The sequence below is a fragment of the Sorex fumeus genome, unplaced genomic scaffold, assembly GCF_029834395.1.
Source record: "Sorex fumeus unplaced genomic scaffold, SorFum_2.1 ptg000005l, whole genome shotgun sequence".
In the NCBI taxonomy this organism is placed as follows: Eukaryota; Metazoa; Chordata; class Mammalia; order Eulipotyphla; family Soricidae; genus Sorex; species Sorex fumeus.
The window spans coordinates 6,889,054-7,033,232 of record NW_026606062.1 but is presented as its reverse complement, the minus strand read 5'-3'; the positions used below and the strand labels follow the sequence as shown (position 1 = coordinate 7,033,232).

The following is a 144,179-nucleotide window of genomic DNA, read 5'->3' as shown; positions in this document are numbered from 1 at the left end:
AGCATGGGGCCAGTGCAGGGAGCGTTTACCATATCCCAGACTCTAGTGCTCAAGAGTGACCTTCAGGCCTGCCTGGGGACAAGGGTCACTGCCCACCTCTTCAACCACCTCCAGCCGGGGCACAGAAAGGGCTAAGATTCACTTTCCTGCCAGGGGGCACATCTTTAGAACGTTCTGGAAAGTTTCTCCTCTAACCCTGACAGCCGGTGTTGGGGGTCACCGGTAGGGCTTCTGTTTTGCAGATGATCACATGAAGGCTGAGAGTTCTGTGTGATCGCCCCTGAGAGCCAGCGCTGGGACTGGGGTCCGGAAGCCCACGTGGTCTGGCACTGTCTGAGGCTGTATGTGCCCCCCATGCCTGCACCCCACAAGAGTCAGGAAGGTGGGAGGGCGGAAATGCTGCCTGCCTGTGACTAAGATCTGAACCCTCCCACACGTGGGCACCCCTCTCCTGCCCGATGCTCCCCGCTCAGGACCCCTGAGTCCAGCCCAGCTATTTTTCAGGGGTGTGGGGCCCTGCCCCCTGCTCTGTCTTGGAAACATCCTGGTGGGGCCCTGCAGAGAAGGGGAAGTTTGCAGGGGTTGGAAGGAAGTGGGCAGCCTGAGGCCTCCGGAGCAGACACCAGTGCGGGCAGGGGTATGGGTGAGGGTGCAGGTAGGGGTGTGGTAAGGGTGCGGTGTGGGTATGTATGTGGATGCGAGTGAGGCTGCAGGTCCAGGGGGGGTGTGGGTGAGGGTGCAGGTAGGGGAGTGGGTGAGGGTGCGGGCAGGGGTGTGGATGAGGGTGCAGGTAGGGGTGTGGTGAGGGTTTGGGTAGGGGTGTGGGTAGGGAAGTGGGTGAGGGTGCAGGTAGGGAAGTGGGTGAGGGTACGGGTAGGGGTGTGATGAGGGTTTGGGTAGGGATGTGGGTAGGGGTGTGGGTGAGGGTGCAGGCAGGGGTGTGGGTGAGGTTCAGGTAGGGAAGTGGGTGAGGATACAGGTAGGGGTGTGGCGAGGGTTTGGGTAGGGGTATGGGTAGGGGTGTGGATGAGGGTGCAGGTAGGGGTGTGATGAGAGTGCCGGTAAGGGTGTGGGTGAGGGTGCAGGTAGGGGAGTGGGTGAGGGTATGGGTAGGGGTGTGGCAAGGATTTGGGTAGGGGTATGTGTAGGGGTGTGGTGAAGGTACGGGTAGGGGTGTGAGTGAGGGTGTGGGTAGGAAAGTGGGTGAGGGTGCAGGCAGGAGTGTGGGTGAGGGTACGGGTAGGGGTGTGGAGAGGGTTTGGGTAGGGGTATGGGTGGGGTGTGGCTGAGGGTGCGGGTAGGGGTGTGGGTGAGAGAGCAAGTAGGGGTGTGGGTGTGCGTGAAAGTGCAGGTAGGGGTGTGCTTGCGGTGCGGGCCTGGGCGCGGTGCGGGGGTGCTCCCATCCCGTTCTCCTCTCTTTAGCTGGTGCCGGGTGCTGCTGTGGATCGCGGCTCGGGTTCTGGCTGTCGGACCAGCCTACTGACTCTCCTCTCCCTCCCAGGGCAGGGAGGCCCCTGTGACCCGGTGCCTCTCCCAGGCTGGGGTGTGGCTGAGTCTCGTGAGCACTCTTGGAGCCAGACCCCAGCTGCCAGTCAGCCTGTCACTGTGCTCGGCCACTGTCCCGTCTCTGATGGGGAACCAGAGGGCCCGGCAGCTGCTCAGACATTCCTGTGCTGAGGAGGCTTCCCGCCAGCACTGTCGGGGCAAAGGTCTCTGGGCTGATGGAGGAGGAGGAGGAGCAGGTGGAGGATGCGGGGGAGGAGGGGGAAGAGGATCAGGTGGAAGAGGAGGAGGAGGGAGAGCAGGTGGAGAAGGAACAAGAGGAGAGAAGGAGCAGGAGGGGGAGGAGCAGGTGGAGGATGAAGTGGAGCAGGAAGAGGAGGATGAAGAGGAAGAGGGGGAGGAGCAAGAGGGGGTGGGGGAGGAGCGGAGAAGAAGGACGAGGAGAGTGAAAGAAGAGGAGGAGGAGGACAGGGAGCAAGAGGAGAAGGAGGAGGAAGGGGAGTGGGTGGAGGAAGAGGAGAAGGACGAAGGGGAGGAGGGAAGGGAGGAGGGAGACCCAAGATCCAGGAAAGCTGACCTTGGGTCTGGGCCAGGTCTCTGGGGACCTCTGAGGGACAGTGCCTGGCTTGGGGAGCGGAGACTAATAAGGAATATTGCAAAATGGCACTTTATAGAGACAGAAGGAGGGAGGGACAGTCATTACCAAAAGACAAGGTTGTTTTGGGTTAGCTCCTATTCTCACCTTTTCTGGAGGGGGGAATCTTCCTTATCACTGGGACCCCCAGATTATCTGGCTTCAGATTGTCTTTGCGAGAGGTTGCTGCAATGCTCAGGGGTTGCTCCTGGCTCTGCACTCAGAAATTACTCCTGGCAATGCTCAGAGGACCATATGGGATGCCAAGCATCAAACCCAGATTGGCCGTGTGCAAGGCAAGTGCCCTACCTACTGCACTATCGCTTTGGCCGCCTTAATAAGAATATTAATGAACAAACCTTTACTACATATGACAACACATTTCACTGCAAAGATTCAAGGGTTCAAATCCCAAAGGAATTTTGTCTACAACTTCCATCCCCACATTTATCTCAGAGCTGAATCTTCAGTGACTCTGGGCCATCCACCACTTCTGTGCTCAATGCCCACCCCACCCCCACTTCCTACACATACACACACACACGCACGCACAGGCCAGTCCCATTTGTGTTTGAGTGACTCCTTTTTCATGTTCCTCACTTTCGTTGCAAGATCTGTGTTGGGGTGTGTGAAATGTGCAGACTGGGTAGGGTGGCATCATCCTAACGGCTCGTTGGCTTCTGTCCTTCATCTTGCCATCAGCATCTTGTCCAGCTTGGGTTGAGAGGTCCTCAGCATGTCGCTAATGATGGAAGGGCTATTGGGAAGAGCAGGGGAGGATTTATCCGTATTTATCCGTGCCAGGGACTCTTTCCATGTCAGTTTCAAGTCTCCCACACTTTGCTTGTGACGGGGAGTACCAGTGAGACTTGCAGATGAGAAGACGGTTTGGGGCAGGGGTCTCATTGGAGGAGAAGGTTGCTGGGACAAAGAGGGGGGCATGGCCCCCCCTCCTTCTCTGCACACACCAGTTGCTGACTCATTACCTCGGTGGCTTGAAAGTTTACCAGCTGTCCATTAAATGAAGAACTTCCCCAAACTCACCCTGGACAGAACGTGTGGTTTTCCTTGGTGGTGCAAGGACCCATTTCCTTCTGGCAAGAAATCCGCACTCCTGATGAAAGGTGGGCACCAATCTCCGAATCTCAGATGCACTGGAAGGAATGAAGCCTGGTGGGAAGCCCTGCCCCAAAGGAGGGGCAAGATGTACCTGTGTGTGCAGGCGGAGTTGGGGCAATCTCCCTTCCCCCAACCTCTCACTGGGACGGGCCAGAACGTGAAGACATATCCTAAGGCAACTAGAAACTCGCTGGCAAGCTCCGACTCGCGTCTGAGCTGAGGCCCAGACAGAAGCTGCTTTAGGGCCCCAGCTGGTCGGCTGGGTCTTGGGGGAGGGGCCCACACTGCATGAACGTGACCCCAGTCCCACGTGTACACACACACACACATACACACACACACACATACACATACACACACGTGCGTGCGCGCCGACATCTGCCTCCTCCCAGGGAGGTTGTGAGTCTTGGGAGACGAAGCTCAGATTTAAGTAGGATTGGGAAGGTGAAGGCAGGTTAAACATCTGGTTTTGAGCCCCAAGCCTGAAAAACGCAGCAGGTTAAACATCTGGTTTTGAGCCCCAAGCCTGAAAAACGCAGCGCCCGGCTTCCAGAACCGTGTCTTGTAAATAAATAAGCCTTGGTTTCACCCACACCATGGCCAAGTGGCATGCCTTCAAAATTCATCTCTGCGTTTTTTTTTTTCTGCTTGAGCTTGGAGGTTTGTGATGTTCACCATTTCCTTCCTTCCTGCAAAGCTGTCTGATGGCAGTGGCCTCCCCACGCCCCAGGAGGCAGAAGTGGGTGCATTTCCCTGGGTCCCAGCAGTGCCTTGTTCTTAACAGTCAAGGCTGCCAGAGCTGGTATTGGAGACAGGGCTAGTTACCTCCCCAGCCCTCCTGGGCCGTCTCCATCCCCAGAAGATGCAAGGACATCTGTCTCTCTACATTAGGACAAACCTCATGACTGTGAGGTCTATTTCAATACACTCTTTTGTCCCCCAGAGCTTTCCCAGGTCAAACATTTGGGCTGTTGGGTTCTGGGCCAACCAGCAAGGATGTAAGTCTAAATTCTTCAACAACCTTGTGAGCAAGATAACTGTCAAATTGCTCCCAACTTTCAAGGCCCTGGCTTGGACAAATAAACACTCCCTTTGTTTCTAGATCTTGAAAAATATTATTTTCTTTCAAGATTCAAATATTGGATCAGAGCAACAGTATAGCAGGTAAGATACACGGCTGACCGGGGTTTGATCCCCAGTACCCCAAGGGTCCCCGAGCCCTGCCAGGAGTGATCCCTGAGCACAGAGCCATAATTAAGCCCTAAACACCACTGATGTGGCCCCAAAACAAAAACCAAACAGAAATTTCAAAAGCGGGTAGGGCATTTGCCTTGCACGCAGCCAACACTGCTGACCCGAGTTCAATTCCTCCACCCTTCTCGGAGAGCCTGGCAAGCTACTGAGAGTATCCCGCCTGCACGGCAAAGCCTGGCAAGGTCCCCGTGGCACATTCTATATGCCAAACATAGTAACAACAAGTCTCACAATGGAGACATTAATGGGCCCACTCGAGCAAATTGATAAACAATGGGAGGACAGTGACAGTGACAGAAATATATACATTGAAAGATTAAAAGTCCCTTAGAATCTGCACCTCCGTCAGTTCCTTCCCCAAGGTCAGAAAATTATCCTTATAACTATGTGTTTCTTTTTTTATAATATTTATTATATTATAATATCTTCTCAATTTGACATCTTCTCAAAACTTTTTTTTATGACATCTTATTGTCTCATTCCTACTTTGGACAAACTTGCAGGTTATTGAATGTAGCCTGCCCACAGGGCAGAGTCTGGCAAACTCCCCGTGGCGTACCAAATATGCCAAATACCAGTAACAATGATGGGTCTCATTCTCCTAAAGAGCCTTGAATATAATCTCAGGGCTAGGATGAAAGAGACGTTACTGGGGCCTGCTCGAGGCAATCGACGAATAACAGGATGATGAAATGAAATGAAAAAAATTATTATTATTAGTGAAACACCATGAGGTACAGTTGTAGATTTACAATTTTTTGTGCTTGGGTTTCGATTATACAATGATCAAATACCCATCCCTCCACCAGTGCCCATTTTCCACCACCATGGATAATATCCCTCCCACCCCCATCCCCCCCATCCCACCCTGCCTCTGTGGCAGAGCAATCCCTTGTGTTCTCTCTCTCCTTTTGGGTGTTGTGGTCTGCAAAAGAGGCATTGAGTGGCAAACATGTTCAGTCCATAGTCTACTTTCAACATGCATCTCCCCTCCTGGGAGGATCCTCCAAACACCCTTAATTTGGTGCTCCCTTCTCTATCTGAGCTGCCCTTTCCCTTAGAATGCCTGGCTGGCCTCTAAGCTATGGAGTAATCCTCCTGGTGCTGATCTCAGCTATTCTTGGGTGTTAATCTCATATTTTGTTACTTTATATTCCCCAGATGAATGCAATCTTTCTATGTCTATCCCTCTCTTTCTGACTCATTTTGCTTAGCATGATACTTTCCATGTTGTACCACTTGTATGTAAATTTCATGACTTCCTCTTTTCTAACAGCTACATAGTACTCCATTGTGTAGATATACCAAAGTTTCTTTAACCAGTCATCTGTTCTTGGGCATTCAGGTTTCTTCCAGTTTCTGGCTATTGTAAAGAGTGTATGTGTTTCTTTTGTGGGTCTTTTTGTTGACTGTTGGGGTCACACCAATGATGCTCAGGGGTTACTCCTGACTCTGCACTCAGGGATCACTCCTGGCAGTGCTCAGGGAACCATGGGGGATTCTGGGGATTGAACTTGGGTTGGCCACGTGCAAGGCAAATGCCCTCCCTGCTGTCCTATCTCTCCGGCACCAACCTCACCCCCTGACCCCTTGCCATGTGTCCAGAAACTCCAGCAGTTACACCCTTTCCATACTAGGAGGCTATTTCTGCTTTGTTTCTCTTTTTTTCCAAAATGCTCTAAATCTAGTTTTCGATTTCTTGGGAGCCAGTTTCATGATGATGGCGCTATCTGAGAAATGTATGTTTGGGTGACTTTTGCTGTGGTACCACTATCCTCAAATCAGTTCATCATTCAGCTCTCATTGTTCAGCTATACTTTTGCTACTGTACAGCTATCCTCAGCCCAACTCATCAACCCAATTCTACAGATTCTGGAGTTCCTGGAGGGGAGATGAAGCCTCATGACTCCTCTGAATTCTGTAACACTGACAACCCAGTAGCAGCACACCAAATTAGATGGGAAAGTAACACAGAAGCCAACTTCGCTCCTTAAACAAAACCAATAGCACAGCGGGCTCAACCAGCAACGAACAACTTAATAAACCCTCAGACAAGGACTTAATGACCCCACGGTGAGATATAACAATTTTCACAACTTTTCTTTTACTGACTTTTTTTTTTTTGCTTTTTGGGTCACACCCGGCGATGCTCAGGGGTTACTCCTGGCTCATGCACTCAGGAATTACTCCTGGCAGTGCTCGGGGGACCATATGGGATGCTGGGAATCGAACCTGGATGGGCCATGTTGGCTGAGTGTAAGGCAAACGCCCTGCCCGCTGTGCTATCGCTCTAGCCCCTGAAGTATTTTTTTTGATAATAACATGAGCATTTCAGTGTCACAAGCAATATAAAATGAATTATTTTGTGCCACCTAGGAGAGAAGGCTTGGGAGGAGCAGGGTGGGGAAACTGGGGACAAAGGTTGGAGGGAAGGTCACATGGGTGGTGGGGTTGGTGTTGAAACATTGAGTGCCCATAACCACTGTATTATGAACAACTTTGTAAATCACAGTGTTTAAATAACATACAAATAAATAAAGAGAAAGGAAAATGACAGGGAAAAGAAGAGTTCCATGACTAACAAACGACCAGGTTGGAAGATGCAGACTTGCATTTCAATCTTGCATGTTCACGAGAGAGTTTACAGAGGACAATAACTGGGCTCGTGTTTTTAGAAAGGGCAGGCGGCAGATTGCTGGGCACCACAGTGGCCCATAAATTCCCTGGTGGACGAGTCTGTGAGGCACCTAATCATAACAAAGCTTCTTATTGAAGGGCTAAGTGTGCTTGCTTTTTTTTTTCTGGTAATAGACTTTCAGGAGAAGGGTAAGTTAAGGGGAACATGCTTCCCTCAAGACTCAGTAATTGTTTTGTTTTTTTTTTTTTTTGTATTTCAATGTCAAGGGTTTGTCATTGCTCACTGCTGTCTATTCTCCTGTTTTGGCTCCTATATTCCACCGATGAGTGAGATCACCCACTATTTGTCCTTCTTCCTCTGGCTTACTTTATTTAATATGATGTCTTCCAGTTCCATCCAGGTTACAGCAAATTGTAAAATTTTATCTTTTCTTACAGCTGCAGAGTATTGCTTCATTATGTCCGACTTCTTCTTTTTTTTTAATTTAGATTTTTATCTAAAATCTAAACCAGGGCTCCGGCAGCCGGAGACCTCCAGAACCAGCCACCACCATGCTGAGACCACTCTCCGCACACATGAAGGTACCGGCAGAGGAACAAAGGCACACGGATCCCGGGGCTGAGATCTCCAAGCCTGCTTGGATCGGGGCTGAGCATCCTCCACCCAGACCCTCCAAATTCCAGTAGGCAGGGGTCACACCCACCAACTGGCCCCCTGGCGCCGTGTAATCCCATCAACGGCCAAGACTCAGAGACTATAAAACCCAGCTCCTGGAAGCCCGGGGCTGCATTCACTGCCGTGCGACATCTTATCATCTCATTCCTACTTTGTACAAACTGGCAGGCTACCGAATGTAACCTGCCCACATGGCAGAGTCTGGCAAACTCCCCGTGGCGCACCTAATATGCCAAATACCAGTAACAATGATGGGTCTCATTCTAACTCTGAAAGAGCCTTGAATATGGCACTTTTTAAAAAATAGAAATCTCAGGGCTAGGACGAAGGAGACATTACTGGGGCCTGCTCGAGGCAATCGATGAATAACAGGATGGTTGTGATTATGATTGATTATGAGATTTTTATTAGTGAAACACCAGGAGGAACAGTTGTAGATCTACAAATTTTTGTGCTTGGGTTTCAGTTATACAATGATCGAATGCTTAGGATTGAATGTTTAGGAGCGATAGCACAGCGGTAGGGCGTTTGCCTTGCACGCAGCCAACATGGTCGACCCGAGTTCGATTCCTCCGCCCCTCTCGGAGAGACAGGCAAGCTACCGAGAGTATCTCGCCCACATGGCAGAGCCTGACAAGCCACCCGTGATGTATTCGATATGCCAAACAGAGTAACAACAAAATCTCCAATGGAGACGTTACTGGGCCCGCTCGAGCAAATCGATGAACAACGGGAGGGCCTTTTAATGATCGAATACCCATCCCTCCACCAGTGCCCATTCTCCACCACCATGGGTCCCAGTATCCCTCCCACCCCCATCACCCTCATCCCACCCTGCCTCTGTGGCAGGGCATTCCCCTTTGTTCTCTCTCTCCTTGTCCAACTTCTTGATTCACTTCTGTTGCCGGACTTTTGGGTTGTGCCTGTGTCTTGGCTATTGTGCTAAGTGCTTCAATGAACATCCATGTTCACTGAAGCATATATCCTTTCTAGTTCATGTTTTTGTGTTTGCAGGGTGGCGGTGGCAAATGTCAAGGAGTTGGACTGCTGGGTCCTATGGGAGTTCTATTCTCTATTCTTAATTTTTATTGAGAATCCTCCATACTTCTGGGAAACATTATTTATGTTCTCAAGTGTACAGTTTCCTTTAGTCCCTGTTTGGAGGCTATTTCTGTTTTGTTTCTATTTTTTGTCCCAAATTTTCTAAATCCAGTGTTTGATTTCTTGGGGGCAGTTTCCTGATGATGAAGGTATCTGAAAAATACATCTTTGGGAGTCTTTTGCTGTATACAAGTATCCTCAGAATGCACTTGAGCAAACCTGGGTGGTGTAACTCACTATATACCAATATGCTCTGCAGGGACCACCTGTGTATTGCATTCCAAAGCTGACTTTTCTTAAGTGGCACACACCCATAGACGTGTCATCATTGCAACTCCCTTCAGTATTCCAACAATATTGAGTATGTAGCTTCATATATACACACGCATATATATATATATCTACATATATATATCATGGCCCCCCTTGGAGGGGGGCGGGTTGAGTTTCCCTCCCCACCCCGAACAGAGCTCTGGCAGCTGAAGACCTCCAGAACCAGCCACCACCATGCTGAGACCACTCTCCACACGCATGAAGGTACCAGCAGAGGAACAAAGGCATGCGGGTCCCGGGGCTGAGATCTCTAAGCCTGCTGGGATCGGGGCTGAGCATCCTCCACCCAGATCTTCCATCTTCCAGTAGGCAGGGGTCATACCCACCATTTGACCCCCAGTGCCGTGTAATCCCATCAACGGCCAAGACCCAGAGACTATAAAACCCAGCTTCCGGAAGCGCGTGGCCACGACATCTTATTATCTCATTCTTACTTTGGACAACCTGGCAGGTTACCAAATGTTACCTGCCCACACAGCAGAGTCTGGCAAACTCCCCGTGGCATACTCAGTATGCCAAATACCAGTAACAATGATGGGTCTCATTCTCCTAATCCTGAAAGAGCTTTGAATATGGCATTTTTTTTAAATCTCAGGGCTAGGACGAATAGACGTTACTGGGGCCTGCTCGAGGTAATCGTCGAACAACAGGATGATCATGATTGTGATCATGGCAGAGCCTGGCACGCTCCCCATGATGTATTCAATATGCCAAAGATAGTAACAACAAGTCTCACAATGGAGTTGTTACTGGTGCCCACTCGAGCAAATCGATGAACAACAGGAGGACAGTGCTACAGTGCATATCTATATCATGGGGTGAGGAGCAGGGGAGGGGGTGCAGAATTTGGCCACACCTAGATGTATTTAGGGATGATTTATGGCTCTGTGCTCAGGAGTGATCCCTGGCAGTGTTTGGGGGACCATAGGCTGTCCTGGGAATCAAACTGGGGTTGGTCACATGCAAGGCAAGAACCTCAGTCCCTGTACTATCTCTCTGGCCCCCATTTGTATATCTTTTTTTGGGGGAAATGTCTTCCCCAAACACTCTACCCATTCTAAAATGGGTATTGACGAGTTGTACAAGTTCTTTAAATATCCTAAATGCTTGGAGTCAGAGGGATAGTACGGTGGGTAGGAACTTGCTTTGCACACAGCTCACCTGGGTTCAATCCCCAGCATCCCATATGTTCCCCTGAGCACCACCAGAAGAAGTAGCTGCACGAAGAGCCAGAAATAACCCCTGAGCATCACTGGGTGTGGCCAAAACACCACCCCTCCAAAATAAACATTTTACATGCTTGACTCATTACCTATATGATTTTCAGATATTCTCCCATTCTCCGCATGTCCAAAAAAAGCACACTTTTGGTTATTCTTTTGATAATAGATAGTGGGGAAAAGACAAGACCAGGAGGTAGGAGAACCATCAGATAAGAGGCTGGTGCCATCATCCAGCCAAGAGATGACCGTGTTCAAAATAGACTGTGACTCGGAGGTACAGCGTGGCCTTGGGCGTGCTCGGCAGCCTCTGACTCTGGCCCTGTTCTACCTACTACCTGGGCTCATCCCTGCCCCACTTCAGTTCATGTCCGTGTCCCCATTTCGCCTCTCATTTCCTTTTATATCCACTTCCTCTTCCCAAAGCGAGGCAGTCTGAGTTCGGTGAATCACCCCACATCCCCTCAATAATAAGCACACAGCCTGGACAATAAAGAGGGGGGAGGAAGGGAGACAGACGGACTCCTGGTTTCCAGGATTCCGCCCTCGCGGGTTCCACTTCCTGGCTTCCCCGAGCAGGCAGGTGAGTCAGGAGTGGAGGGATGCTGTTGACGGCTCTGCAGAGCACCAGGCCCTTTGTTCTGCTTCAGTCCAAAGGGCCTCACCCTCTGAATGCGCGTCTCTGAGCTTTATTAGGCATGAGTCAAGCCACAGGAGTCGTCTCCAGCTAAGAGCAAGCTAAGAGTCAGGGCCGCGAAGGTTGCTGGGTATAGAGACTGGATGGAAGAATCAACTGAAATTTTTTCATATTAGGGACAAATGAGTAGAAATAAAATATTAAGGATGAGTCATGTAGAAGATGTTCAGTCTTTTATCTCTCTTCATTTGGAAGAGAGTAAAAAAAAAAGGCAGCTAGGGTACGAAAACTAAAGAGGCTGTGACTCATTCCTCATTTCTCTTTCTTCTCATCCTAGTCCTGAAGTAACTATGGTCACAAAGGACGAGAGAGAGAGAGAGAGAGAGAGAGAGAGAGAGAGAGAGAGAGAGAGAGAGAACTAGTTCAAAGGGCTGAGCACATGCATTGTATGCAGGAGGCCTGGGTTCAAACCCTGACACCTCAGGGGCAGACTCTGAGCACTGAGGTGGAAGTAGCCTCTAGAACTGCCGGGCAGGTCCCTCAAAAACCAAAAACAAACTAATGTGCATCGGTGGAATATGAATAATTACAGCAAACAAGCTGTTAAGACCCAACGAGACTAGCTTTGGAACCAAGTGAAACACAATGGTGATTGCCTAAGGGAAAAAGGGTGGGCAGACATGAGGAAAGGTTCGAGGGTTCTCCCTTAAAAAATTTTTATTTTGGGGGGCGCTGGAGCAACAGCACAGTGGGTAGCGCAGCGGATCTAGGTTCAATTCCCAGCATCCCATATGGTCCCCCGAGCACCGCCAGGAGTAATTCCTGAGTTCATGAACCAGGAGTAACTCCTGTGCATCACCGGGTGTGACCCAAAAAGCAAAAAAAAAAAAAAAATTTATTTTTGGCCATGGGCTGGATCAATAGCACAAGGGGTAGGGCATTTGCCTTGCAAGTAGCCAACATGGCCGACCCGAGTTCGATTCCTCTGCCCCTCTCAGAGAGCCCGGCAAGCTACCGAGAGTATCTTGCCCACAGGGCAAAGGCTGGCAAGGTACCCGTGGCGTATTTGATATGCCAAACACAGTAACAATTGTCACAATGGAGATGTTACTGGGCCCGCTCGAGCAAATCGATGAACAACGGGAGAACAGTGACAGTATTTTTGTTCATATAGAGCAGAGTTTAGTGGCTACTCCAGGCTCTGTGCTTGGGGGTGTCTTCCTGCCATGTTTGGAAGATGATGCATTATCAGAAGGGAACCTCACTCTCTGCTTGCAAAATTTGGGTGCAATCCTTTGAGCTGTCTTTCCAGCTCTGAGTTTCTTTTTATTCGCCCCCCCCCATGGAATATTCATTGCATACTTCATATCAAATAATTACCTAAACACCCTAAAGATTTTTTTGATAGTAGATGGCACTAGAACTTTGATGGTGAGTGTGGACACACACACACACACAAACACACGCACACAGACTGGGGGAGGGGGCCAGTTTATAATGTTCTATAGCATTATAAATTAATGACACATTAATTTAAAATGGGAGGGGAAGAAGCTATCATAAAATACAGGAGAGATAGGAATAAATTTCATGAAAGATGTTCACAATTTCTGCTGTGAATACATTGAGCATATTTATGTTGGATGTGGAATATATTTCATTTTGGGCTGGAGCGATAGCACAGTGGGTAGGGCGTTCGCCTTACAAGCGGCCAACATGGCCGACCCGAGTTCGATTCCTCCGCCCCTCTCGGAGAGCCCGGCAAGCTACCGAGAGTATTCGATATGCCAGACACAGTAACAACAAAGTCTCCAATGGACACGTTACTGGGCCCGCTCGAGCAAATCGACGATCAACGGGAGGGCCTTTACCTTTACCTTTTACCTTGGTGGTGTGGGGGTCTCCTGAGCAGTATATAGACTTGGGGGCACCCTCTGGCACCAGCCTGGTGGTTCAGTGTGAATGCCTGAGGATTAAGTGCTTCTCAGAACTCATGGGTCTAGGGACACATGGGTCACTGTGGCTGTGTCCAGAGGGCTACACCAGGGCTCTGTGCAGAAATGCTTGGGGATCACGTCATTGAACCGGTATCAGAGGCCCGTAAGGCAGGCACTTACCTCTTAGGCTATGTCTCTGGCACTGTAGGAAACATTTCTACAACCAACATACCTAAAAGGATTAAGACTCCAAAATAAGTGGAAATCTATGCTTCATTTATGTATTGGAAAATGAAGTGTTCTAAGTAATGAATATGTCAGTGCTTTATAAATTAGCCTATGGATTCAGGTCACTCCCAATAAAAGTTCTAACCAGTGACTTGGAATCAGTAGCATGACTCAGTGGCCAAATGCTTATCTTCCTTCCGTGAGGTCTTGGGTTCAATCCCTGAGGGTAAAAATTAAAAAGTCCTAATTGGGGGCTGGAGCAATAGCACAGTGGGTAGGGCATTTGCCTTGCACGCGACCGACCTGGGTTCGATTCCCAGCATCCCATATGGTCCCCTGAGCACCGCCAGAAGTGATTCCTGAGTGCAAAGCCAGAAGTAACCCCTGAGCATCGCCGGGTGTGACTTAAAAAGAAAAAAAAAAGGGCCTAATTGGTTGGTCAATCATTAGATGACTCTAAAATTTATAGAGAATTCAAATGGTTTAGTACAGCCATGGCAATTCTGAATAAAAACAAGCCTAATCTCTGAATAAAAACAAGCACAGGATGCTTGGAGGACCTGCTCAGGATGGGAGATGAATGCTGAAAGCAGATGTAACTGTACCTCACGGTGATTCATTAAAAAATGAAAAACAAATAAAAAATAAAAATAAGAACAAGCTGGGACTGGAGTGATAGCACAGTGGATAGAGCGTTTGCCTTGCACACAACTGACCCGGGTTTGACTCCCAGCATCCTATTCCCCGAGCACCACCAGGAGTAATTCCTGAGTGCAGAGCCAGGAGTAACCCTTGTGCATCGCCGGGTGTGACCCAAAAAGAAAATAAATACATAAATTAATTAATTAAAAATGATAAATAAAAATGATAAATAAAAGCCTATGGGATGTATACTACCAGATTTCAGGAACTTTGGACCAAGCTGAAAAAAAAATGAAACTTGTTACTTTTCTCGTTTCTGACAGTAAATGATAATCCAAGAAGAACCATGACCTCATAGATCACAACACAGCTCCAGATACTGTCCTCGCACTCTCTTTGAATCTATGAGTTAGACTTCACAAGAGAATATATCTAAGGAACGCCCCCAACCCCTAGAACTAAGCATCAGAACAATTAAACTTTATTTTAAATTATTTATCTATCATGAATCACTGTGAGATACAGTTACAGGCTTATAAACTTTCATGCTTACGTTTCAGTCATACAGTGATTGAGTACCCATCCACCACCAGTGCCTGCTCTCTACCACCAATGTTCCCAGTATCCCTCCAATCACCCAGCCCCCTTCCTACCTCCCACCCCCACCTCTGTGGCAGGTGGATTCCCTTTTACTCTCTCTCCTTTAGAGTGTCATGGTCTGCAATGCAGGTATTAAGTGGCCAAGAACAATTAAACTTTAAATCAAACAATACAACCTCTTTTGAAAATCTCTCCCTTTCCCTCCCCTTAAAACTTAGATGGATTTTCTGGGGTTCAGAAAGTAAAACCAACCAACCAAACAAACAAAAAAATCAGATTGGCCAGAGCCTTGCTGTTTGGAGGAGGTGAAAATCCCTGTGTACAGAGAAGACCCCAGACCCTGACTGCTCTGGGAAATTGTGCTGTCACCTTTGTCCTCACCAAACTATAACACATGCCCTGATGTTGGCTGTTCTTCCATTTCCTCTATGTGCAACTATAGTTGTGTATGTGGCTGTAAGTTCTTCACCAGCGAATAACACCCCCTTCCCCTCATAAAAATGTCTGAGTTTTCCTGGAACACATGGATAGACTTTCTGTGGGCTCGGCCCTAACTACAGAAACATGTAGCTGTTGACTGTTCTGTAACCAGCCAAGCCCGGCTTCCCCCTCCCTTCCTCACCCCCTCAAGCCTGCTCTACACCCGTTACAGGCAGACACGTGCCCAGCTTATCCTGTTTGTTTCGGGGAAAACCCCCTTCTCTATTCCATTTCCCCTACTACGCCTTTTTCAGACAACAAACTTGACTGTTATTGAATTACATTTTTGTACAAAAATGTAATTGTTGGTAGGTAGTTGTACAAAAATGCAATTATTGGTAGGTAGTTGCCAGGACATAGATCAGCCTCCCTCCCCAGCTCTCCCTCCCACCTTCCCCCTCCCCCACTCCTCCCTCCCCCACCCCGCACCCTCTGAGTGGAGTATCATGGGAGGAAGTGGAAAGTTCAATGGGCAGGAAGAAGTCAGTGCATGTGATGAGTTTCTTGCTCTAGGTAGATTTTCCTTCTTTCTTCCTTTCTTTCTTTCTTTCTTTCTTTCTTTCTTTCTTTCTTTCTTTCTTTCTTGCTTGCTTGCTTGCTTGCTTGCTTGCTTGCTTGCTTTTGAGTCACACACATGACAGTATTCCTGGCTCTGTGCTCAAGGGTCACTCCTGGAGGGGATCAGGGGACCATATGGGGGTACTGGTCTACCTATGACTTCCACAACGTGTACTGTCACCTCTGTCTCACCAGCTTCTGATGCAGGTGTCAGCAACTCTGTGTCATGTCCACTCATGTGACCAAACCCAAACTCCGGGTGCTACTACTTGAAGGCCCGCACTCAAGAGATAAGAGTTACAGCAAGAGAAAAAGTTTCATTCAGGTGCTGGTGGTGGGGGAAGAGGGTGGGCTTAAACGCTCCCCTCATTTTCCCTCTTCATCTTATTCTCAGGCTGGAGTTTGGGGGATACATAGAGGAGAGAGGGGGGTAAAATGGTCATGGCAGCGAGGAGGGGTCCTGTTTCAGAGATGTTGGCTTCTAGTCTTCTGGTGAAGTCTGTGAAATAATATTCTCTGCCTCTGAGGCCTTCTAGGAGCTCCCAGGTTCTCTCTCCTGTTTGCCTCTGACTGACTCCTGCTGGAACATCAAACACACGTTATACCAAAATGCTCCTTTCTATGGGGAAACGGATAAGGCGAAGAGAAGTGGGAGAGTGCAGGAAGTTAAGATGTGGAGAGGAAGATGGCAAGTCTGAGAACTGTCATATGGTGGCTTCCAGCTTCCCCTGGCTCTGTGGGGGTGTGTCAGTTAGCCCCATGTCCTTCCCAGCCAACTCTCCAGAAGGTTCGTGTCAAAAGCCCCTCTCGCTGGCTGAAGGTTCTATACATGCCCTTGTGATGGTAGCCTGTCAGCTAGGAAGCTTTGACTTCTAAGGAACTCAAACCAACCCAAGAACCCTGGTTTCATCTACCACACCCCTGACAGGTAGATCGGTGCTCTTCGGGGTACACTGATCCCATGACTTGAAGACCTGGCTGATTCAACCATCGATCCATTGATGCCTCCAGTTGATTCAATGATCCATTGATCCATCCATCAATGGATGGGTGTGCGTCTCTGCTCCATACTCATCACATGGGTGTTTCTAAAGATGACTATGGCCAGACGCAATTCAAGCGTTGTATTTTCTGGTTGACATCCACTAGTTCACAGATTTCTCCGGAGATCATTCCCTTGGTGTTACCATTCTGAGCGATGGACTCTGAGGGGAGATCTCATTGGTCAGATTTTAAAAAAAGGCCACCCCTCAGCCAGTGTGGGGAGAAAAGGGAAGTTGGTGATGGGTTAAGTCAATCAAGAGCCAACGGGGTATTAGGGGAGGTCACATTCTCTGGTTCTCTGCATACATAGTTTATTTGCAGAAACACAGATGAAAATCTGGGCATTGTTAGGGAGAGGTGGAGGGATGCTGAGTTGACGATCATGTTCATTCTATGGGGTTGCTGGACAAAGGAACCAAATCCCAGTGAATTAGAATTGAAGTAATTTATTGCCTCACTGTGTTTGGAAACTATAAGCTCAAATATCTCGTTGTAAGCAGGTTGTAGCTCTCTCTGACAGTTCTGGGGAAGATTGTTTCTTTGCCTCTTCTAGCTTTTGGTGTTTCCTGGCAATCCTTGGCATTCCAGAGCCCATAGTAGGACTCCATGGCTTCATGTGTCTTCATACTGTTTTCTGTCCATGCGTGTCTGTGTTCATAAGGCAGTCTTTTCTCTTACAAAGACACCAGTCATATTGGATTAAGGGTCCTCCCATAGAGTCTGACCACATTGGAGCTGATTTTCAATGACCCTATTTCCAAATAAGGCTTCATTCTGAGATACTGGGGATGACCACTGCAACTTTTTTTTTGAGGGGGAGGGCTACAATTCAAGCCATAACAGCAACAAACGCATACTTAAAACTATTACCACAGTTTATTTTTTGCACAAAATTGTTTAGTTATATAAATTATTCATTGTATGGGTATTCAAAGTTAGGGACGGACATAGCTCAGCAGGCTGGCGCACAAGCTTTGCACAAAGAGGCCTGGTTCCCAGCACTGCATATTCTCCTGAGCATTTCCAGGAGTGACCCCCAAGCACTGAGACAGAGGTATTCCCTGAGCACCACCAAGCGTGTTGCCCAAATCAAAATCTACTCTGGTATCCACAGTTAAATCTTCTTTTATTTTTTTATTTTTTGGGCCATACCCAGCAGTGCTCAGGGGTTACTCCTGGCTCTGTTCTCAGGAATTACTGCTGGAGGTACTAGGGGGACCATATGGGAAGCCAGTATTTGAACCCGGGTCTGGTGCATGCAAAACAAGAAACTTACTCACTGTACTCTCTCTCCCACTCTTAAATGTTCATTTCTTTTAGTAGTTTCACTTAAAAAAAGAGAGAAATATTGGGCCCTTATGAAGTTATTTAAAAGTAGATTTTACCTATTTTTAAATTTCAATGCATTTTAAAAATTTAGATACCATGATTCTCAATTTTGTCCAGGTTAGGTTTTCAGACATTCAGTGTTTCAGCACCAACCTCACCACAGTGTTATCTATTTGGTTAATAGCTGTTATTAATTTTGATGATAAGTTTCAAAGAGGACATGTTAGACATGTCTATCTATCTTGGGAGCACCAAGCAATACAAGCTTTAGAATACAAGCAATTCCTTTAAAATACAAGCAATTTCTCCACAGAATGGTGTTGCCATTTGCATGAACGCCTTCTTCAAGTCTGAGAGTTCTTGTGAGCATTTGGCTAACAGTTAGTTCCTTCTTAGAGGAATCTCAGAACAAAGTCTCAGGGTGCGAGAGGTAAGGTGCAACCGTGGTTCAAATCTCAGGCACACATAAGGTCCCTCTGAGCACCAACAGGGATCACTCCTGAGCAGAGAGCCAGATGGGCATGACCCAAACCCTGACTCACACAAAAAAGGGGAAATCAGAGTATGGTAACCTCTTACCATACCCTGCTCATTTCTCAAGGGGGTTCTCAATGGATCTGCTTCCAGATGTCTATTCTGCAGGTCTTGTATACATCTTACTCTCTCTCTCTCATGTTATTTATCTCCACCCATCTAATCTTTCATCGATACATTAATCTATCCATAGATCCACTGATTTACCAATCTATTCATTGATCCACTGATCCAGTCATTGATCCACCCATCCATCCATCCATCCATCCATCCATCCATCCATCCATCTTCTATCCATCCATCCATGCATGCATCTATTTATCTATTATCCATCATCTGGTAATCACCTATATTTTTGTTTGTTTGTTTGTTTGTTTGTTTTGGGGCCACACTTGACAATGTTCAAGGATTACTCCTGGCTCTGCACTCAGTAATTACTCCTGGCAGTGCTCTGGGGACCATATTAGATGCTGGGGATTGAACCTGGATTGGCCTTGTGCAAGACAAGTGCCCTATCCACTGTACTATCATTCTGGCTGTCACCTAAATTTCTATAAAATCTATGTGTATTTGACTTTTTAAAGATTACTTAGTCATAAGTAATATAAATATTCTTTATATGTAAGAAATGACTTGTTTATGCAAAACAACAGATTAGTGGATAGGATAAAGAGTGTGATTTTGATCCCCAAGAAACATTTGGCAATGTCTGATTTTTTATTTACTTTTTTGCTTTTCCTTTGGGGCCCTCAGTGGTGATGTTTAGGGGTTGGTTACTCTTGACTCTGAGCTCAAGAATTACTCCTGGTATTGCTTGGAGGACCATCTAGGATGCCAGGGATCAAACCTGGGTCAGTCATATGCAAAGCAAGCACCCTTCCCTTTGTACTATCTCTCTCCAGTACCTGCTTGAAGACATTTTGATTGTCACAAGTGGAAGATTCTGTTGTTATCTAATGGGTTCAGGCCAATGATTCAACAAGGCACAAAAGAGTTCCACAATCAACAATTACTGGACTCAAATGGTCCCAAATGTCATTAGTGCTAAAGTTGAGAATTTCTGCTGAACGATAATAGAAAATTCAAAGAGGCAGGTGGAAAAACAGTTGTCTCCGGGGGTTCCCCAAAATCAACATTCATTCACATTCTTCCAGATGGATTTTATGCATTAAAAACATATACACATAAGTCATTACAGATATACAAAGAAATGTGGTTGTCACACAATGCTGTTCTGTAATCTGACTTCTTAATACTTCTTTCTGTCAATGAGTTTATACATATTACACTTACATAAGAAAAAGCGTTTAAATAAAAAGTATTGCACTCATGTGGTTAAAAATAATTGTGGGACATGAGCTATAGAACAGTGGATAGAGCATGAGCCTTGCATTTGACCGTACCAGGTTGGATCCCTGGCATCCCTTATAGTCTCCTGGGTTCCTCCAGGAATGATTCCTGGGTTCAGAAACAGGAAGAACCCCTGAGCATCACTGGGTGTGCCTCCTCCACCCTGAAAATTGTGAACACCCAAGGCCTTTATTTATTATTATTATTATTATTATTATTATTGCTTTTTGGGTCACACCTGGTGGTGCACAGAGGTTACTCCTGGCTCTGCACTCAGGAGTTACTCCTGGCAGTGCTCAGGGGACCATATGGGTTGCTGGGAATTGAACTCAGGTTGGCCGCATGCAAGGAAAACGCCCTACCCGGCTGTGCTATCTCTCCAGCCCCCCAACGCCTTTAATGGTGACCATATATGCTAAAATGAAGTGAGCTGTACCTGCAACCCATTTCTTTTGGTGATGGGGGAGGGGGTTGGACCATACCCTGCCTGTTTAGAAGCTATTCATGGCTTTCTGTTCAGACATCACTCCTTGTGGTGCTCAGGGACCATATGTGGTGCTGGGGATTCGAACTGGGGTCTGCCACAGGCAAGGTAAGAGCTTTACCTGCTGTACTATCTCCCTCCCCACATCTCCTTCATTTCCGCCCTCCATCCCTCCATTTAAATTGAATCACCATAAGCACATCTCATTTTCTGTGCTGCCCCTTCGAGGGTCACTGTCCGTTTGTCATGGCTGCATGAACATTTCTATACCACGTGCCTGGGAGTCAATCCCAAGAATCTCTATTCTCAAAGGAAATACGCCAACCTTTTGGGTAGCTATTTCATGCCACTTTTCAAAGTTTACCTTTTCATAGCTTCTACTCTTTCTTGCCCATTTAAAGCCTCCCTGAGAGAACACTGAAATTTGACAAATCTGATTTCACAATGATGCTGGTTGTTTCCATTGGTGTTTCCTGAATTAGCTATAAAACTGTGCAATTAAAAAACTCTTAATGTGCATTATCTGATTCCCACAACCTGCGATGTATATTCTCTCTCTCTCTCTCTCACTCGCACACACCACACACACACACACACACACACACACACCACTTATTCCTCTAAAAAACCAAAAGACCTCTTAATAGTCATTTTTCTTTTTTTACTATCAACTGTTCATTTTCTTTATGCATTTTGCTTCCCAAGTGAGGTAATTTTTTATGATGTTGGCAGTTACAGTTTAATTCGATCCGAGCAATGTGGTCATACATCTTGCAATCCTTTCTCTCCTGGTTTGTTTTTTTCCTTGCAGAAGTTAAAATATTTTATTTAAGAAATATCATTTATGGTATCAATCTGTAACATGTCACAGAGATGTATATATTTGGCATGCTGTATCCCATGGATAAAAATAACCTCGCCTTGTTTTCTTTTATGGCTTAATTTTTATATACATTGAAAAACCCCATGTTCAATGTCTAATAGGGATGAGGACCGTGATAGCTAGTAGCCCTGATACCACAATGGAATCATTGGCTCCACCCCACTAATCTGAAGTGCACCCATATTTATTTTTGTTCCACGCACACTTAGGGTGGGGGCAGACCATGCTGTTTCTGTACTGATGCCAAACTGCTTTAAGTACTGACACCTTTTAGGATGTTCTTAAATAAGTCTTAGTCTTCTGCTACTCTTCTTTCCATTTGCTTTCTAGAGGGATTATGTATGTATGAAAAATTATTGTATAATAATTAGCTATGTTAAAATTTATTACAATGAGTAAAAATATAATGAACATTCATGGACAAGCTCAGATATTGTGACTGCACTGGAAGCTGTGTGGGTTCCTGTTTCTGTCTTCCAGTGGTTACAACTATTCTGAGTCAGTTCCCAGAAGTCCCATGAACTAGCTTACCCTTCTACCCTCTATTTATTCCTAAAATTATGTATAACACCATTATTTATGTTTTAAGTGTGTTTATTTTGGGTTATATAACACCATTATTTATGTTTTAAATGTGTTTATTTTGGGTTTGTAACTCAGTGGCAGAGTACATGTATGAGGTCTTGGGTTCCATCTCTGACACCCAAAACCCCAAACCCACCCAGATAAATGTTCTTATTTTTTTGTAAAACATGCATGCTCCTAAACATACTCCCAGTCAACTTTCTTCCCCCATGTGATGGTTAATTTTATATGTCAACTGGGTGCCCAGGTATTTTGTCTAACATGATTCTGAACATTTCTGTGAGGGTGTTTGGGGATGAGATCAACATTTACATCAGTGGACTTTGAATGAAGCCGATTGCCCTCCCTACCTGGGTGAGCCACACTCAGTCAGTTGAGGGTGTGACTAGAACCGAAAGACTCACTTGCCCTAAGCAAGAAGGAACTCCCAGCGGACCGCCACCAAACATGAGGCATCTGAACGACAACATCGACTCTTTCTGGGTTTCTGGTCTGTTGGCACACACCGCAGATTTGGCCTTGCCTCCCTCCCAATTTGGCTAAGCAATTGAAAAACTCCTTAAAATAAATCCCTCCTCCCTCCATATATAGAACATATGTGTATATGTATTGATATATCATACATTATATGATGGGCTGGAGCGATAGCACAGCAGAAGGGCGTTTGCCTTGCACGCAGCCAACATGGCCGACCCGAGTTCGATTCCTCCGCCCCTCTCGGAGAACCCGGCAAGCTACCGAGAGTATCTCGCCCGCACGGCAGAGCCTGGCAAGGGCAAGCTACCCGTGATGTATTTGATATGCCAAACACAGTAACAACAAAGTCTCCAGTGGAGATGTTACTGGGCCCGCTCGAGCAAATCAATGAACAATGGGAGGACAGTGACATTATATGATATGGGCTGGAGCGATAGCACAGCGAGTAGGGGGTTTGCCTTGCACTCAGCCAACATGCCTGATCTGAGTTCGATTTCTCCGCCCCTCTCGGAGAGCCTGACAAGCTACCCATGGTGTATTTGATATGCCAAACCCAGTAACAAGTCTCACAATGTTACTGGGCCCGCTCGAGCAAATCAATGAACGGGAGGACAGTGACAGTGACAGTGAAGATATGCACATCATATATATTTTTATATAATATATGCTTATATAAATATATTATTTTATATAAATATTTATAAACATAATATTTATACTACAATTAAAGTGTTATACTTATATTCAATATATCATATTTATTCATTATGATATTATATTTATTTTATATTCATATTTTTAAATATTTCTATATAATATGTTATATACAAATATTTCATATAGTCATAGGTATTTATATATACACATATATGTTTATATATGCATGTATTATATGTATTTATACATAATATATTATATAATGTGCACGTTACATACATATATTCTATATATGGAGAGATATATAGATATAATATAGGTTATAGATTATAGATATAGATCTACCTAGAAAAAATATACATATGTATTAGTCTCTGGACTTGGAAAATCCTAGAAAGTTTGGGGGAAAGTTCAAATTCTATCCCTCCTAACCCCTTGTGCTGATGAAGGGCTCCCCCTTCAGCAGGAAGATCAGGAGAAGCCTGACTCTTCTTGGCAAAGTCCCACGCGGGCCTGGGAGGGAGAGGCTTTTCCTGCTCGCCAATAGAGCACGGGCTCAGGTCGACCCCGAGTGCAGCAACAGCGCAGAGGTGAGGTCCCTGCCACTCTTCCAGTCACACTCTGCACCATCACCATTCTTTCGGGGGAGACCCAGGTTCCCAATGCTCGCTTCTTTATAATGGTCTAATCAGTGGCACTGTTAGTCGGCTGGTGGTGCTGGTACTATACACTTTCTGGCTTAAAACAGTACCCATTAACACTTCATTTATTTATTTATTTATTTAGCAAAGGAGTGGGGATGTGACCACTATGTGATGCTTTCGGTTGGTTTTGGTTTGGTTGGTTGGTTTTGGCTTTTTGGGCCACACCCAGCGGTGTTCAAGGGCTACTCCTGGCGGACCCTATGGGATGCCAGAGATTGAACCCAGGTCTGCTGCATGCAAGGCAAATGCCCTGTCTGCTGTTCTCTCTTTCCATTGCTCCCCTCTCCCCACATTAAAAAAAATTAAATATGTTTTTGTTTTATTTGGTGGGTCACATCCTGCAATGTTGGGGTGGCTCACTGCTTGGGGCTGCTCCTGGCATCGCCTGGAAGAAACATCCTCTACCAGGGATCCGATCTGCAGGTCCAAGCATGCAAAGCACAGACTCCGTCCATCCCGCTCTTTCTGGCTCAAGATAATACCCGTTTGTTTGTCCCACAGTGCTGTCGGTCAGAAGTTCTGTTGTCTGCTTAGGGTTTCACAGGACTGAAAACAGCGTTGACCAGTTGAGTTCTGAGAGGAAAATCCTGAGAAGAATCTGCTTCCAAGCTCATCAGGGGTTAGGGACAGAAGAGGACTTCGGTCCCTGTGTCCACTGGCTAGGCCCCCTGACCCTGCCCCCGTTGTGGCTGGAAGTGATTCTCAGCTCCTAGAGGCTAGTTCTTTCCTTGGCTCCCTCCATCTGTAACCATAAAGGACTGGTTCTGGTGCTGCCAGAGAGCCAAATAGATCCTGAGACACGGTCACAGGCTGAGAAAGTTTGTTGGCAGCAGGCTGGCATGTCGGAAGGTGTTAGAATCTTGTCCTCCCAGTAACCTTCTTGTCGGCACAGTCACTGGGAGAGATTTTCAGGGGGGAAACAAAAGAGAAGCACATTTTCAGAAAGGGTGGAGTGCAGAGTCCCCAGACAGAATGATGAAATTCCCTTCTGAGGGTGGCCTCCTGAGGCATGCTTGATCTTATCTGAAACCCTAGACAAAGTAGAAGCTAACGTATGGCAGAAACTTAAGATGAAGACCAACTGCCCTTTAGACTTTGGGGGAAGGGGAAGACAAGGTTGTTCTTGTTTAGACAAGTTTTATGGTTTTGAATATTGATTTCTGAGCTGGTTTGACATCTTCAAAGCCTCCCTTGGCCCCTTCCTCTGACAAGGAGTTTGTTTGGAAGGAATAAAACCAAGATGTCATTTAAAGATATCACCTTGAGAGAGAAGAAAAGCGCCTGCCATAGACGCAGTCAGGGGGTGGGGGGTGGGGGTTAAGGGAGGGAACCTGGGGACACTGGTGCTGGGAAATGTACACTGGTGGAGTGAAGGGTGTTGGACCACTGTGTGACTGAAATCCAATCATGAACAGTTTTGTAAGCATCTATCTCACAGTGATTCAATAAAAAAGTAAAAAATATATAAAATAAAATGTCACTCACTGTATCACTGTCATCCTGTTGGTCATCGATTGCCTTGAGCAGGCCCCAGTAACATCTCCTTCGGCCTAGCCCTGAGATTTCAAAAAGTGCCACATCTGAGGTTCTTTCAGGGTCAGGAGAAAGAGACCCATCATTGTTACTGGTTTTTGGCATATTGAATAAGCCATGGGGAGTTTGCCAGACTCTGCCGTGTGGGCAGGATACTTTTGGTAGCTTGCCAGGTTCTCCAGAGTAAGAGCTAGATAATAAGATGTTGCACGGCCGCAAATGCAGCCGCGTGCTTCCGGGAGCAGGGTTTTATAGTCTCTGTGTCTTGGCTGTTGATGGGATTACATGGCGCCAGGGGCAGTTGGTGGGTGTAACGCCTACATACTGGAAGATGGGGGATCTGGGTGGAGGAGGCCCCAGTCCCAACCTGAGTAGGCTTGGTAATAATAATGTTTAAACAATATAAAGACATCACCTTGCCCTACTACAGCCTCGAAGCATGCAGGCAGGGCCCCTCTGTAGATGCAGAAGCCAGCCCGAGACTAACCCTCACACCCTGCCCCAGAGAAGCGTGGATGCCCTCAGCAAAAGCAAAAGCTTTGCAGAAGCTGAAGGCCACAATGAGACCGTCAGGAGTCTAAGATGCTTCTCTGACACCCCCTGGTTGACTTTCACAAATCCGAAGCAGTCAGTGTGGAGACTACGTGTACATACAACCCTCTCCCAAACGCCTCTCAAGGCAGTCTCCTCTTGGGAGAAACCTGTGTTCCGTCTTGAGCATGCCACCCTTTTTCTCCTTCTCTCTTCTCTTATTTTCAGTATTGTACTGCATTTTTCATCTCCTCCTGAAACTCTCTTCCCTGAGGATAGATGGCAAAGCTGGGGACCAGGGTAGGGATTAGGGCTGATTTTCCTTGCCCTGCAAAGAGCAATTCCTTGAGAACCTGGGTGCTGGGAACCGGTTCCTGGGTTGTAGACTATGGATGCAGCCTGATGGCTGCCCTGTGGGGCTGGTGGGAAGCACCTATGTCAAGCAGGGACCCATGGCCGACTTGACCAGTCTGAACCCACCTGGGCACAGTTCCCTGCAGCCAAGGTGGGCTGAGCAGGAAGTTGGCAGCATCTCTGCAAAGAAAGCTATTCCCTCACTCGCATCCTACTTATCCCAGCAACATAATTTGGGGAACAGCCTAAATCACCTACATCATTTGGTAAGATAGGAGGCAGGTGTTCTATATCAAATGCGGACAATACAGGATAATTTCCCCATTTGAGAGGGGTATGGGGTTGGTGCTGGGGGTTTTGGGCCACACCCATTTTTGCTCAGGACTTACTCCTGGCTCTGCACTCAGGGATCACTCCTGACGGGGCTTGGGGACCATATGTGGCACTGGGGATCAAACCCCAGTCAACCTTTGCAAGGCAAGCACTCTACCCTCTGCAATCTCTCCAGCCCTAATTACTCCACCTTTAAGGTGAATTGATTAGTGGTCTTCATGACATCTGCAAAGTTCCTTTTGGCATGTCGGGGCCACCAGCGTGGAGATGATGGGGCCCCAAATTTTCCCACCACAGGGTCTGTGGGAGCAGCTTACCCCAGACCAAAAGACTGGCCTGCTCTAAAATTATATTCCGATCTCACCTCTTGGAGCCAAGAATCTGCTTCTAGCTTTCAATAGACTTCCTCCCCGCCAAATGCATTTGAAGATGTAGCCTTTGGCCCTTCCTCCAAATGGAGCAGTTTCTGCAGGAAGCACACTTCTTTCTGGTTGCAGAACCCTGGGGATATGCTTCGTGTTATGGTATCAGAGAACTCAGAATCCGCCACACCTCTGTAGGGGCCACTGGCCCTTTGCTGTGTTGTGACCCCCAGGATCTGGCCAACAACACGACACAGCCTTGCACAGAGCACAGACACTGAACGCATTAGGCCTAATGAGTCGCTCTCTGGCATCCGCTCCAAATGTCAGCCGCAGTGATATTTCAAGGCCCTCTGCTGTGTGAGCTGGGGAGGGACATGTTCCAAATGTCTAAGTGGACGCCAGCAGCAGAAACAGCAGCAAGGAAAGGACTGGGAATCGCCAGGTACAAGCATGCATGAGTGGGTGGGAACGGGCTGCAGACGCAGTTGGGCACAAATCTGAGGGTTCCATCAGAGCCAGCCCAGAGAAACTGAGGTGCAAGGGGACGAGCAGGAGCCGGGAAACAGCCACCCAGGGAAAGCAGAGAGAGAGGTAGGTGAGAATGCAAGAAAATGATGGAGCAAAAGAGGACACGAAGAGCATCCAACAGGGGAGAGAGGAAGTTCTGCTGGAGAGAGAGCATTCCTTCAGGAGTATCTCGTGGGAGATGTGACTTTTCTGCTTGGAACCCTCCCCTGGATCCATCCGTCCGTTCTGTGTTAAAGCCCACCCCTCCCACAGTCCCGTCTTCAGTGAACCTCTGAGACCACTTTTCCTACTTATGGCCCTTCCTCTATTGCCTCCCGGCCATTACAGACTCCACCGGAAGCCTCTTCACATGGCAGATTTGTTATCTTCCTTCTGGTCTTTGCTCAGACCTCCTGGTCCGAGAGGTTGGCCTGATCCCTCCGTCAAGCAGCTAAAGCTTCTCTTCAATCTCCCACTTGCAGTTTCCTTACTTGACTCCATTTTTTGGTTTGTTTTGGGACCACACTGGGCAGTGCTTAAGGGTTATGCCTGGCTTTGCACTCAGGATTCACTCCGGGCAGGTGTGGGGGACCCTGTGGAATGCCAGGGATTGAACCCGGGTCAGCTGCGTGCAAGGCAAGCACCCTACCCACCATGTGATCACTTTCACCCCGCATGGCCTCCATTTTCCACATCATGGATCCGATCTCATAGTGGATTGTTTGTTTACAGTGAATTGTTTGTTGGTTTCTTTGTTTTCTACGGTTTCCTACTAGAACTTGAGCCCTGTGATTTATTTTTTATTTTTTATTTTTTGCTTTTCTCTTGTCACACCGGCAATGCCCAGGGGTCACTCCTGGTTCTGCATTCAGGAATTACTCCCGAGGGACCACATGGGATACTGGGAATCAAACCCAGGTCGGCCTCGTGCAAGGCAAACACCCTACCCCCTACCTGCTGTGCTATCACTCCAGCCCCAGCCATGTGATTTTTATTTGTCACTTTTGGGCCACTGTAGCAGCTCAGAGCCTAGAAATGTTTCTGCCTCAGTGACTGGGGAGATACATGGCTCAAAGGAAGGTCTAGAGCACAGGTTTCACATGCAGGCATGCAGGGCTGGAGCCTCAGAACCACACGGCTTCCCCAAACACCATGGGGACCCCCAACATGGCCAGACATGGGGCATGAGTGCCGTTGGGTGTGACCCAACAAGAAAAGAAAGAATAAAAAAGAATTTAAAAAGAATAAAAAATTAAAAATGTCCCTATCTCAAAGTCCTGTAATAATCTATTTTTTCAAGGAGTTATTTACTTCATTTAAGAATTAGAGTTTAATGTTCACAACTGTCCCCTCACCCATCTGTGGGCATGGCTGTGGGAATGACATGACCAGCTGCTGCTTGTGGACTCTTCAGTGTAAGGCTCATGCTGTTGGATGGTGGTTGCTTGTTATTTTCTTAGGGCGCTTAGACGCTCCCAGGCTACTGACACCCCATCCTTCCCAACAGCCCCAAGTCAGGTCCATGACCCAGAAACAGTGACAGAGGAAACAACACCCACTGGCCTGTGAGAGTGACAGGAACCCCTACCTCAGAGGGGTCGGGCTGGACTGTGAGGGGGACTGGAACCCCCACCTCAGAGGGGGGTCAGGCTGATCTGTGAGGGTGACAGGAACCCCCACCTCAGAGGGGTGAGGCTGGTCTGTGAGTGTGACAGGAACCCCCACCTCAGAGGGGTGAGGCGGGACTGTGAGGGGGACTGGAACCTCACCTCAGAGGGGTCGGCCTGGACTGTGAGGGTTACAGGAAACCCCACCACAGAGGGGTTGGGCTGGGATTTCACTAAAATTTGTTTCCACCCTGTGCCTAGCTTAAACGGAAGCCCACAGTGACTCAAAGTTATCAGCTCTCGCCCACCATCCCCAGCCCCAGGATTCCTCTTCCTCACAGCCACCAGCACATGTGCTCAGTGCAGAACCACAAAAAACCGTCTTTGCTGTCTGCAAAGAAGAGGAAGCCTGGAGCAAGGGAGCAAGCCGTGGGCAGGCACTATGGTCAGCGTTCTGCAAACTGCAAGCACAAGAAACCCGATTCAAAATGTAGGGCAAGGCTATGTCTCCAGTGTCCACCGGGCAGTCCTGGGGCAGCTGAATCGCGCTGACCCCTGGTGTTGGAGACGCCTCCGGGCACGCTCTTCCTAGGCTCTGTCTGCCTCTTGGTCCCTCCTCACCAGGGAATCGGCCACTTGTCTCGTGCTGTGGACAGGGGCGGCTACTAGTGGCCACTGTGAAAATGACACTTGGCGGTTCAAAGGGAGAGGACCCGTCACCAGTGCCCGCCACTTAGAACCCTCCTACAGGAGACTGAGCGCGACCCCAAGACTCACAGTTCCCCCAGGAAATAGGGAAGGAACAAATCCCAAGGCACAGAGAGGTTGCCGCACCGTGAGACCGGTCACACGGGCCATCTGTGTGTGTGTGTGTGTGTGTGTGTGTGTGTGTCTGTCTGTCTCGGTTTGTCTTTCTCAGTCTCTGTCTCCTTCTGTCTGTCTATTTTCTGTGTGTCTGTCTCAGTTTGTCTGTCTCTCTCACATGCACGGCCTCTGAAGGCCTACACCGAGCATGATTCTGAGGAGTAGAAAGAAGAGGGCACAGAGACATTTTGCATTCATTTCGCCCAGTTTCTTCAGCCACTGAATGGGCCGTGAAAAGCCCCAGGCCCAGTTCCAGGCTGGGGTGATATAGCAGAGACAGACCAGGCTGCACAGCATACCCGCACAGAGAGTCCTTGTCCCCCAGAAGGGGTTGGGGCCAGCTTGGACCTTCCATCAGGATATGACAATAGGAAGACACATGAGGGGAAAAACAACTCATATGCAGAGCCTGAAAGGCTGCCACCTCCAGGAAGGCCGCCGGACCCTTTAAAGGGTCAGGCTGGAGGACTGACTCGGAGGACTTCCTGCAGCTTGGGAGTCTCCTGATGGAGCCAAGGAGGGTCAGGTGGGTTAAGAAAGAATGAGCCTGTAGCAAGGGAGGCAAAGAAGAGAGAGAGCGGGTAGAGACAGAGCTGCTCACAGGCGTCAAAGGCCAGTGAATAAGACCTAGGGCAGAAACATGAAGACAGGAAAGAGGGGTGGGTGGGGTGTGTGTGAGAGGAATATTCCAAAGGAGGGGGTGGGTATAACACTGAGCCCATTTTCAGATGTCCTGGGTGGGTAGCTGCACCCATTCTCCAGCACACACACACACACACACACACACACACACACACACACACATGCACACACGTGGCTTCCTTCCTCCTGCCTCTTGCCCTGCTTGGCCAGAGAGGTCTTTGCACATGGTGGACACTGGCTGGGCTGGGAGCTGCCATGCTTGGACATCCCGACCATGCACCCCAGGGACAAGCCCAGGGGGGCATTCGTGGGTGCGTTATGGCCCCCTCTCTGATTCCCCAGGGTTTCTGGAGTGAGGGAAGGGGCCTGGTGAGCTGGGTGGGGGAGCACCTGGGCCTCTTCCCCAGGAACTGGCCAGCTGTGGCTGTGTCCCCCTGTACGCAGCTGGTGGCCGTGTGCAGCTGGTGACTGTGTGCAGCCGATGACTCTGCGGCTGGTGACCAGGGCTCCTCTTTGCAGCCTTAGCTGTGGAGGCAAGGATCGAGAAGTGGGGTAGGGGGGCAGGGAGATGGGACAAGTATTGGCATGTTCGGCGGGGGGCGGGGGGGGTGGGAGGGAGGAGAGAGACAAAAGCTTGCTCTGGAAACGGGCGCTTCTGAGGATTCAGCCTCCCCATAAGGCTTTTCTCTCTCTTTCTTTCTTTCTTTCTTTCTTTCTTTCTTTCTTTCTTTCTTTCTTTCTTTCTTTCTTTCCTTCTTCCTTCCTTTCTTTCTCTTTCTTTCCTTCCTTCCTTCCTTCCTTCCTTCCTTCCTTCCTTCCTTCCTTCCTTCCTTCTTTCTTTCTTTCTTTCTTTCTTTCTTTCTTTCTTTCTTTTCCTTTTTGTTTTGTTTTGTTTTTTTGGGTCACACCCGGCGATGCTCAGGGTTTACTCCTGGCTCTGCACTCAGGAATTCCTCCTGGCGGTGCTAGGGGGACCCTATGGGATGCTGGGAATCGAACCCAGGTCGGTCACATGCAAGGCAAACGCCCTACCTGTTGTGTTATCGCTCCAGCCCCGGGGGTTTTCTCCACGTGCCCAGAGCAGCTGCTTCCAAGAAGAGTCCCCTTGGTGTGGAAACCTAGTCCCCGTGGGCTCTGAACGGACACTTTCCCAGGTCTTAGGAATGCGGGTGATTGTACGCTGGGAGTAGGGGGTTCCCGGAGGCTGAGAAGATGCTTTTGCTCCTCTTGGTCCCTGCCTCTCCTCTCCCTAACCACAGGTGCCCGCTGCCAGGGCTGCTCCCTCCTGCTGATCCAGATAGGCGTTTGGGGGTCACCGTCCAGGTGCGGGTCTCTCAGCCACGGCGGTCATTCCTCGCTCTCCGAGAAATTCATCTTCCTCCTCGGAGTCCAGGTGAGGTCAGCGCCCCTTGCTCTGTGAGGTCAGCGCCTTCTCTTCCACCCAGGTCTGTTCTAGGTTCTCCACGTTAGCCCCATGCCCATTTCTATACATGTCCTTGATCACTTGATCAAGGATCACTTGATTTCCCGTTAATTATTGATTTGCTCGAGTGAGCGCCAGTAATGTCTCCATTTGTCCCTGCCACGTGTCAGTGTAGCCCAATGGCATCTATTCATTCTAGGAACACGAAGAGCCTCACATGTCCTAATACAGATTTTTCCTTTGGGCGCCTTCTGATGCTATTTCGGGGACTCCTCCAGTGGAGAAGCCGGAGGTGGTGGGGGACTTGACAATTCTCCCCTGAGCCCCAATAAGTTGGGTTTCAGAAGAGAGTAAGAGAATGGGTGGACGCAGAGCCCTTGGTCCAGCAGGTTTGTTTCTGGGTGAGAACTCCCTGAGCAGGGCATGAGGGGGGCTCTCCTCAGCCCCCTGCTCCTCCATCCTGCTCCAGCTGGGCTCTGAGTGTCCAGTGTGGGTGCTGGCTGCCCCTCCCTTCCACGGGGGGAGCCTCTTCCTGGGGATGGGGAGCTCCTTTCCTCTCCTAGCAGAAACACCTGCTCCAGGAAATTGTTAACCAATTTCCTAAGTGACAGCTCCAATGCTCACTGCAGAGCAAACAAACAAAACCAACCAAACAAACAAAACCCCTTTGCTTGTTCTATATATATATATATGTGTGTGTGTGTATATATATATATATATATATATATATATATATATATATAGGTGCTGGAGCGATAGCACAGCGGGTAGGGCATTTGCCTTGCATGCGGCCAACGTGGCCAACCCGAGTTCGATTCCTCTGCCCCTCTTGGAGAGCCCAGCAAGCTACAGAGAGTATCTTGCCTGCCAAACACAGTTAACAACAAGTCTCATGATGGAGACTTTACTGGGCCCGCTCGAGCAAATCGATGAACAACAGGACAGTGACATATATATATATATATATGACTATATATATATATGACTATATATATATAGACTATATATATAAGACTATATATATAGACTATATATAAGACTATATATATAGACTATATATATATATATATTGCTTTTTTGGGGGGTGGTCATACCCAGCGATCTGTGCTGGAGCGATAGCATAGCGGGTAGGGTGTCTGCCTTGCATGCAGCCAACACGGCTGACCCGAGTTTGATTCCTCCGCCCCTCTCGGACAGCCGGCAAGCTACCGAGAGTATCTGACCTGCACGGCAAAGCCTGGCAAGCTACCCATGGCGTATTCGATATGCCAAACACAGTAACAAGTCTTACAATGTTACTGGGCCCGCTTGAGCAAACTGATGAACAACAGGAGGACAGTGACAGTGACAGTGACCCAGCGATCCACAGGGACTACTCCTGGCTCTGCACTCAGGAATAATTACTCCTGGCGGTGTTCGGGGGACCATATGGGATGCTAGGAATCGAACCTGGGTCGGCCATGTGCAAGGCAAATGCCCTACCCGCTGTGCTATCGCTCCAGCCCCTGTTCTTTATATATTTGTAACTGATTTCCCCCCACCTCTTGTCATGGTTTTCTGCCTCTCCTTCATATCAGAGTGAGCTGCCTTTGCTCCCTTCTGCTCTGCTCATCGGTTAATCATTCACCAGGGCTGTGGATGGGGGGTGGGGGAGGGGAGCCGCACGCCTGTTCCTCTTTGTGACCTGGTGTTCATTGCACCACACTGTAGAGGTGTTCAGGCTCCAGGTCACTGGGGTTGGAGAATTTCTGTTTTATCACTTTAGAGTGAGCTATAAATCATCCCGATCATTTTATGAGCTGATAAAACAACTCTCTTTGACATTTTTATCTTCCTTAACAACAATGAAAATGGAAATAATGACAAAAATAGTTACTGTTTATTGAGTTCCTACCATAGGCTAGGAATTCGGTTTTTTTCCCATAGTTTAAAATGGAAGCTTCACAACAACCCTATATTTAGTCCTACTTTTCTATAAAAAAGGGACTGGAGCGATAGCACAGCAGGTAGGGTGTTTGCCTTGCACGTGGCCGACCCGGGTTCGATTCCTCCATCCCTCTTGGACAGCCCAGCAAGCTACTGAGAGTTTCCCGCCTGCATGGCAGAGCCTGGCAAGCTCCCGGTGGCGTATTCGATTGCCCAAAACAGTAACAAGTCTTGCAGTGGAGACATTACTGGTGCCTGCTTGAGCAAATCGACGAACAACAGGAGGACAGTGCTACAGTGCTTTCTATAAAGAAGGGCAATACAATAATCATGACTTTTTTTGTAATGTAATACCCCTACTCCATCAATCCCACTCACCCCCCCCACCAAAAAAAAAAAAACCACAACAACCAGAAAAAACCCAAAGCAAAACAAAACAAAAGTTAGATGAACACTCTGTGGTTAAAGAAACCAAAAAAACAGACAGACCTGAGGCTTGTAGTTCAGTGGATTTGGCAGCACCCAGCCACTCCCAGGAAGTCTCTTTGCTATACTCCTTCGGATCTGACTGGACCAGGACCAAGGCTTACAAATCCTTTTGTGCCGAACAGCCCCCGGGCCCCTGGCTGGACCATGCTGGGCCTGGAGTCCTCCTCCATCCTCTCATCTTTCTCCGCATCACCATGCAAATAACTGGATCCCTACTGACATTTCTCCACACGCTTTGTAACATGTCTGGTTGTGCATGTCCATTGTATGTTCCCCAGTCATTCCAGCCCGCCATTCTTCTACAAATATGTAGAGTCTTTGCACAAAGAAGAAAAGATTGTTATGTTGCCCTAGCTCTTCTCATATCACACCAGACCCCACAGCCTCTCACTGGAGCCATTAGATGTGCTTCCTGCCACGTAGTTCTTTTCTTGTCCCCACAAACCCTTTTTTCCCATTCCCTTAAACTTCTTTCCACTGCTCCTGTGCTTTTCTTTCTTCCTTCCTTCCTTCCTTCCTTCCTTCCTTCCTTCCTTCCTTCCTTCCTTCCTTCCCTCCCTCCCTCCCTCCCTCCCTCCCTCCCTCCCTCCCTCCCTCCTTTATTTCTTTCTTTCTTTCTTTCTTTCTTTCTTTCTTTCTTTCTTTCACGATAGAATAAAACACATACTGAGCAATGTGCCACCTGTCGTTGACCCAAGTCTGGCACATGCCAAAGTTCTCACTGGACCTTCCCCTAAACTTGGAGAGCGTCTCTCTCTCCACCTGTTGTCTAGCTCAGATGTGTTCTGGATTGGAACAAGAATGGCCAAGCCAGAACAGGAATGGGGAGGAAATTTCCTTCTACTCCTTCGAATTCTTCTTCAGTCGAACGAGCAAATATCAAACGTGCATCTTTAGACAAAGGTATATGATATGTAATTTAATTACATACATATCATTGGTATCACTGTTGATCACCAATTTACTTGAGCAGACACCAGTAATGTTTCCATTCATTCCTGTTGTGTGCTAGTGTGGCCTAAATGTCTTCATCCCTCTCTTGGTAGCCTGGCAAGCTACCAAGGGTATCCCACCTGCACGGCAGAGCCTGGCAAGCTACCCGTGGAGTATTCGATATGCCAGAAACAGTAACAATACTGGGTCTCATTCATTTAATTACATCACTTGATCACTTGACTTCCCATTAATCATCGATTTGCTCGAGCGGGCACCAGTAATGTCTCCATTTGTCCCTGTCACGTGCTAGTGTAGCCCAATGGCGTCTGTTCGTTCTAGGAACACGAAGAGCCTCAAACCGATCGTTCATGGTCTTGATGAAGAAGTCTGACCATCTAGTAGGTGGGCGGCCACGCAGTCTTTTGACGTCCCGTGGAATCCAGTCAGTAACAGCTCTAGTCCAGTGGTCATCTCTAAATCTCATTACGTGTCCAGCCCATATGATTTTTGATGCCTTGACAAACTAGACAGCGTCCCTGATTCTTGATCGTCGATGGAGGTTGGAATTTCGGATTCTTTCTCTCATTTGAGTGAAAAGTGATACTCCAAGCATAGCTCTTTCAATTCCTCTTTGGGAGACCCGAATAGCGTTCTCATCTTGTTTGCGTAGGGCCCAGGTCTCTGAGGCATATGTTAATGCAGGAAGAACAGTGGAATCAAAGAGATGTGCCCGGAGCCGGAGGTTCTTCATCCTCTTAGCTATTTCTTCGACGCTCTTGAAGGCATTCCAAGCCACCCTCTTTCTCCTGCGCAACTCGGGTGCCAGGTCATTTGTCATGTTGACTTCTCGACCTAGGTACATATAACTGTTGCATTCGGAGATGGTCATTCCGTTGAGAGCAAATGGAGCGTCAGGAACGAGGCTGTTTCTCATAAACATTGTCTTCGTAAGATTCATCTGTAGTCCAACCTTTCCACACTCACGGTCGAAGTCGGCCAACATTTGTGCAACTTGGCTAATGTTTGGTGTTATTAGAACAATGTCATCAGCAAAGTGGAGGTGGTGTAGTTGCCGACCATCTATCTTCACTCCCATTTCTTCCCATTCCAGTCGTCGCATGATGTTCTTGAGGGTGGCACTGAAGAGTTTCAGTGAAATGGTATCACCCTGCAAAAACCCCTCTCTTGACATCGATGATCATTTCCTTGTAGAATGGTGAGATCCTGGTAGTGAATCCGCAATACAGCTCACGGAGGATCCTGATGTATTGAGTTTGTACGCCCTGATTGGCTAGGGCTTCAATGACTGCTTCAGTCTCAATAGAATCAGAGGCCTTATTTAAATCAATGAAAGTTAGACAGAGCGGCATCTTGAACTCCTGAGAAACCTCAATGAGCTTGGTTATCGGGTGGATATGGATATGGATAAGGCATATGATATGTAATTTAATTACATATCATTTGTGTCACTTGTCATCCTGTTGCTCATTGATTTGCTTGAGCAGGCACCAGTAATGTTTCCATTCGTTCCTGTCACGTGCTAGTGTGGCCTAAATGCCTTTATCTCTCTCTGAGAGCCTGGCAAGCTATAGAGGGTATCCCACCTGCACAGCAGAGCCTAGCAAGCTACCCATAGCGTATTCGATACGCCAAAAACAGTAACAATACTGGGCCTCATTCATTTAATTACATATGGATGGCAAATCCACAGAGATGGATATAGTTGATGGGCAAGATGTGGTATTGATATTCTGAGCTAAGGAATGGGACCAGAAATGATTTATATTTAATTTATTTATTCATGATGAAACCAGAAATGCATTAACACGGGTTCAAGCATGACTCTTTGTCTTGTTTTGCTTTTGTTTGGGGGCCACACGCGGTGATGCTCAGGAATTACTCCTGGTTGTGCGCTTAGGAATTACTCTAAGGGGGTTTCAATGAGAGATGGGGGTCTCAAACGACATGAAGAAGTGACTCAGAGGATGAAGATTAGGTGCTAAACCCATCGAATTTGCACATTCTATTCCAGAAGCTGTCAAAAGTAAGCGAGCTGACCACATGTTCTTTAAGTGTTAGGAGACTCTGACCACATGTTCTTTAAGTGTTATAAGACTCACGGTCTTTCATTGCACGACGTGTTTTATAGCCCTACACAGAGTCTAAGTTGCAGAACACTGATAAAAGTGTGAATGATTCTCTAAAAGTTTTGTAAATGATCCTTATCAAGAGCAATGCAAACACTTCTGTCTGGGAGAGTTATTTGCTTTGTCTAGTACAAAAGATGACCCCAGATGGTCTAGAAGGATCTGAACCAGTTTGGCAGCTATTAATTAATTCAGATCAGCTTCCTTTGACTTACTTGAAACAAATGTCAAGTCTACAAAAATCATGCTTGAGGGGGCATGGAGAGATAGTACAGCGGGTAGGGCACTTGCCTCACACGCGGCTGTCCTGGGTTCAATCATGACATGAATGTTCTGAAAGTCACCTTTAAAAATATATTTTACAAAAAAATACTCTTTTTTGGGGGGTGTCACATTCTTAATGTCAGTTCACCTTAAAAAATTTCACATTAGCCAGCTTGGTATTTTCATACCAAGGGGGCTTTGCTGGAGCGATAGCACAGCGGTAGGGTGTTTGCCTTGCACACAGCCAATATGGCCGGCCAGAGTTCGATTCCTCTGCCCCTCTCGGAGAGCCCGGCAAGCTACCGAGAGTATTCGATATGCCAGAACAGTAACAACAAAGTCTCCAATGGAGACGTTACTGGGCCCGCTCGAGCAAATCGACGAACAACGGGAGGGCCTTTACCTTACCTTTACCTTTCATTTTAAAATGTAAATTGTTTTAATTTTCTCTCCCTTCCCCTCCCTTTGGCATTACTGTAGATGTCCCGAGGATTTCACATACGCCTGGCTGTGATGCTAGTGCAATTTTGGGCTGGGCTGGGGGCCACTACCTGGCTGGACTCAGGGCTTACTCCTGGCTCTACACTGAGGTCACTCCTGATAGGACTTGGGGGACCATATTAGGTGCTGGGGAACAAACCAGGGTCTTCCACATGCAAGCAAGCACCCTGCTCGCTGTATTATCTCTCCGGCCCACAGGCTTATTGCAAAGGGCCCACTTCCACCCTTGATTTTGGGCTTTCTGGCTAAAGGGTGGGGAATAGCGCTGCCAGGACGGACAATGAGATCAGCGCTCCGTAGAAGACTGCGTGGGGCACGATTAACCACCAGGGGGCGCTGTGGACTTTCTGGAGAATCTGGAAAACGCAGGTTTAAAACGGTTTAAAAATGGTCCCACTTCAATGCCTCTTTTGCAAGCCACAACACCCAAAAGGAGAGAGTGAACAAAAGGGAATGCCCTGCCACAGAGCCAGGGTGGGATGGGGGGATGCGGGGGTGGGAGGGATACTGGGATCCGTGGTGGTGGGAAATGGGCACTGGTGGAGGGATGGGTATTTGATCATTGTATAATTGAAGTCCAAGCACAAAAATTTGTAAGTCTACAACTGTACCTCATGGTGTCTCACTAATAAAATTTTTTTTAAAAAAATGGTTCGACTTCAACTAGCAACAGTTGAGTAAACCCCCAGTGAGGGGGATCTGTCCCCATGACGTCCCCATGGTGACATACAATAATTTCCACAATTTTGAGTTTTCTCTTACTGAAGTGCTTTTTGATAATTCCGTTAGCCAATCAGTGGTAACAAGCAATAATAATTTGCTTAAGTTGCTGGGGGCTTGCTCTGGGGGAGGCTGGAGGGGTGACTGGGAAACAGGGGCACTGGCGGAGGGAGGGTGGCCGTGGTGGTGGGATTGGGGTTGGAATATGAACGCCTGTAACGAATCATCACGAGCAACTTTGTAAAACACAGTGTTTAAATGAAGTGGGGAGAGTAAAATGGTTACCTCTTCTAAGATTAGAATGAGGGGGCTGGAGGGGGTAGGGCGTTTGCCTTGCATGTGGCTGACCCAGGTTCGATTCCCATCATCCCATAGGGTCCCCCGAGCACCGCCAGGAAGAATTCCTGAGTGCAGAGCCAGGAGTAACCCTTGAGCATCGCAGGGTGTGACCCAAAAAGAAAAAAGAAAGAGTAGAATGAAGAAACGAATTCAGGGTTCGAGTCTTTCCTTTCCCCTGCTCTGTGCATTGCAGACCAAAAACCCCAGCCCCTAAGGCCCCTGGAGGGTTCCTGGGGCCCACTGACATCTGGCTAAGACAGGGGAGGTGGTGACAGGAGGTCAACGGCAGGTGCCCGGCTGCAGGGGCAGGAGGAGGGCCAGGAAAGGTTCTGGGCTGTGGGGGGGAATGAGGGGAGGATCATCTTCTGCTTGGACCACTTGGACACTGAAAACGGCTCCAGTGGGGCCTCCCTCCCTCCCCCTTCCCCTCCCCCTCCCCTTTCTCGCTCCTCCCCTTCCTCCCTCTCTGTCCCCTCCCCCTTCCTTCCTCATCCCTCCTCCCCTCCCTCCATCCCACTTCCCATCCCTCCCCACTTCTCCCTCCCTCCCCCCTTCCCCTTCTTCCTCCCTCTTCCTCCCTCTCTTTCTTCCCCTTGTCCCCTCCCCTCCCCCTCATTTTGTCCCCCCTCCCCTTTCTCCCTCTCCTTCCGCCCTCCCCTCTCTTTCCTTCCTCCCCTCTCTCCTCCCCTGCCTCCTCCCCTCTTCTCCCTCCCTCCTTGGCCCCTTCCCTTTCCCTCTCCTCCCTCCCCACCTCCTCCTCTCCCCCTGCCCTTTCTTTCCCCTCCTCTCCCCTCCCCTGTCCTTTCTTCCCCACTCTCCTTCCTTCCTTCCTTCCTTCCTTCCTTCCTTCCTTCCTTCCTTCCTTCCTTCCTCCTTCCCTCCCTCCCTCCCTCCCTCCCTCCCTCCCTCCCTTCTTCCCTTTCTTCCTTCTGTTTCTTGCCCTGGTGCTTCCTGGGTGGGCAGGGGCAGGGAACAGTCCCCAGTGCGGGTGCAGGGTGGGGGGTGGGAGGGTGGTGCATGTCCCCTCTGGCTTCCTTCAGAATCATGCGGTTCTGTCCCTGAAGGTCTCGCTGCCCCCACTTTGGGCCGCTGCTGCTTTCCACAGGGTCCGCGTGACCCTCCAACCACGTGTGCGGGGATGGGAGAGTGGGCTGTCCCCAGGGGCAGTGCCAGGCTCCCCCGAGCACGCATCTGGGGCTTACGGGCTCCGAGGCCCTGCAGGGTGCCCCCTGGGTGGCTAGCACAGCCCAGCTGCCTTAAGGGATGACAGGAAATTTGCTGTACTTCAATTCTGGGGGTCTCTGGCTTAGGTCTGCAGGGGCCCCAGGCTTAGGTCTGCAGGGGTGCCCGACCCACCTCTGGCAGCTGCGAGGGCCTTCACCCGAGGCCCAACCTCCAGAAGACCCCCTGTTCGTCCCACGATTAGTTTTCAAACAGTGACTCTATCAACGTGTCTACACACACACACACACACACACACACACACACACACACACGTGTACCATTCAAACTATTCCGAGCTGACCAATCAGTGGCCTTAAACGAAATGCACCCCAATACAGAGTGTGACCCTCAGGGCTACTTCCCAAAGGTTCTGTGTCTGGTACGGAGTAACTTCCGGCCCCCACCCCTGCTCTAGTTTGCTTGGTGAATGTGCCCCTCTGGGTGACTTGGAGACGTAGAGATGGAACCTGTGTTATTTCCTTCCTAGGATGTTTTCTTCAGATTTGCCTTGGGCTCACTCACATACTGGCCCCTAAGGGCCATCCATGTACAGAGCTACATTGAGAATCTTGTTTCTTTTTATGATTGGCTAATGCCTCACTGTCAAGACCACGGTGTGCTTCCTGGGTCATTTGTCAGGAAGAAGGCCACCTGGTGATTGGTGAATAATGTCTGTAGGCATGCCCAAACATCTGCTTAAAGCCCTACTTTCCCTTGGCTGTGTGCCCAGCCGATAGCAAGGTCATCTGATAATTCAATCTTTAACTTTTGAGGAGCTGCCAAACGTTTCCACAGGTCAAGGAACCACTTTACACCCCTCCAGGCAGGTTCAGTTCCTCATTCCACACCCTCAGGGATGCTCGCTCCTCCCTCCTTCCCTGACGCCCTCTCTCCTTGGGTTTTGATTCACATTTCCGTAATGACAAGTGACGTTGAGCTTGCTTTTATTTTCCAGTTGGTCATTTGTACAGATTTTTCCTTTTCTTTTCTTTTTTGTTTTTGGCATCAGGCTAGTTGGCACTCAGGGGGCTACTCCTGGCTCAGTGAGTAGTACTTGGAGGAGCATATGCAGGTGGACTTAACATATGCAGGGGAAAGCACCTTACCCCCGTGTTCTCTGACTCCAGTCCTTACATAACTGCTTCGGAGAAACGGCCTACTTATGTTCCCTGCCCATCCTTCAGCTGATGGGTTTGTGTTTTGTTGTTAATGAGTTTCAGGCATTCTTTATACATCTCTTGGATGTTAATCTCTCTCTTTTTAAAAAAATTTTTATTAGTGAAACACCATGAGGTACAGTCGTAGACTTAGAAAGTTTTGTGCTTGGGTTTCAGTTATACAATGATCCAGTACCCATCCCTCCACCAGTGCCCATTTCCCACCACCACGGATCCCAGTATCCCTCCCACCACCCCCACCCCATCCCCCCCACTCCACCCCTCCTCTGTGGTAGGGCATTTCCCTTTGCTCTCGCTCTCTCTCATTTTGGGTGTTGTGGTTTGAAATAAAGGTACTGAGTGGCCATCATTTGGTCTATAGTCTACTTTCAGCATGCATTTCCCATCCCGAGCGGGCCCTCCAAGTACCCTTTACTTGGTGCTCCCTTCTCTATCTGAGCTGCCTTTTCCCCTAGCGTGTGCAGCTAGCCTCCAAGCCATGGAGTAAACCTCCTGGTACTTAGCTCAGCTATTCTTGGGTATTAATCTCCTATTTTGTTACTTTATGTTCCCCAGATGAATGCAATCTTTCTATGTCTATCCCTCTCTTTCTGACTCATTTCGCTTAGCATGATACTTTCCATGGAGTACCACTTATATGTAAATTTCATGACTTCATCTTTTCTAACAGCTACATACATAGTACTCCATTGTGTAGATGAGACATGCAAGATTTCTTTTTTTTTTTTTATACAAGATTTCTTAACATTGAGGTTTACTTTAATTTTTCCTTGGTTGCTTATGATTTTGGTGTGATATCCCTGAAATTATTGCCCAATACAGTTTCATGAATATTTCCTCTTCCCCCACCATGTTTTCTCCTGGAAGTTTTATTTTTAAAAATTATTTATTTATTTATTTATTTAAATAAACTGTACCATGAGGTAAGTTACAGACTTACAAACTTTCGTGCTTATGTTTCACTCATACAATGGTCGAGTACCCATCCCTCCACCAGTGCCCATTCTCCACAACCAATGATCCCAGTATCCCTCCCACCACCCCCACCCAGTCCTCCCCACCCCACCCCTCCTGTGGCAGGGCATTCCTTTTGCTCTCTCTCTCTCTCTCTCTCTCTCTCTCTCTCTCTCTCTCTTCTTTTGGGTGTTGTGGTTTGCAATAAAGGTATTGAGTGGCCATCATTCGGTCTATAGTCTACTTTCAGCATGCATCTCCCATCCTGGGAGGATCCTCCCAAGGCCCTTTACTTGGTGCTCCCTTCTCTGTCTGAGCTGCCTTTTCCCCCAGCATGTAAGGCCGGCTTACAAGCCGTGGAGCAATCCTGGTACTCATCTCTACTATTCTTGGGTGTAAGCCTCCCTTTCTGTTACTTTATATTCCACAAATGAGTACAAGCTTTCTATGTCTATTCCTTTCTTTCTGACCCATTTCACTTAACATGATACTCTCCATGTTGATCAACTTATAAACAAATTTCATGACTTCATCCTTTCTAACAGCGGAATAGTATTCCATTGTGTAGATGTACCAAAGTTTCTTTAACCAGTCATCAGTTCTCAGGCACTCGGATTTTTTCCAGATTTTGGCTATTGTAAACAGTGCATCAATGAACATAAAAGTGCAGATGTCATTTCTACTGTACTTTTTTGCATCTCCGGGATATATTCCCAGAAGTGATATTGCTGGGTCAAATGGGAGCTCAATTTCAAATATTTTTGAGAAGTGTCCATACTGTTTTCCAAAGGGCTGAACCAGTCGGCATTCCCACACGCAGTGAAAGAGAGTCCCTTTCTCCCCACATCCGCGCCATCATCAGTTGCTTTTGGTCTTTTGGATATGGGCCAGTCTCTGTGGTGTGGGATAATATCTCATTGCTGTTTTGATCTGCATCTCCCTGATGATTAGTGATGGAGAGCAATTTTTTTCATGTGCCTTTTAGCCATTCAGATTTCTTCTTTGACAAAGTTTCTGTTCATTTCATCACCCCATTTTTGATGGGGTTGGATGTTTTCTTCTTGTGGAGTTCAACCAGTGTTTTGTATATCCTTGATATCAACCCCTTATCAGATGGGTATTGGGTGAATATCCTTTCACATTCTGTAGACTGTCTTTGTATTCTAGTCACTGTATCTTTTGAGGTGCAGAAGCTTCTTAAAGACAGTCCCATTTGTTTATCTGTTTCCACTTGCTTGGTCAGTGGCGTGTCATCTTTGAAGATACCTTTAGCTTCAATGTCCTGGAGGGTTTTGCCAACCTTGTCTTCAATGTACCTTATGGATTCTGGTCTGATACTGAGGTCTTTAATCTATTTTGATCTGACTTTTGTGCATGGTGTTAGGTAGAGTGCCTTCTCTATCTGAGCTGCCTTTTCCCCTAGCATGTGTGGCTGGCCTCCAAGCCATGGAGCAAAATTCCTGGTACTAATCTCGGTCATTCTTGGGTGTTAGTCTCCTATTTTGTTACTTTATGTTCCTCAGATGAATGCAATCTTTCTATGTCTATCCCTTTCTTTCTGAGTCATTTCACTTAGCATGATACTTTCCATGTAGTACCACTTGTATGGGCTGGAGCGATAGCACAGTGGTAAGGCATTTGCCTTGCACGCAACCAACATGGCCGACCCGAGTTCGATTCCTCCACCCCTCTTGGAGAACCCGGCAAGCTACTGAGAGTATCTCGCCTGCACGGCAGATCCTGGCAAGCTACCCGTGATGTATTTGATATGCCAAACAGAGTAACAACAAAGTCTCCAATGGAGATACTACTGGGCCCACTCGAGCAAATAGATGAACAACAGGAGGACAGTGACAGTGACCACTTATATGTAAATTTCATGACTTCGTCTTTTCTAACAGCTACATAGTACTCCATTGTGTAGATGTACCAAAGTTTCTTTAACCAGTCATCTGTTCTCGGGCACTCAGGTTTTTCCAGTTTCTGGCTATTGTAAAGAGTGCTGCAATGAACAAACAATTGCAGATGTCACTTCGACTATACTTTTTTGCCTCTCTGGGATATATTCCCAGGAGTGGTACTGCTGCGTCAAATGGGAGCTCAATTTCTAATTTTTTGAGAATCGTCCATACTATTTTCCAAAAGGGCTGAACCAGTCGGCATTCCCACCAGCAGTGAAGGAGAGTCCATTTCTCGCCACATCCACACCAGCACTGGTTGTTTTTGGTCTTTTGGATGTGGGCCAGTTTCTGTGGTGTGAAATGATATCTCATTGTGGTTTTGATCTGCATCTCCCTGATGATTAATGATGTGGAGCGTTTTCTCATGTGCCTTTTAGCCATTCGGATTTCTTCTCTGAGAAAGTTTCTATTCATTTCATCGCCCCATTTTTTGATGGGATTGGATGTTTTCTTCTTGTGGAGTTCAACCAGTACTTTGTATATCCTTGATATCAAGCCCTTGTCAGATGTGTATTTGGTGAATATCATTTCCCATTCTTAAACTAAGAAGCTTCTGCACCTCAAAAGAAACAGTGACCAAAATACAAAGACAGTCAACATTTCATCTCTTAATTCTTTATTGGAGAGATTGTATTTTGGGTAACCCCTGTTGGGGCTTCTGGAATCTTTTCTTCATCCTCTCCTCATGGTGGGGATTTTCGCTGTTTCTTCAGATTGTTGTGGAATTATGGAGGTGGGACCTTCCAGTTCTCTATCACTATTCACTCTTGCTGCAATAATGGATTCTGGATGAGCTCAGTGGATGGTGGTCACCTTTTCCCCCCTTCTACAATACCTCCTTCCTCTCAGGTGCTCCTCCGTGATTTATGTGAGGTCTCTAGTGAAGCTTTGGAGGATGTGTTCTTTTATACTGGGCTTGTACAGCTTCTTGTGTTCGCTGGTACTTTTGGTGAGGTTGGAATAGGCTAGTGGACTATTAGCCTACCGTGTTTGAGATAACCAGAATGTTCTCCACAGAATTAGGTAATGGAGATTGAGATGTAAGTCCAGAGTGTTGGGAAGTGTGGAAAATATATGCAGCCACCGCCCCACAGGAGGTCACGGTCCCTGTCACAGAGGCCATGCCCCTGCTGTGGAGGCCACACTCCCTGTAGGTCTCGGGATGCGAAGCTGGGGCTGGCGGGGCTGCCTTGGGGCTCACACACCTGAGGAAGAGACCTGCGGGGCTAGGAGGAGGTCCTTGGGGCCAGAAGCAGGAGTGGGGTGGGAAGGTGGGCGATGTTTGCTGGTGCACAGGTCTTGGTGGCGGTCTCCTGAAAGTTTTATAGTTAGATTTTTCTAAAAGTAAGTATTAAGTATTTAGTGTTTTGAATAGTTCTTGTAGGTGAGATAGTGTATGGATTGGACAGCATTCATTTGCATAGCCAGATTCCTGGCACTGTTAATTGGAAAGACTATCCTTTGTTCATTGTATGATCCTGGTAAGGTAAAGGTAAAGGTCAAGGTAAAGGCCCTCCTGTTGATCATCGATTTGCTCGAGCGGGCCCAGTAACGTCTCCATTGGAGACTTTGTTGTTACTGTGTTTGGCATATCGAATACTCTCGGTAGCTTGCCGGGCTCTCCGAGAGGGGCGGAGGAATCGAACTCGGGTCGGCCATGTTGGCCGCTTGTAAGGCGAATGCCCTACCGCTGTGCTATCGCTCCAGCCAGAAAGATCCTGGTACTTTCTGAAAATCATGTATATGAAAACTTATTTCTGGACTCTGTTATATTTCATTGATATCTATACTATCTTCACTCCCATTCCTTCCCATTCCAGTCGTCACATGATGTTCTCGAGGGTGGCACTGAAGAGTTTCGGTGAAATGGTATCACCCTGCCGCACCCCTCTCTTGACATCAACGATCACTTCTTTGTAGAATGGTGAGATCCTGGGAGTGAATCTGCAATACAGCTCATGGAGGATCTTGATGTATTGGGCTTGAATGCCCTGATTGGCTAGGGCTTCAATGAACTGCTTCTGTCTCAACAGAATCAAAGGCCTTCTTTAAATCAACGAACGTTAAACAGAGCGGCATCTTGAACTCCTGAGAAACCTCAATGAGCTTGGTTATCGTGTGGATATGGTCGATGGTGCTGAATCCTTTGCGGAACCCGGCTTGCTCGCATGGTTGTCCTTCATCTAGTGTTCTGCCAATCCTATTTAGGATGACTTGAGTGAACAACTTGTAGATGACAGACAATAGGCAGATCGGGCAATAGTTGCCAATGTCATGGATGTCTCCCTTCTTGAACAGTAGTACGGTCCTGCTGGTTTTCCAATGGGACAGAAACTTGCATTCAGACAGGTGAAGAACCGAGCCAGTGTATTGATGAGTACTGGCGGCAGGTTCTTCAGGTGTTCAAGTCTGACCTTGTCTGGGCCGGGTGCTGTTTGTTTCTTTACCAACGAAATGGCGTGTCGGATTTCGGAAGGGAGAACGTTGGGAACGACATATCCATCCTGTGGTCGTATTTCGGCAAGTGGACATGGCTATCGAAGACATTTGAGTAGAAGTCATGGATAATCTTCTCCATTGCCGTTCTGGAGGATGTGATGGATCCATCAGGACATCGAAGGGCAGTCATCTTGGTCTTGTAGTTGGCGAAGGACAGGCGGGCATTATGAATACTTTTCCCAGCTTCTGCTGCATCTACCAGCACTTCTGCTCTTCTCTCTTTGAGGTCTTCCTTGATTGCATCTCTGCAATGCTTTGCCAGCTTGGACATTAGCTTGCGGTTGCCTGAGGCATGCGCCAAACCACGCTGGCGAATTAGCTCAGGAGTTTTCGAAGACAGGCGTTTTTTTGTGGCTATCTCTCTCTTGGTGTTCCTCGCACATTCACGGAGGTGCTGAACCAGTCGATCGTATTCCTCGTCAATGTTGTCAACAATGGCATCTTCCCATGTTGCCACAATAGTGCCAAAGAGTTCCCAGTTGGTGGTCATCCTGGGAGTTCTCTTTTTGAACTTTGCAGCCCTTTCTCCCTGCTCTGTGAAGTAGAATTTTGCACGAAGGAGACGGTGGTCCCATCCCATTCGGAATTTTGGGACAACAGCGACATCGGTCAGGCAAAACCGTCGATTGAATATGATGTGGTCTATTTCGTTGTGGAATCGTCCACCGGGAGACTCCCATGTCCATCGTTTAGATTCTGCCTTCTGGAACTGTGAGTTACCATGGATGGTCTTGGTCGACATGATGAACTCAGACAGTCTCTCACCCTGTTCGTTCCATTCTAGGCCATGGGTCCCGATGTGAAGTTCTTCAGCTGATCTTCTCGGTCCTATCGTGGCATTAAAATCACCCACAATGATCTTGTAGAAGGTGTGGTCTTCTTTATAGAACTTCTCCAGCTCCATGTAGAACTTCTCGATTTCTCTTTCATCATAATGAGATAATTTTATTATGACATCTCATTCCTACTTTGACAAACTGGCAGGCTCCCGAATGTAACCTGCCCACACGGCAGAGTCTGGCAAACTCCCTGTGTCGTACCCAATATGCCAAATACCAGTAACAATGATGGGTCTCATTCTCCTAAAGAGCCTTGAATATAATCTCAGGGCTAGGATGAAGGAGACGTTACTGGGGCCTGCTCGAGGCAATCGACGAATAACAGGATGATCTGTGATCTGTGTGATCATAATGAGATGTTGATGCGTAGACAACCAAGATAGAAACTGCCGGCAGTGAGCCACATCTATTCAAATGTAAAGTCCGATTCCGGTTGTTAGGCATTCGAATGAATCAATGCTCTTGGCCAAGTATGTGTTGACAAGGACACCGACGCCTCCGACACCTCTTTAATCGCATGTTCCGAGGAACAATTCTTCTCCAGTGTCGAAAACGGCATGGTGAGATTCGTGTCTTCTTGTCTCGGTCAGACCAATGATGTTGTACTTGATCATTCGCGCTTGTACCATCAGGTCCTCGATGGGTGCATCTGATGCTAGCGTACGTGCATTGAAAGTACAGATGATCATTTTTGTCTTCCTTCGTTGTGGCAGCCTAGTTCGGCCTTGAGATTTTATCGGCCTCTCCTTTCTCATCCTTCTCAGTGCTGCCATGTTGGTGAAGCCTTCAGGGTCAGGTGAATGAGACCAGTTGTAGTTACTGGTTTTGGCATATCGAATACACAGCGGATAGCTTGCCAGGCTCTTCCATGCGGGCGGAATACTCTCGGTAGCTTGCCAGTCTTTCCGAGAGGGATAGAGGCTTTTGGGGCGACCTCTAACCGCCCTTGTAGGTGTTACCATATTTGAACCCTATCAAATATGGTACGACAATTCCGGAAGATGGGTATTTAGGGTCTTATGATGTGTCGCGCGGCCACTTCGCGTCCTGGAGTGTGGTGGAAAGCGTCCTGGAGTGTGGCGGCGGCTGGGTAGTGGAGGTAGTGTCAATAGTGGGGGTCTGCCAGTGGGGTATTTATCTGGTCCCGGCAGGGGTAGGTGGGTCTTCTGTGCGCAATCCGATCCCTGGGTGGTTGGTGGAAGCAGACAGGGCAGGGTAGGGTTGGGCTCCTGATTAGAATCCCTTTGTCACCTGTGGTTGGTGGGACCAAGCAGAGAATCTCTGTCCCTGGGTCCACCGAGCCTGGAGTCCAAGGTCTCAGAGAGTTCCGCTTATCTTGTTCTGTGGGTCTTCAGTCGTGTGTGAGTCTCGGTCGGAGCTGCCACGTGGGTCCGGAAAGCATCCTGGAGTGCGGTGGCGGCTGGGTAATGGAGGTAGTGTCAGCAACTACACCACCTCCGCTTTGCTGATGACATTGTTTTAATAACACCAAACATTAGCCAAGCAGCACAAATGTTGGCCAACTTTGACTGTGAGTGTGCAAAGGTAGGACTACAGCTGAATCTTACGAAGACAATGTTTATGAGAAACAGCCTCGTTCCTGATGCCCCATTCGCTCTCAACGGAACGACCATCTCCGAATGCAACAGCTATGTGTACCTAGGTCGAGAGGTCAACATGACAAATGACCTGGCACCCGAGCTGCACAGGAGGAAGAGAGCGGCTTGGAACGCCTTCAAGAACGTCAAAGAAATAGCTAAGAGGACGAAGAACCTCCGGCTCCGGGCACATCTCTTTGATTCCACTGTTCTTCCTGCATTAACATATGCCTCAGAGACCTGGGCCCTACGCAAACAAGATGAGAACGCTATTCAGGCCTCCCAAAGAAGAATAGAAAGAGCTATGCTTGGAATATCACGTTTCACTCAAATGAGAGAAAGAATCCGGAGTTCCAACATCCATCGACGATCAAGAATCAGGGCTGCTGTCTCATTTGCCAAGGTGTCAAAAATCAGATGGGCTGGTCACGTAATGAGATTTAAAGATGACCGCTGGACTAGAGCTGCTACAGACTGGATTCCACGGGATGTCAAAAGACCGCGTGGCCGCCCACCTACCAGATGGTCAGACTTCTTCATCAAGATCATGAAAGATCAGTTTGAGGCTCTTCAAGTTCCCAGAGCGAACAGATATCATTGGGCTACACTAGCACGCGACAGGGACAAATGGAGACGTTACTGGCGCCCACTCGAGCAAATCGATTACTAATGGAAAGTTAAGTGATTAAGTGATCTATACTATTTCATATGTCTATTTTTATGTCAGCCCATATTGTCTTAACGACGATAGCACTGTAGTGTATTTCAAAGTCAGGTAATATGAGTCTTCCAACTTTATTTTTTTTTCAGTATTGTTTTGACCCTTTGAAATCTTGTAATTCCATATAAATTTGATGATAAGGGTCAGAAAGAGTACTATCTGGGGTTGGCACCCTTGTTTAATCCCCTGCCCCAGATATAGTTCCTCAAAGACTGCCAGGAGTGAACCCTGAGTAGTCAGGAGTAAGCCTTAAGTATTGCCAGGCATTTTTCTAAAAAAAAAAAAAACAATTAGACAATAAGTTCCTATACTTCTGTGAAAAATGTCCTTAGAATTTTGATGGGTGATGATATGCTATATATTACTTTGGGCCATATTGCATGCTAACAATTTTAGATCTCCTAATCCCTGAATATAAGGTCTTCATCCATTTATTTAGGGTTTGTTTAATCCATCCTCCCCCCTTCCATCCCTGTTTTTTTTTTTTTTTGGTGGAGGGGCCACACTGTCAATACTCAGGACTTACTCCTGACTCTGGGTTCAGGAATTATTCCTGGTTCAGCTCAGGTACCATCCATGGTAACAGGAATTGGAACCTGGGTTGAATGCCTGCTAGGCAAGTGCCTGAGCTCTGTAGTGTGTCTCTAATCCTTTCTTTCTTTCTTTCTTTCTTTCTTTCTTTCTTTCTTTCTTTCTTTCTTTCTTTCTTTCCTTCCTTCCTTCCTTTCTCTCTCTCTCTCTTTCTTTCTTTCTTTCTTTCTTTCTTTCTTTCTTTCTCTCTCTCTTTCCTTCCTTCCTTCCTTCCTTCCGTCCTTCCTTCCTTCCTTCCTTCCTTCTTTCTTTCCTTCTTTCTCTCCTTCCTTCCTTCCTTCCTTCCTTTTCTTTTTTTTTCTTCGTTGTTTCCTTCTCTTTCTTCTTTTCTTTCTTCTCCCTCCCTCCCTCCCTCCCTCCCTCCCTCCCCTTTCCTACCCTTTGCCTTCCATATTAAGGCTATGAACCATCTTAATTTTTGAGTGTGGTAAGGTATTCAATTACTCCAGCACCACATAATGAAAGGGCCATCCTTTCCCTACTGAAATGCAGTGGTGTCTCCATTCTAAATCTGGGGGCCAAGTATGTTTGGTTCTCGACTCTACTGATCCATAGCTCTTTTAGCCTCTATTAAATGTTTTCATCCCTGTAACTTCATAGTGAGTTAATATTTTTATTTTTTATAAAAAGCTTGTCTTGGCTGAACTTGGCTTTTTCCATTTTCATTTTAGGTTACTAATATTTCAAAATCAGTTTGTCTTGTGATAGGTTATGGGGTCAGAATTATGTACATGGAAACCATTATTAACAGCACTTTAAATCACAGAACTTCAATAAAGTTTTTAAATACTAAAAATAAATAAAGTTTGTCAATTTCTATAAAAATCTTGCTTTATTTTTTAAAAATTAACATTTAATTGAACTCTCCCCAACCCTCTATGCCAATCAACTTTCACATTGCCATGCTGGGCGTCAGAGACATGGGATTACAGCCTGCATTTCCCAAGGTCCCAGGATACGGGGTGATGCTGGTGATGGTGAGGGTGATGTTAATGATGGTGGGGGTGATGGTGGGGATGATGTTGGTGATGGTGGGGGTGATGTTGGTGATGCTGCGGTGATATTGGAGATGTGGTGATGATGGGGATAATGGTGGATGCCAGTGAGGTTTGTGATAGAGGTGTTGGTGTTGGTGATTATGGTGATGATAATTGTGGGAAGACAGTGGCTGAAGTGCTCAAGTCTGGAGGTGATTATTTGCCCCAATTTTCCTAAATTTATGGAAACTGGATCCAGTGCTGAATTGGAGAGAATTTACACCTTGACAATGTTTATTCTTCAGTCCACAAACATGTATTTTTCCATTTGCTTTGGCCTTCTTTAAATTCTCTTGGTGTTTCAGAATAGAGTAGCTTTCTTGTATATTTTTTTTTGTTAGATGTATCTTAATTATTGAACTCTCCCCCAGATTTTGAAAATGATAGTTTTTTTCTTTTTTTAAAGATAATTTTACATTAAATTAATATTGCGGTATGAACTTTCACATTTCAGGTATGCACCATCATAAAATCTGTAATACTACATTAAGTTTCAGATCATTTTTGCCTTCTTGGTGCCAATGAGTATGGGGTGGTTTATCGAAGGAGTTTACAAAAAAAAAGTTTGAGGGCCAGAGAGTCAGTTTGTCAAACTTTAAACTACAGGCCCAGGAGCCGGAGCAATAGCACAGTGGGTAGGGTGTTTGCCTTCCACGTGACCAACCCAAGTTCAATCCCTGGCATCCCACGTGGTCCCCCAAGCACCGCTGGGAGTAATTCCTGAGTGAAATTACTCCCTGGCATCCCATATGATCCCTTGAGCAACCCCAGAAGTAATTCCTGAGTGCAGAGCCAGGAGTAACCCCTGAGCATCGCTGGGTGTGGCCCAAAAATAAAATATATATATATATATAAATAAAAAAAATAAATAAAGTATGGGCCCAGAGAGATAGTCCAGGAGTTAAGGTGCTTCTTGCCTTTCATACTGCCAATGTCCAGTACCTCAAATAATTTCCCAAGCTCTTGAACCGGAAGGATCCCTCAGTGCAGAGCCAGGAGCAGCTACTAAGCATGGCTGGGGGTAGCCTAACCCCCCAAATCTTTTTTCTCCCTTTTGTCTTTTTGGGTCACACCCAGCAATGCACAGGGGTTACTTCTGGCTCTGCACTCAGGAGTTACTTCTGGTGGTGCTCAAGGGACCATATGGGTTGCCAGGGACCAAACCTGGGTCTGCCGTGTGCAAGGCAGGTGCCCTACCCACTGTACTATCACTCCACGCCCAAAGTCCTCAAATATTATTTTAACTGTACAACAATCATGAGTCATAAGGCAATACAAATGTTGGTAGTGCTGTCTTCTTAAGGGGAGGTTTGGGCCACACCAGCTGTTCTCAGGAGTCGGCTCCTGGTGTGCTCTGGATATTGTATGCAGGGATGGGTATCAACCATAACCCTGTTTTATTCATGAGGAAACTAAAGCACATCAATGTTTAGGATTTTTTTTCTTTTTGGGTCACACCCGGCAATGAACAGGGGTTACTCCTGGCTTTGCACTCAGGAATTACTCCTGGCAGTGCTCAGGGGACCATATGGGATGCTGGTCAGCTGCGTGCAAGGCAAACGCCCCACCCACTGTACTACCTCTCCAGCCCCTGCTTAAGGTATTTTTTTCTTCTCACTTTACAATGCGAAATAGAAAATTTAGAAAGGTAGGAAGAGAAGATAATCATGACATCTCAATCCTGACGGTGGGTCGTATGAAGGGTCAGGATTTTTAATACTTTCTAATGCAAATTAGTTTTCCTCTCATTATTTTCTAAATCCCATTAACATTGAATACTCTTCTACTCTGGACAGACTTATTAGGAGAAAAGAATATTTGCCCGGAAAAAAAAATCTTGGAATACAAAGGTAGCTCTAGAAATTTCTGTATTAAATTTGGTAGCTTGTTAGATGACCCACAAGCTAAATCCTTTCGTTTCTTTTGCAGTTCTGGGGACCACACTCAGGGTCTTAAGGCTTGTGAGTCATGTGCTCTCTCATCAAACCACACCCCTGATGAAAAGAATTTCCAGACTAATCGTTTTGTCTGTTGCATGAAATAGACCCTGAGCATCTATCGGCTTAAATGAGATGTTTGTTGTTTGTGGGAGCAATTTCTGGTGCTCCAGGGGTTCTGAAGGAGATAGAAGCTACATTAGGAAAAAATAGGCTCAGACGGAAAACTCTTCTTGTTTCTCACTGAATTGCAAAAATGGCTTTGAAATTGTCCTCAAATTGCTTCTCCAGTTGAAATCCCAGAATGATGACACTTTGGTCCTGGAAAGACAGAGACAAAAATGATCACAGTTGTTACCATTGCCTCAGATAATCTGAAATTTCAGTTTAAAAAGGTAAAGCCCTCCCGTTGTTCATCGATTTGCTCGAGCGGGCCCAGTAACGTCTCCACTGGAGATTTTGTTGTTACTGTGTTTGGCATATCAAATACATCACGGGTGGCTTGCCAGGCTCTGCCGTGTGGGCGAGATACTCTCGGTAGCTTGCCGGGCTCTCCGAGAGGGGTGGAGGAATCGAACTCGGGTCGGCCATGTTGGCTGCGTGCAAGGCAAACGCCCTACTGCTGTGCTATCGCTCCAGCTGGAGAGAAATTTCAGTTTAATCATTCCAAATGTTCAGTAAGAATTAACTCAGCTAACAGTAACTGATAATTCATGATTGCTTGGATTACTGATCTTTATTTGGGAGGCAGAGAAGTCCCTCCCAAAAAAGACTACAGTCTAACTTTTCATCAGAAGAGTATTTTTCATTAGATGAATTTATCACTGTATCACTGTCATCCCATTGTTCATCAATTTCCTCGAGCAGGGACCAATAACGTCTCCATTCGCCCTAGCCCTGAGATTTTAGCAAGTGCCACATTGGAGGCTCTTTCAGGGTCAGGAGAATGAGACCCATCATAGTTACTGGGTTTCGGCATATCGAATACGCCATGGGGAGCTTGCCAGATGAATTTATAAAACATCTAATTTTTAAAGTGTTGGTTATTTCCTTGGTGAGCACACAAATATTATTTGTAAGAACACAATAGCACAGAAATGTCTAAGGTAGATAAATGGCCTCTTCCCCTTTCATTCGCACCTTTGAGGGATCCCTTGTTCACTTTTTGACATAAAACTAGGAAATTCAGCTCTGAAGAGATGATGCCCAAGATTTTGAAACCTGAGACATTTGTTTGAACACTTTAAATGGATGGGCTGGAGTGATAGCATGGCGGGTAGGGCATTTGCCTTGCACTCGGCCAACCCAGGTTCGATTCCCAGCATCCCATATGGTCCCCTGAGCACCGCCAGGAGTAATTCCTGGGTGCACAAGCCAGGAGTAACCCCTGTGCATTGCTGGGTGTGACCCAAAAAAGCAAAAATAAATAAATAAATAAATAAATGGATGGGCTGGAGAGATCATACAGGAGCTGACTATGGCTCTTGCCTTGCACTCTGTCATCCTGACTCTTGGTCAGTGGTGCCAGGACGTGGCTCTGTGTTGGAGCACCAACTGCCTTGCATAGATGAGGCCGTGGGTTCTATTCCAGTATCCCCAACATCCAGTAACCTGTGGCCCCCAAATCACATGGGTAGTGGGTCCAAGAGCAGCATATGTGATCCCCAGCACCACATATGCTCAGTGATCCTGAGCAGAGCCAGGAGCAGCCCCTGGCACTGCGGGAGTGCCCCCTAAACTTAACTAAGTCTGCTTCCTTGCAAGGTAGAGGTCCGCAGAAGCTCCCTCTGTAATGGAAAATGTCCTCTCTAAGGAGGGAGCCCGGCCGAGACCCTGGGAAGGCAATGGCACCTTCTGATTGGTTGTTCGCTCTAGAGGTCAGATTCCTTCCCACCCGGCTGGCTGGGTATCCCATCTGGTTGGCAGCTTTGACCCCATCCATCCAAGATAAGGGTAAAGTGAGTGACCCGACAGGAGACAGCAGGGGGTGTCACCTACCTCGAAAAACGTCTTGTGGCTCTCAACAATGTGCCGCATGTCTCTCACAAAGGCCCCCACTTGCATGTATTTCTTCTGACGAAGCTTTTGCCTGATTGTGTTTAAACACTTGGACCTGTAGTCCCCCGGCGTGTGCATTATACCCTGTGGGCAAAGGGGTGAGCGGGCAGGCAGTGAGTGGGGGGCTTCCACAGGCCTCCCAACTGAGCGGTATGGGCGCACTCCTTCCCCGGTCTCTGCTGGAATCCTCAGCATCCTAAGTGAGCACAGCATTAGGGGCTGCTTCTAGGACTGGCACGCAGTCTTCTTGGACCTGCAGCCTCAGAGCTGGGAGGAAGCAGTCCCCCACCCCCCCCACCCCCGTGGGTGGTTAGCCCCCACTGCAGCCTGGACAGCTGAGAGGGGCTCCCCCAAGACGCCCCAGGAGTATGGAGAAAGGCAAGTGGGGCCCCTTGCTCTCACATCACAAAAGAGACAGACACTTGGGGCTTTGTTGCTGATACTTACATGATAGGGTTCTTGGACATAAAAGGAGCTCTTAAAATAACTATATAACATCAAGAGGAGGAACTTACACTTCTGCAAGAGAGATTTTAAGTGATGAGAAGTTTGGAGGAAATGAGCTCGTAGAGGCAGAAAGCATGGCTCCCCCTGCACACAACAATCCCCTGACCCTTCCTCCCAAATCACCCCCCCCCCTCACACACGCACACACACAAACAAACATGGGTTTGGGTTTGTCTGCAATAAGGACTTTGCTGTGAGGGTGTGGCATCCAAACAGCTAGAAACAGCTCTGTACCCAGGAACCACCAATACACACACACACACACACACACACACACACACACACCCCACACAGCACGCCCCCACCCCCGCCCCCTCTCTCCTGTAAACAGAAAGGAACAGACTTCAGGCTAATATTTTAACTCACCAAGTCATTTCTATAATCCATCGGCCATATCAGGACTTCAGATTCACGATAACTCTGATTCTGGGAGGAATTTTCCTGGATATTCTGGACTGAGCAGAAGATGCAAAACCACGGATCCCTGAGAAATCAGAAACGGTATGGGCAAAGGCTGCTTTCCAGGGAGTTATCAGCTGCCACCCGGACAGCCGCTGAAGCTCATGGTTTCCTCCTGCTCCACAGGAAATCCCATCGCGGGGCTCAAAATAGTCGCTCTCCAAAGGCAGGGGTGGCCAGGGGGACATCTGGGCTAACAGATGCTCATGGCTCTCAAAACTTGGGTTCTCATTGGAGCCACACCAGCCTGACCTTGAGTCTGCCAGAATCGAGTACTGGAAAGCAGTTATGGAAGGTCCCAGCGTGCGGGGCCTTGATGAGCCCCCAGACTAGAGTCCAAGTCAGCCACCACTTGGCTGAAAGAGCCACAGGCAGAAGCCACAGGCATCTTCCCAGCTGCCCGGTGGCTAATGCCCAGAACAGGAGCTACGAAAGTCCCTGGGGGAGGAAATGGGCCCATAAACCTTGCATGCACCCTACGCTCATTCCCGCCATCCTCTCTCCGGGGCTCTGTGCGTGCCGGGAGGCTCAGGGCAACCTCCTGAGAGGGGTCATTCCTTTTGACCTGGTCCCTGGCCACACTTAGTGCTTGTTCAGTGAACCCCAGATTTAAGGGTCTTAGTGTGGGTCTATGAACCAGGGACAGTGGCCTCGAGGGCTGGGCACAAGCTCCAACACTTTCAACTTTTTCATCACCTCCTCAGTAAGGGGTGCATATTTTATTTTTTATTTTTATTAGTGAGACACCATGAGGTACAGTTGTAGACTTACAAGCTTTTGTGCTTGGGTTTCAATTATACAATGATCAAGTACCCATCCCTCCACCAGTGCCCATTTCCCACCACCACGGATTCCAGTATCCCTCCCCCCCCACCATCCCACCCTGCCTCTGTGGCAGGGCATTCCCTTCTGTTCTCTCTCTCTCTCCTATTGGGTGTTGTGGTTTGCAAAAGAGGCAATGGGTGGCAATTTAAACCTGAATGTATGGGTGTTATCCTCCCCATTCAAGTGTACTGGAGGGGGGGTTCAGTGGTGTGACCTCTTTCTCTGACACCCCATAACCACAAACAACAGAGTTTTTGGTGACTGCCAGAATCCGTTGTCGCCTCAAGATATAGTTCTTTCTTTATACATTTAAAAAAATTTTTTTTTATTTGGAGGTTGGGGACACAGCTAGTGGTACTAGGGCTTACTGCTGGCTCTGCGCTCAGGGATAACTCCTTTAACTCCTAAAGGGGCTTGGGGGACCATATGGGATGCCGGGGGTAGAACCTGGGTGGGCTTTGTGCAAGATAAGTGCCCTGCCCGCTGTGCTATCTCTCTGGTCATATTTCTGGATCGTGCCAGACACATGCAGCCACATGCAGTCTTTATGTTGCTTTTTTGGTGAGGGTCACACCCAGCGATGCACAGGGGTTACTTCTGGTTCATGCACTCAGAAATTACTCCTGGCGGTGCTCGGGAGACCATATGGGTTGCTGGGAATCGAACCTGGATTGGGCCGCGTGAAAGGCAAACGCCCTATCTGCTGTGCTATCACTCCAGCCCCACACATGGAGCCTTTAAAGGCTTGTTATGCATGGTGGAGCAGAAGCCAACCCCAAGGGAGAGTTGCTCTTTAAGAAAGAAGGGCATTGGGGCCAGAGCAATAGGAGAACAGGGAGGGCATTTGCTTTGCACATGGCAGACCTGGGTTCAATCCTTGGCATCTGATATGGTCCCCCAAGCACTGCCAGGAGTAATTCCTGAGTACAGAGCCAGGAGTAAACCCTGAGCATCGCTGGGTGTGACCCAATAGCCAGAATCTGGATACAGCCCTGGTACTGAGAACAGATGACTGGATTAAAAAAAAACTATGATATATTTACACATGGAATACTATACAGCTACTAGGAAAAATGAAGTCATGAAATTCATGTATAAATGAATGGATATGCTGGTGAAATAAGTCATGAAATAAGTCAGAGGGAGAGGGACAGACATAGAATGATTGCACTCATCCATTTGTGGGATATAAAAAATACTCAGAGTATGAGACTAAAATCCAAGAACAATAGAAACAAGGTCCAGGAGGAATGGTTCATGGTTGGAAGCCTACCACAAGTGGTAGTGGGGGGTGGTAGGACAGAGAAGGGACCACTATGACAATGATAGTTGGAAATCACTCTGGACAAGAACTGAGTGCTGAAAGGCGGTAAAGGAACAAACATGATAACCTTTTAGTGCCTGAATTCCAAAGGATAATGCTCAAAAGGGAGAGGGGGAGAGAGAGAGGGAGAAAGAGAGAAGAAAAGTGGGAGGTGGTGGTGGGAGGGGGACAGGAGGAAATGTGGGACACTGGTGGTGGGAAATGTACACTGGTAAAGGGACAGTGTTGGAAGATTGTATGACTGAAACCCAATCATGAACAACTTTCTTACTGTGCATCTCATGGTGATTCACAAAAAAAAGGAAAGAAATGAAAGAAAGGAAGGAAGAAGGAAGAAAGGAGGAAGGAAGGAAGAAAGAAAGGAAGAAAGGAGGGAAGAAAGGAGAAAGGAAGGAAGAAAAGAAGGAAGAAAGAAAGGAAGAAAAGAAGGAAGGAAGGAAGGAAGGAAAGAAGGAAAAGAAAAGAAAGAAGGAGGGAGGAAGGGAGGGAAGGAGGAAGGAAAGAGGGAGGGAGGGGAGGGAAGGGAGAGGGGTGAGGGGGAGGGAGGGGAGGAAGGGGGAGGAATTGGTGGAAGGGAAAGGGAAGAAGGGAGGAGGGAGGGGGAAGGGAGGGGAGAGGGGAGGGAGGGAGGGGAGGGGAAGGGAGGGGGAGGAGATGAAGGAGGGGGAGGGGGAGGGGGAGGGGAAAGGGGTCAGGCATCACCAACCTTTTGGGATTGATGTACTGGATGTGACAGCGCTTGTGGAAGGATCTGGGGCAAGAATCACAGCAGAAGAGAGTTCCGCTTCTGCAGCACACCACACACACGTTGGAGTTTTCTGGCTAGAAGGGGGTAGAGGGGGACATCGTTGGCCCCCTGCAGCACCAGAAGGCATGTGGAGACTCTGCAGCGTATCCTTGACTTGTACCCATGGGCGACAGTCTTCCTGCAGCCTTAAAGGACCAACACTGGGCAGAGGGCAGAGGTTTGGGAAGAAGACGCTGGTGCGCAGACAGCTCAGGAAGGAGAGTGTGTTAGACCAGAAGTTTCCTTTAGAAAGACAGAGATCTGACACAGAATGGCTGGCTGATTAGCACCGGGGGGGGGGGGGGGGGGGGCGGTGGGGGGCGGTGGGGAGAAGGGTGAGTTCAAGATAATCTGAAAATTTTCTTATCCTTCTGGTTGAACTTGTCCCAGAGGAGTACAGCCAGGTCTTATCTCGGTGTATTCATTGCTTCGTCTAAAGCACAGGTTCCCAAACTCATTTTGGCTGCCTCTTTGCAGAAAAACATTACGCACATCCCCCAACTTCAAAAATCTATTCCTTTAACCGAACAAACAAAAAGATGCGGCAAAAAAAAATTCACATTCTTTGATATACCCATATTGCTATCTATGTCCTAAAACATAGTAAAAAAAGATGTTGCAAACAAAATATCTTGAAGTTTGAAATGATTTATTAAAAGCAATCACAGTAACATAGAAACCAACAAAACTCAACAAACAAAAGCAATAATGATACTAGCAGCAAACAACTTAGTTAAATTCTTAGACAAGGACATAGCAACCCCATGATAAAACATAACAATACTCACGTAAAAATTGATTTTTATACTTATTGCTTTTAATGCTAGATCTTTGTTAGCTAATCAATTTCAACTCTAGAATAGTATCAACAGTTGTAGCTTTGGTATGCATTAAAAAAATAGGTCTTTTTTAAAAAATTTAAAAATAAGTAAAATATCTTTCTGGGGAAATATCAACCATAGTGACATTTGCATTACACACAGAAAATTAAGGTAATGGGATATAATATTTAAGCAAAATTTATAAACCACATTGAAAATCATCAGTGTACTGCTATCAATTTGTTAATTCTAGGCTATTTTTTCTTTTCTGCTACTGGACTTAAAGTTTTTGTGCATATTTTACTTTCTTAACAATGAAATGATTATTTGAAAACTAATGAGAACAATTAATGTAGAAAAGGCATTCCCCCACATGGCCTCTCTTTCTAGCTCTAAGAGAATGAACTTGGCATGAAATTATGGATCTGGAGTCAAAACTCTGGTCTCCTAATTCTTGGAGTGGTCCTATAAGTGTTCAGTTAACAACTGTTTTTACTTTTAATATTTTGTTATTAAATTTTTAAAGTTACAGTTTTAGTTAGATGCTTACGCTAGCATCAAAGTATACAGTATTAATGTACAATACAAAGTTACTGCATTCCCCGCCACCAATGTGCCCACAACCATCCACCATGGTCCCTATGTGTCACCTCTAGTTCAATCACCATTCCCTCTCACCCTCACCCTCTTCACCCTCCCTCAACGTTTTTGTGATCAGTATTGTAATTCCAGGTCAAGAGTTTATCACTAGCTATCATCAGTTGTCTTTTGTTTAGTCATACTATATTTCACAGATGAGTGAGATAATCTGGTATTTAACCTTCTCCTTCTGACATACTTTGCCATGTATGATATCCTCCAGTTCTATTCGCCTTGCAACAAATTCATGATTTTGTCTTTTTTGGAGCTGTATCATATTCCACTACATTTATTTCACTCTCTCACTAAATGTGTAAACACACACACACACACACACACACACAACTTCTTTATCCATTCATTCATTATTGGATATTGGGTTGTTTCCATATCCTGATTATTGTACTATATTAGTTCTATTCTTACTTTAATGAGAGATATTCAAGCTGTTTTTCATAGAGACTAAATCAGGTGATAGTCCTACCAAAAGTGGATGAGGGTTTCTTTTTCACCACATCCCTGCCAACACCAGTTCTTTCTAGTCTTTTTGATCTATGCTTTTGCACTGGCGTAAGATGACATCTCATCCCTGTTTTGATTTTCATTTTCCTGCTAATCACTGGCACAGCATTCCTAAACTAGCTGTTAGTCCGTGGTTTATGCTTTTTAGCTAACAAATGTGACTTCACTGAACCCACATTCCACGAAATAGGGTGAAAAAATGTGACTTAAAACTTTGATATGGTTGCCCATGATTCAGGATAAAGTGTTAGGTATCTGCTTTTGTAGCCAGAACTCTTACATTTGAATTTGAATTTCTCCTCTGCTCCTATGCCTGTCAGTTCTTGTTGTAATTTTGGAAGTGCTTTTGTGTTTGCCTTTGAACATTAAAATATATTTAAAACTGTGACATATTCGATGTGCCAAACACAGTAACAACAAGTCTCACAATGGAGATGTTACTGGGCCCACTTGAGCAAATCGACGAACAAGGGAGGACAGTGCTACAGTGCAAATATGTTCACTTTAAAAACATTTTCAAATCACTGGTTGAAGTCCAAATGGAAAGCCTCCAAAGTATTGACAAAAGGTGAACAAATCTTCATGTCCTGAAGCTAATAACTGTATTCCCTTGTCCCAAATTCTGTTTATCCAGAAAAATTTTTGCCACAAATTTGGAAATAATCATTTTTGTTTTGATTAGACTCAAAAACAAAATCTACAAAATCTCTTTCAGCTGTAGATTTGTTTCACTAAATTTAGGAAGCCAATCTGCCAAATAAGCAATGTAATTTCTGGACTCCATGAAGTGGGCCGGTAGAGCAATATCTTTGTTTTCAACAACTCCAGCACTGAATCAAAGCATGTATACACCAAATCAAAAAGGCACCGTTAGCAGTGAACAAACTTCTGCATGAAGCAGTGAGTGAAAAATTCTTCGTCATTTTCAATACAAAGTGGTACAGTCTGTGTTTCAGTGAATGGCTTCACATTCTGATGATCTAATGACATGGGAATGCAATGACCTACAGAAGTATTCACTCACACTTCTGACAACTAAATATTGATGAGAGACATAGTGCACAGAGAATATATTTAGAATCACTTAAGAATTATGCAAGAAGAGTCTAGTAGTGTCTTATCATTGCTGGACCACTAGCAGCAGCAATGGACAAGGGATTACTTAGGGGCATTTCCTTTTATTTTAAAAAATCTCCCATAATATGGAGAGAAAAATACAGCAGGTAAGGTGCTTGCTTTACACATGGCCAATCCAGGGTTAGATCCCTGGCACCACATATGTCCCCCTGAGTCCAGATAGTAATGATCACTGAGCACAAAGAAAAACTCTTCATGCGTGAAATAACAATTCTCCTTTAGCATCAATTTGCATTTAAAAATACTTTTTGAGATTTTTTTTTCAATGGCAGGTACACTAAAAGTAAGGCTTGATTTCCTGCAAGAGAGGCTGATCAAGCTGTAGAAAAAACTGGAATTTTCTAAAATGTTCACGTAATGAGTCTTCAGCACCTTCTGCCATTCCATCGATTCTTTTGGTACTGGATTGTTTCTCAAAGAAACTTTCTTGATAATATCAGACACTGAGTTGGGTGGCAATGTGCATAATACTTCATTACAGCTGGTGGAATGAGTTCTTTGTTAAAAGTGTGCAGTATTCCTGATTTAGCAACCAGTAACAAAACATTTGCAAACGTAAGTCAGCCCACTTGTCAACATGTTTGGATCTTGTTGAAAAAAATTTTTTGCAATGTTGGCTGTCTCTGATGTTTTTAAGTACTTAAAAGTAAGATATATCCTTATCTTTATCATCAGCCCAAATTTTCGTTAACTGTTCTGTGGTTTTGGAGGCTTCATAGTCTTTGATAAAAATGTTGACCAAGCAATCACATGGGAATACACTGTTTGTAACTGAATAAAGCCACAGTTCAAGTATTCAAAACTGTATTGTCTGCATTTTTTCTTAGTTTCAGCCATGGTATTATCTTAAAAACAATAAAAAGTAGGTGCTTATCAAACAAGAGGTATGAAATTACCAAAATATACAACAATTTATATCATTGAAAAAGTGCCATTGGTCTTGCTGGCAAAATATACAACAATTTAATTCATTGAAAAAGTGCCATTGGTCTTGCTGGCAAAATATACAACAATTTAATTCATTGAAAAAGTGCCATTGGTCTTGCTGGCATCAAAAAGGTTTTGTAATAGTTGTATTGTTAGGGAGCAGCCACTCAGCTGGTTCACAGTGGTTTTTTTTTTTTTTTTTTTTTTTACAGAAGATGGTAAAAGACAACACACTAGACAACTCACTACTTAATCGTCAGGCTTCTTGTTGGAAGCTTGTGATTTCTTGGAGCTCTGCCCTTATTCTCCCGGATGATCTCAACTACACTCTGGCCATGCCAACTATTTTCTTCTAAACTTTTTCTTTTTTTGATGGATTGAGAGTCTGTAACTTACAGTACTGTCACCGATGGCTTCCCAAGCACATGGGAATATACCACACGCCCAACTATGGATAAATGGATCAGGAAATTGTGATATATATACACACAATGGGATGCTTGCGGCTCTAAGAAAAGACAAAATCATGCTATTTGCCACAGCGTGAATGGAACTAGAGCAGATCATGCCGACTGTGTTTATACCCAGTACTTAAGACCTATTTCTTCAGTTTCGCTTTCTGAGATCAACAACCCTGCCCACCCCACTTACCATCATCTCTAGTATCTAACCACTTTGTGCCTCAAACCCTCTGCTTCTGACTGATTCCTCTCTTTCTGCTTCCCAGCTTACCCCGCACGCTGCCATCCACGAAGATCCTTGAAGATACCCTGGATTCCTTCCTTTCTCCAGCCAGCTATGCAGTCCTCAACCTGGCCCACTGGGTCCTACTCTTTTATTTTTTTCCTTCTTGGGCCACACCCGGTGATGCACAGGGGTTACTCCTGGCTTTGCACTCAGGAATTACTCCTAGCGGTGCTCAGGGACCATATGGGATGCTGGGACTCGAACCTGGGTCGGCCATGTGCAAGGCAAATGCCCTACCCGCTGTACTATGGCTCCAGAACCCTGAGTCCTATTCTTAAACATCCCACCTTGCTCTCTCTCAGTGCCTTTGTAAGGCCCAGGGAGGGGAGGCAGAAGCTCTCCTGGCCAAAGCACCTGGTACGTCAGAGCACAGAGTTCTGTTAACCTGGACTGCATCCTAACAGAACATCATCAAGGAAGCATGCCAATGACACAGATGCAAACAGAGGGGGCAAGGCCTGCTCTGGGGCTACAGACGGGAGCTGGGACTTACACAAGGGTCATAAGCGGTACTGTTGAGAGGCGTCGGTGCTGTCTTCTGGAAAGAGAAAAAGGACGGAGTGATAACACTGCAGGTGAATTTTCCTCAGCCACAAGGTCCAGTTTGCCTTCCTTTTGTCAGGGACTCCTGGCACATACTCCCCTTTGTGTAAGCATTTCCTTCACATCTGCTACTTGGGTTCTATCTGTCTAGCTGGGGCATGAACAAGCAAAGAGCATTCGGTTCTGTGTCAGTGGCAGTTTGGTCCCCAGCAGTTCCACTCCCAGCTCCACGCCCCCACTCAGGCCTTCGGGAAGCCCTGTGGGGAGTCTGATTCTGGTTTCTAAGATGGACCAAGAGCTTCAGAGAGAGTATCGGGCCGAGGACTCAGCACCCAAAGTCCTCATTACCTGGACAACATGAAAGTGTGCTAGAGAACCCCAGTGCTTTCTCCAGCTCTCTTAGGGCTCAGGACTACAGAGAAAATGAATTCAGAGTCACAGTGAAATAGTTTCTTCTCCTCAAGACAAGGTCTGTGATGTCTTCTTCCTAATCCCCAAAGCTTGTGTTGACTTGGGGTATTGTCTGTGGGAGGCCCGACCTCTTAGTCTGAACCAATGACTGCATTGGCTTTTACCTATCAGTTGGGGCAGAGAGACCAGAGGATAACCAGTGTCATCCAAAGCACAATGACCCGGGAGCTGGCCATGCACGGTCCACCTCTCTGCATGGTTCTACACATCCCAGCAGTCCATTACTGCTCACCCATGTTGGACCAAGAGATTTTCTTTGGGTTCGTTAGTCTGACTTCTTTTGCACTAAGTGACTAACTCCCTGTACAAGGTGCAAGTTCCAAAGTGGCTAATTGAGGGAAACCATGAGTGCACAGATAGGTGAATGTGGCTGTCACTCAGAAGATAAGGTTCCTTAAGCAGCTGGTGAATGATCAGTTCGGCTAGGGCCAGAGCAATAAGATAGCAGGTAGGACGTTTGCCTTGCACGCGACAGACACAGGTTCGATCTCTGGCATCCCATATGGTGCCCCGCCCCCCCCCCCGCCACCCCAGAAATTACCATCAGGAGTAATTCTTGAGTACAGAGCCAGGAATAACCCCTGAGCATCTCTGGGTGTGGCCCCAAATGAAAAACAAACAAAATGATCAGCTTGGATTTGTCACAGAGCACCTCAAGAATCATCGGGAAACTTAGGAACAAGGAAGCTGCTGACATCTCCAATTGTCACTGAGTACTAAGAGTGATGCAGTGACAGAAACTGGGGCACTCAGAGACCCTCTGAGAACTATGGCTGTAAGAGCTGTGAGCCCAGAGGGGACCGAGAGCCTTTCCCACAATGAAGGGAGGGGAAATGACTAGCCTGACTCATCACCCACACCCAATCGCTCTGAGCTCCCCAGGACTGGGCAGAGATGTTCTGTAATGAACAGATCAAAGAACATCTCCTCCAGAAAATCCATTGCACGCAAAACCAGGTTACTGAGTCTAGTCTAGAGGCAATGGGGCAGGACTCAGGAGCTAGTGTGGTCAAGCCTGAAATATCACCAGTGGCAGGACTGGCCAAGGTATCTCCGTCAAAGGGGAGGTGAGTGGGCACTCTTCATCTCACCTTGAAGCGAGTGCCCCGATTATTTTATTTTCTTGAGTGCTGTCTCCATGAAGGAAGGAAGTATCTCCTTGAAGGAACTCTTGCAAGTCTCTCTCTCTCTCTCTCTCTCTCTCTCTCTCTCTCTCTCTCTCTCAAAAGAAATCAAGGAAGGGAAGAATGTGACCTGACCTGTGTCTTGGTTCTACCAGGTGACTCACAATGCCACACTCCTTCAAGAGGAAATTATCCTTTGATAGAGTGATCACAGGATGTTTCTGGGGAAACATTTTCTTCACTTTGGATCCAAGAATCATACCATTTTGTTATCTTTATTTTATCTTATTTTAAAATCTATTGAAGGAGCATTGCATTTTATTTGATCTTTTTAAAAAAATTGTTTTTGGTTCTGAGCCATACTCGGTGGTGCTAGGGGATTACTCCTGGCTCTGTGCTTAGGGGCCACTCCTAGCTTTGTGCTCAGAGGTCACTCCTGGCGGTACTCAGGGAAGCATATGCGGTGTCAAGAGTTGAATTGGGGTCAACCACATGCAAAACAAGTGCCTTAAGCTTTATACTATTTCCCCAGGCCCAGAACATTGCATTTTAACATTAGGAAAACTTGCAATATGCAGCATGCAAAACAACACTCTAGTGAGTTGATAACTGAAAGTCCAAAGTTTCTCCTTCATCAAAGAATTAAATACCTTTCCCTAACAAAAAGAGTTGATGAGAGCCAGAGCCATAGTATAGCGGGAAGGCTGTGTGCCTTGGACACAACATATCTGGTTAGATCCCCTGTGCCCCAGATGGTCTCCTGAGACCACCAGGAGTGATTCCTGAGTACAGAGTCAGGAGAAATCCCTGAGCATCACCGGGTTTGGCCCAAGACCTCCCTTCCCTGCAGAAATAAGAGCTGTTGATCATCCATCCATGCCTCTAGACCACCTGTTAATCTTATTTGGTGAGTGTCTGCTTCGTGAGGCAAATTTTGCTCCATTCCTGTTTATCATTAAGTCTGGAACCCAGAAAAACCGAAGAGAAAACAGTTTTGCAAAAGCAATTGTCACTAACTGGGTCGCCACATGTCTTTCTTATTCATCTTTTCAACCCCATCTCCCATCTTTCATGTTTAGCTTAAGACAGTATGGCATCCCATATCTCCTAAAATAACCAGATGAGGTCAGGTCTGACTTATTGTCTATATATGAGACTTATTCCCATCACCATCTCCAATGTTTTCATGCTCCAAGGAGTCCCGTCCTCCCACACTATAATATACGAAAGTAGCAAGAGCAAAAGCACCATGTTACAAAATCAATCCATCAAAATCAATGTATTTAGAAACCTGTAAGGCCAGAGAGATGGAAAGCGAACACTGGGAAAGACGAGACACTGCAGGACGGCCCACGACACTCACCCGTCTTCTTGATCTTGGTGGATTTGGAAGAAGATTTTTCTGAAAGAGAATCAGGGTTGATGCTGGGATCAGTTTTGTTCTACTTTTGTGAGCTCGCTCTTTCCAGCTGCCTCCTGGGTACTGAATGTCAACGCAAATGCAAGTTGTCTTTACAGAAAACAACCATCCTCCCCACGTCTTGAACATGCTTCTCTTTGGAATTCAGACTCACTATAAAGCCAACTGCACCCTCTCTCTAGCTCTCCTTGTAAAGTCTTGCCAGGCTTTTCACTTTAACCGCTGCTGAAGATGCAATTTCCTTTCATACCCTCCCGCGGGCTAGAGCGATAGCACAGCGGTAGGGCGTTTGCCTTGCACGCAGCCAACATGGCCGACCCGAGTTCGATTCCTCCGCCCCTCTCAGAGAGCCTGGCAAGCTACTGAGAGTATCTTGCCTGCTCGGCAGAGCCTGGCAAGCTGCCCGTGATGTATTCGATATGCCAAACACAGTAACAACAAAGTCTCCGATGGAGATGCTACTGGGCCCGCTCAAGAAAATCGATGAACAATGGGAGGACAGTGACAGTGACAGTGACCCTCCGATACTGCTTAGCTTGAGTTCTACGTCACCTAGGAAACCAGTACAGTGAGTTTTGGAGGGGACTTTAGAGAATCGTGTGTAAGCTGAGACTGTGTGGGGACTACCTGGTAGAAAGGAAGTGAAGGTGAAGTAAAGTTTCCACGGTACCTTAATCAGCTCCTTGAGGGTCCAGCCCCCACAGCGCACAGATAACCGCCAGTTCTTCCATGATCCCCTCCCTCCTTCAATTTCAAATTCCCGGAGCGTGAGCCATGCCTCTCCGTTTTCTCTCAGTATACACTTGGACGAGGTCCCTGCAAGGTCAAGATGAGCTGTGAGTCGTTGGCTGCCAGGGTGTGCCCCCAACAGCAGTAAATCCAAACCTGGCTGCCCACCAGTGGGATCGGGGCCAACCGTGAGACTTAAAGGTGAGGGCAGAAAGGGTCAGGCTGCCCCTTTCTTGGCTTTTGTGCAATAAGGAGGATGATAATGACCAGGAACATTGACTTGGAAAAAGGAACTTGTTCAATTGAAGAGAAATAAAATGGTCTGTTTCTAAAGAAGGGTCAAGAGGATGCTCTTCCTTTCTTTGAGATGTGGGGTAGCGTGAGAGTGACTGGCAGGGAGCAGCTGAGACAGACGGTGGCCATGTGGCATTGTTCACAGATACCTCGGCTGGTATAATGTTGATCATCCAGGGAATGGTATCAATGGTCCTGTTTTGAATGCATGCATAGTCTATGTTAAAATGGTTATGAAGGGGATCAAGATCTAGCACAGGGGGTACAGCAATTGCTTTGCATGTTGGTGGTCCTGCTTTGATCCCTGGAACCACACATGGTCCCCTGAACTACCCCCAGGAGAGATCCCTGTGCATGGAGTCAGGAGTAAGCCTGGAGCATAGAACGATGAGTAACCCCTGACCCAGAAATCTCAAAAGTAAAATAAAATAATTATGAAAATACTGTCTAGCAGGGAAATGAAATGACACATATGCAATAGAGGTATGGAGTAAACATTGAGAATTGTTGGTAACCCAAAAGGAAAGAGAGAGTAAGAGGGAATGTGTCTGTCACAGAGGCAGGGAGTGGGAAGGGGTGGGGGTGGCAGGAAGGACACTGGAAACACTGATGGTGGAGAATGGGCACTGGTGGAGGGATGGGTATTGTTTGATGGAAACATAAGCACGAAAGTTTGTAACTCTGTAACTGTATCTTATGGTGATTCATTAAAATAAAAAAATAAATGAAAAATTTTAAAAAAGAGAGCTGTTGGTATCTGGAGACCTCTGTTTTGGGGAAAGGGGAATTAATCATGACAAATGAACATGCCTAGTGTTCTCTATTGCTCGAGGCCCTGGCGTTCTCTATTATTATCTGCAAAGTAGTTTACATCTGTTTTTTAGCTCTTTTCTCATCACAATATGGTAAGGCAGGTTTTATTACTATGCCATTTGGCAGAAGAGGAAGTTGAGGATGAGAGATATGGGTAACCTGATTCAGACAGAACAGCTATGTGGTCCAGCTAAAGCTGGAATCCCAAGCTCTTCTCGGCCAGCACAGCCATAGAGACATTTCAGACCTGGGATGGCTATTGAATTTCTCGATTGTGTACATTCTTAATCTGGAATAAAAAAAAAGCTTCTAGGGTGCTAGATGGGTGGCATGGTGGAAGGTAAAGATGGTTTGGTAGGATAACTTTTATGAATTGTGTGCAGGGAACTGCACCCAGAGGTGTTCAGGATTACTCCTGGCCCTGCCTCAGAGGTTCCTTCTAGTGGTGCTCAAGGGACCATACCCGACGCTGGGGATCAGACTGGGCTGGCTAAGCGCAAAGCAAACATTCTACCTGCTGTACTATCTCTCCAGCCATTGTTTATGAATTTCAAAAGCACAGCAGTGCCATCTTTCCTCCAGCTGATCTGGGATGACGATGCAGAAAGTGCACAGAGAAGGCCCCGGGTGTCAGTCTTAGAAGGGTCTGCTTGCAAGGCTGACCAGGTCCTGGCTTTGGGGAAGAATCTCATGATTCCCAGAACTTAGAGGTGGGCTCAAAGTACCTCTATTGTTTCTACAAATGACATGGTTCATTCCAAGCACCTGTCTTCCTTATGGGAGTCTTGACTTTTGTGACAAACATGAGACATAATGCCATGTGGCAGCAGATTCGAAATTCAGGACTTTGAGGCTCAGGACTGCTTTTCAAGTAGATCATATCCCATACATGTTGCTAGTTTGTTGTTGGAGAATTTAAGTGCACCCTCTGCAATTCCACCAGGACAAAACTTATAAACACACCCCGGAGTCCTTTGGGCTCTGTCCCATGTGACTTTTTTTCCTTGACTGATTTTGCTTTGGAGCTATTCAGTAGAGTCAACCAGTCACAATCACCATATAATGAGGCTCATGAACCCAAGAGACCTGAGGATGGTCTTGGAGACACCCAACACTTTTCATCTGAAAAGCAGAGAACACCATGAAACTTACCAATCTTGAATTTCTCCTTGTACAAAGTCCCCTTCACCTCACCACAGGTCACGGGCAGCTCAGGAACATCAAAGTTCATATTTCTGTCTTTGCGAGTTCTTAGACCTGCCAGGAGGCATGATGGTAATTAGGGTATTTTTCCTCCATCTTCCTCTACCTCTGTTCTGTGACTCTCTCACCCTTCTTGAGAGTTCTCCTTTATTTTATTTATTTGTTTTGGGCCACAGCTGGTGGTACCAGCTCTTATTCATGGCTCCGCAACCAGGGATCACTCCTGGAAGGCTCCAAGGACTGTATGGGGTACCAGGGATTGAACCTGAAGCAGCTATGCTCCAGGCAAGTGCCCTACTTGCTGTAATATCTCTCCAGCACCAAGAAATCTCCTTTATAACATAAAATATATTGATTTTCTCCCACCATGAATTAGTTCGAGATTGGGCGCGTTCAGGGTGCTATGGCCATAGACCAGAGCGATAGCACAGCGGCAAGTTTTTTGCCTTGCACACAGCCAGCCTGGCCAAGCCAGGTTCGATTCCTCCGCCCCTCTCGGAGAGCCCAGCAAGCTACTAAGAGTATCTCGCCCATGCAGCTAAGCCTGGCAAGCTACCCGTTACGTATTCAATATGCCAAACACAGTAACAAGTCTCAAAATGGAGATGTTACTGGGCCCGCTCAAGCAAATCGATGAACAACGGGAGGACAGTGACAGTGACAGTGATGGATTAGTTACATTTCTAAGTCTATTTGGGGCAGTGGCGGCAGGTGACAGCAAGGTGGGGGACGAAGGGAGAAAATTAGATAAAAATAATGTAATAATGTCCTCCACTCTCACTCTGTAAAATCTTAACATAAAGGCCTTGTATAGGAGGAGAAATTCCTGAGAAATTCCAATGCCCCTCACATGATGATCTGTCTTCTGATGAAATCTGATGAAATCCCACGGGAAATTTCTAGTCACCGAACTACTTGGGTTTAGTCAATGGAGGGAAATCCCTCGAGCTTTGGTTTTGTCTCCAAAACTAAGTCACCAGGAACCAACCCCTACAGGGCAAGCACTCCTCTGTTCTCTGCCTTCTTTCACTTCTCTTTCAGGTGCCTTTCCTCTGGGTCTGGAAGCTCGGAATGAGCGGCTCAGAGCTGGGCCATCTGTGTATACTGGGGGTGCTGGGGGGGGGGGGGAATTCCACTGCTGCAGGGTGGATAACGTCCTCAACTGGACTTTCTAGGCAGAAACTCTCGCATCTGCCTTCTGGCTGGCTCTCAGGGAGAGCCAGGAAACAGATGCTGAGCCTTGCCTCTGATGGGATGTGCGTGCTCTGTCCATGGTCCTAGGAGACAGGCTACTGAGCTCAGTTTAAGGGAGCTGACGTCTAATTCACTGGCCACCCCCCATTGGAGAAAATGGTTGGCGAAATAGAGGCAAAAAGAAAAGGACACATGACAACCAAAGGAATTATAGAAACTTGGGTTCAGGTCTTGGATTTCCACCCGAAATCTCCTTTGCTGGACAGCCTTCAGCTCTATGTGGGCAAGGGGGTGGCCAGAGAGTGAGCCCATGACTCATACAACATATACTTTACACAGGCTTCATTTTATTTTTGCTTTTTGGGCCACACCCAGTGATGCTCAGGAGTTACTCCTGGCTCTGCACTCAGAATTACTCCTGGCATTGCTTGAAGGACCATATGGTTAGCCGGGGATCAAACCCAGGTCGGCCGTGTACAAGGCAAACGCCTTACCCGCTGTACTATCACTCTGGCCCCAACAGACTTCATTTCTATCTCCTCAAAAGTTATCAGTGCAGTGTAAGGAACCCAGCACAGGCCCAGAATAGCTGATGGTCAGTGGGTCTGCCATATCAGTGTTCTGTCCTGTCGACTAGTCTGACCAAGACCCGCAGTATCCTGGGGGTTGTCCCAACTCCAGAACCTAAGTCCAGAAGCCGAGTGGCCACAGAGTATCAGCTAAAAGTTTAGATGCATAGGATTGAAAGTACATTGTTTTGAATAAGAGTAAAAACAAGCCCCAGAGGAAGACGCTTATTCTAAGCCCCACTCGGACTTTCAACTAACCTAGCAGAATTAATTTCCAGCCTCTCTCCAAAGTGGAATTTTAAGTCAACTAATCTGGAATTCCCTGCTTGTACTAGGAATAAAGTCGCTTCATAAGATCCCCACTGCCCTGGAGGGATGACGTCACCCCCCTGTTCTGTTCCCCCTTTATTCTGAGATTTATCCCATTTGCACCACACATTAATTGTGGTGCTTTTTTACTTGGTGGACGGGATAACTGGTTCCTGGAATACAGCCAACGAGAGCTCAACACTGACTTGGATGAATTTTGTCTTTAACCATATTAATCATGTATTTTAACCTCTTTTTCTTCTTTTTAACTTTTTCTTCAACAGTTTAATGTTGCTTTGTCTTCTCCCTGAAAAAGTAGAGAAACAAAACTATTAAATTTAATAACACCATGCCCCATTCGCCCTCTCCTCTCTGGAAAGAAAGATGGCGGCCACATGGGTGCCTTGTGGAGAGCAGGTGTGAGCCGGGGGTGTGGGGGCGACTAAAACCCCATGGGAAGGGGGGCGTTCTGGTCCGTTCTTCACGCCTTACCAAGGCCACCAGTTGCCCCCCACGAGCGGCTCTCCAGCACGGCCACAACTCCAGAGCACAGAAACCAATCTCTTAATTATCTGACTCTCAGTAGAAATACTTCCAGGGTTAATCAGGAAAATAGCGGAAATCCAAAACAAACATTTAATTCTTGAACCCAGCTGTAGAAAGCGAATCACTTCACAATGCTTTCTCAGCATGTCTGATTTGGGGGGAGGGGGTAAACTCTAAATAATAGTGGTGCATCTTTTATTGAAACAATGAATCTAATCAAAGCAGATGGAGTGTCAACTAGAATTCATCTGCCTCGCAGGCATCGGGAGGGGTGGGAGGTGGGGTTTTATTGGGGTTCTTCGTGGTAAAAAATAAGTATTGGTAAAGGGAAAGGTGTTTGATATTTGCATGACTGAGACCTAAACCTGAAAGCTTTGTAACTTTTCCCACAGTGATTCAATAAATAAATAAATTATTTAAAAAATTTAATAACACCAATAACACTGAAAATAGAAGAATTTCATAAAAACATGCATATGTCATTTTTCAGGAGGCTGTCTAGTGCCTTGGGAAAAAATTCCAGTAGCCAGAGTGATAGTACAGAGTTTAGGCTGCTTGCCTTGCCTTGCTGCTTGGGTTTGATCCTTGGCACCCCCTAAGGTCCTTGAGCCCACCCAGGAGTGATCCCTGATATTGGCGTCAGGATTGGTGTTCAGAAACTGTATCCCTGAAAATTGATTATGAATAATATTGTAAATCATGGTACAATAAACAACTTTGTAAATCATTGGTCACTGTCACTGTCACTGTCCTCCCATTGTTCATCAATTTACTCAAGGAGGCCCAGTAACATTGTGAGACTTGTTACTCTGTTTGGCATATCAAATACATCATGGGTAGCTTTCCAGACTTTGCCATGCAGGTGAGATACTCTTGGTAGCTTGCTGGGCTCTCTGAGAGGGGTGGAGGAATCGAACTCGGGTTGGCTGTGTCGGCCGTGTGCAAGGCAAACACCCTACCCACTGTGCTATCGCTCCTAAATGTGGGTAATACCCACTGTGCTAATCAGTGGCTGAATAAATAGCAGTACTCCTATATAAAAAAAGAGGATATCAAGAAGAGGTAGACAGGAGGTACCAAGGGCAGGGCAGGGGCCTCAGACACGTGGGTGGCATAGAGGTATGGCATGTATATATGTCTAAATCACAAGCCAACAATGCTTTCAGGAGTTGACACTGATGGTGGAAACCAATGCTGAAAGATTATAAGTCTACTTGCAATAACTTTGTAAATCGCAGTTTAAATTTTTTTAAAATGAAAGTTATAAAGAAACCTTTCTGGATTGATATAAATGTTCTATTTGATTATGGTGGTGGTTATATGACTGAAAATTTTCAAAACCCATCAAGCCTTGAAAAGTAAATTTAATGTAAAAATACATTTAATAAAACATAGTTTAAAAAAAGATTTAGGCCAATGAGCTGCTGTTTCTGGCTCCAACCAATGACCTAGGCAACCATTAAAGATGCTCCTTTAAGGCTGGAGTTTCCTGGCTTCAGGATACAAGAAGGGGAGCTGTCCAGGATCCAAGTAGGGGGACATTAGGGGCCAGCTTTGGACCCAGAAGGGCAATTTTCCTACACAGGTACCAGGGAACCCCACCCAGGAAGAGATAATTTCTTCACCTCTCCATAACTCGCTATAAACACACAAAGACATTCTGATGTAGGCTCCTAACCACGCAGAAACACGCAAAAAAGAACTCCAAACTGCAAAGGTCACAATGGTAAAGCAACACAGAAACCCACCAGGTTGAGGAAGTGAAGACACTAGTCCAAATTGGCCCCATTGGTAATAAGGAGCTATATAACCTCTCTGATAAGGAATTTAGAGTGGAACTGCTAAGGATGCATAATGAGCTCAAAGAAACAACGGAACACACAGCTGACAAAATACACGAGGATTGGAGAGCATAAATGAAGAAAATACAAATGAAAATATAAGCAGGGTCCAAGTAGTTTGGACAGTTCCTCAGCCTTTCTAAGCCAAAGGCTGAGAAACTGTATATAAAGTGGGTATGGGCCACGGAGGGTGGTCTATTTAGAATTGTCACTGTCACTGTCACTGTCCTCCTGTTGTTCATGGATTTGCTAGAGCGGGCCCAGTAACATCTCCATTGTGAGACTTGTTGTTACTGTGTATGGCATATTGAATACGTCATCGGTAGCTTGCCAGGCTTTTGCTGTGCAGGCGAGATGCTCTGAGAGGGACAGAGGAATCAAACCCAGGTCAGCCGGGTCAGCCGTGTGCAAGGAAAACACCCTACCCTCTGGGCTATCACTCCAGCCCTATTTAGAATTATGACTAGTCATTACTTTTTGAAGTCTTTATTTCACTATAAATATAGATAAACTGAGGCAGAGGAGGTGAAGCATCAGACCCACATCTACGTGACTGTCTGAGCATGAGAGAAAAATGGCCAGCTGGCCTACTGACACAGCTTTCAGACCAACAATTCTGGCTGAGGATTCATCACCAAGCCATATGTTTGCATCATCTTTCTCCCTCAACACATTTTGAAAATTAACTAAACTCGATATTTAGTTAATTTAGTTAATTAACTTCTCAATGGGAAGACTAGATACATTAAGTAAATAAGGAAAGATGTTTGTTACTAAAAGCACAACAAAAAGCATGAAAATGTAGATGTTTATCTAATTGGGGGAAAAATATCTCTTTTTCTGCCTCTCAGGACTTTGATTATCTGAACATCTCTCTTTTTCACTGAGAAATAGACAAATACAAACATGGATGCTGCTGAAAAGTTGTATTGCATACAATAGTAATTAAAATACATTTTACATAGCTCTTTAAGTGCTTAACGTATACGAAAAATATATAATCCCAACCTTATACTTAAACCAAGACTTTGATGGTTAACCTGGGTTCATTCTAAGTGTCACTATTTTTTTTTACCACCACATTAACTTAAACTAATTTATATCGATATTAATAAAAAATTAGACTTAAGATGTTTCTTAGTTGTAGAATACTTACCTTGTGCTCTTGAGGCCTTGTATTTGATCGCCAAATCTGCAAAAAAAAAAATAAGATCGAAATAAAGTTTAGTATGTATCTCAAAGAGCATTGGGAGAATGAAAATGAGAGTGAGAGCTAGCACATATTAAATTGAGCACTACAAGTTAGATTCAAACACAAGATTCTCATATCTACTAATTTATTTATGATCAAGAGACTTTAACTATCTCCATTCCTAATGAAAGACCCAAAACTTAAAAACAAGGGAAGCAATGCAGGCTTGCTTTTGTCAAGAGAAAGAAATCTGTAGCAGCAGCACAGAAATTTGGATAGGAAATTTGGATAGTAAAATGTGATGAACCAACAACAGAAAAACACCAGCCATCATCTTTGTCCATTTTCTTAGTTTTTGGATTGAAAGTATAGTGAAAGTGATTCAAAATCTAGTTCATGTTGAGTTTGGATCAAAAATTAGCATTTTAGGTGCTGGAGTGATAGTACAGTGGGTAGAGCGTTTGCCTTGCACGTGGCCGACCTGAGTTCGATTCCCAGCATCCCATATGGTCCCCTGAGCACCGCCAGGAGTGATTCCTGAGTGTATGAGCCATGAATAACCCCTGTGCATCGCCAGGTGTGACCCAAAAAGCAAATATATATATATATATAGCATTTTAATTTAAATCTACAAATTAGGGAAATTTGTAGAAATAGAAATTCGAGTCCCAGAATGCTCACCCTTCCTTCCTGCTGAATACAATCTAGACTTGTTCAGTGTTAGACTTCTTAGACTAACATGTTTGGTTTTTTATCCCTCTATGCCTTTTCCTGATACTACTAGTCTCACTGCTCATCAAAAGTGTTGTGGTCAAGTGAATGATAGGTATAAAAGTGGTTTGATTCAGTTGACCAAGGACCGTCTTTTCTAGGATATTTGAGACTTAAGATCTGCTAATATCAAGAGGCTGATCTTTCCTTCGTTATTGTTCTTTGTGATGTCCCTGGGCAAATGCCTCACAGAAAGTAAACTGGTTAATTTTTGGTTCTCTGACAGGAATATTGCTCTTGACACCAGAGATGTTCTAAAGAAGTTGAGTAAAAGTGTTCCCCATCTCTCAACACAAGCCAGAAAACTTCAGTCTTCAGAGAACTGACCAGTGTTTCCAGAAGTTTGAGGGAAGCAGTGAAGTCTACAGCCTAGAGCTGGAAGGCCCAGGGTGTGTTGTGTGAGAAATAGCTTGATGGGGGGCATAGAGGACAGGGCGCGTGGGGCCCTGTGCTGAGACTGTGGGAGAAGGAGCAGGAGAGAGTGTGAGTGTGATGTGTGCTCGAACGGCAACTCAATTAGCAAAGCACGGAAGGCAGAGAACTGTTTCCAGAGAGGAGGAAGTTAGATCTGGGTAAGTATAATCTGGGAAATAATCAAAAGGAGTTATGCCAGAGATGGGAGAAGTAGATGCTTATGCATATAATATTAGAATTTAAGTTTAGAGTTAAATGTGTCTATTATATTATTTATGTCATTTTATATTAAATATACAATAAACTAAAATGTGACATATACTACATTATACACAATGTATTATATATATACACATATATATATGTATGTTTGCTGCATCTATGGCCACTACCTACAAACTATATTTCTGAGCCTCTATTGTAGCTGGCTGAGATTGACTTATAGGATGGGAGCAGAACAGCAGAATTTTTTCATTAAAAGAGTTTGGTGTTTTGTTTTGTTTTGTTTTTAATCCATTTCTCTCACTCCCACTGAATGGCAGTCAATGGTAACCAAATCAGCTTTCTTGGATTCAGAGAGGGAAACTTTGTATTGAGGGAAACAGGTTTCTCTGACAACGTCTAGTCTTCTGGCGAGTGTAAGGAAAGCACATAGTTCTAGTCATTATTTTGGGGTCTCTTTGTTATGGTGATTCAGTCTTATTCTACTCCATTTCTACGAAGAGCATCAATGATGAAATCTCGCAGGAAGATCAGAATTAGAGTAAGGTGACAGGTGTTAATTAATTCTCTTATATTATTCTTAGCTCTTTGAGGCTTGCTTATTTTTTTTACTTAAATCTTTTCCATTTTACTTCAAACTCAAAAAGAAAACAACCTTTAGATACATAGAGCATTACATTCTATGCCGGTAACTTATTTCATTCCTCATTTCACTCTTTGTGTGTGAGTGAAGTGGGGTGCGCTTTGCTCAGGGCTTACTCCTGGCTCTGTGTTTAGGGATCACTCCTGACAGGCCTGGAGAACAAACAGGGTGCTAGGGATTGAATCTAAGTTGGCCGCATGCAAGGTAAGTGCCCTACCTCCTATATATGCCCTATATAAGTACCTCCTATATACGCCCTATGTAAGTGCAAGGTAAGTGCCCTACCTCCTATATATGCCCTACCTCTTCAGGTCCCTCGTTCTACCGTTGTGCTAGATGTCTAGCTATCAACATCCATCATGGTGTTATCACACTGAAAAAAGCAGCATCAAGTAGACCCTGCATTATATAGTATCAGTCATTCAAAGTACATACACACACATACACACACACACACACACGCACACACACACGGTGTTTTGCTTTGTTTTGCTCTACCATAACAAAAAAGCAAAAATAACATCTGAAATCATGCTGAATCTGACAGCATAAGTTGAGGAGTAGAAGGAAAGGAAGGCAGACCAGCCTCTGAATCAGCCGGAAAGAAGCTGCCAAAATACTGTGACTTGCCTTGAAAAACTAAAAGTTGAATTCACTTTCATAATAGTCATAGTTTAAGAAAGAGTATATAAAAAAAATCACATCAGAAAGTGAAGACAATGTGGCTGGAGCAATAGAACGGCGGGTAGGGAGTTTGCCTTGCACGTGGCTAACCCAGGTTTGATTCCCAGAATCCCATATGGTCCCCTGAGCATCGCCAGGGATGATTCCTGAGTGAAGAGCCAGGAATAGCCCCCTGTACATCGCTGGGTGTGACCCAAAAAGAAAAAAAATGAAGACAAGTTTAGAAGAATAAAATAGATGGGATATTTCCGCAACTAAAGTGAAAGATCACTGTCACTGTCACTGTCCTCCCATTGTTCATCGATTTGCTCTAGGCGAACCCAGTAACGCCTCCATTGTGAGGCTTGTTGTTACTGTGTTTGGCATATGGAATATGTCACGAGGAGCTTGCCGTGCAGGCGAGATACTCTCGGTAGCTTGCCGGGCTCTCCAAGAGGGGCAGAGGAATCGAACCCAGCTTGGGTCACTTGCGTGCAGGCAAACGCCCTACCACTGTGCTGTCGCTCCAGCCCAAAGTGAAAGATAAAGATCATCAAAAGTAGAAAAGTGAGCATAAAATTTAAGATTAGAGAGAAAATAACCAGCCCAAGTCCCCAGAACAGACGAGCAGATACAGAAACAGAGATATACCCAATGGAATAGTACTGAGCTCCAAGAAAAGATGAAAGCCCACATTCCACTGCCACTTGGTGAAACTGGAGCTTGATGTTGAGTAAAGTGAGTTAAAAGAAGAGGGACAAGCGCAAAATCTCCCCTATGTGGAGTTTAAAGAAACACAGCAAAGGGATAAGCAATGGTTCATAATTAACAGCTCTGAGAGTAGCCTAAGAACTGAGCTTGTTGAGGTTGGAGGGGCAGGGGGGTGAGAGGAGGTGCAGTGTAGGAGGGACCCTGGTACTATGTTGTGATGACTGTGTCATGGTGACATTGTATGCCTACAACTGAACTATTAACAGCGCTGTGAATCACTGTGTCTTGATAATAATCATGATAATGAAAAACATCACTGTCACTGTCACTGTCCTCCCGTTGTTCATCGATTTGCTCAAGCGGGCCCAGTAACATCTCTATTGTGACAACTGTTACTGTGTTTGGCATATGGAATATGTCATGGGTAGCTTGCCAGGCTTTGCTGTGTGGGCGAGATACTCTTGGTAGCTTACCGGGTACACTAAAAAAAAAAAAAGTAATCTTTGAATGGAAAAGTTTGTTGTCAGAATAAGGATATTCAAGAACCAGAGAAGAAAAAAGCTGACAAATTTGGCTGCCTACAAAAGTCACAGCTTCTGGGCTGGAGCGATGGAAAAGCAGGTAGGGTGCTCGCCTTGCACCCATAGGCCCCCCCCCCCAAGTCCCGCCAGGGGTGATCTCTGAGCACCGCTGGGTATGCCTCACCCAAAAAAGCAAAAACAAACAAACAAAAACCCCAAACCCACCAGAGCTTCTTCAGGACAAAGAGTCTATTAACGAACCGAAAAGAGAAACAGTCTGTGGAAACATATGTAGCCGTGATTTAATACGTCTATTATAGGAAAGTTTCTATATTCATTTAGCACAGTAAAAAACAAACAAAACCCAGAGCAGAATCCCTGACAGCACTCACTGACAAAATCCTATGAAGAAGAAAAACCTACAACAAAGAAAAATTACTTTCCTGTGTGAACCATGAGAACAATGCATCTCAAAGCAGCCCCGAGGTGAGCTTTTACTAGTGCAATTATAAGTTTGTGTTTTGATTTTGGTGGGTATGATATTTTAATTTTAATAGAAAAGGAAAAGTATGCATATAGTTAAAATGATACATTAATTTTAATAGAAATGGAAAAGTATGCATATAATTATTCTAGTCATGGAAATAAAAACCTATTACGTTCTGGACATGTGTATGACAGCATTTTTGAGAAATCTGTATTTTTAAAATCAGAATAAAAAGCAACATGAGAGGCTGGAGTGATAGAGCAGCAGGTAGGGTGCTTTCCTTGGAAGTTCCTTGATTCCCAGCACCCCCTATGGTCCCCTGAGGCTGCCAGGAGTGATTCCTGAGAGAAGAGTCTGAAGTAAACCCTGAGCACTGCTGGGTGTGTCCTCCAAACAAAACAAAGCAAAAGCAACATGAATTTATGAGCGTTTGGAAAAAATCGTTACTAAGAGACACTAATTTTTTTTGTCTTCTGAAAGGTTTAGGAAATATAATAAACATTCAACATTAAAATAATTTCCTAGTAACATAAAAGTCAAGTAAGTTCTTATTCATTTTTACTTTTTCTCCAGTTGTATTCTCTCCAAACGGAATTGCTTCCACTAGCCGTGGCATCTAGAAAGGAATAGGTGATGGTCAGAAAACTGTAATTTGTCAGTAAGTTACAAATTTAAAATAAAAATGCTATGACGGTTCTCTGTCCCCTTCAAAAGAAACAGACTGAGGCCTTAATTTCTCAGATCTTAAATTCTCACGTCTGAATTCTTTATATACATGTGTATATATATTTATATATAAGTAGCACTGTAGCACTGTCCTCCCATTGTTCATTGATTTGCTTGAGCGGGTATCAGTAACGTCTCCATTGTGAGAATTGTTGTTACTGGTTTTGGCATATTGAATACACCAAGGGGAGCTTGAGAGGCTCTGCCGTACAGACAGGATACTCTCGGTAGCTTGCCAGGCTCTCTGAGAGAGACGGAGGAATTGAACCCGGGTCGGCTGCAAGCAAGGCAAACATCCCACCCACTGTGCTATTGTTCCAGTTCATATATATATATGTGTGTATATATATATATGTATGTGTATATATATATATATATATATATATCTTCAGTTTTTCACATCAGCCATCCTATTTAGGCTCCAACTGCTTAACAAAGATAAAATATGATCTTATTTGTCAATGTTATCGAGAAATCACTGTAGAAATTGATTTTTAAAAATGAGGAAAGCGGGGCTGGAGCAATAGCACAGCAGGTAGGGCGTTTGCCTTGCACACGGCCAACCCGGGTTCGATTCCCAGCATCCCATATGGTCCCCTGAGCGTAATTTCTGAGTGCAGAGCCAGGAGTAACCCCTGTGTATTGCCGGGTGTGACCCAAAAAGCAAAAATAAATAAATTAATTAAAAATGAGGAAAGCATCCTTCAAAAAAGTATGTTGAGTTTTGAAAAAATAGTGCACATTATTTGTATTTTCCTGAAATGTAACAGGCTCATTTGTCTTCTGACGTCTTTCCAAGGTTATAAGAAGTGACACTAATATCCTTCAGCAGAACCCTAGATTTTTTTTGTCCCACTACATAAGTCCAACACTTCAGTTTATGTGGTTGTTCATATAATAAATATGACACTGCTGTTTTAATCAACACATTTCTACTACATCACCTATTATCAACATGGCCGGTGTCAAACATTGACTATTATGTGCTCTTACCCAAGCAAATACAAAACAAGCAAACACAGAATGAGGCCAAACAAATAGAGAAAAAATTTCTATTGTGGACTGAACTTTGCCCCTGTCAATGTGTGCTTGAAATCCAGGGCAGAAGGAAACTGGACTCATGATTTTGGACTCCTGATCTTCCACACCCTTGATCTATGACCTTCACCTTCCATAGTCGGCTCACTTCTGCCCACTGTTTTCCCTGAACCCCCATCACTGCCATATCCTGTACCATGGTATCCGCTGAGCCACCTCCACCCCAGGCCATGAGCAACCTTACCTGTCTTGCTGGATGCTCCGCCATTTCCAGTCCTTGTCTCCTGACCTCTGGTCATACCTTCTGAAAAACACGACACAGGAACAGTCTCATTTCCCAGTTCAGATAGCATTTCTTGGAACAAGTAACAATTTTTACAGAATATTCATCTGTGCATCTGCCCTTCCAACCCTCCTCCTCTCTTCTACTTCTTCAACAAAAGAAGCTCTACTTCTCTTTTTTCCTTAATTTTTTTTTCTTTTGCTTTTTTGGGTCACACCTGGCAATGCACAGAGGTTACTCCTGGCTCTGCACTCAGGAGTTACTCCTGGCGGTGCTCAGGGGACCATATGGGATGCTGGGAATCGAACCCAGGTTGGTTGCGTGCAAGGCAAATGCCCTACCCGCTGTGCTATCTCTCCAGCCCCCTTAATTTTTTTAATTTAATTTTTTAAAAAATTTTTATTAGTGAGACATCATGAGGTACAGTTGTAGACTTAGAAAGTTTTGTGCTTGGGTTTCAATTATACAATGATCAAATACCCATCCCTCCACCAGTGCCCATTTCCCACCACCATGAATCCCAGTATCCCTCCCACCCCCCAACCCCCATCCCACCCTGCCTCTGTGGCAGGGCATTCCCTTTTGTGCTCTCTCTCCTATTTGGGTGTTGTGGTTTGCAAATTTTTGTGTTTGGGTTTCAGTTATACCCATCGAGTACCCATCCCTCCACCAGTGCCCATTCTCCACCACCAATGATCCCAGTATCCCCCCATCCCCCCCCACCTCTGTGGCAGGGCATTCCCTTTTGTTCTCGCTCTCCTTTTGGGTGCTGTGGTTTGCAAAAGAGACATTGAGTGGTAATCATATTTGGTCTATAATCTACTCTCAGCATAGCATGCTTCTCCCATCCTTAGAGGATCTTCCCAACACCCTTTATTTGGTGCTCCTTTCTCTATTTGAGCTCCCTTTTCCCCTAGCATGTGTGGCTGGCCTCAAAGACATGGAGTAAAATTCCTGGTACTTATCTCGGCTATTTTTGGGTGTTAGTCTTCTATTTTATTACTTTATGTTCCCCCAGATGAATGCAATCTTTCTATGTCTGTCCCTCTCTTTCTGACTCATTTCGCTTAGCATTGATACTTTCCATGTAGTACCACTTGTATATGAATTTCACAACTTCATCTTTTCTAACAGCTGCATAGTATACTCCATTGTGTAGATGTACCAAAATTTCTTTAACCAGTCACCTGTTCTTGGGCACTCAGATTTTTTCCAGATTCTGGCTATTGTAAAGAGTACTGCAATGAACAAACAAGTGCAGATGTCACTTCGACTATACATTTTTGCCTCTCTGGGATATATTCCCAGGAGTGGTATTGCTGGATTAAATGGGAGCTCAATTTCTAATTTTTTGAGAATCGTCCATACTGTTTTCCAAAAGGGCTGAACCAGTTGGCATTCCCACCAGCAGTGAAGAAGAGTCCCTTTCTCGCCACATCCGCACCAACACCGGTTGCTTTTGGTCTTTTGGATGTGGGCCAGTCTCTGTGGTGTGAAATGATATCTCATTGTTGTTTTGATCTGCATCTCCCTGATGATTAATGATGTGGAGCATTTTCTCATGTGCCTTTTAGCCATTCGGATTTCTTCTTTGGGAAAGTTTCTGTTCATTTCATCGCCCCATTTTTTTATGGGGTTGGATGTTTTCTTCTTGTGGAGTTCAACCAGTACTTCGTATATCCATGATATCAACCCCTTGTCGGATGTGTATTTGGCGAATATCCTTTCCCATTCTGTAGACTGTCTTTGTATTTTGGTCACTGTTTCTTTTGAGGTGCAGAAGCTTCTTAGTTTAAGATAGTCCCATTTGTCTATCTCTGTTTTCACTTGCTTGGCCAGTGGCGTGACATCTTTGAAGATACCATTAGCTTCAATATCATGGAAGGTTTTGCCAACTTTGTCTTGAATGTACATTATGGATTCCTGTCTGATGTTGAGGTTTTTAATCCATGTTTATCTTACTTTTATACATGGTGTTAGGGAGAGATCTGAGCCCACTTTTTTGCAAGTAGCTGTCCAGTTTTGCCAGCACAATTTGTTAAAGAGGCTTTCCTTACTTCACTTCACATTTCTTGCCCCCTTATCAAAGATTAGATGACCATATGCAAGAAGCTCTACTTCTGAAATTACTTTCTCTTCTTCTGAGCTTCCCTTTCTTTGTTTTTTGCTTTTAATATGTTTAATCTAGTATCCTTTTCTTTTTGCCCCGAATCTCTATCTTTGTCTATTTTCTCTACCTTTTTGGAGGGTCACAGCCAGTGGTGTTCAGGGGCTAATCACTGGAGAGATCTGTGTAAAGGTCTATAACCAGTACATGCAAGTAAGCAAAGAAGTTTGGGATGTAGTGCATGAGAGTTTAGGGGATGAAAAGGATAGAGAAAGGTGGGGGTGCAGGTAGGTGACTTTGGAGGCCTCACAAAAGAGAACTGACTTAGTTCTTTAGGACAGTTAAGGGAATTGGATTTTATATAGGAAAGCAGCCCAAACCTATCTGAATATTTGAAAGATGAGTTTAGATAAGCCATTTAGAAAGCATGTGTGTGGTGGGGAGTAAGATTATGGGGGGAAACCAGGCTCTCGTTCAGGTGAGAAGCAATAGACCTGGTTTATGGTGATGGGGCTACCTTGATAATGGGGGCAGGGGGCAGACAACCCGCAAACCCACTGCTACTGCCAACCACACCCTTGAACCAAGTGGCTCCAGCTAAGCATCAGCTCAGATTCCACATCTTCTTCTCTCCCTCTCTGCCTTCTCTCCCTTTAAAAAACCATCGCTCTCATTATGCCTTTTCATGTATTAGACCCTGTATCTCATTTCTGTTGGTCCCTCTAAGCTTCTCTCTTAGTATCTACTTTTGTTACTGAAAAAAATCTCTTCCTTTGTGTTTTCTCATTACCACTAGTCTGTTTATGTCAACCTTATCTGTGCTTTTGCTGTAACTGCTTAGAGGAACCTAAATGATCATCCCCCGTCCCCCGCAAAACTCTTTAATTTGGTGCCTTTGGGGTTCCATGTCTTCCTAACAAAGTTTACTCAGCTGAGCTGTTCACTGGGAAACTCCCCACCTACCTTTCCATCCTTTTTCCACTCAGGGTCACCTTCCTCTATTCGGAAACCCAGCTCCTCTTCCTCTTCGACTCCCTCAATCTTGTTGAGAGATGTCTGAATCTGTGAATGGGTCTGTCTGTGCCTGTGTGTATGTGTTTGCATGTGTTTGCATGTGTGTGTGTGTGTGAATGTCTGTGTGTGTGGAATGCAATGATTTTTTAGGAAGAGAATGAGATAAAGAAGCAGAAATTTGGGGACCAGAGAAATAGTACAGTGGATAGGGTTCTTGCCTTGCATGCAGCTGACCTGAGTTCAATCCCTCAGCACCCAATATGCCACCCCAAGCCTTGCCAAGAGTGATCCTTGTGCGGAGTCAGGAGTACTCCCTGAAAACATCCAGATGTGTCCCAAAAGCCAAAAAAGGGTAAGATAATAAAGAAACAGATCTTTTCCTTTGTGCAAACAGGGAAACAATGATGGAGCCAGAACAATAATGCAGGCACTGCACTTGCCTTGCACATGCCAACTTAGGTTCGATTCCTGGCATCCCATATGGTTCCCCCAAGTCCCACCAGGAGTACTCCAAGAGAAAGTCCTGAGCGCTGCCGGATGTAAATGAAACCCCCGTCTCTCAAAAAAGAAAGAAAGAAAGAAAGAAAGAAAGAAAGAAAGAAAGAAAGAAAGAAAGAAAACCCAGAAAAACAATAAAAACATGATTAGTATCATCACTGGCTCTCCATCTCACATTAATGGGATGCATCTTTCTGACTTTCTTCCTCAATTCATTTGAAGAGAATTCACAAAAATTCCCAGGGCATTAAAGGAAATAAATAGTAGATTATACACAATGACCGGGAAAGAAACCTTAATATGGTTTTGCTGAGCTATGCCTAATGCTCAGGTGAGCTAAGAAAATGAAGACCTAGGCCAGAGAGATAGCATGGGGGTTAGGGTGCTTGTCTTTTGTGTAGCTGACCCTGATTCAACCCCACCACTATTGATGGCCTTCTGAGCACCACCAGGAGTGACTCCATAGCACAGAGCCAGGAGTAGCCCCTGAAAACAACCAGGTGTGACCCTAACTAGCCACCCCCAGAGTCAGACCTACTCACTGACTGACCTCCTTCGTATCCGCAGAGATCGTGCTGTGTTTTCCTACCCACTCACACTCCTGTCTCCTCAGTCGGCCTGATGTACAGTGCCCTGCCCCCCCCGCCTTAGCTCCGGAGTTGCTCTTCCTAATATCACGTCTCTCACGTTCCTTTCTCTTTTCTTCAATGAAGCTCTTAATTTCTGTTCTTTTCTTGCCCAGAAAAGAACATTCCTTCATTCCTTTTGGATCTTTCCTTCTAGGATTCTAAATGTGTTCTAGCTAGCAGCATTCCTACCAGCTCTGTTTTTTGATGACTTTCATCTTCCCAAATATATCTATATTTCTAAGAAACATGTCATATTTGTTAGTGCCATATATATCAAATAATATATACACAAATGTATGTGCAATATTTGCACGCATACATATATACACCTATTTATTTATTGTTCTTGTCAAGTTTTCTTACATCAGGTACTGGTACAGTCCTTTGTATAGATGTCAGATCCCTTGTAAAGTCCTCTTTGGACTTTGCACTTTGCAAAGCAAGTATAACATAGCTCTTATATTCTAGTATTCTACACGTAACAATCACCCTTTTTGACCATTCTATATTTGTACATCTCTTTCCTAGAGCTATTAAAAAGGTCTCCTTTTTAAATCTTAAGGATTTTATGATAACACAATAAGATATCATTTGCCTAAATTCTTCAAAATAGCATGGTATCATCCAATAATAACATGATAAATATCTACTAAAGACTAGAAGGTCTGAGAATGGTTAATCTGAAAATTTTCTGTCTATATTACAGAATAGGATGAGTTATCTTTTGAGACTTTTACAATTACAAATTATATAGATGTCAACCAATAAATCACTAGAAAAAGAGAAATTTGAATCTCCAATACTAGTAGGTGTGACAAGTAGGTATTATAAAAGAAGTCACTATTTTGGTGTCCGTTCCTTCTACAACAGCAATATGTAATCACATACTTTAGTGTCTAGAACTTGTCCTCTTAAACGTAAATTTAGAGTCATTGACTGCCTTCTTGCATTTTCTAAAATGCTGAAAAGCATTTCCCATTAACTGGGGACCAGGTCTTTCAGGAGTTCAGAATAAACTGCATCTGGAAACAGCTGCTCTTAATTCAGATTCCTGACATTCGGCAGACCAAGGCTTGGCATCTTAATCTTCTTTACCTGACGCTCTTCTTAGGGCTGAGCTACAAGTTTCTTGAGGTTCTTCTCTGAGAATCAATTCCGTAGAGTCATCACTGTGGAACTCTGCAGAAGAGATGGAAATGAACCCCTTTAGAGTCTTGTTCTATGTGCAGTATGAAATTTTTAAAGACGGTCTTTGGGAGGAGGGAGCCATCTGTGGGAGCAGGAACATTCCCAACTCCAGGCTCCTTGGACCCCTGCATGGGAGCTCCAAGAACCATCCTCAAGGACTGGGGACAAGTTTTCTGGGAAAGGCACCTCTTCTGTCTGCACTGTTCCTACTTCTCACCATTTCCTCTAGACCGCACATGTGTTAACTTCTTGCTCTGGTTCTTACCTAGGGAGCCTATGGGAGTAATATGAAAATTTTTTTATTTAAATTTTTGGTTTTTGGGGTCACACTAGGTGATGCTCAGGGGTTAGTCCTGGCTCTGCACTCAGGAATCACTCCTGGAGGTGCTCGAGGGACCATCTGGGATGCTTGGATGGAACCCAGGTTGGCCGCGTGCAAGGCAAACGTCCTCTCCACTATACTATCGCTCTGGTCCCTGGATGACATTTTCAACATCCTAGAGTCTCCTACGGCTGAGTCCTTGGTGGCCCAGAGCAGAACACAGGTCTACGCAGAGCACAGGACTACCCAGAACCACTTTGTCCTATTTCCATGAGAGAAGCATAAACTTGAATTATATTTATCTGTGCACTAAACTGTTTGAGAGTGTGTGTTCAATCAGAACAGTTCATCTAATTCAAAATTTACATCTAAAATCTCAACTAATGTATTGGTTTCAAAGACTAGAACCAAACACACACACACACACACACACACACACACACACACACACACGAGTAAAGCATTCTAGCAAAGAAAGCTTTGCTAAATTTAATTATTTAATTGTTCTTACCTCTTTCCTGATTGTCAGTTGTACAATTAGATTTATTTCCAATATCCTCAGAATCTGGAGAGTAAAGGAAAACAAAAGTAGTAATCTATAACAAAAGGATTTCTTAATCTTATGACTTCTCATTTTAAGGGCAGAATTTGGATCAGAAAGATGCTGTGGTAATCATTTCTTTCATTTTTGGGGGTCTGGCACTCAGAGGGCCCAAGGACCCTTCTCAGCGATTCTTATTCAACTATGCCTGCACTTTTCTTTTGGCGGGGTTGGGTGGGGGCGGTCTCCCTGGCACTGGAGGAAGCTCAGGGCACTGTGTGCCAGAACACAGGATCTGTTGCTGTCCTGGAGACTGGTGGTGGCAGTTCTTACCTTCATCCATGGCATCAAACATCTGTGGGGCCTCATCCCCGCTGGACCCTGAAAAACTCTCAATTCTTCTCACTGCAACAAGAATGGATGTCAGTGTCTAACAGAGGATAAGAGGGGGTGTGGGGGTGGCCTGATAACCCAGGGCAAGAGTGTCACCCACTTTTGTCATGGCTCTCTGCCTTTAGTATTCATGGGCCCAAAAGATCACTTATTCTGGGATCCAGAACCCTTTGTCCTGGTGGGCTTCTCTGTTGGTCCTCCATGACTTTTCACTCTGTTCTCTCTCTCTCTGTGTCTCTCTCTGTCTCTCTCTCTCTCTCTCTCTCTCTCTCTCTCTCTCTCTCTCTCTCCCACCCCTTTCATCTCTTTCCATGCAGTGCTTTGGTCCTCTGTTAGTCCTCCTTGACTTTTCACTCTGCTCTCTCTTTCTCTCTCTCTCTCACTCTCTCTCTCCCCCACCCCTTTCATCTCTCCCCATGCAGTGCTTTGGCAGGGAAGGGGATGAGGATGCTGTGTTGGTGATCGAATTCGGGGTTTGAGCTTAGCACTCCACCCCTTTGAACCATCTACCGACTCCCCACCTCCATTTCCTTTCCTTGTTTCTTTTTGTCTCTGTTGTTAGATCTGTGTTGGATCTGTGTTCCTTTTTATCCTTTGCTGGGCTTTACTCCCAGGAAAGTGGAAATTCTGACTGCAAACAGAGTGAAGAAGACAGCTTCTCCCTTGGGCTAACTCCAAGACAGACTCAGTGGGATGCATCCCTACTCTTGGTTCCCCCTCCAAAAACACTAGCCATTCGGAGCTTAGGGAGGGGAGTGGAGGAAGTAAAATTCCATTTTGACATTCATTGACTTCTTTGGGCTTATTTCTTGCAACTATTAACCTAAGTAAACAGAAGAGTGATAATAGAAGCCATCTTAAATAAAATCTACTTTGAAGCAGCAAAGAATTAAAATGAATCTTTGGTAGAAAATACTACTTATAACCAGAAAGAGGTGCCTGTCTTTGTTTGGGAGCCACATTTGGTGATACTCAGGGCTTGCCCCTACCTCAGGTATCACTCCTGGCAGGACTCGGGAACCATATGGGGTGCCAGGGATCAAACTTGGGTCGGCCAAGTGCAAGACAAGCAGTCTACCGGTTGTACTATGACTCAGGTTCCAACCAGGAATATTCTTTATAGGCTCTTACCTCTTTTGAAATGGCGTATTCTGAATACCGGTGATTTTCTTAAATCTGTGGCATCTATAAAAACATAGTAAAATATCTGTGCCCAAGTCTTACAAATTTCATAAGAGCTCAGAATTATGTGAGGCAGGAGAGGCCCATGAAGCTGACTGGGTGAGTCTGAATTCAAAGACCCAAGAGGACTGTGAATGCATGAAGGAACAGGATTCTTTAGGGGTCTTGGTGTTTGAGCAAGGAAATGACCGATCAGAAAATTCCCTATGAAGAAAATTTGGAAAGGCACGGAGGGATCAAACAGTGGGAAAAGCGTTTGCCTTGCAGCAACCTGGCCCAGGGCCCAGGCTTGATCCCCGGCACCCACTATGGTTCCTTACATGTCAAATAGGAGTTATTCCTGAACACAGAGCCAGGCGTAAGCCCTGAGAACAGCCAGGTATGAGCCCAAAACAAAAATAAAACAAAACTAAGTTGGGGGGAAATAAAAGAAAGAAAAAAGAAAAACCCTTGCAAATCCAGGCCTCACCTGGATTGTTTCTAAGTCACCTGTTTGCAGGGGAGTGGGGGTCCCACTTTCTGTCTCCTCTGATAAATAACAACCTTGCTCTGCTGCTCATCTCTCTCCTGATTCCTACCTCCTCCTGTCATGCCACACTTCCATCTTCTCTGCCCTTTCTCATGTGGGGAGACCTTGGAGAACTTGTCTTGAAAATGGGGAACCTCCTCCATCACCTACCAACCTGATATACCCTTTTAACTCTCTCTCAGGCAGAGAAAGAAACTTGTGCTCAGACCATCAAACATTTCAGGGGACGAACAGCTGCTTCTACCGTGACCCAAGTGAAAGGCCAACGTGCTGCATTCTTCAGGGAGTGCACATCTAAATTTCTGGTCTCAGTGCTCGGACATTTGATACATTTGGTACCCATTTGCAGCTCAGAGCTTTTAAGAGAAATAATAATCTATGACACTGGCATCATCTTTCCCTTTAGATGCTCTAGATTTGCTAGAAGACCTCGAAATCTCCGTGGAGCTGTGGTTCCTCATGCAGCACTAGGGTAGCAATGCTTCTCCGGCTTACCCCTCAGAATTGGTGTGAAAGCAAACCACAGTACTCTTGGCAAAGAGTTTTGGAAAAAGTTTTCTATGTATATCATGACTTGCTGAAGAACTCCGTCAAAAGCAATCCTTGACCTTTAAAATAGTTTACCTGCAGTCTTTATTTCTGCTGACACTGGTACTTGGGTGGGATGCCTTTCGACGGGGTTCAAAGTTTATAATTAGTTGACGATATGAACTTCCAATACAGTAATATTTAGCCTTTTCTCTATAAAGTTATAGTGGTATTATTTTGAAACTCTAGAGGCACAGTAGCTAGTTTTATTTTGGGGGGTGATTTGGGACTTGAAACTCAGGGCTTACTCCTGGCTCTGTGCTCAGGGATCACTCTTGATGGGGCTCAAGAGACCATATGGGATGCTGGGAATTGAACCCTGGTTGGCTTCGTGCAAGGCAAATCCCTTACCCACTGTATTATCGTGCCAATCCCATCATACCTAGTTGTTTTTAAAAATGCATTATTTTGTGTCATATAAACCCATATACTGGTGAGTAGGCTCCTCAATTAATAGACCCCTTCAATAAATACATATATTCATGTATAATATGTAGTACATATAGACATACACATATTTAATACATGTGTACACACATACACCCATAACATTAATACGAATATAAGCTTGGGGGAGTAGGACAGAGAAGAGAACACGACAATGATGGTTGACAGAAGAAGTCAGTGGGAGAAGGGGTGGCAGAGAGAGGATAAAGTGTTAGCCTGAAGCCCAATTTGTAACAGTACTGTCAGCCAGAGTGCCGAAAATTGATTTTAAAATGCCCGACCTAGAGGCAGGCTGGTAGGTGGGTGAGAAGCCGAGGTCTTGGTGTTGGAACAACACATGCCTGAAATCCAATCATGAGTAACTTTGTAATCCACTAAATAAATGTGACTAAATAAAATTTTTAATTAAAAACTGTGAATTTAAAATGCATAATAATTTCTTATCTTTCTGCATTTCCCCAAAAGTCCAGGTGAAATAAGTTTCAGGATAAACCAATGGCACCCTCGGGGTGGCTCACAGTGAGATGCCTCTGGGGACGGTTGCTCTTGGTTACGACAAGAACCTCTCTCTTTTTTTTTTACTTTTATTCATTTATTATTTGATAATTCCATTTGCCATTTAAAAAAACCTTTTTATTGAATCCTTGTGAGATAGACCCTTACAAAGCTGTTCATGATTGGATTTCAGTCATACAGTGTTCCAACACCTGTTCCTCCACCAGTGGACACTTCCCAGTACCAGTGTCCCCAGGTTCCTTCCCATCACTCCCCACCCCCAACCCCTGCCTGCCTCTATGGCAGGCACTTTTCTTCTCTGTCTCTGTCTGTCTGTCCGTCTGTCTGTCTCTTGCTGGGCACTGTGGTTTGCAATATTGATACTGAAAGGTTATCCTATCCCTTACCTACTTTTAACCCTCAGCTCTTGTCCAGCGTGATTGTTCCCAGCTATTATTGTCATAACGGTCTCTTCTCTATCTTACCTACCCTCTGCCTCCCCCTCCCCACGCACACACTTGTAAAACAAGAACCTCAAGTCAGGTTCTTGAGCCCAGCCCTGAGCTCCCGGCCTTACCAATGCCCCTTTTCAGGGGCGAGGTGGAGACTTCTCGGGTCTCTTCTCCGCCACTGATGTCAGTGGGCTCATCGTCACTGCTGAGATCTGTAGGAAAGCAAAATGCCTTAGGGCCTCCACATGGGACTGAGGAGCCCAGACCAGGAAACCCCAACAGGGAAGACCTGTCTGCGCTGCCAAAGCACCTGCTCTGCGCCTGGGGTGCGCCAGACCCCTCCCAAAATGTAATGAAACCCGTGTACTGTGAGCAGCTTTGCCAATCCTGGGCACTCTTTTACCCTCTTTCCCTCATCATCTACCTCCTACCTCCATCCTCAGGACTTCCCATTCCACCCTTAACCTACCTCCTTTCTTAGTCCTCACTTAAGCATCTACTCCCGCCCTCAGTCTATCTCTTTCATTCTCCTTCTCTCTTTCCTCCAGGCTCAGCCAACTTCCCCATCTGGCACTTCTCTTCCTGCAGACAGTTTCTTGTTGCATCTTTGTCATGTGCTTCTTTCTCCGTCTTCTCCCCAATTCCTGTCTTGCCCCTCTCTTCACTGCTATGTCCCAGACTTGCCTTGCTTCCATGGGAAACAGTTTATTTTATACGTCATCTCTGCCTCTTGACAGTTCCAGGCTGGAGTAATTTCCAGTTTCCTAAGTTCAGGAGTCCCTTTTGCAAGATCTCTTGAGTCCTCCGGCCTCAATGGACTCTGATGACATGTCCCACCTTTAACTGACTCAAACTGCACTTTCTTTCAGTCTTACCTATTATTTCCGATGACTGATTACATCTTGCTTTGGAGCTGGAAGATGGTTTTTCCTTCTTTATGTCCACCAGACTTACGAAGCAAGGACTGCTTTGGATGGCATGTTTGTGTAACTCTTCTCCTAGATAAAATTATAAAATAGAAAAAATTTTGTTTCCCCAAAAAGGAGTGGATGCCTCAGCCCCTCAATAACCTTATCATGACACGTGCTTCTCATGACATACTTGGGGGAAGGAAGTGAAGTTTATCTCTTGAATCTTTGATAATGATATTTTTTGGCCTTATCAAAAATCAAAGTGACAATTATAGTCTGAAGAAAAATGTGTAAATTCGAAATGCTGAATTAGGGGGCTGGAGCGATAGCACAGCAAATAGGGCACTTTCCTTGCACACTACCGACCTGGGTTCGATTCCCAGCATCCCATATGGTCCCCTGAGCACCGCCAGGAGTAATTCCTGAATGCAGAGCCAGAAGTAAGCCCTATGCATCGCTGGGTGTGACCCCAAAAAAGCAAAATTTAATTAAAAAAATGAAAATAAAGAAATGCTGAATTAGCAAATATAATCATATTGGGGGAAATGCCACTTTGGTCAAATAGTGAAAATAGTGTCCACACCCTGGAAGTCACTTTGTGATGTCTGCACTAATTTTACGCTGATTACTCGTCACCTTGATACTTGTCATTAAGAGTCTTGATCTTCAGTGGCTCAGAAATTTACATAAATTAAATTGTGCCTTATGTACATAGTGGCCAGCAGCATCACATGTTTTTGGTGCACTTCACCCTACAGCCAGGCACTGTTTGTGTTGCCTATAATTTACCTGAACTCTCTATCACTTGCTCTGTACTTCTTTTTTGGTGTTCTTTTTTTTTTTAATCACACTCGGTGATACACAGAGGTTACCTAGCTCTACACTCAGGAATTACTCCTGGCAGTGGTTCGGGGACCATATGGGATGCTGGGAATCGAACCCGGTCAGCCACGTGCAAGGGAAACGCCCTACCTGCTGCACTACCGCTTCAGCCCCACTCTGTACGTCTTCATTTGGTGCCCACCAGCCCAACTTTCCCTCATTTCCTATCCCCGAAGCATCTTTCCATGGGCATTTTCCCATCCCTCCATTGGAGAGCTCAACTTCTACCCCATCTCTGTTCTAAGCAGCTGGAGTCTATGCCCCAGGCTCTGCGGACCGCATGGATGTGAACATGGGAGAGGGAGAGGGTCAGAATCGGAGGACAGAGGGAAACTTTTGCTTTCAGAGGGAATAAAAGATCTAGAATATAAGTTCATGGGGGCAGTCCTGGCCTGCTCTCCATGAGCAAGAGAAACGGAACTAATTTGGTGGCTACCCTGTCTAAGTAAGAATTAATTTCGCGTGGTACTACATGGAAAGTATCATGCTAAGCGAAATGAGTCAGAAAGAGAGGGATAGACATAGAAAGATTGCATTCATCTGGGGGATACCCAAGAATAGCCGAGATCAGTACCAGGAGGATTACTCTATAGTTTAGAGGCAAGCCAGGCATTCTAGGGGAAAGGGCAGCTCAGATAGAGAGGGAGCACCAATAAAGGGTGTTTGGAGGATCCTCCCAGGAGGGGAGACGCATGTTGAAAGTAGACTATGGACTGAACATGATTGCCACTCAATGCCTCTTTTGTAGACCACAACGCCCAAGAGGAGAGAGAGAACAAAAGGGAATGCCCTGCCACAGAGGCAGGGTGGGATGGGGGGATGGGTGTGGGAGGGGTACTTGGATCCATGGTGGTGGGAAATGAGCACTGGTGGAGGGATGGGTATTTGATCATTGTATAATCGAAACCCAAGCACAAAAATTTGTAAATCTACAACTGTACCTCATGGTGTTTCACTAATAAAAATAAAAATTAAAAAAATAATAATAATAATAAAAAGAATTAACTTCGCTTTGCACAGGACAATGGGCTGGGTATCTTTGTTCTTGCATCTTCATTAATCACCTGGAGGGCATCTTTGCAGAACTCTCACAGTGAAAAGGCCCAACAGAGCATCTTGACCCCGTCTGCATTTCACAGACCCTCTCCACGTGTCTCCCCTCTTGTGTTTTCACTTAGAACCTCTGTCTAGGTGGCCATCCTCGTCTTGGGAGAAAGCCTCACTGACTCTTGGATGACTCTATCCCTCTCTTTTGACTTTTGCTTCACTTTCAATCAGAAGTTTCTGCAACCTTTCACCCACTGTCTCGGTCTTTTCCTTCAGGTATCTCCCAGCAATACCTCAAACTTCAAGTCGGAGTCATAGTACAGTGGGGAGGACGTTTACCTTGCATGTGACCCAGGTTCTAGCCCTGGCACTCCACCTGGTCCCCCAAGCCTGCCACGAGTGATCCCTCAGTGCAGAGCCAGGAGTAAGCCCTGAGCACTGCCAGCATAGTCCCCAAACAAAACAAAACAAAACAAAACAAAATCAATGCTTGAAGTTCCACCCTTATTCTCATGTATCAGTGTGATTTCTCCTTCCTCTCAACAGATGCCTCCTTAACACATTTACTCCCTTCTTTGCCACTGTCTAGGTAGGGTTCCTCATCTTCCCCACCTGTATTAAGTTCAGTCTGTCTTACCTGCTCTCTCGGGCTCCTGGGCACAATGATCACTGTCTTGTACATTTTCTAGCACATTTCTCTCTCCACCGGGTGTGCCTTCCCACAATGCTCCTGTGTCCAGGAGGTGCTCCAAGAAGCCGCTTGCATGTACGGTTGTACCTAAACCATGTTTTGATTCAGAGAGATTTGGGTTTTGCCTCCATCAATCAAGATCCAACAGCAAAACACAAATCATGTTGAGCTTTGAAGCAGAGGAACTTTAACACAGGGCATTGGGCGAGCTGAGAAGGGGGAGTGGAACAGCACAGCCACACAAAGAATAGCCAAAGGACACGGCGAGAGGGCAGCATACTGAGCCCCGAGGCAGGGTCACTGCATGGCTGGAAACTGGACCATGGCCAACCCACATGATGGGGAGCCGAGACAGCGTGGAGGTGAGCCACGGCTGGAACTGCTGGAAACGGCAATGGGGGCAAACCCCACTTCTTCTCTGCTCTGCTCTCCAGTCTCTCATTAGCATTCCCCCCTTAGAGCCCCACAATGAGCCAGCAGCCAGGAGCACCAGCAAGAAAGTTTGCAGAATCCAACGGTCAGAGATGGAGGGCAGAGGAGAGCAGAGGAGGGTAAGGCAAGTGTCCCAGGGTGAACAGCCCAGCCCAGCATATGCCCTCTGCACCCACAGGGAACTTCTCCTCTCAGTCCATCTAGCCCTACCCTTTCCCACCAGCCTCGGTCCTGTTTAACTAGGTATAAAACATTTTCCAGTGCAACTGGATGTTTTTTTTCTCATTCAATGCCATTTTCATCAAAGAACTTTCTTTGGTAATAACGAATAACGAGTAATTCTCTATGCACATAGTTTTTTTTTTCTTTTTGGGTCACACCTGGCGATGCACAGAGATTACTCCTGGCTCTGCACTCAGGAGTTACTCCTGGCGGTGCTCAGGGGACCATATGGGATGTTGAGAATCGAACCCGGGTTGGCCGTGTGCAAGGCAAACGCCGTACCCGCTGTGCTATCTCTCCAGCCCCCATAGAGAATTTTTTTTTAACATGCAGCTGAACTACTGAAGTTTACCTAGTCCAGAAAATGGATGGCAAATCAATAAAATTTTAATGAAACACCCAAACTTAAGTCATCTAATCAAACTATCTGTTCATATAAGGCTGGAGCTTGGGGGTATATTTTGTACCCCGTCCAGGTACCCATCCACGGTGCCTCTGTGGCTGCATCCTGGGTGTAGGCATGACCATGAGACACAGCCCTCTCTTGGCCCATGCACAAAAGACTGCAGGATCAAACTGAGGGTCTCTCTACACTGGCCGTGTGTCACTGGGGTTGCAGATGAAACATTTTCTCTAAAAATTCACCTGCCCTCAATACTGAGATGAACTGGGATTCAATTTCCCGGTCGGGTTTTCCCTGACCCACACTGTAAGTTACAAAGCAAAGAACTTCACTGTCTCGTCTTCCCAGGCCCTGCAAGTGTGTGTGTGTGTGTGTGTATGTGTGTGTGTGTGTGTGAGCGCGCACACATGTATGCATACACACACTGAATTCTCTGCTCCCTTTCTGCACATATCAGAAGATGTGGCACTAGTAGATGAATTATTAAAATGATGGATCCATGCATGTTTTAAAAAGAACTTTCTAAAAGTTAATGTTTTGACTAAACATGATTTGCTGGCATTGTGTTTTTAAAACATATCACTAATGGGAATGCCCTGCCACAGAGGTGGGGTGGGGGAAGATGGGGTGTGGGGGTGGGAGGGCTACCAAGATCATTGGTGGTGGGGAATGGGCATTGGTGGAGGGATAGGTACTTGATCATTGTATGACTGAAACCCCAGCACGAAAGTTTGTAAGTCTACAACTGTATCTCATGGTGTTTCGCTAATAAAAAAAATTAAAAAATAAAAAATAATAGTAGTAAAAAAATAAAATAAAATGTTAATTGTGCTGAGGTTGAGAAATTCTTTGCTCTAAGAATATGTAGTTATTGTCTAGCAAAGAAAAGGGTACCAGGATGTTCCTTTCATTCATTTTGCGGTCATTCCAAGAAATTAATTTTTCCTCATATGTTCCTTTGAAATTAAAACAAGTGAGAATAAAACAAAAATAAAACATATCACTAATTTAGAACGTTTCTTCTTAAGCAACACATTCCAACTGGCAGCTATATCACAGTAAGAGTTTTTCGCTGTGCCAAAGGTTTCCAGAGACGGTTCTTTGTTACTCATGTGAAAAGGAGAGTTATGGAAAGAGGATGTAAAATCTAGTGTAGACTCAGGTGTTGTAAGAAAAGGCATCCTGCGGGCCTTAGTTTCTCTTTCCTTATCATTAAGAGATATAGTGATCAAGTGTTGCTTAAACACTGTTCCTCCTGCCTGAGGAATCAATCGATCCACAATGGATGTTGGTGGAGGAAAATCACAGCATTTACTGAAATGGTTAAACGCTTTGGCTCAACTGAGCTTACCAGGGTACGGGACGGGGTGAGGTGATGGGGAGTTGAGAGAAATGGACCCTCGTGGGGGCTGTGGTTTTGGATACTGTATGCATGAAAACCTATCATAAACAGTATTGTAAATCACAGAACCTCAATCAATACAAAAAGTTTTTGAAATTTAAAAGGAGAAATAAAAAAACAAAACAAAGTGTTGATTCTGGGAACAGATACCAAAACATGATGACAATGAAATGTAGTGATAATATCAAAAGTACTGAACACCAATGAAGGATTACGTTTGGCTGTAAATGCTTCCCATGCAATAACTCAGTGAAAATCCAACACCCTGACTTGTAGATTTTATTGTCAATTCCATTAAATGACACATCTGAGAGACAGAGACGGGAGGAACTTCCCCAAGATCACAGAGCAAGCTTGGAATCGGGGTGTGGGCAACCCAAATTCCTGCTCCAGCATTCCTAACTGCCCGGATCAACTCTAATTCAGGACTGGGTGACCTTGGCAGGAGCAACCAAACTCTGTAGGCTGTTTTTTTTCCCTCTCTGAGAACTGGGGATGCTATATCATCTCTGGGAGATATTAGAAGTTAATAAATTCTTACTTGTCTCACTCTCTGGGAAACAGTGACTGCTCAGAAAATTAAATCATTTATAATTTAGTTTTTTAAAAAAATTTTATTGAGATTCTGAGTTTACAATGCTATTAAAAATGGTTTTTCATGCATATAACTCCAACACTTCACCCATCATCAGTGGATATCCTCTCTCAAGGACTCCAAGGACCCCTCCCTTCCCTGTACCCCCAACATAATTGTGTGGATCAATTCTCCCATTATATTGCCTTTGGACCTTTGCTGTTACCTTTCTGTATATCTTTAAGTCCCACATATAAGAGAAATAATTCTGTATCAGTTCCTTTCCTTCTGACTGACTTCATTCAGCATGCTATCCTTAGCCCTACCCATGCTGTTTCAAATTGCACGATTAGGTTCTTTTTGGGGGCTGCATAGTATGCTGCTCTGTCTATACACAACAACTTCTGGATCCATTCATCTGTAGCTGGGTGTTTGGGTTGTTTCCATACCTTGGCTGCTGTGCTAAGGGGGTGACGATAAACATATGTGTGCACATATCCTTTGCAATTAATGTGTCTGGGTTTTTAAAATGCTTATGAATACAACTATCAAATTTTACATATGTGGAGAACTGGACAAAGTGTAAATGGGTGCCAACTTAGTTCAAACTTATGTAAGTCTGTGTTAGATTTCTCCTGTTTCCACTAACTCTGAAAACATCTTCCACATAACATTGCTTTCACCACATTACTTAAATGTGTCTATGTACATACATTTTTGTTGTATGAATAAAATTGGTGTTATGGAAAAAAACAGAAAGATTCATCCTTAATAAAATGAAAAGAGTATGGGGGCTGGAGCGATAGCACAGCGGGTAGGGCGTTTGCCTTGCAGGTGGTCAACCTGGGTTCGAATCCCAGCATCCCATATGGTCCCCTGAGCACCGCCAGGAGGAATTCCTGAGTGCAGAGCCAGGAGTAAGCCCTGTGTATCATTGGGTGTGACCCAAAAAGAAAAAAAAATGAAAAGAGTATGAAAAATAATTGTGTTTGAGTTTGGGGATAGATACCAAGAAGTCGTATTGCTGGATCATAGGGGAACTCTATTCCTATCATTTTTTAAATCTCTTTTTAAAAATATTTTTAACGAATCTCCTAATATCATTATTCTGAGCATCCTGAATTTTTAGAAAGCCAACAGATGGAAATAGTAGTTCTTGGTTGTCAACAGACCAAAAGGAGTTACTGGAGGTGTGCCTGGTGTTTTAAAGCTGCTTCTGGACCCCTGACCCAGGGATGATGAGTGAGAGTTTGTAGGGAAGCCACAAGGGCATGGATGGCCCCATGGGAAGGATAGGCGGGAAGGTGACCTGCCTCACAGCTCACCACGTCCCAAGATCCCCAGCAGCAGCGCTGGCCATACTGGACAAGGCTCCCAAGCAATAAAAGGCAAAGATAAGAACTGTGAAGACAGCACGTGGGCAAGCCCCACCCGCCGGGCAGTCAGGAGCTGGAGCTGGCAGCCAGCGTGGGATGGGAAGCGTGAGCAGTTTCGGTCCCAGGCATCGGAGGACAAGACGCTGCCCTCCAGTCCCTGAGCCTGGAGACGGTGCAGGTACGAAGACGAAGACGAAGACTCCTGAGGGATCCACAGGGCAGCCGCACTCCCCCCCCCCCCCCCGCCCCCCACATCAAGCACGTCCCAGAAGGGAGTCTAGCACAGACCATTAGAAGTGTCAGCATTTTGTGAGGCTGATATCAGGCATTCTTGCAAATTTTCAACAGTTCCTGCAAGAGAGGGCGGGAGGAGCACTGGTTTGTCTCAGACATTGAAGATGAGCCGGGTCACCCACCATCATCCCTTTATCCTAACGTAGGAGTGGGAGGTTTCTCCAGGTGCTGGAGAGGACAGAGAATGCCGGGACGTGGGAAGTCCCCCCTGACTCTAGCAGACAGACCCCAAACCCCCAGGTGGGGCCCGCGATCTCCCCGCTGCCCCCCCGCCATACCCCCATACTTCACATCGGGTTGAAAAAATTTGGGCAGGCTGAGGGGGCTGCCAAGAAATGCCAGAGGGTACATCCCTGCAGTGGGCCTTAAGAATGGGTGTTCAATAAAGTAACAAAATAGGAGACTAACACCCAAGAATGGCCAAGATTAGTACCAGGAATTTTGCTCCATGGCTTGGAGGCCAGCCACACATGCTAGGGTAAAAGGGAGCTCAGATAGAGAAGGGAGCATCAAATAAAGGGTGTTGGGAGGATCCTCCCAGGATGGGAGAAGCATGCTGAAAGTAGACTATAGACCAAACATGATTGCCACTCAATGCCTCTTTTGAAGACCACAACACCCAAAAGGAGAGAGAGAACAAAAGGGAATGCCCTGCCACAGAGGCAGGGTGGGATAGGGAGGATGGGAGGTGGGAGGCATACTGGGATCCGTGGTGGTGGGAAATGGGCACTGGTGGAGGGATGGGTATTTGATCATTGTATAATTGAAACCCAAGCACAAAAATTTGTAAGTCTCCAACTGTACCTCGTGGTGTCTCACTAATAAAAAAATTTTAAAAAATTAAATAGATAAAAAAAAAAAGAATGGGTGTTCAGCGGGGTCCTCAGCCCTTTCTCCTCTATCCTCTTCCCCACCTCCCTTCTCTCCACCTCCCCTCTGCTCTCTGATAGAATGGCCGGCCCACAGCCCAGGGAACATGGTCCCCTCAGCCCCACCAAGGGTGTCTCTTGGCACCCACAGGTCTCTGATCTGCACAGCTTCCTACTCTCTCCCCCAAAGGGAACGTTCTGAGTCACAGTAACGCAGGAGGCCAATCCCCTTAATCTGCTGGACGAACTATGGGGCTCCTGTTCCTGCGTTTGGGTGAGGGGAGAGTTGTCAGAGTTAGACACTCTGACAAGCCCACCCACCCACCCCCTTCTCCTAAGCTCTCCAGTGTTCTTCCCGACACACAATCTGCTCTCGGAAACCCTTCCTTGCTTTCCTCTGAGAGGCCGAGCACCCCTGGGATGCAGTCACCTTGCTCCAGGCTGAGAGAGCCAGCAGACCCCACCAGTGCATCTTGCTCGCTGCCGTCTTGCAAGCAGGTGATCTTCTGGATCTCTGCGGAGAGAAGGCGGTTAGACCTGCATGGAGATGGGCTCGGCCCTCTCAGTACCATTCAGGAACTACAGCGCAACCATTCAGCTCAGAAGGTCCCCCTTCTCCTGGTAAGTTCCCCCGAGAACCCTGGACTGGTGGGGGGAACAGAACACAGAATGTCCAAGGTGGGGGTTCCTGCTCCCCCCACCCAAAAAGGCTCACACATAGGCAAGGACAAAGGAACAGTGGGAAGGTGAGGAGCCAGGCTTGAGAGAAGGGGTGCAGAAGGGGTTTCCCAAAGAGGGCCTTCAGCTTCGGAGGGCCTCTGCACCTGGGAGCAAGCCCAGCCTCTTTATTTTTATTTACTTATTTATGCTCTTTGGGTCACACCCAGCGATGCTCAGAGATTACTCCTGTCTCTGAGCTCAGGAATTACCCCTGGAGGTGCTCGGGGGACCATATGGGATGCTGGGGATTGAACCTGGGTCTGCTGCGTGCAAGGCAAATGCCCTCCCCTCTGTGCTATCGCTCCGGCCCCAAGACCAGCCTCTTTAAATGGACGCTAGACAGGGGGCACAAGCCAATGGACAGCAACAGGTGCTGGACAGGCCTCCCAAGGGGCTGCTCTCAGAAAAATGAAGGACCCTTGATGTTCCAAGCAGGGGAGCACACCACACTGGAGGGGATATGAGACCCCCCCAAGACCAGGAGACCCCTAGGAGTGCCAAGCAGTGGGGCCAGGACCCCAGCCCAGGGCCCTGCATGGAGGAGGTGCCTAAGATATATGAGGAAAACACAAGCCCACAGGCCTCAGGCTGGGTCTCTGCAGGGAAGCGGGGTGCAGGTGGAGGGGCTGGAGCAGCCCTCCTGGGGCATGAGGCCACTTGGACTTGGTGAGGGACCAAGGGTTTGGTGGATGGGAGTGCAGGAACCTTGTAGGCTTTGGCACCCCAAGAGCCAGATGCATCCTGGTGAAACTGAAGGAAAGATCCAAAAAAGAACAACAGGGCCAAAGTCCCCGATCCCCCCCATAAAAGGCCAAGGAGGTGGGGTGCAAACACTGCCCCCAGGAGGTTCCTTGATTCCAGAATGGAACATCTTCATTGGAGCCAAACTGTCTTCCGCTGGAAAGTATTTTAGATGCAGAGTCTAAACAGAGGAAGGAATAGACAATTCCCAATGGAACAAATCCTGAGCCATATGGATGGTTGAACCCGGAGCTAAGGGTGGAGCAGGACGGGACCCTCAGATAATGCTGGAGGGCTCGGGAATCACTGGAGAGGGCTCTGTAGCTATAAAATAATCACTTTGATATTACTGTAAATGACGGTGCTTCAATAAAAAATTAACACGGAAAAGAGTGAAGGATGGGGGTGCGGTGCTGCCAGCAGGTCAACCTGTACCTGTGGGGTGAATGCAGAGCCCTCGGCAGCCACTTGCTTCCACAACACAAAATCACTGCCATACCCCGGGCCTGGACTCCACCAATTCAGGATGGACCTCACCAAGATATAATCTATTGAAAATTCTGGTATGTGGGTTTTGTGACTGAAATCGCCAGGATTTTTCTGAGTTGGGGTGGGCTACTTCCCCCTACTTTCCAATATTCATGGAAGCACGGCAGTCACCCCCACGAACCAACTCAGCACCATGCTGTAAGCTCTACTGCCAGCCTTGCTTTAGAGGCCCATAAATAAATCTCGAAAGAGATCAAAAGCTGTGGTTAAGCTTGGACCCACTCATGGCTGAAGAGACTGGGATAAATTGGAGGGGGGACAGGTTGGCCTGTCCCCAGCCAAGCAGAGCCCTCAGCAGTCGCTGGCTTCCACAGTCCAAAATCGCGGCCAGACCCCGGGCCTGACTCCACTGTCTTAGGACAAACCTCACCAAGATACAATTTGCTGAAAATTTTGGTATGTGGGTTTTGTGACTGAAATCTCCAGGCTTTCCTGGGGTCAGGATGGGCCACCTTCCCCCACCTCCCTGTACTTCCAGAAGCCTTGGCAGTCACATCCACACCCCAAGGTTTTCACCCAATCGAAAAGCTACTCCAGCCTCGCTGTCCCAATAAAAATATCGAATGCCCTGAACAAACACCATGAGCTCTTAGCACCTGTATTGCAAACCATAATGCACAAAAGGAAAAGGAGAGAGAGAGAGCAAGAAAGAAAGCACCTCCCACAGATGGAGGCTGGGGGTGGGGGGGTGGGGAAATGGAGGACAATGGTGGTGGGTGGGAAATGTCTTTTTATATGTATATGAGTATACACTATCACAAGCAGGTATATGAATATACACATACACATCAATTCAAACATTCAATCATTCTCTTAATTGAGTACCATTAAGAAACAGAAGTGATGGTCATTTCAGGAAAATAAAGGGTGCTGGGAGGATCCTCCCAGGATGGGAGAATCATGCTGAAAGTAGACTATAGACCAAACATGATTGCTACTCAATGCCTCTCTTGCAAACCACAGGACCCAAAAGCAGAGAGAGAAAGAGAGAGAGAGAGAGAGAGAGAACAAAAGGAAATGCCCTGCCACAGAGGCAGGGTGGGATGGGAGGGATGGAGGGTGGGAGGGATGCTGGGACCCATGGTGGTGGAGAATGGGCGCTGGTGGAGGGAAGGGTACTTGATCATTGTATAACTGAAACCCAAGCACAAAAATTTGTAAGTCTATAACTGTACCTCATGGTGTTTCACTAATAATAAATAAATAAATAAAACCAGGAATGTGGCCGAGGAATACTACTGTTCAAAAAAAAAGAATTCCTAGTTTTAGATAGCACCAAAATTAGTCCCTGGCAGAGAAATAGGTTTTTGGGGAGGAGGTTGGTTCTGTTCTGTGGCTATCCATGCTGGTGTCTGGGGCTTAACCCCTGGCCCTCCCAGGGACATGTGTTTTGTTCACTGCTAGCCCCGGCTACCCAGCAGTGTGTGGCATTGGCTGGGAGCTCATCCCATACTTGTCCAAACAAATTGACCCTGGACAGCAAAGTAGGAAATGAAGCTCATTACCATTTTTTAAGGTTTCAAAAACGGGCTGTAAGTTGGGATATACAGTCCGGTGGACTTCATTGAACAATATATTCAGATGCTGAGGGTGAAACTTCTCCTCCACGGCTTGCAGAGCACAGTACACCACTTGAAATGCACCAACACCCTTCTTTTCATTACTTTGAAGTTCCTTAAAGAAATACATTGATTGAGTAGACAGAAATACAGATGCATAAGTTACAGATGAGTTCAAGAAAATAATTGTTAATGTTCACCGATCACCTCCACCCTCTGGGGCACCCCTGGTATGAAGTCCAGTGGTGTGGTTATGGGAGCCTCATCTTATGCTTCCTTCCAGGAGAAGCAGCCATGACCTTCTCAGGTCAAGTTATAGAATTTCTATGTATTCCTATGCATAACAAATTTTTCCTCCTTAAAATTACCCTTCTTAAAGATGTGACGGAGAATTCTTTCTTCCTTCCTTGTTTTCTTTCGCTGAATCACAGTGAGATACACAGTTGAAAAGTTGTTCATGATTAGTTTCAGTCATACACCATTCCAACACCCATTCCGTTACCAGAGTACATTTCCTACCACCAATGTTCCCAGTTTCCCTCCCCTCCTCCATCACCTGCCTGCCTCTATGGCAGGTACTTTTCTTTTCTCTCTCTCTCTCTCTGTTCCTTTTACTCTCTGTCTGTCTGTCTCTCTTTTGGGGCCTTATGGCTTGCAATACAGATACCAAAAGATTATCATACCACTCTACCTGCTTTCAACATTCAGTTCTTGTCCAGAGTGATCATTTCTAACTATTATTGTCATACTGATCCCCTCTCCTAACTGCCCTTCGCCTCCACATACTTGTAACTTCCAACCAGCAGGGAATTCTTTCATAATGAAACGTTTTGTTAAAAATATGGTAGTTCTGTGGCAAGTATTTATGGCCACATTTTAAACGACCACTCAGTAATCTTTGTACAAGAACATACATCTTCAAGTTCTTATCTATAATAAAATTGCTGAAAAAATACCTGCTGTGAATCTATTTCTTTACCTACATTTACATTATATGTGACCAAAAAAAGCATAGAGCGACAGCACAGCAGGTAGGGCATTTGCCTTGCACACAGCTGACCTGGATTCGATTCCTCCTTCCCTCTCGAAGAGCCCAGCAAGCTATCGAGAGTATTCCGCCCACATGGCAGAACCTGGCAAGCTCCCCTTGGCATATTCAATATGCCAAAAACAGTAACAACAAGTCTCCCAAATGGAGACGTTATTGGTGCCTGCTCGAGCAAATCGGTGAACAACGAGAGGACAGTACTACAGTGCTACAGTAACAAAAAAGAAGAAATGTGGAGAGAAAAAGTGGGCTCAAAGTTAAAGATGTAGTCCTTAAAGGCCCAGATGTTTGGGCTGGAGAGGTCATAGAGGAGTTAGGTGCATGCCTTGCATGTGACTAACATAAGTTCAACCCCCAGCACAACATACTTGCCCAAGCACCTCTGGACTCAGACCTTGAGACCATCTAGCCCTGTTGGGTAATTCCCCCTGGAAATTCAGGCCCTGCGCAATGATATACTTGGGTCCTGACATTGAATGGCAGGAGCAGTTGGCCAAGAATCGCTCCTTCCACATCACCATCTCTGCCAAGTCAGCTGACTAGGACTTCCTGCAGGGACTCAGGGAAGTGGAATGATATTTGTCTTAACCTCCTTGCCCCTGCCACCCAGCCGCTTCGTAAAATTGAGGCCAAAATAAGACTTGAATCTATGTAATTTCAACCCTACTGATGAAACAAAGCACAAATTTGAGCCTGGGGTGGGGGCTGTTGGGGGGAGGAAAAAACTGACTGGGAAAGTAGAGAAAACATTTCTTCCCAATTAACTCAAGTATTAGAAAGTCCTTCTAATTCCTGGTTAATGCAACGGTGTCTGAAATCCTGGAAGAAATGATTCATGGATGGAGCAAATAGTTGTACACTATAGAAATAATGGCCTGTTAGTGGGGCACACACCTTAGACTCAGCCAGTTTCCAGAGCTATTCACCTCAAGTACACTGGGCACCATGGGACCCCAACGCAGGGCTATCTTAGATGGAACATGCTTTTCCTCTCCTTTGACCAACACTTAAACCTCTACACTTTGAACAATACTTGAAAGCTCTCCCCGCTACCCCAACCTACCCACCCCCTATAAGAGACTGCTCAATTGGCTAGCTGCGACCTGACTTTTTGGTTCAGGATATCAAAGCAAAACCTAGATTGGAGCCAGCAGAAGTATATCATGACACGGAATTCTTCACTTACTTTATAAATGTTTTCGGTGATGAGTTCATTGTCACGAAGAGTTTCAAGGAAAGGAAATGTCTTCGTTATGGCAAATGCAATCCTCGTCTTGTTTGCTTTGAATGTATTTCTTAATCTATCTGCTAAGAGAGGTATGTTGTCTGTGTCCTGGTTTTCTGAGAGTATGCTAGGAAGAAGGACACCAGGAGAAAACCATTAACAAGGTTCCGAGATGTGGGAGGGAGGTTGTCGGTTTGGAGAGGGAATGCACACGCTAGTTCTCAACCAGAAACACCTAAAAATTACAGCCTTTGGAATGCTATGCCATTTCAATTAAAAAAAAAAGTGGCACAGTGCCACACAGTGGAGCAAGTGCATCAGCAGCCTGATGCTGTCTTCAGGCTTCCCGATACCCCAAAATTGCTGCTGTGCCGGACCCCAAAAACTTGGGACCAAGTTTCCCGAGAAATTAAATGGCCAAAAGTTAGGTATGTGGGAGTCATGCCCACAGACTACCTGCGGCTCATTTATGGGCCTTGCTTCAGAGACCCATAAATAAACCTCAAAAGATGCCAAAAGCAGTTTGTTTAAGTGCACAAATGGCCATGATTCAGAGACTCACAAATGAATCTTGGGAGAGAACAGCACGCTACAGAAAAGTCTCCCAACCCTGTGCCAGTCTGATTTCACCAGGGCACCTTTGGGGGGGGGGGGGGCGGTGTGTCCCTCCACCTGCCCCAATGAACTCCGGCAGCTGCAAACCTCCAGAACCCAATTGCCGCCATGCTCAGAGCCAACCTTCACAGGCTCATCTGAGCCCCCCCACACATGAGAATGAATCTGCTGCATAACCCAGGTATGTGGGACCAGTGATTGAAAACTCCAGGCTTCATGGAGTTAGGGATGGGTGACCTCCCCTCGCGTCTCCCCACTTTTCCGGTTGGTTCCCTGGCTGTCACGCTCAAGAAACTGCTTGTGGGGCACCATTTAAGCGCATTAACGCTTGATTCAGAGACTCACAAATAAATCTTGGAAGACAGCAGCATGCCACAGAAATGCCTCTAGACCCCACATATTTAAAAAAATATATATCCTAGAATTCCAGGAGTGCGTAGTCACACAACATCTCATACTATGCATAACAAGCAACACAAAATAAATTATTTTTAGCATCTGCCTCTGGGAAAAGCTTGGATGGTGGTGGGAAAATTCAAAATAATGGTGGTGAGAAGGTGCAATGGTGGTAGGACTGGTGCTGAAATGTTGAATGTAAAGAATTGTGGGGGCTGGAGTGACTGCACAGCGGGAAGGGCGTTTGCCGTGCACGCAGCTGACCCGGGTTCGATTCCCAGCGTCCCATATGGTCCCCCGAGCACCGCCAGGAGTAATTCCTGAGTGCATGAGCCAGGAGTAACTCCTGTGCATCGTAGGGTGTGACCCAAAAAGCAAAAAATAAATAAATAAATAAAAGAATTGTTGTGAACAACTTTATGCAAATAAATTAATACAACAACAACAAACTTATTCTGGGGCAGGAAGGATAGTACAGGGGATAAAGCCCTTCCCTTGAGACAGTGGCCCCGGTTAGACCCCCCTAGCATTGCATAAGTTTCCCAGGCATCACCAGAAGTGGATCCTAGAGCCAGAAATAAGGACAGAGCACAGCTTGATATGACTCAAAAGCAAGCAAAATGATTCTGGGAAGCTTGAGAAGGCTGTAATAGTTTATAGGCAAAGAAAGACTATAAGGAGACTATCTACCTACCTATTTATATGTAAATATGATAAAAAAAAAACTTTTAAGTAGAAAGCAAAGACATGACATAGAAACCATAAGCAAAAATAAAGTTGAATAAAACTTGGACAGTAAGACTTTATGAATTAACTCAAAAGAAAGCAAAATGATTCTGGGAAGCTTGTGAAGGCTGTAATAGTTTATAGGCAAAGAAAGACTATAAGGAGACTATCTACCTACCTATTTATATGTAAATATGATAAAAAAAAACTTTTAAGTAGAAAGCAAAGACATGACATAGAAACCATAAGCAAAAATAAAGTTGAATAAAACTTGGACAGTAAGACTTCATGAATTAAAGTTTATTCCATTCTGTTCTAATCAAGATCACAGTAAGAAAACCTTCATGAAACTGACACATGTTTTTTATTTTTAACTGATTAAATTAAAAAATTTAATTCATACAAAACCAAAATAGAATAAACAGAGGAATGAAAACAGTAGACTCCAAACTTGCCCTGTGCAATGCCCTGATTCACTATCATGTACACAGAAAACTGCAGGCCAAGACAATTTGGAGAAAGAGTGTATAACCTTCTCCCAAGAGCCATCCTCTGCTTTTTCTGCTCCAGAGAAGCCTATATTCTCTCTTGTACCTCTCTCTCTCTCTCTCTCTCTCTCTCTCTCTCTCTCTCTCTCTCTGGCTGCCTCTAACTGACATCACCAGCTAATCTAAAGCAGGAAGCAGTGCCCTGACCTCTGGCCAGATCCCAGCAGCCCACACCACAGCTCCTGGAGAGCCACACACTGACCTACATAACAAATGACACACTGCTCACTGTTATCCGGTAACGAGGGATAGATAAGAAAGAGAGAAATCCTTTCCCCCTAGCACAGCAAAAGCACTCGAAAACCAATGGTGGAAAGCAAGTAAAAGCCCACTAAGCTCAGTGAGTGAAACACAATATTACTGAAGACATAAACAACGCCAGTAAATCCTCAGACAGGGTCTTCAGCGACATGATGATGATGTTCAACAAGCTCCAAGAAACAATGACAGAGATAGTCAGCAAAGCACTAGAAAATAGAAGAATTGAAATGAAAAACTACTATAGTCAGAAATGTGAGAAATGAAGAGCAGGGTAAAAGGTAAAGGTAAAGGCCCTCCCGTTGATCATCGATTTGCTCGAGCGGGCCCAGTAACGTCTCCATTGGAGACTTTGTTGTTACTGTGTCTGGCATATCGAATACTCTCGGTAGCTTGCCGGGCTCTCCGAGAGGGGCGGAGGAATCGAACTCGGGTCGGCCATGTTGGCTGCGTGCAAGGCGAACGCCCTACCCGCTGTGCTATATATATATATATATATATATATATATATATATATGTCAACAGATGTGCTGATTGGCAGATTAACAGCAGCTGAGCTTTAAGGTGAGGAGGAAACTGCTAAGAAACAACAGAAGGTGGAAATCAGTCTGTAAAGAAATGAACCGCATGCCAGAGAACTGTGGAATGAGTTCAAGTGGAGCAAAATAAGAATCATCAGAGTTCCTGAAAATAGGGAGGCAAATGTGAAGCAGAAACAACAATTTAAGACATCACTGATAAGAATTTTTTTTTGGCTTTTTGGGTCACACCCGGTGATGCACAGGGGTTGCTCCTGGCTCATGCACTCAGAAATTACTCCTGGCAGGGCTCGGGGGACCATATGGGATGCTGGGAATTGAACTTGGGTCGGCCGTGTGCAAGGCAAATGCCCTACCCACTGTGCTATTGCCACAGCCCCCATTGATAAGAATTTTTAAATGTGAGGGCCAGAGTGACAACAGAGTGGGGAAGTCGTTTGCCTTGCACACAGTTGTCTCGGGTTCAATCCTGGCACCCCATAGGTTCCCTGAGCAACACCAGCAGTTTCTGAGTGCATAGAGCCAGAAGTAACCTCTAGGCATCACTGGGTATAGCCACAAAACCAAAAAAGAAAGAATGCCATAGCTAAGCGTGTGGAAATACGACAAAATGCCATAAAAAGGGGTGTAACCACCACGCAGACCACAACTATGAGAAAAACAATATGTGCAAGCCCCAGGGAGAGCCCTGGGGAGCATGTGTGAGCAGACAGGGACCCTAGTGAGCACCACCCCCATAACCGTGCCCCACGACTGAGTGTGTGCGCGAGTTCCCCAGCTGCAGGACTGCAAACCTCAGTGAGCACTGCAGCCAGCCCGAAGAGCCACGCAGCCCACCCGCTCCGAGCACCACAGCAAGCCATGTGCAAGCACCAGAGTCAGGCCACCACGACACAGAGACAAGGGAGGGTAGATGGGAGGGAATTTTGAGACCAACGAGTCTTTGAAGAGCCTTTTTAGCATAAGTCATCTTAGGTGCTGTAGGGTAACATTGGTTTGTCCTTTCTCCCTCGCTGCAGGGAGCTTAGTTTTTTTGGGTGACACCCACCACAGTGCTCCCGAGGCACTCCCATTCCTCAGTGTTTATCTTTGACTTCTCCTCTGTGCTCTGCTTCCCCTACCTATTATTCACCTATATCCCCAAATCAGACCCTGTGACTTGTAAGGTCAGATCCTTCCTAGCACTCCGGATTTTGTATCTGTAAGTGAAAGATTGCTTTTCTCAGGAAATCACCTTATGTCCTTTGCATAGTTTACTTTAGAGCAATGTCCTTCTTGTGTAGACACAGAAAGACAGTTAGTGGCATGCCTTTCAAACTTGGGAGTTCACTGACTTTGTATAATATTCACTCCTGGGCATCTGTCATATTTGCTCAACTTAAACCTCAGTTGTCCTCAGTTCCTAGTACCCCAAAAGCAGGTTCCCGATGAAGCAACTGGATGGACCCAGGGCAAGCTGTGAGCTACCCTGGCATCAAAACAGGACAGACCAAGCGCCAAAATACTTAACTATAAATTGAAAGCATAATTGTGGACAAATTCTCTCATGATCCAAAGAGAACCAACTGGATAAGGACCTGCTGGGATTAGGAAGGACTAATCTGGCCTGAGGACCTGCTGGGATTAGGAAGGACTAATCTGGCAGAGGGACAAATCCACGCGGGTTCCGGGGCCGAGATCTCCAAGCCTAGTCGGATTGGAGTCAAGCATCCTCCACCCAGATCCTCCAAATTCCAGTAGGCGGGGGTCACACCCACCACCTGGCCCCCTGGCGCCGTGTAATCCCATCAACGGCCAAGACTCAGAGGCTATAAAATCCAGTTTCTGGAACCGCGCGGCCGCATACGCGGCCACGCAACATCTTATCAGGACATCTTTTTATGACATCTTATTATCTCATTCCTACTTTGGACAAACTTGCGGGGTATCGAGAATGTAGCCTGCCCACAGGGCAGAGTCTGGCAAACTCCCCATGGCGTACCAAATATGCCAAATACCAGTAACAATGATGGATCTCATTCTCCTAAAGAGCCTTGAATATAACCTCAGGGCCAGGATAAAGGAGATGTTACTGGGGCCTGCTCGAGGCAATCGACGAATAACAGGATGATTAAATGAAATGAAAATGAAATGAATCTGGCCTGAATATAATCTCAGGGCTAGGATGAAGGAGACGTTACCGGGGCCTGCTCGAGGCAATCGACGAATAACAGGATGATTTGTGATTTGTGATTTTGTGAATCTGGCCTGAGGACTGTAGTCTGGAACCTATAGCAAGATGTCTCCTGGAGAGCCACCCTATAAGCTTAATATATCTCTTACTGTGTCCACACAAAATGACTAATATTATTACGAAATAGAATTAAGACGAATGTTTAAATGGTTATTAGGGGGCTGGAGAGATAGCACAGTGGGTAGGGCGTTTGCCTTGCACGCGGCTGAACTGGGTTCGATTCCCAGTGTCCCATATGGTTCCCTGAGCACTGCCAGGAGTAACTCCTGAGTGCAGAGCCAGGAGTAACCCCTGTGCATCGCCAGGTGTGACCCAAAAAGCAAAAAAAAAAAAGTTATTGGACTAAGGAAAGGAGAAATGCACCCCTAGATGGTATTTCGCCCTTAGGCAGGCCACCTTGCTGGATGAGAATTTGTACTAGAAAAAGCTTCCCCAAGGGAAGGACTTTACCTCTGTTGATTGTACAAACACACCTATGTGTAATTGCTACCCCAACCCCCCATGATTTTGCTCTATAACTAAGGCTGTAAGAGTGGGTACAGGAAGAGGAATATGGGAGTGGGTGAGACTGGAAGGAGGCAGAGGGAGATGAGTCTGGAATAAATTTCAACTGATCACCAACCACCCTGGCCCTTGTTTCCTCCTCCATCTGTCCTTTGCCATCAGCCATCTGGGTGAGGGAAGTGGCCCCAGACCACCAAACGCAGGCGGTGAGAGTACCGCGCTTCTCACTTATTTTGTGATTATCACAGGTGCAACGTGAGATCACATTGTTTTAGTTTGCATTTCTTTAATGACTTTAATAGTGAATACATTCAAGAGCTTACTGGAAATTGTGTGTGCGTGTGTGTGTGTGTGTGTGTGTGTGTGTGTGTGTCTGTTTGAGTCTTTGGCCCCTTTATATCATCATGTTATTGTTTTTTGGTTTTGTTTTGGGGCCACACCTGGTGATGCTCAGGGATTACTCCTCGCTCTCTGCACTCAGGAAATCACACCTGGCAGTGCTTGAGGGACCAGAAGGGATAAGAATCGAACCCAGGACGGCTGTGTACAAGGTAAATGCCCTACCCATTTTACTATCTCTCCGGTCAGTATTATTGTTTTTTTTTTCTTTTTGGGTCACACCCAGCGATGCTCAGGCGATACTCCTGGCTCTGCACTCAGGAATTACTCCTGGAGGTGCTTGGGGGACTTATGGGATGCCGGGGATCAAACCTGAGTTGTCCGCGTGTGAGGCAAATACCCTCTCTTCTGTACTGTCACTCTGGCCCCCCAAATATTATTGTTATTATCACTATTACTACTATTATTACTACCTTTTACATACTGATATGTAGGCATTCAACATAAATCACGGAAAGAAGTATTTTGTTTGATAGATGGATTATGAGTATTTTCTCCCAGTTCCCATAGTTTGCCTGTCAAACCATAGATTTTGATGAAGACACATTTTTGATTTTGATAAAAACCAAATTCACTAATGGGGGAAATTTTAGGAGTGGGGGTTAAGGCCACACTCGGGAGAGCTCCGGGCTTATTGCTGGCTCTGGGCTTAGGGATCACTCTTGACAGTGCTCACTGGTTCTGCAGTGCCCGGGACTGAACCAGGATCCACCGTGCTCAAGGCAAGTGCCCGACCCCTGTAATATTTATGGTTCATAACTTTAATGTGTTATTCAAGAATATTTGTCTAATTTAAGTTGATAAAAATTTTTTTAAATCAATTACAATGTAAGTGTGGGGTTTGCATTTTTGGATTTTCTAATCTGTATGACTGATCTCATTGCATACCTTTCCAACAATAAGATATTCGTTTAACTACCATCATTGACTGGAAATCTTGACCTTAACTAGGAAAAGATTGTTTTGATTTAATGTAGGTCATTTTTAGTTTCACATGTGTCTTTATGAAATAAATTAATTTCTATAAGAATAACAGTTATATTTTAATAGGGCTCACAATAACCCTATATTTGGTGAGCACTGGAATACATACAATATTGAGTTATCTTAAATGATATTGTTGATTTTTAAGTATTTATTACTATTGTCTGAGAACAGTTATCTTTGAAAAATATCAACCATGGTTTTTCTTTAACCATATGTTTTTAATTATCCTAACTTTTGCTAGAAGTCTCTGTGAAGCATTATAGGATTACTTTGTATTTTATAGAAAAGAGTGGGTCATTATAAATAATACTGTCGCTGTCCTCCCGTTGTTCATCAATTTGCTCGAGCGGGCCCAGTAACATCTCCATTGTGAGACTTGTTGTTACTGTGTTTGGCATATCGAATATGTCACGGGGAGCTTGCCAGGCTTTGCTGTGAGGGCGAGATACTCTTGGTAGCTTGCTGGGCTCTCTGAGAGGGGTGGAGGAATTGAACCCGGGTTGCTGGGGTCAGCCACAGTGCAAGGCAAACAACCCTACCTGCTGTGTTATCACTCCAGCCCCATATAAATAATATAATTACAAATGATATAAGTAAAATACCTTATTTAATTCCCTTTTAAACATCTATTACTTTCTTTTAGCAGAAGTTAGAAATTTAAATACAGTTCTAGAGAGAAATGGTTTGACTTTGCCTTTTCATATCATAGAAAAGAATTCAGTATCTTTAGTAAGTTTGATGATTATTCCACAAATGAGAGTTGGTCTCTTCTGTCTATACATGGATATTGAGAAAGTTCCTATTTATTCTGAGTTGGTTGAGAGTTTTGCCATGGGCAAAGTTTGCCCATTGTAGAATATACCTCGAAATGCTCATATGCTTTTTTCTTCACTTCAATAAATCATATTGATCTCCACAATCTCCTCTCTCCATAGTTCACTGCATAATCAGCACAGGTTGTTTTGTTTTGTTCTGCTTTGAGGCCACACTCAGTGGCGCTCAGGGATCACTCTTGGCGGAAGTCAGGGGATCACAAGAGGTGCTGGGGATGTAACCTAGTTCAGCCACACCCAAGGTAAACTCCTTATTCCTCTGTTATCCCTGTGGCCAATATTTTTTCCCCAAAAAATGTGGAGTGTGACAAGTTTCAGTGACTGCACACGTGGTTCTTCAAAACTGAGTATGGATTAGGATGACCTCAGACATGCTGGGCTGAGAAATTTTACCTCTGAAAAGTCAGTTAGGGGATTTTTCCTATATCCTATTTGTTAGAGATATGTGTGTAAAGTTTAAAATATTCATTTGATACTCACACTCAAATTTTCACAGAATCATTATCTTCCTTTTAATATTTTGCTTATTCCCAACTACATTTCCCTTTCCATCCACATCACTGAAGGTGCATTAACTTTACATAGCAAAACCATAAACGTTGACACTATTGTAACCGTGTTCCTTGGCTACAATAGAAATTTAAAAATATAAATAGCTTTATCTGGTATGAAGGTGGTACTAGTTTATAACATTGTGTACATCTCAGGCATACAGCACTACAAGTCAGCCTGTTTGTGCTACAACAAGATCCCACCCACCCCTGCTCTACCCACATCATCCATCCCTTATTCTGATCTGCCTCCACTTCCTTCCTCTCTGGTAACTGTCATCTTGTCCTCATATGAGCAGCATAACGATACCATGTTCCTATAAATAAACCTGCAGAAAAGTGTAAGAAATCTAGGGACAAAAGTATAAATGCTGCCAGAACGTATTCTAAAGACAGAATATACATGAACCAACTAATAAGACAGAAGATTACTGATATGGCAAAACGTCAATTTTCAAACTGGTATAGAAGCCCAAAGCCATCCACAACCAATCCCAATAAGATTTTGCTTTGTTTGGGGGCCACCACTCAAGCTGTGGGGCTCTTCCCCTGGACATTTGGGTGGGGGATTCCCTTGGGTGGGGGATTCTAAGGATGAACCTCAGCTTCCTGCACGCAGAGCAAACACACTAGCCCTTTGATCGTTCTCCCCTGCCCTCAACACGCTTTTGGCAAGATGGTTGGCAGATGCAAAGAGCCAAGATAAATAAAGAGAACAGGGAGACTTGTGGGACCAGATGCTGGCCTTACATAAAGGCATAAAGGGAACATCCAGTGCCCAGCCAGGAGATGGAGAGAAAAGAACTCGGCTCTGTCTACACCCCACACCCTCCCTTAATCCGAAGGACAGACTCTTCACACACAGCCTGGATTTCACTGACCAATGAGCTGGGTCCCTCTTCAAAGGTTCCTATCCACATCGGGGCATCAAAGTCCAGCTTTGCAATATGAAGAGGTAAGTGTGGTGTGTGAGTGTGGTCAACCTAACTGAGTGGTTCGCTGGAAAGGGTCTAGGGACAAACAATGTACTTTGACCTCCAGAAAGAAAATGTTGACTCCAACACCAGAAGGGAAGTCGTGGCTGGTGGCCTCAATGGGGGGAATGTGGGACAGCCACACTGCAGAAACGAAAACCCTGCAGATTGGTGAGGAAAGGCTGGTTTCCTTGCTCTGTGGAGCCCTCAAATTACCCATGAAACTGCCCCCAATCTTTTTGGTCAAAGGACAACACATCAGAGAGAAAATGCAAAGAAAAGGGAACAAGATGAACACGTGTGCAGTGCTGGAAGTGGAGGGCAGTGTGTGTGTGTGTGTGTGTGTGTGTGTGTGTGTGTGTGTGTGTGTTTAAGGGGGGTGTGCATCTGACACTCTGTATCTCGGGAGAAAAAGTGATTTGTGTGTATGAGATATGAGGGGGTTGACCCCAAGTTGGGCCTTAGTGGAATGAGGTCAAACCATGGCAGGTGAGAGCAAACGCCTGAAAGGCAGCACAAAAATGTCCCTCACTGCAGACAGGAGGGGGGACAGCCCCCATGCAGCACCCCACAAGGGTCTCGGCGAGTCAATGAAGCCAGAGTGAGAGTGTGGAGAAGGGTGAGTGAAAGCGACAAAACCCCAATTTCTCTGGAGCTCAGAATGCCACAGAGATCAAGACTCCTCCCCAAACAAACCCAGTCAAGGAGATTCTGTCCAATTAGAAAGAACAAGAAACAAGGGCGCTTGAAAACTAAACCTTATCATGGCAGGAAAGTTTGAGACCACCATGATGAACCAAGTGCAAACGGAAGGTGGAAATATTCAAAATATTCAGGGCACATCTATGCTGAAAAGGCTCAGGATGAGAATTTTGCCCCCTCCCCCAATTGGAAAAGGAACCATTTTCATATTAGGAAAGAAAACTTCTCTGCTGGGAAGGTTGGGTTGAATCTGCTACCCTAAGAACCCAAGAGCTCTGGACAAACCAGGACATAGAGCCCGGGAGCCAGGGCATGGACCCAGGACCAACACCCTGAGCATGCGCGTAGGCAAATCCTGGCCTGTCAGGGTTCGACCAATGGGACAGTGGGGAGGACGTTTGCCTTGCATGTGGCTGACCAGGGCTCGATCCCGGGGACCCCATATGGTCCCCTGAGCCTGCCAGGAATGATCCCTGATCACAGAGCCAGGAGTAAGTCCCAAGTGTGGCTGGGTATGGTCTCCAAATCAAACCAAAACCACACCAAAACCCAAACAAACAAAAAAGAAGGTCCAATCATTGTAGCAAAGTTAAAAGATTAAGTGCAAAGGGGGCCAGAGAGATACAAAGGAGTTAAGAAGTTTGCTTTGCACACAGCTGACCCTGGTACCACTCCTGGCACCCTGTATGGTCCCCTGAACACTGAACACAGAGCCAGGAGTCAGCCCTGAGCACAGCCCAGTGTAGCCCAGCTCCACCCCCCCCCCCACCTTAAAAAATGAGAGATACTTGGGGCTGGAGTGATAGCACAGCGAGTAGGGTGTTTGCCTTGCACGCAGCCAACCCGGGTTCGATTCCCAGCAACCCATATGGTTCCCCAAGCACCACCAGGAGTAATTCCTGAGTGCATGAGCCAGGAGTAACCCCTGAACATCGCTGGGTGTGACCCAAAAAGGAAAAAAATGAGAGATACATTTATTTATACACATTTATAGGTTTCAAAATATTTAGCAAACTCTTCTTACTGTTAACAGTCACTTCTACTAAATAACACGGGCAGGAAAGAAACCAGCATTTCCGAGAAGTAGCAATTTAAATGACTGGGGAGAGAGTTCAGCAGGTAGGATGTTTGCTTTGCACCCGTTTTTATCCACAGTACCCCCACTCAGTTTCCCAAGCCCCACCAGGAGTGATCCTTGAGTGAAGAGCCAGGAGTAAGCCCTGAGCACCACTGGGACTGGCCCCAGATTCAAGCAAAAAAAAAAAAAGTATCAATTTAAATGGTCTGTGAACATGAGAACTCATTCCACCTTCCATGTAACCAAAAGATGAAAATTAACAAGATGCACCTGCTTGTCCACTGTCCTTGAAAAGCTGGGGTCCGGGCAGTTGAGGAAGCCATCTCAATTACTAGTGGTGAAGATACTGGTTCCACTACTGCAGCCTGAGAGTTAGTATGGTGGTAAGGCGCTTGCCTTGCAAGCAGCTGACCTGGGTTCAATCCCCAGCATCATACCCTGAGCAGAGCCAGGAGTGATCCCTGATCACAACTGGCTGTAGCCCTAAAACTAAAAAAATAAAAGCATTTCTTTAAAAGAACTACTCTCTCACCAGTCTCTCAATGCCACTCAGCTGTGTGGATCGGTTACGTTGCCTGTGGCCCTTTGCCTTGCCTTGTTCCTCTAAGCCCCACATATCAGAGCATCTGTTTCTTTCCTTCTGACTGACCCTCCGCATGATCTCCTCGAGTTCCATCCGTGCTGCTGCAAATCGTACGCAATTGGAATTACGTGTGAGAGAAACCATTATTAACAGCATTATTGTAAGCCACAGAATCTCAATCAATAAGATTTTTGTTTTGTTTCGATTTTGGGACCACCTCCAGTTGTGCTCAGGGCTTATTCCTGGCTCTGTGCTCAGGGATCATTCCTGGCCCATATGGGATGCTGGGGATTGAACCCCAGTTGGTTGTGCGCAAGGCAAACCTCTCACCCCCTGTACAATCACTCCAGTCCCCAGATAAAAACATTTTCTTTTAATTTTTATTAGCGAGACATCATGAGGTACAGTTGTAGACTTACAGATTTGTGTGTTTGTGTTTTAATTATACAATGATCAAATACCCATCCCTCCACCAGTGCCTATTTCCCACCACCACGGATCCCAGTATCCCTCCCACCCCCCATCACCCCCATCCTACCCTGCCTCCGTAGCAAGGCATTTCCTTTTGTTCTCGAAGAGCCCGGCAAGCTACCGAGAGTATCTCACCCGCACGGCAGAGCCTGGCAAGCTCCCCGTGACATATTTGATATGCCAAACACAGTAACAACCAAGTCTCCAATGGAGACGTTACTGGGCCCGCTCGAGCAAATCGATGAACAACAGGAGGGCCTTTACCTTTTTACCTTTACCTCTCTCTCTTATTGGGTGTTGTGGTTTTAAGTGTTTATTTTTCTAACTCTTCCGCTACTTAGAAAGACAAGTTGGCAGGATCTGAAAACAAGCCAGGGTTACTTGACTTTGATTCCACAACCACTTTTGGGGTTACAAATGATGTAACTCAAAGGAAAAAAGGAAAGAAGATTTACCTGTTCTCACAGTTAAAAGGGAACAGTTAGAGTTGAAAAGGAGCCAGAAATTGACAGTGTGGGGACCACGATTTGCAAAGAGGGTACTTCAAGTATGGAGAAGCATACGGGTGAAAAAGAATGAGGTGGATCTATACACTTATAAAACCATCCATAAGGTTTTCAATAATAAGTGAAAAGGCAAAATTCCGTTATCGTATCATCCCACTCCCCCCTCACTTATTCAAACACCGTGGTTTATAAAATTGTTCATAATGCATTTGCTGCAAGCATTTACCCTTCCAACCCCAATCCCACCACCATGGTCACCTTCCACCATGATCCCCCTTTTCCCAAACACCCCTCAAACCCGCCCTCATCGCAGGCGCAAAATAGTTTATTTTATATTGCTTTAAAGGCTAATGGAATTCATCACCCCACTTTAAAAAAAATAGACACTGTGATTTACATACTGTTAATTGTAAGGTCTCATAATACCGGGCTCCAACGCTGGTACCCATTACTGGAGTGTAACCCCTCAACCAACCACCCCCCTCCACCAAGGCCCGGGTCCTTAGCCCAACTCTCAGATTCCGTCACCCTGGGCCGTGTGCTATTCCCTTCCTCTGTCCTCTACACCCCACAGGTGCGAGAGACCCAACTGGATCTGACCCCTTCTAAAACTTCGCCTTCATCTCACTTTTTGTAAGAACAGGAGTGATGCCCAGAAGGCCGCAGAGGGCCCCGGCGGGTCCAGGGGCCACTGCAGGCCTCAGATCAGCGACAAGTCCTTTACTCTAGATACCTCAGGCCCAGACTCTGCTAGAAAAACGATCTGAACTAGAAATCCGGGCTGCGTCCGCTGGATAGCCCTAAATTCAGGAAAACCAGGAAAGACAGAAGTCGAGCGCGTCGCGACCCAGCACAGAGCAAAGGACAGCGGAAAAAAAAGAGCAAATACAGCGGAGTCAGAAAACGCCCGACCCACCCAAACACCAAAACCGAAAGTCCCAGCTGCCCCAGGCCTTCCTCTGGGGCCCGTCCCAGCCTCGCCCCAAATCGGACCCGTGCGACGCCGCCCCGCAGGAAAGCGGACCCCAAGGCGGCCCAGGTGCGGGACACCCCCAGCCCCCACGCGCCCAGGTGCGGGACCCCCGCCCGCAAGGGCCTGGAGGGAAACTCACGCGCGCCCTGGAGCTTTGCTGGGGAGGGGAGGCCGGCGGCGGCGGCGGGGGGCATCGAGGTCACCCGCAACCCCCTCCTCGGGGGTCGGCCCCAGGGGCCGCGGGGCGCGGGGGTTTTGGGGGGTCCCCGGGGCGCTCCATCTCCGCGGGCTGGCGGGGACCCGCGGGGCCCGGGGCGAAGTGGGCGGCGGAGACGCTCACCTGGTGCTGAGCTGGCCGTCGGCCCCGTCCATCTGCGCGCCTCGGGTCTGGGGGTGCCGGTGCCCGCCGCGTCCACCCCAGATCGATCCGGCCCGAGCAGGAAGACCGAGTTGTCCGCGCACCCAAGTCCCCGCCCCGCCGGGGAAAAGGGAAGCGAAAGCGGCGCGCGCGGGGTGCGCGGGGCCCCGCCCCGGGACAGCCCGACGGGGCGGGTGGCAGGAAGGGGCCTCGGGGCGCCGCGGTCCTCGGTCCTTGGTGGGCTGCGGTGGACCCCTGGCTCGCCCCCCACCCCCCCACCCGGCCCTGGCCCGGCTCGAGCAGGGGAGGGGAAACTGGACGTGAGTGTGACTGTGAGGGACAGAACTCAGCCTGCTGCGGGGCAGGGTGCTGGGGGTGGGGGGTGGGGGTGGGGAGAGGTGTGCAGGCCCGGGGGCCACTGGCTGCCGCCCAGCTGGACCAGGATGGCAGGTGACAGCTCCCCACCTGTCCCTTGCTGCCCCCCCCCCTTGCTGCCCCCGACCCCTGCAGTCCCCCTGCAGTCCCCCTGCAGTCCCCCTGCTTCTCCTCTGCAACCTCTCCACTTCTCCCCTGAAGCTTCCCTGCTTCTCCCCTGCAGCCTCCCTGATTCAGCCCTGCTGTCCCCTGTACCCTCCCTGCTCCCCACCACCCTGCAGCTCCCCCTGCTTTCCCTCTTGTTGGTGCTAAGCCAGGACATCAGGACCAGCCTCTGGACGCTGCCCTGCAAGCAGGAAGCAGGACCGAGTCTTCACTTTTCCATTAAGTGGCAAGCCAAAAATTGTGAGTCCAGATGACCTGGAGAAGTACAGCATGCTCTCATACACCTGCCTGGTCATACATCATCTTGGCAGTACAAGGCAGCAGTTCCCCCCACCGCCTTACACATCCTTAGTCTGTGTTGCCCTTCAAGTATCAGTATGAGCCTTCTCTTTGCCCTATGTACAACCAAACACAAGAATGTGGGGGACCTAATTTGTAGAGTCTATATGTCCAGCTCCAGATCTTCCTCTGACATTTTAATCATGACAACATAGCTTTGACAAGACAATGCATGCCCTGATGTTCTTTTGACAAATGCTCATCCTGTAACTGTTTGTACTCTCGCTAGTGACTCTTCCTCTGTGATGCAGTCATTAGGATGTAACTGATGAAAAACAATAAAAGGAGACCTCTGGCAGTTGCTCTTTGATAGAGCCAGATCGATGCCTTGGCCCTCCGTGTACTCTACATTCCTCTCGAGTGTCTTGTGTCTGTGACTCCGACCGAAAAAATATGCATGCAACACCCTCTGCAGCCTCCCTGCTTCTCCACTGCAGCCTGCATGCTCCCCACGACCCTGCAGCCGCCCTTCCCCTGCAGTCTCCCACAGGACTGCAAAGACGCCCAGGTCAGTGAGGAAGCAGAGACAGAATTGCTGGAGACAGAAATAGGATGAAATCTGCAGGGAAGGGGGTGAGTCCCCGGGAAAGATGAGTCAAAGGGATGAAGAGGTAAGAGCTGGGAGTGTGGAGAGGGGAGCACTGGGGAAGCACTGTGAGAAGGACCCTGGGAATACCCACAGTCCTGTACAGCTGAAGAGGGAGGGGGCCGTGTCCCCGATGTCCACCTTTACCCTATAGCCCTTCAGACACAGCCTGGGCTCATAAGGGTGTGTGGTGGCCCCACACTCACACTTGCATCTGAACAAACCCGATTTCCCTCTATCAGGCCCGCTGCTGGACAGCACCCTGCACCCCTGAGAGCACCTTGTGCTTCTCTCACAGGCCCCAGACCCCAGCCAGAGATGGAAACCAGCAAGGAAGAGTCCGAGGCTGCACGCGCCTGTCACCTTGAACTTGGCTCCCCTCTTGTGGCCCTGTGTGGGATTACAACACCCTTCAACCCCATCCGGCTGCCATTGCAGGAAAATTGAAAGAGAAAATTTTTCACCAGATGGAAACTGTCCCATGCTCTTGAAAAAAAGAATCAAATCACCATTCCTTTTGTTTTGGTGTGTGTGTGAGGTCCACACCTAGTGGTGCTCAGGGTTTCCTTCTGGCTCTGTGCTCAGGGATCACTCCTGATGGGGCTCTAGAGACCAGCAGGGGCCTGGGGATCAAATCCAGGTGAGTCCCCTGCAAGGCAAGCCCCTTACCTGCCATACTAAAGGGAATAGTGGAGGGGCTGGAGTGATGATCATACTCCCTTGCCCTCACTTGGGAAGTCTCCCCCCCCAAGGGACTTTGCCCCAATACTTCCTGAGAGCAGACCAGCTTGGCTGGGTTCCTCTTCTCCCCATAGGGTGCTAGTGAGCTGTAGAACTGGATTTTAGGGAGCAGGTGACCTCCAGGATCCCCCTCATTCACAGTGGCTTTCTGGACCAGAACCCCACACCGTGAGGGAGACCTTGGAACTTGGCTTGCAGGCTGGGTGGCCAGGGCTGCCTGCTCTGTCCCCAACTCCATGTCCTGCACCCTGTTCTCACCCATGGGTGCGGGTTTGGACAACAGCGCCTGGATGTCCCCCTCTCCAACAGCTGGATGGTGAACCCCAGAGGGGCTGTTTGTTCTAGTACCTGAGCAAGCCCCGCCAGCCAGCTCCATGCAGAGCCCTGGGCACCTGCGGTCACTATAAACGGGGACACAGCCTGAGTGCCGGCCCCTTGACAGTGACTCTGGTGTCTGTGAGCCCCCCAAAGCTGGGTCTCTCCTCCTCCTCCCCAGACGGACCCAGGCAACAGCCCTGAACCCCGCTGCCTCCCGGGGCAGCTCTGCAGAGGCACAGAGGAAGGGACCCACGGGGACCATCCGGGGACCTCCGGGGCCTCGCCCCCAGCTAGACTCTTGAATTCTAGAAGGCGCAGCCCTGTGTGAAACAGTGGGGGCTCTTTCCATCAGGCTTTAGGGAAACGTTTGCATAAGGAATCCTGGAAAGAAAACATTCCAGGGTTTCCCGCGAATCCGAGGGACTGCAGAGCGGAGGGGCGGGTCGCAGCGCCTCCTGCAGGGCATGTGGTGAATGGCAGCGGCGCGAACCCCTCTACCTCCGCCCCCCATCCCAGGGGCCAGGAAGGGTCTCAGCACCCAATGCCCACTGGGCTCCTGGAGACGGCAGCCCGGGCTTCCATTCGGATTTCCCCCATCCCAGCATCAGCCAGATACTAGGCAGAGCTGATTCATCGTCCAGGGGTTCCCCTTCCCGGTGTTTTCCTGCTTCCCGGCCCCAGAAAGTCTGGGGGCCTGCACCCCGGCTTGCACTCCTTCTGCACGCCCCCCCAGATGGCGCTGAGCCCGGACACAGGCGTGAGGATGAGAAGGAAGCCTTGACTTAGGAAAACATCGGGAAATTCTAAGTTTCGATTTCCCTCCCCGGACCGCCCACTTTGGGCACACGTTTTCCAGGAATTTCCCAGGAATGCGCGCCGGGGGGCTTGACCAGATCGGCCTGCAGATCCTGAGCAGAACCTTGGACCTGCACCCTAGAACCTGGACTCGAGGTCTTCAGGTCCGGAAACTGGGCAGCGCTCATCATCAGCCCTAGCCCTGCACGTCTCCTAAAGTTTTGTCATTGGTTTCTCTCCGATGTGGAATCTCGTGGAATTTAAGGGGTGCGTCTTCAAGACTCTGTCTCAGGGGTCCCAGGCCCTCCCACCCCCGCTCCAACCCTTTCTGACCCGCCCCCATCCGCTCCTTTCCCCTCTGTAGTTTGCACTGGGTTTAGGAGTAAGTTCCGGCAGTTAATTATTTTGCCAGTTCCACGTAGGGTCTCGAAACCATCTACGACCTCTCTTCACTTCCTCATTTTGCTTAGCTCATCCCTTCCAAGCCCAATCATTTTGTCCCTAAGGACAAGATTTCATCATTTTTCCTCCCTTTGACTTATGGGCCACACATGGTTGTGCTCTCCTGGCTCTGTGGTCAAGATGACTCTTGGTGTGGCTCTGGGGACCAGATAGGGTGCCAGAGATTGAGCCCAGGTCAGCCCTGTGCAAGGTAAGTGCCCTACCTACTGTGCTGTCTCTCCGGCCTCAGTTCATCTTTCAAAACCAGTTAAAGAGTGACATTCCATGGACCACAACTTCTGTTCCTGGTCGTTTGTGATGGGCACTTGGCTGAGTCCTTGTGTGGGATTTGCATGTGTAATTCTCCCACGGACCCAATTTGTACTGAGATACTAAGATTTACAATAATTGATAATTCACGCATATGTTGTGTTCCAACACCACGCCTTCCACTGGGGGTCCATTTCCCTCCACCAGGGTCCCAAATGTCATGTCCTGGGAAGGGAATTTCACTCACACATTGACCAGACCAGACTGGAGGATGCAAATGCAAGACACCCTTTATTGCTAGCTGAAGATAGGGTCCAAGTCTCATCCAACACAGTAGAGTCTTGACAAGGACCTTAACTCAAGTTCCAGGAAACATTCTATGGCATATAGTTATATAAGCTAAGTTGGCAGTTTCCCCAAGAATTTCCAAGAAGAATCCCCAAGTCTGTGAAGCTAATTGGTCATGCCCACCTGTTGTGCCCAGAGAGATCCTACTTACCACAAGGACTGACTAGAGGCATGGAGGGGATTTCCAGCTTCCAAGGACAGCCTCAGGGAATTCTTTGGGGAGAGGGAAGGGGAAAATGAAACTTAGGTCTACTGCTTATTTTGGTCTTAAAGTTTTAGCTCCGCTAAAACTGTTTTAGCTCCGCTCCAACCTCACACAAAGACCCTACCTCTCCCCCCAGACAAGCTCAGTTCCCTGCACTAACCGCAGTCCTGTGGCCTTTGGCCACTTCTTGTCCCCTTACTATGTTTCAGATGTCTCAAATATATAATTTTTAATTTGAAAACAGTCATGTTTATTTTATTGTGACATAGTTCCAACAGTGTTAATATTTATAGTTTTGATATACAAAGTCTGTTCATCTCCTCTTCCCATTTTTAATGAGGTTATTGGGGTTTTGTTGTTTGTTTTTGTTGAACTTTGTGGGTACCTAATATGTCTCGGATATTAGCCTTTAATTTCATGTAGAGTGTGCAATTGTTTTCTCCCATTCAGTAGGTTATCTTTTCAATTTTTTCCTAAGTTTTAAATAATGTAGGAGTACTGCAATTTGTTCAGTCATTAATTAAACTCATTAAATTGAGCATGAACTCCACATTACTCTTTTATTTTATTGTATCACCATGAGATAGAGTTACAAAGCTTTCATGTTTGAGATTCAGCCATACGGTGATGAAACACCCATCCCTCCACCAGTGCACATTCTCCACCACCAATGTCCCCAGTATCCCCCCCTCACACACACACACACACACACACACACACACACACACACACACATCCCAGTCCTCATTCTGCCTCTGTGACAATTTCCCTGTTATGTTGTGCTCTATCTTTTCATTTTAACCTGTTTCTTTAGCCATGTGAAATGTTTAGTTTGATATGGACCTATTTGTTTATTCTTGCTTTTGTTGTCAATGATATAAAATCCTTGAAAACACCTCTAAGGTAGGGTCATCTTCCTTTAAAAAAAATATTCATCATTTTTATTTTTGGCATGGTGATTTACAGTTCCAATCACAGTTGGAAAACAACATTTCAGCCCCACACGCACCACCAGGCCTAGCGCCTCTCCACAAATACAGGCATCTCGCCCTTTATAAGCAGAGCCTGAATTGAAGTCTCCTCAGTAAGTGATTCTTTATGTACTTTGTTTCAGAAAAGTGGAGGAGCAGGCTGGTGGAAGAAAGAAAGCAGGATGTGGTCACAGCCAGAGACACCTTTCAGCTCATCACGTGGTAGGGGGCACCCAAGAAACAAAGCAGGATGTGGTCACAGCCAAAACCCAGTTTCAGCTCATCACATGGTGGGGGGGGGGGGGCGCCCAAGAATGAGCCAGAGCTCATGGTTTTTCCACTCAGGATGAGGGTGCTGGGCCCCAAGTGAGGAGATAGAACCAGCCGATGAAGCTGGTTTCCTGGGATCATGCAGTCCTTTGGGAAAAGGAAACAGAGGCAGGAGTCTCAGATCCCTGGGGGATGAAGACTCTGCCCACAAAGGGACATTTCCTGTGCCAGGAAACACAGTTGGTTAAAGGAACCACCGAGTTGAGGTGAAAAACTCCTGAAGCTAAGAGTAACTTCTGTCTCCAGGGAGCATGCGCATTTCTGACTCATGAAATGAAAAGTTGAGGATAAGTTAGGGAAGGGAATACTAGGACAATAATGGAGGGGAAACATGCTCACCATAGAGGCAGCCTGGAGGCAGGAGAGGACCTGGGGACATTGATGGAGGGTAGTGGACACTGGTGAAGGGATTGGGGTTGGAACACTGCATACCTGAAACTCAATCACAAATATCTTTGTAACTGTGTAATTCATGGTGATTTAATAAAATACTAAATCCACTACCTCCACTACCCAGCTGCTGCCATGCTCCAGACGATTTCCGGACACTCGGGCCAAAACACACACGAGTGAAGCCCCACAGAACCAGGTAAGTGGAACTCTGTGATCTTGGACTCCAGGCTCAACAGGACCTGGGAACAGAGATCCTCTGCCTGCTCCCACCAATCTCCAGCAACCAAGGGATTAAACCCAGAAGCCCCACCACACCCTTCCCTATATGCTTCCACCAACATAAAACTTAACTTAAAAAGTTTAACTTAACTTCCCGTTAGTCGTCGATTTGCTCGAGCGGGCGCCAGTAACGTCTCCATTTGTCCCTATCGCGTGCTAGTGTAGCCCAATGGCATCTGTTCGCTCTGGGAACATGAAGAGCCTCAAACCGATCGTTCATGATCTTGATGAAGAAGTCTGACCATCTGGTAGGCGGGCGGCCACGCGGTCTTTTGACATCTCGTGGAATCCAGTCGGTAGCAGCTCTAGTCCAGCGGTTGTCTTTTAATCTCATTACGTGACCAGCCCATCTGATTTTTGACACTTTGGCAAACGAGACAGCGTCCCTGATTCTTGATTGTGGATGGATGTCGGAACTCCAGATTCCTTCTCTCATTTGAGTGAAACGTGATATTCCAAGCATAGCTCTTTCATTTCCTCTTTGGGAGACCCGAATAGCGTTCTCATCCTGTTTGCGTAGGGCCCAGGTCTCTGAGGCATATGTTAATGCAGGAAGAACAGTGGGATCAAAGAGATGTGCCCAGAGCCGGAGGTTCTTCGTCCTCTTAGCTATTTCTTCATTGCTCTTGAAGACGTTCCAAGCCGCTCTCTTCCTCCTGCGCAGCTCGGGTGCCAGGTCATTTGTCATGTTGACTTCTCGACCTAGGTACACATAGCTGTTGCAATCGGAGATGGTCGTTCCGTTGAGAGCGAATGGGGCATCAGGAACGAGGCTGTTTCTCATAAACATTGTCTTTGTAAGATTCAGCTGTAGTCCTACCTTTCCACACTCACGGTCAAAGTTGGCCAGCATTTGCGCCGCTTGGCTGATGTTTGGTGTTATTAAAACAATGTCATCAGCAAAGCGGAGGTGGTGTAGTTGCCGACCATCTATTTTCACTCCCATTCCTTCCCATTCCAGTCGTCTCATGATGTTCTCGAGGGTGGCACTGAAGAGTTTTGGTGAAATGGTATCAGCCTGCCGAACCCCTCTCTTGACATCAATGATCACTTCTTTGTAGAATGGTGAGATCCTGGTAGTGAATCCGCAATACAGCTCACAGAGGATCCTGATGTATTGGGCTTGAATGCCCTGATTGGCTAGGGCTTCAATGACCGCTTCCATCTCGACAGAATCAAAGGCCTTCTTTAAATCAATGAACGTTCAACAGAGCGGCATCTTGAACTTCCGAGAAACCTCAATGAGAAATAATAACAACAGCAACAAAATGGAGCCAGAGTGGTAGTTTAATAGGTAAGGCATTCGCCTTTGCATGAGACTGACTCAGTTTCGATCCTTGGCACCCCGTACATGTGGTCCCCTGAGCTCTCCAGGAGTGATCCCTGGAAGCAGAGCCAGGAGTTGCTATGTCCCGGGAAGGGAGTTTCACTCGTACAACGACTAGACCAGATGCAGGGATGCAAATGCAAGGCACCCTTTATTGCTATCTTGAGGTAGGGTCTGAGTCTCATCCAATGCAGTGAAGTCTCGACAAGGACCCTGACCCAAGTTCCAGGCAACATTCTATGGCATATTGTTACATAAGCAAAGTTGACAGTTTTCCCAAGAATTTCCAAGAAGCAGTCACAAGTCTGTGAGCTAATTGGTCATGCCCACCTGCTGTGCCCCAAGATACCCTACTTATCACAGGACTGGCTAGAGGCATCTAGGGGATTTCTAGCTTCTGTCAAGGACAGCCTCAGGGAATTCTTTGGGGAGGAAGAAATGGAAACACGGGGGCAGGAATGATACCTCAGCGGGTAGGACATTTGCCTTGCATGCCACCGACCCGGGTTCAATCCCCAGCATCCCATATGGTACACCAGGAGTAATTACGCCTGAGTGCAGAGCAAGGAGTAACCCCTAAGCACCGCTGGGTGTGACCCAAGAATAAAAAAAAAAAAAGAAATGGAAACTTAGGCTTACTGCTTGTTTTGGCCTTAGAGTGAAGCCTGCTATAGCCCTGCTCCAACCTCACAGAGTAACTCCTGAGCACTTCTGGGTGTGTCCCCCAAACAAACAAGCAATGAAACCCAGAGAAATACTATGTGAACCAAGAATTCCACTGTGGGTACATGTGTGGAAAGCACATTCCCACTAAGGGATGCTGATAAGAGGGAGGAGATAAGGAAAGCCTGGCACACCTTGACTGGGAAAGTAAATTTATGCAGCCTCTATGAAAAAGGAATTGGTGTTTTCTTGGAAAAATAAAAATGGAAATACCATAGGAACCAGCAGTACCACTACTGGGTATTGATCAGAAAGATCTAGGTCACGGTCTTCCCCTTATTCATCGATTTGCCCGAGCAGGCCCAGTAACGTCTCCATCGTGAGGCTTGTTACTGTGTTTGGCATATTGAGTACGTCACGGGTAGCTTGCCAGGTTTTGCCGTGCGGGCGAGATACTCTCGGTAGCTTGCCGGGCTCTCCGAGAGGGGTGGAGGAATCGAACCCAGCTCGGCTGTGCTGGCTGCGCGCAAGGCAAACGCCCTACTGCTGTGCTATCGCTCCAGCCCAGATCAAAAAGATAAAAAATACAAATACACTTCTCATTCAAAAGGTATTTGCATCATTACATTCATCACAATATTATTCACAATACTCAGCACATGGAGGCCAGAGGCAGGAGCCATAGCACAGTGGGGAGGGCATTTGTTTATCTTGCACGCAGATGACCTGGGTTCAACTCCCAGCATTCCATATGGTCTCTTGAGCACCACCAGCAGTAATTCCTGAATACAGAGTCAGGAGTAAACTCTTGAGTATCACTGGATGTGACCCCCCCCCCAAAAAAAAGCCTAAAACGTGGAGTTTGCCCATATACCCATACAAATCCACCTACATAAAGAAGTTGTGGTAGATATGCTCAATCAAATATTCCTCTGCTGTTAAAAAAGAAGTTGAAAGGGTGCCTTTTGGCACAAAAGGTCCAGAGGTGATTATGCTACATTAAATAGGAAGTGAAATATAACAGAAAGATGGTTTCACTCAGATAGATAAAAAAGAGTCTAAGTCCTAGACTCATTGAAAATGATGGCAGTTACCAGATAAAAGAGGGGTTTATGTGGGTGGATGGTTAGAGGGGTCTTCCTAGCGATGAGATAGACTGATGATGGTGCAGTGAATCCTTATAGAGGTGTTAAAATTTATCCCTGAGGTTAGGAAGACTGGCCAATGGTTGGAACTAACCACGAGTGTATGGGGGACTGAGAGAAGGTAAGATAGAGAAAAGACCGCTATGAGAATAATAGCTGGGAATGATCATGCTGGACAAGAGCTGAGGGTTAAGAGTAGGTAAGGGATATTCTGGTTAACCTTTCAGTATCAATATTGCAAACCACAGTGCCCAAAAGAAGAGAGAGAGAGAGAGAGAGAGATAGAGAGAGAGAGAGAGAGAGAGAGAGAGAGAGAGAGAGAGAGAGAGGTCTGCCATAGAGGCAGGCAGGGGGTGGGGGTGGGGATTATGGGAGGAAATCTGAACTTGGGAACATTGGTGCTGGGAAATGTACTCTGATGGAGGAATGGGTATTGGAATACTATATAACTGAAACTCAATCATGAACAGCTTTGTAAAAAAGGGCGTTTGCCTTGCACGCAGCCAACATGGCCAACCCGAGTTTGATTCCTCTGCCCCTCTCGGAGAGCCCGGCAAGCTACCGAGAGTATCTCGCCCGCACGGCAGAGCCTGGCAAGCTCCCCGTGACGTATTCGATATGCCAGACACAGTAACAACAAAGTCTCCAGTGGAGACGTTACTGGGCCCGCTCGAGCAAATCGATGATCAACGGGAGGGCCTTTACTTTACTTTTTTATTTTAAAATTAAAAAAAAAATTTATGCCTGGAAATCTATAATATTGTCAACTATTCATATACTGATAAAGCAAGGTAGAAATAAAAATCATTAGTACAGAAACTGCGCATTTTGAACAAAGACATTATTTGTAATAACTAGAGAGTGGAGTATTTTTGTTTTTGTTTGTTTGGGGGACCACACCCAGAAGTACTCGGTACTTACTCCCAGCTCTGTGCTTAGGGATCACTCCTGGTGGGCTTTGGTGCACAATATAAAGTGTTGGAGGTAAAACCCGGGTCAGGGGTGTGCAGGGCAAATGGCCTACCCGCTGTATGGTCGCTCTCATCCTACACAGTGGAAATAACCTCAAACCAGTGAATTAATAAAGAAAGTATGGTCTATCAAAACCACAGATTAATTGATATTATGAGATAATACAAAGGAAACATGTTTTCACATCAGCGATCAACGATCCTGGAAAACATCTGTTAAGCCGGAATGCTGAGATCCCCAGAGAAATCACACGAAGACAAATGGTGATGCAACAAGCAAAGGGTCTTTATTGGCTACTTGAACTAGGGCCCCATCTGGGTCACGACGCAGCAGCTTCCTCAGAACGAGTGGCCACTTGCCACAGGGGCGCACGGGCTTTATCTCCCAGCGTTACACAATGGGGGTTTGTCATTGGCAAAGGTTTCCAGTTACTTGGTAACTTCTGATTGGCTGGAGGCAGGCTGAGGCAGTTGCCGGGGACTTTCCCAGTGGTTTCTGTTTGGTTGTCCTGGCAGCTGTTTCTGTTTGGTTGTCCTGACTGGCCACATCACTTCGGTGAAACTCGGGGAAACTGAGACTTAGGAGACCAGAATTTAGGCCTGGCTCCTCATTGAGCCTGTCATGGCGCTGCCTTAGCTCCTTTATCTTTCACCACCATGTCCCTTGCTTGGTAAGCACTAAATCTTGCTGTTTTGCTTTAGATGATGCTTGTTGACAATCTACAGAACCGGAGTTTAGAGCACGATCATGACGAAGACTCCTGCTGACTAGCATCCTGTGGAATCTGTGGACAAAAAACAGATAAATCCCCAGCTTCCTGTGTGTAGCTCCGCTTGTCTTCTTGATCCTCTGCCCATCTAGTCTGTCTCAACACCTTGAACTCTGGTTTATTTTACTGAGCACTTATTTCTAGATTTATTCTATTATTTAGAGATGTTTTGGTCCAGAGATGCTACAGTTAGAAAATATTCTATTCCTGTTCCTATTCAATCACCACTTCGCTTTCTCTCTTCTGTGTCTATTCTGAAAATATCTTGTCCCTGTGTCTTTGCCAGATCTTGATTTGCCTGTACTCCTTGATTGTTAAAAGATAATAACCCAAAGCAAAGAACCAGAGGCAGAGCCTTGCTAAATCCCTAATCCAGCCCTAGAAGATGAATAAGTGAATGCAGGTCCTTTAGACCATTTGTCATCTGTGCAAAGACCCTTGGTCACCTTTTTTCTTGGATGTCTCATCGATGCCTTCATGAAGACACTTGATATTTTGTTCATATGTGAAAGAAACTAATTTCATTTATTATAAATCTGAGTCCCGATTACACAATCACCCATGCACCCCCTTTCAACCTCTTGATCATGGGTCCCCTTTGAAATCTCTTCCTTGGTTAATGAATCCAATACTATGTTCTGTGTAAGACACCTATCACACTGCAGACTACAGATAAGCTGTTTTGAGAGACCATGGCCTTTCTGCCGCCACGAGCATCTGCTGTGAGACTGAAGTGGAACCATGACAGGCTCCACTTTAAGATCAAAACTCAGCAGGCCTACGTTTCTGTTTCCCCTAGCAGAAAGTCCCAACTTCTCAGAAAACAATATCATCCTGGGCAGATAAACTGCCCCATGGGAACAGCCTTTCAGAATAGGGGCACAGGCATTGGCGCCAAGCCAAGTAGAGAGGGACAATGGAGACGAGTCACAGGACAGGACTGGGACCAAAAATTGGAAACATGCTGTTGGTCCCTGGAGTCATGGGACAGGATGGGATCAGAATTAAAAACATACAGTCAGTTCTTGGGAAAATGCTGTTATGTAACCAAACTCTATATAAGCTGCTCAGAATTCGGAGTCGGGGTCCTTGTCAAGACTCCACTGCGTTGGATGAGACTCGGACCCTAGCTCGAGCTAGCAATAAAGGGTGCTCTGCATTTGCATACTCACGTCTCATCTGGTCAATGTGCAAGCGAAATTCCCTTCCCGGGACATAACACTGCCTTCACCAAAGTCACACTCTCCTAGTGACAGAACTGCCACTTCCTCTTTGCACACCCTTTATGATGCCAGTGTTTGCCCTTATGAGTGATGTAGCAACACGTCTCAAAAGAGGACTTTGCTTCAAGATTTCTGTCCATGAATGTCGGAGGGGGGGGGGTGTCTGTGAACAAACAACAGGTAAATCCCCAGAGTTGGGGGAAGCTTTTGACATGTCAAAAGTAAAGAATACATGCTATGACATTTCTACCAAAGTAGAGAAATGGGCTGGAGGGATAGTACAGAGAGAAAGGCACTTGTCTTGCTTTGCACACACCTGACCTGGGTTCTATCCCTAGCACCCCATATGGGCCTCTGAGTCCCACCAAGAATGTTCCCTGAGCATAGAACTAGGAGTACAGGTGTGCCCTTCCCCCCAAAAGGGGGAGAGAGATGATCAAAGGTTCCAGAATCTAAGGAGCAACTGTTACTTTCAAATCATTAATTAAAACCCTTTCCCTCCCCTTGGGCCCCTCTATAAAATTTATAGGTATACAAATAAAAGTTATAATTTATACAAATAAAACCTCTAATGTAAATATGCGAAAGAAGAATTAACTACAGAATTCCTGGAAAACTGTCTTAAGTGTGATCAATAGTTATATAATTGATCTGATCTTAGTAGATTCACACTGAGATTTAAGTTCGTAAGCAATAATCGAAATAGTTATACATTTATACAAAATAGTCAGCACCCTACTCCAATTAATAAAATCTCTTCTAAATCCAGTTGGCTTTCTTTACTGTATTTATGTTGAGCTTTGCTTGAGGTCTCAGTGGGTGAGGCTGGCCTAGTGGAGCTAGAGAGCTAATATAACGGGTAGGGCACTTGCCCTTTATGCAACCAACCTGGGTTTCATTCCTTGCACTGTGTATGTCCCCCAAGCACTACCAGGATTGATCCCTATGTACAAAGCCAGGAGTAAGCCCTGAGCACCAGTGGGTGTGACCCCAAAACAAACAAACAAAAAGGATGTCTTAGATGTGAGGGCATTTGACTGATATCTATCACCTCATTGATCACCAGGATTGATTAAATGATCTTTACTTTTAGAAATCAATGGCTTATCTGTACATTTTCTAGAGATTTTATTTTTTTTGCTTTTTGGGTCACACTCGGCGATGCTCAGGGGTTACTCCTGGCTCATGCACTCAGGAATTGCTCCTGGCGGTGCTCGGGGGACCATATGGGATGCTGGGAATCGAACCTGCGTCAACCATGTTGGCTGTGTGCAAGGCAAACGCCTTACTCGCTGTGCTATCGCTCCAGCCCCACATTTTCTAGAGATTTAAACTCTGTTATAGTAGGCAGAATTTCAAAGATTCCTTCTCTAACTCCAGGAATTGTGACTATCCTATTCCCTCCTCCTCTCCCCAACCCTCCACCCCCCATTTTTAGATTATGTTATGTGGCAGAGTTGGTGTTAAGAGTAGGAGACAGTTGGACTAGAGAAACAGTTCACGGGTTTCTCTATATCTCACTGTATCACTGTATCACTGTCATCCCGTTGTACGTCAATTTACTCGAGCGGGCACCAGTAAATGTCTCTATTCGTCCCAGCCCTGAGATTTTAGCAGCGTCTCCTTACTCATCTTTCCCAATGATTGGAGGCTCTTTCAGGGTCAGGGGAATGAGACCTGTTATAGTTAATGATTTTGGTATATCGAATACACCACGGGGAGCTTGCCAGGCTCTGCCCATGCAGGCGGGAGACTCTCGGTAGCTTCTGGGCTCTCCGAGAGGCAGATACAATTTGTCTATGATTTGTTGCTTATTGTTTGAACTCCATCAAACATGGTGTGGTAATTATGGAAAATGGGTAGGAAGTGTCTCATGATGTGTCCGGAAAGCAACATGGAGCATGTCGGCGGTTGGGTAGTGGAGGTCCCCTTTTGGGGTGCCCCAGGTGAAAACAGCCTGGTGCGGAGTCCAGTGGCATGATTGTGGGGGGCCTCATTTTATACTCCCATCTGGGAGGAGCAGCTTTCTCACTTTGGGTATTTATACAAAGGAAATAAAATCACTCTCTCAAGAAATATCTGTACCCTTATGCTTTATACAGCATTACAATAGCCAAGAGATGGGACAAACTAGTGTTCCTCAACAGATAAATGAACAAAGAAAATGTACACACACACACACACACACACACACACACACACACACACACACCTTTTAATCAATTAAGGAGAATATTAGGATTTTTTTGGGGGGGTGGGGAATTCACTTCCAGGAGAAATATTGTGGATACTTCTGAACTGAATGCTGACTTGATATTATTTGTGGGCAAGCATTATCTCTAAGATTAAAATAAAATGAAATGAAACTAAATTAAATTGAATTAGATTAAATTAAATGCCAGGGTGGTTATGCAGACTTCCCTCCGAGTCTTGATTTCCTTAGAGACAGCCATAGTTATCTCAGGCAATTCAACATGGAACATTTTCTAAGTCATATCAAATTCCTAAAACCAAAAGTCCATTATGTTTTCACGACAGATCCAAACTTCCTAATGACAAGAAACCAGATAGGTTTTAAATCCATTAGGGACCCACATAAAAATGGTTACCCAGTGAATCATTTGATATCTTTTTACTATTCATGACAGAAATCTTGCTCTGACACAGCAAGATCAAGAGAGCTCAGGAATCCCTTCTGCGAGAGTGCCCTGGCCTAAACCCTCCTGTCTCAGAGCTCACCGGGTCTGGAGGTTAATGCTCAGGGCTTACTTCTGGCTCAGCATTAAGGAATTACTCCAGGCAGTGCTGGGGGAACCATATGGGATACTGGGGCTCGAACCGGGGTTGGACGTGTGCAAGGTAAGAGCCCTACCCGCTGTCCTACCTCACCAGCCCTCAGGGCTTACTCTTGTTCTCATGTCTGTGGTGCCAGGGATCTAAACTGAGTCTGTAGCACACAAGGCTAGAACTTGACTGTCCTATCTCTCTGGCCCTGAAGTAACTCTGTTTGTTTGTTTGTTTGTTTGTTTGTTTGTTTGTTTGAATTTGGGTGGGAGTTTTTTGTTTTGTTTTTGGTAGGGAAGGGTCATACCTGGCGGTGCCATGGTATATAGAATGCCAGGGAGTCAAACCAGATTGTCTGCATGCGAAGCAAGTGTCCTCTCCGCTGTGCTGTTGTTCTGGCTCCAGGAGAGCTTTGATTTTATCCAAGGTGCAGTTTTCATAAATCAATAGATCCTATTCTTTCTACTGACTTCTTTAAACTCATTCTCTGCTCAGAAACCTTGATTGCTCTTTTATTTTCCCAGTAATGACACTCAAGCTCCCTGACACCGATGATCAGATCTTCAAAATCAATTCCCCAAGATCGTCTTCACCCACACCCCATTTTCCAAAATTAGCTCACAAGCACGGCCACCTCACCCTGCTGCTACGCTGACTCATTCTCCCGAGTTCTTTCACACTGGGTTGCCTTCCCACTGTAGGGCACAGGTTGGGATTCCCCGGTGACACCGCTTAGAGGACTGAATTTTCACAGGACCACACTGATACACAGTAGAATGACACATGTCCTAAAGCCAAGACAATTCTTTGCATCTCTGAACATGTCTGCAAGTATGAGACCTGTTCTTCTTTCCCACAGAATGGACTGGGGTGCTTCTAGTGGTCAGCACAGCCCTAACTTGCATGAGGCCTTGAATATACCCTGTACCCAGGGCCCCCCTGAGCACAGAGCGCTGCCAGACCTACACACTGCTCGGAGTGGCCCAGATCTCCCTGTCACCACTGGGCGGGTGGCTCCCGTTTTTCAAAAAGGGCTGAATTCGCACCTCCCACCGAAAGAGTACACATCAAATCTTATGCAAATTTAGGCAAACTGCCTAAATTACTAAACCAATAAAATCAGTAAAAATAAAATAAAATAAAAACACAAAAGAATTACAATCATTTTTTTTTGGTTTGTTTTTGTTAGTTTGTTCTGGAGTGTGTGTGTGTGTGTGTGTGTGTGTGTGTGTGTGTGTGTTGTTAGACTTGGATCACTCCTGGTGACAGTCATGGGATCATATGTGGGCACAGAGTTGAAGCCAGCCTGGCCGTGTGCAAGACAAGCACCCTACCCGCTGTACTGAGTGAGGTTTTGCTTAGTATCATCACCCCACTCTGTGTCAGCATCAGGAGTGGTAGGCGTCTACCCGCGGTAAGCTCATGGGTGATTTTCACTCAGTGGTTCATTCTGTGCCTATTGTATAGTAAACACTCCACAAATATTAATGAAGAGAGAATGAATGAATATGTAAATAAAATGAACTCGAATCCCCGAGTGTTAATGAGAACGATAATTACCATTTTGGGTGCTGCTATGAATTTCCACTCAATCAGGATAGGCCTTCAGGTTAGCTTTGCTTAACAAGACTCTGAAGAACACTCTTGAAAAATGTCTTCTCCATCTGGCTGAGGGCTTCAGACCTCACTCTCTCCACTGGCACCAGATTTCTGCAAACTTCTTGAGAATGCTTACGGTTATTGTACAGAGAATTGTTCAGCTATGGATTTATGAGTTATGGGAGATGTGGGTCATGAATAGACCATTCAGTCAGAAAGAGAGGGTTAGACATAGAAAGATTGCATTCATCTGGGGAACATAAAGGAACAAAAGAGGAGACTAACACCTAAGAGTGGACAAGATTAGTACCAGTTTTGCTCCATGGTTTGGAGGCCAGCCACACACTCTAGGGGAAAAGAGAGCTCAGATAGAGAAAGGAGCACCAAATAAAGGGTGTTGGGAGGATCCTCCCAGGATGGGAGAAGCATGCTGAAAGTAGACAATAGACCGAACATGATTGTCACCCATTGCCTCTTTTGCAAACCACAACACCCAAAAGGAGAGAGAGAACAAAAGGGAATGCCCTGCCACAGAGGCAGGGTTGGGCGGGGATGGGGGGTGGGAGGGATACTGGAACTCGTGGTGGTGGAAAATGGACACTGGTGAAGGGATGGGTGTTTGATCATTGTACAATTGAAACCCAAGCACAAAAAATTGTAAATCTACAACTGTACCTCATGGTGTTTCACTAACAAAAATTTTTAAAAAAATGTAAATGATGGAGAATGGGCACTGGTGGAGGGATGGGTACTGGATCATTGAATAACTGAAACCCAAGCACAAAAATTTGTAAGTCTACAACTGTACTTCATGGTGTTTCACTAATAAAAATTTAATAAATAAATAAATAAATAAATAAATAAACCATTCACTCTCTTGTGGAGTGGTGGAGTATTCATCTATTTGGCTAACTTCTTAAATATCCTACACCATGAAGAATCTAATTTGGGGAACTGCATTCTTTGACATGAATGTACACTTGACTTTGTATTGTTATTTAGTTTGGGGGGACACTCAGCAACATCGAGGGCTTATTCCTGGCTCTGTGCTTAGGGATCCTCCTGGTAGTGCTTGGGAATCAAGCCTGGAAAAGTCATATTCAAAGCAAGTGCCCTGTCTCCCCTCACCTCCCCGCCTTGTACTTTCCCTCTGGCCTTGGATGTACATTTGAGAGAAAGAAACTTTGAAGAATGAAAGTGCAGGAAAGATATGCGTGTATGTGGTAGGGTCGGGTGTTAAGAACCTGGCCAAGATGCTTCAGGACTGACCATGACTAGTAACGAGTGGCCACTGTATTGTCTAGACAGCAACCATTGCCCTTTGCCCAGGGTTGACTTGGGCCTCATGGGGAACCAGAAACCACTATCCTCGGTTGCAAATCTGGCTAGAGGACAAAGAAGATTCTCCTAGCTAGAGAAGGTGGATAGAAGGCCCTGCATCCCCAAGGAAGGCCAACACTAACCTTTACCTGCATCCTACAGCTCCAGAAATCTCAGAAGACTAGGAAGCAATTTGAAGAGAGAGCATCAAGTGACTGTTTCCAAATGCCTACTCATGTGACACAGCCTCCAGTGAATTTAGAGAATCTCAGCATCCAAGTGTGCAGGATGGCTTTGTGATGAGATATCGCTCACTCGCTTTTAAAATGCCAGTCATTTGTATCATAATATTGGGGCACCTTAGGCTCCTTGCACCTCCAAAGCCTTTTCATTTCAACTTGTCACATCCTTGTGCCCCTCCACCAACATTTCCCGTAGAAGAAACATGTTCTTTAGTGTTGCTCCTATCACCTCGCACCATAGAGGATGGTGAAGACCCCATTTCCGGGAGGCCTTTGTGGCTCGTATGTTGAGGCTGGACATATTAGGGTGTAGAGCTGGACAGTATGACGAAATGTTCTTACTTAATACATCTGTGCAGAGATGTATTCATGGTGTCAATGAGGACATGTCACAAGGACAGGGACATTCTTTGTTGAACTCTCAATCTTCACCTTATTTTCTTTGAAGAACTTGAAAATGAACTCGGAGTAAAACTGTTTCCCTGGGGATTGGGTCCTCAGGGGCTCTGGTTCCCTCTGACCATTCTGAGAGACAAAGACACAATGCGAAAATATACATTGAATTTTCAAAATGCTTGTGGTTCCAGGAAGATTTTAGATGAGAAAGATTATAGAAGGAGGGACAACTAGCGAAAAATAGTGCTCTGGGGGATGGGAGAGAAGATAGAACATTTATTTACACAGAAAATAATCTAGGGTGGCCTGCATGAAAAGGTCACTCCTTTACCTGGAGCAGGCCTTCTTGGAGTCAGGATGGGAGACCCGTCCCCCCACTTCCCTTTACTTCCAGAAGCCCTGGCAGACATGCCAGTGACCCACCACTGCTGCCATGTAAGCTCATCTATTAGCCTTGTTCCAGAGACTGAAATAATTCTTGAGAGAGATCATCGAACTGCAAAACTTTCTCGGACACCCATTCCCAGCTGAGGTGCTTTAAGAGGGGTTGGGACAGCTCCCACCCCAACAAAACCCCAGTAACTGTTCCCACACCCCAAGGCCAAGCTCAATTAAAAATTTAACTCCAGCCAAACTGCTCAGTTAAGACTTCTGCATTTAGGTCTTAACAAGTAGCTGTATTTCTTTGTACTGTATGGTTTTATTTCTAAATAAATTCTATAGTAATAAAATATTCTGGATTTTTCTGGAGCATGTGGCCACCTTTGCGGCCATGAGACATCTCTAATACCTACAACAATGCCGTCACCGTAGTAGATGGATAAGATGTAACCTAGAAACCAACCAGTCTCGACTAAGAAAAACATTAACACAGAAGGTTAATTTGCAACAATGGCTTAGTAAACCCTCAGATAAGGACTTAATGCTCCATAGTAAGTTTCAACAATTTTCACAAATTTTCCTCTGCAGACACATCTTTTGATCATTCTGTTAGTCATTTAGGGGCAACAAGCAACATAGCAGTGTCCTCCCATTGTTCATCGATTTGCTCGAGCAGGCACAGTAACGTCTCTGTTTTGAGACTTCTTACTGTGTTTGGCATATTGAATACGTCACGGGTAGCTTGCCAGGCTTTGCTGTGTAGGCAAGATACTCTCGGTTGCTTGCCGGGCTCTCCGAGAAGGGCGGAGGAATCGAACCCAGCTCGGCCAGGCTGGCTGTGTGCAAGGCAAATGCCCAACCACTGTGCTATCGCTCCAGCCCAACAAGCAACATAAAACAAATTACTGTCAGCTTGCTATGGGGGACAGATTGAGGGGTGGCTGGAGAAATGAAGATAATGGTGGAGGGAACGTGATAGAGGTGGTGGGACTGGTGTTGGAATATTGAATGCCTATAACAAATCATCATGAACAACTTTGTAAACCAAGGTATTTAAATACAGCGAGGAGTGTGGTTCAGAGAAGAAATGCTTGGAACCTGGGGTTAGCTCAGTGGTAGAGCACCTCCAGTTATGAGGCCAAGAGTTCAATATCCTCTAGTGTTCCACATGCCACTGACAGCTACAGCTAACCTTAAACATGGCCCAGGTCCTCATTAGATCCGGATAAAGCCTCACCTCCAATGATTAGTCTCTCTGCTCCTATTATTTAAGCATCACTTCCAGTCCTTCCCTCCCCAAATTACAAGACATGGTAAAAGAATAGAGTTCTAGCTCAAGATGGCAGAATAGAAAGGCACTGAATTCACTTATTCCCTTGGACATAACAAATCTACAGTGAAGTGTGGAATGTTTGATATGGACAAAGACCTGAAGTCCGGTAGAACTTCTACCTCAAAGAATAAAGTACAAGGGCTGGAGCAATAGCACAGCAGATAGGGCATTTGCCTTGCACATGGCCGACCTGGGTTCGATCCCCAGCATCCCATATGGCCTCCCAAGCACCGCCAGGAGTAATTCCTGAGTACAGAGCCAGGAGTAACTCCTGAGCATCGCTGGGGTGACCCGAAAAGGAAAAAAAAAAAAGAATAAAGTACAGCACCACAACGGGAGAGAGCGACACAAATACATACTTGTGAAGGTAGAAACATCACCCCAGATGGTTGGAACATTTCCTGCATTAGGAATCACAACCCTTCAGCCCAGAGTGCTGGCACTGAGGGCCAATAGGAAATACACCCAGGAAAATAAGAATTTATGGGGAATAGAGAATTCCACAGGGCATCTGGTCACCCAGAGCTGCACCTACAAGGTCTCCAGGTTCCCTACCCCTGATGCAGCTGAAAAAAATGCAGAAGAACAAACTTGACCAATATCTTATATCACACAAAAAAATCATTTCAAAATTGACATAAAACTGATCCAAAATGATGAAATATATAGAAAAATAGGCACAAGCATTTAGATTTCAGCCTTTAAGCTGCTTTTGTGTATTTATCTACAATGACAAGAGAAATATAAGTAAAAACAAGCAAATGGTACTATCTCAAACAAAAAAGTTTTTGCGAAGCAG

General features: G+C 46.2%; 1 protein-coding gene across 3 annotated transcripts; it reads right to left on the bottom strand.

The window, feature by feature from the left end:
- Positions 1-51,477: 51,477 nt before the first annotated feature.
- On the bottom strand, positions 51,478-122,754 carry LOC130030042 (nuclear body protein SP140-like). Of its 3 annotated transcripts, XM_056121139.1 has the most exons (25): positions 122,653-122,754; positions 108,398-108,563; positions 106,110-106,278; positions 103,025-103,108; positions 101,720-101,782; positions 96,969-97,109; positions 94,367-94,489; positions 93,617-93,703; positions 90,930-90,983; positions 89,739-89,810; positions 89,376-89,429; positions 88,450-88,533; positions 83,068-83,127; positions 81,622-81,675; positions 76,592-76,627; positions 73,299-73,355; positions 70,926-71,030; positions 68,608-68,753; positions 67,881-67,919; positions 64,873-64,917; positions 59,506-59,621; positions 56,558-56,675; positions 56,132-56,203; positions 55,625-55,768; positions 51,478-53,947 (listed from the first exon to the last, which is right to left on the bottom strand). In XM_056121139.1, exons 1-25 carry the CDS (start codon positions 122,682-122,684, stop codon positions 53,867-53,869), a joined length of 2,202 nt encoding a protein of 733 aa, XP_055977114.1. In that variant the 5' UTR covers positions 122,685-122,754; the 3' UTR covers positions 51,478-53,866. The 3 variants fall into 3 exon arrangements, with proteins under 3 accessions (XP_055977114.1, XP_055977134.1, XP_055977125.1); XM_056121159.1 differs by lacking the exon at positions 56,132-56,203 and having other exon boundaries at positions 56,554-56,675; XM_056121150.1 differs by lacking the exon at positions 64,873-64,917.
- Positions 122,755-144,179: the final 21,425 nt, after the last annotated feature.

What these genes read in the sequence shown, in the direction of transcription:
- LOC130030042 (XM_056121139.1), bottom strand. Translation starts at nt 122,684, where the DNA reads ATGGACGGGGCCGACGGCCAGCTCAGCACCAG. An exon ending in GACGGCCAGCTCAGCACCAG is followed by an intron (nt 108,564 to 122,652) that starts GTGAGCGTCTCC and finishes CCTTCTTCCTAG; the next exon opens with CATACTCTCAGAAAACCAGG. An exon ending in GTTAAAAAGAAGAAAAAGAG is followed by an intron (nt 71,031 to 73,298) that starts GTTAAAATACAT and finishes GCCTCCTGGCAG; the next exon opens with GTCTAAGAACTCGCAAAGAC.